This window comes from Amaranthus tricolor, chromosome 14 (assembly GCF_026212465.1).
Source record: "Amaranthus tricolor cultivar Red isolate AtriRed21 chromosome 14, ASM2621246v1, whole genome shotgun sequence".
Classification (NCBI taxonomy): Eukaryota; Viridiplantae; Streptophyta; class Magnoliopsida; order Caryophyllales; family Amaranthaceae; genus Amaranthus; species Amaranthus tricolor.
Window position 1 is genome coordinate 9,577,054 of NC_080060.1, and position 125,704 is coordinate 9,702,757.

Consider the following 125,704-nt stretch of genomic DNA (forward strand, 5'->3'; position numbering starts at 1 on the left):
AACTGATGCGAGATCTTCAGAAGTAGAAGCTTGATGAGCTTTAGTCGATAAAGTAATTGTAGACTTGTAATCATTGAAAAGATTGACAAGTCCAGAGCGAACCCTCACAATTTGTTGATAAACCTCATCCTCAGATTGATAAACCTTTCTAAAATGATGTTTTAGAAATGGAATCTTATGCCTAGGGTCAAACACCGCAGCAATAGACAAAATTAAAGAGGACTCGCCCCAATATTTCTCTAACTTCTCAAACATCTCATTTCCCATCCCTCTAATGCAGGTATCCTCACTTTCACAAGCACGTCTTAGGTGGTATTTTGCCTTACAAACTTGTTCAAAATATAGATTTGCTGTGGGATAATCTGACCCAGAAAAATGATTGGTCATTTCATAGAAAGGTTGAAGAATAGAAGCCATGTTTTCAACAGATTCCCACTCACGATCAGTGAGCTTCAAGGTGTAGTCAGGCTCAGTACTACCAAAGCGATTCACCGCAACTCTATAGTCAAGAGCTCACTTCAACATTAAGTATGTAGAGTTCCATCTCGTTACAACATCCAACCACAATTTCAGCGAAGAAGGTTTTTCCAACTGAGATACAAAATCTCTAAACCTAATCATCCTTGCCTCGGATGAATCAATGTACTTGACATTATCACGCACAAGTTTGTCAGCAGGATCAATTGCTTTTAATCCATCTTTAACAATCAAATTTAAAATGTGCGCCGCACAACGAATATGAAAATGTGCACCATTACATGGAAAAGACGAATGGCCATTTAAACATTCTTGTAACAAGGGGATCATAGAATCATTATTGGTTGCATTGTCAACAGTCATGCACATAACCTTTGATTCAAGACCCCAATCCTTGATCATTGCATAAACAAGCTCATAAATCGCATGACCAGTGTGTGGGGGAGGGAAATGACGAAAATTAAGAACTTTCGACTTCAAACACCAATCCTATATAATGAGCCGTTAAAGTCAAGTATCCACGAGAAGTACAAGCTGTCCAAATGTCACATGTCAAAGACACCTTGCTATCTAAATCCTTCAAAGTTTCAAATAACATTTTCCTTAACTTAGAGTTTTTCCTCATGCACCATCGAGTGATTGTGGATCTAGATATGTTCTTCACCTTTGGATTCAAGTAACGATGCAATTTCCTTGTGAATTTGTGCTCAACCATGCTTAAGGGGTATCCATGGTACATAATGGCCTCGGCAAAAAGAGAACAATATTTTCTCTGATTAAAATCACCAATGAGATCACCATTTTTAGCAAGCCATTCTTGGTAAGGTTCACAAGTCTTGAGGTGATTTCTACAATTAGAGGTTCCATAGTGACCTTCGGCTCTATAGTTAGTATTCTTACAATGGCGACAAATAGCATGTAATGAAATAACAACATTGTTATCATCCTTCTCGGCCACTATGGTAAAATGATCCCAAACTGGTGAGGTACGCTTTCCAAGTCCTTCAATATCCTCCTGAAACTCAGTTCTAGCTCGCCTTCGACCTCCAGCTAAAGAAATTCCACCTCTTCCTCTAACAGTTTTTGCACGCTTTGGTGGACGAATAGGACGTTGGACAATTTGTCTAGGGTTCGAGTTCACATTCCTTGGAGTGGATACACTGGTTTGTAACTCTTCAAACGCTGTTAATTTCAACAAAAATAATACATGCTAGTAATCTATCTCAATATTGAACACAATGCAAAAGAATGATAAAGTACACAAAACATATAAGGTACTTGAACCATTAGATTAACAAATTACCCGTGTTAGAAATATTGTCAAATTGAAAACCATTAGCTTCATTTGCCTCATTAAAATTCATATTCCTACAATTAAGAATGAGATTGAACAAATTCAAAAGAAGTATTGAACATTGTTTGAACAAAATTATACACTAATATACATTCAAGATTACTAATACAAACTATCTTATACTTCTCCAAATAATAAGCTATTAAAAATGAGTCACAAAGAAAAAATTTAGTCAACAATATTCAAAAACAATTTACATAAAGAACGAACAAAAAATTACATGAAAAAATTACATGAACAAAAAATTGCAGCTATTAACTAGTATTAGTAGACGTGGGCTGAATGAGCAACCTCGAAAGAGCAAGAGTCAGCAGCAGCTCAGCAGGTCTGTGCAGCAACAACAAACAATGTTTGTTCATTACAGTATTGTAGGACTCAACTTATTACACAGAAAAGGTAATAACTAGCAACACAAATTTCATAACTACACAGAAAAGGTAATAACTTACTACACAGAAAAGGTAATAATATGGAAAAAGTAAGTTCATGTACATGGAAGAAGCTTGCAATGTTATTCATAACTAGCAACACAAATTTCAAATTGTCTTACTATTTACAAATAAGATAGTCTTATAATCTACTACAGTTTAATGAAGTATTATATAGGCGGTACTTCTCGTGATCTAAATAACTACTAGAGATCTAAAAACAGGTAAAAACAGGGATTAAAAACTACTATGATCACATTAACAATTACATGGTTGGGTAAATTTCAAGTCATAAGGTCAGTTTTGAATACATCAATGGCATTTGGTATAAGATGGATTGGATTTCATGACGCTGAAATTGAAGAAATGTGCGAAACAATAAGTGCAACATCAAATAATCCAGCGATAAACCAACGATAAGAAATTAATCCTAGCTGTGGAAAAGTAAAGATAACATAAAATTCAAGCATCCTTATTGCATCTTGAGACTTGAGAGCTTGAAGGCTCGTTAAATTAAAAACATTGTAGAAATAAGCCACAAGATATACGTTAGATACATTTTAAGAGTATAATATCAAATCCCCTTTCTATGAATTTATATCACAGTTATCCTTATTAAAAGTATCCATTACTATCTAAGATTTTATTTGGGTGTTTATATCCTTATGTGAACCTAACCAACTATAACCAATCTCAAACATCATCATCATTATACACAAATGATTCTCAATAAAGATATACATAACTATCAACTATGTCTAAGTGTGTACTTACCATTAAGAATAACAACTACAATTCACACTGCAAAACAAAAAGGCACTTCTATGGAGAAAATAAAAGGAAGAACACAAGTTCAATACAGATTAGATTGCATACAGAAGAGAATTGCATACAGAAAGAAAATCTTCATAAATACAGACTTCAATTACACGATGGGGCTCCTTCCAAAGCAGATAAGGTTGCATACAGAAGAGAATTGAACTAAATCTTCATAAATACAGACTTCAAGCATGCCAAGAAAGTAAAAACTGACCCCAATGAATATAACTTTCAAAGACAATAGCATCAGCCCTTACCTTTCTTCACCAAATTTAATCAAGTTCACAGCCTCCTCATCAATTTACTCAAAGCAATTTACTCAAAGCAAAACTCAATCAGTGTGTGCGGCTATGACGGTGAAGGTGAAGAAACTAGGGTTTCTTCGAATGCCTTAAGATTGTTGGGTATTTGGGCCGTGAGAGTGTGAAGTGTAAACTGCCGGAGATGAACGTGTTCTACCGGCCGGATTGGAGGAGAACAGATGGGATTGAAAGAGGGCCGCCGATTTCAGTGAGAGGATGAAGAAGAGAGAGTTGGGTTAGGGTTTATTAGAGCGGGATTTGGGAAGTGAAGTATCCTGTTTCGTGCTGTATCAGGATTCAGGATGAGGAAAACAACCAAATCCCTTTTTTATCACATGACGGCGACGTGGCACATTCATGACCGCTGATATGATATTATCATTACAAATCCAACGGCTAAAACACCTTATCCGTGTGCTATCTTAATAACCAATAGCATTTTGTGCAAGTACAACTCATAGATTACTAAGATGGTAAGATCTCACACGTCTGTATACAAAGACCAACGACTTAGAATAAGTAATGTATCAATTGAGTAATATATTCATCAAATTGGACAATTAGTTATCTAAAATAATTTATTTGAGTAATATAAATATTTTATATCAAATATTAAATATTTTTATTATTGAATTTGGTCAAATTGCATAATTTAGGCTATTTAATTCAAAGTAACAAAAAAGGTGGAGTACTAGTTTCATTTACTATAAATTACTTTTAGAGTATTCAAGATCAGTAATAACTAATAGTAATAAGTAATAACATTGAGTTAACAGTCAAATGTCAATGATAGTCTATAACTATAACTCGATAACTCTATAAGATAGTTTGTATTAGTTTTATTCACTCCATTAGGTCTAGTTCCGAACATTATTAAGCTTTAAATTAAATACGATCAATTATTAGTGTAATAGATTTATTATTTTAAAGTATTCATGGTCACTAATAAGTATAAATACATAATATCATATAAAATGGTTATGATTACTTGATTAATCTAATTCACTTTATTATATATAATAAGTTTCAATTATCAAACTTAGAAATACAATCGATTATTAGTGTAATAGAGTAATGTATATTCTAATAGCTTATACTCCCTCTAATTAAAAAACAAATGTCTCATTTGGAATTTGCATAAATTCTCCCTCTAGTAATATATTCTAAATTTCTAATAGGTTAATTACAAGCCTAAAAAGAAATCGAGATAATTACTCTGAATTGGAGAGACTATTAGTTTAGACTTTAAAATACTCAATAAGACAATAACGCTAATAAGTCTAAGTACGTAACTAATAGCCTACGAGATAGTTTAGATTATTCTTATTCATTCAAACAAATCGAGTTTCGATTATCGAGTTTTAATATTCAATCAATTATCAAAAGTAGCAACATGATGCATTATTAAATAAAAGTCTCATATATATATATATATATATATATATATATATATATATATATATATATATATATATATATATATATATATATATATATATATATATATATATATATATATATATATATATATATATATATATATATATATATATATAAAAACTAATTGAAATAAATTGATCTGCCATAAAATGAGCATACATCAATTAAAAACCCGACTATTAACTTATTTCGATATTGACCCGATCGATAGTTGTCCGTAACCGATAACTACTCGAAAAATAAAGCTCGAACCCGATCTGTACCCGAAAAAACCGAACCAATTAGTAATCGATGACAACCCGAGACCGATTGACACTCGACACGAACTTCAACCGACACCGAACTGATGCTAACCCGATAGCTTGAATAACTGATCTCCAACCGAACCGTGACTAACCGACTCGACCCGAGTGTGACCCGTTGTAACACACAGTCGAAAAATAACCGATCCGAAATACAACCGAACCGAATGACACCCATCCGAAACCGAACCGATCACCCGAATGAACACCTCTACTATTCTCACCATATGCTTATTTGACAAAGGAGATTCTCACCATATGTATAGGATAAATTTGTGTTACCTGATACAAAAGAGTTTCGTCGAATGATATTTTCACATATAAATATGAAATGAAAGCATTACAAGTGGGAGCTTCAAAGGGACTATTATCAGCCTAATGTGACAAAGGAGAAGATAATTGAGAATATGCCTAAAAATGTGATAAAAGAGCAGTGGATTAGCTTGGTTTCTTACTGGACCTCAGAAAAGTTCAACGTATTTGTACATAGTGTATTATAACAAATTTAACATAAATTTAAGTTTTATATTCACCAAGTTACAAACTAATAATTTAACATTGACAGAAATTATCAACACTGGGAAAGAGAGCTCGTGAAATGCATAATCATGTACATATTACAGGGTCAAAGAGTTATGCTCAATGGGAAACTGAATTTTTAAGTATGATACAATTATTGTTATTGCTTATAATGAGACAATTGCATTTGCTTGTTTTTGATGTTGCTAGGTTACTTAAATTTTATTTATGATGCCTATATTTGTGATAAGTTTATTTCTTTGGGATAATCCGTTACTTTTAAATAGGTTAAGTTGAATCACAGAGAACCTAGTGGGCTAGAAATGTGGAAACATACACACACTACAAAGAGTGGTGGTTATGTAGTGGGTACATCCACTCAAGAATTCATGGTATATTAGAGTAGTGAATTGGAAACATTTATCATTATGACAAATGTGATTGCATATTTCATTTATACTTTTGTATTGTTATAGGACATTGCTGAAAGTAGGGTTAATGAACGTTTTTGTGATTCGAAACAACCTCGTGAGGTGATTGAGACAGAAGTTTTTAATGAGATGATGTATCAACAAGACAAACCTAATCAGCGTGTTGTTGGTTATGGTCATAGGGTTAGTAGATCTCACGTGTTTGGCATTGAAGCTCAATCACGAAACAACAAGATAGGTGATTGTGGTGGTACTTCAAGTGATGTTATAGGGCTTAAATCCTACCTATTGTCTGTTGAGAGAAAAAGTGATGAGGTTATGAGAAAAAATGATGAGATAATTTTTCAATTACAAAAAAGAAATGATGAGGTTACTTTCCAACTTTTGAAAAAAAATGAAGAAGTTGAAGAACTAAGAGCTCAAAATTAAAAAATTCTCACTCAGCTTGCATTAGTCTTAGATCAATTACAACAAAATCAAAAGACACAAGAATCATTATTATTTTTATCATCCATCGAATCTTTTTCATATTACTTTTTAGTGCTTATAGTAGAAGTGTAGTTTCTAGTTTTTTTATGTTATGTGCAATTTTGCTTGCAGTTGGATGAAGTAGATATGATAATTACTTATATAAAGTTTTTTATATTCATGGGGAGTTTGGTAATTAAGGTAATCCCATATTTGAAAATAATTGTTGGCCTTGAATCACAAACGAGGAGTATGTATTTTGGCTAAAGTTTGTGCATTTTGTTTGATTTGTTGCAGATTTATGCAGCTGATGTTCATATTATGACCAACAAATCATCTTTTGCGAAGGTCTTGACACTAGAGTGGAAATTGCAATTTAATGAAAACAATTTTGCAGGCCTTCAACTTTTGACAAACTTTTAACTTTTAAATTTTGGTCTCTTAAACATCGATGAATATATGTGTATGTGAATATTGATCAAATTAGGCACCTATGTTGCTTGGACTTTTTTGACCAAGCTACAAAAACTTAAGGTCAAAGCTACATCAACGAATGTATGTGCGTATATGAATATCAAATGCTAATACTTTTGTGGATATGATTGATTTGGTATGATATTTGTTAGTAATTATGTATGTTTGATGAATTTAATATAGTATTGAAAATAAATACATTTCAACGCATGTAAATGTCTAAAGCATATATTTAGATATCAAGGGCTTTAAAGGGTTTATTTTCATTTAGATGTATAAAAGCGTCTAAAATATTAAGCACTATCCACATGAAAAAGCGTATAAAAAATTCAGCATTTTCACACAAAAAAGCGTCGAAAATATTTAGCATTTTTCACGCTTCAAAGCGTTTAAAAACGTGAAATTGTAGTATGGATTTAAGGCGGGAAATCTTTTTTTCCACAGTAAAAAGTGTCGAAAAACAGATATAACATCCACTGTAAAAAGAGTCGAAAATATATTTTTTGACGATTAAAACCGTAGAAAAAAACATAGTTTTTCCATTGAAAAGCTCCGTGTTTTTTAGTAGTTCTTGGTCACATGAAATGACATGTACAGCACCATTCAGAAAATGGAGAGATGTGTCACCCCTCAGACAATGAAGCCTGATTTTGTAGAATTTGTATAACAATTTAGTTTGGTTTTATATTTCTAAAACAATTTAATATTATTGTTGAATTTGTATAACAATTTAGTTTGGTTTATATTTGATCTCTATATTTATCGTTTTATCATTGTTGATATATTGATCGATAATTAATTTGATTGATATGCCATATTATATTAGTATATTTAATAAAATAATAAATCTGGTCAAATGTGGTCAAAACCTTTAACCATATTTGACCAGATTTATTATTTTATTAATAAATATTTCCGAGTGAAAAATGGTGGGAATTCAGTTGGAAATCTTAATTGCCTTTTTTTTGGTAAAATCAGGTAAAATTTCATATTTGACTTTTCCGACTGATTTCCTACTATTATTTAGCCAGAAATCAGTTGGAAAATTAAATTATTATTAAATGGTTGATTTTTGAAAAATCAGCTGAATTTAGGTTTTTTTAAAGTTCTGTCTAATTTTTTACTAAAGGTTAGTCGAAAGTTTGCGACTTAAAATTAGTAGGTAATCAGTCGGAGATTCTGACTAAATTCCTACCAAGAGAGACTGTCGAAATTCCGACTAAATACTTACCAACCAAAGTTAGTCGGAATTCTGACTAAAATGTCAACTAAATCCATTTACCTACCAACATACACCAACTGACCAAAACATTCGGAGACTAGCGGGTATAGGCGAATACTGACTAATCTCCGACTGTTTTGGGCAGTTGGTGTTAGTGCAACTTTTTGTAGTGTTTGTAAAAACAAATACATAAGATAGTGTATTTAAAAATTTTATTATTAAAAATGAATTCTTAAAAAGCTTTCATCACATATTGACATTATTATATGAAATTATCTCTTTCTAAAATATATCTCATACACAAATTAAATAATCAATAATACCAAATACAAATATATATAAATTCATTTTTTTTTGAGTAAGCTCATCAAGAGAATGTTTTATTTTACTCCAATTTTATATTAATGCCTTTTAGGATCCTGGAAAGTTGGATAGCAATTTGCATTAGTTATAACTTAAACTAACTTGCCCGCACGTAGGGAATTTCTCTGGTCAATTAATTTGTGGGTATATTATTAAAAATATTTTTAACGATAATATCTTATGACAAACATATTAGACGGCCAGTGATTATTCACAAATCACAGTCAAATTTTAAATATGACCGTCCGACTCAAACCGAATCGGCGAAGTGTAAAAATTCAATTGACTCGAACCGATTTTTTTTATTGGTTTTGAGAGTTTTTGAATTTTATGTTACTCTCCTCTTCGTTTTTTTATTTGTTAATTTTAAATTTGTCCATTTTAAGGGAGAGAAATTTAAATTAGAGTTTTAAAATATATATTGAAGATAAAATATATTCATGTGAGATCTTGTTAGATTTGTCTTGATGTAAAGTTTTTTTAATATATAATCTTTATAATTTTTTATGATGTGTACTTAGAGATATTAAGGTTTAAAATTTATTAAAAAAATACGTGTACAGGCTGAGTGAACAAACAAAAAAGAACGGAGGGAGTAATATTTTTGAATTATAGTCTATTACTCAATAATTTTAATTGTTGAGTTGAATATTTCACAATTATAACTTTAAAGTTGTTTTTTTAAATATAATAAACATTTAATTTTAGCTATTTTATAGTGATTAGAATAAAAAAATATTAAATTAGTGATTTGTTAGATCAATCTTGACCGATTTAAAACCGATCACCTACCGATCAATCTTGTACTGTCGAAGTTTATGCGAAACCGAAGATCATATTGGCATAATGTGATTTCTGATTTATTAACAATGAAGTATTTACTTTGGGCAAAAGCCAACAATGATAAAAAAAAAAAATGTTCAATAAGGAGAATAATAATAATAAGTTTGAAATAGTAAATAATGAAAAAAATTTAAAGATAAAAATAATTATATGTATGTTTTGGCGTTGTGATCTAATCCTAAATTTTAAATTTAATATTATACTAGATAATATAATTAATGCTTATATAATTCAAATTTTCTATAAGCAGGATATACTTGGTACGATAATGTCATAATGATAATGTTAATGATAATGATAATTATAATTAAAATTACTTATAAATTAACTATTAAAAATTGATTATCCTTATTATATACTCCCTTCTATTCAGCTTATGTGTCCCATTTCTTTTTATGGTTAAGTCACCTTAATTGTCCCATTTCTATTTTTGGTATGAGTTTTTGACTTTTATGCCCTTAGTTGCTTTATCCTATTTTCAATTATACCCTCCATTACCCATACTAATTTTCATCCCTTACATTAAAAATCTATAATACCACTCTCTTTCCTACCCTTAGGATCCCACTTTTGACTCTTTTTAAAATCCGTGAAAAGTCAAATGAGACTCCTAAAATGAATAGGAGGGAGTACTTTGAACACTGAAAAAGCGTTAGTAGGATCTTTATATTTATAGCAACGACATACAAAGTTTTATCTTAAACTTATGTTGATTATGTTTAGGCATGGCCACGGTCCGGGTTGGTCCGGTTCCGTTCCGGTTCCATCCGGTTCCGGTTCCATTTGGAACCTGTCGCGAACGGTTCCGGTTTCGGTTCCGGTTCCAAACGTTTCCTTGGCGGTTCATGAGGCGGTTCCGGCGGTTCCAACTCACGGGACGGGCGGGTCGGACCATCGGTTCCATTTTTTTTTTCTTTAAATATTTATATAATAAAAAAATACTATAATATCGCGGACGTACCTTTGATGATTACTTGATTATTAGCGAAATTCATTGCATGTCAAGTTGTCATCGTTATTGAAATATTTACTAAAAAGAATGAAAAAAATAAATTAATAAGAAACGAATCAATGATAATGTCGATAAAGATGATTAATAAAAAAAGAGGGAGAAAATGGACTTGAACCTAGTACCCAAATGAATACTAAGCTGCCTACGTATCCCGAAGGAATCAAAGCCCACGTAGTTCTTTGTCATACCTTTTATTTATAGTTGTTGAATGTTGATTTATCGTTGTCATTTGTCGGATTGATCCTATTCGTCTTCGTCATCATCATGTGGTTGATTAGATGCTTCCGCTGACTCTCCTCCTGACGATGATGCAGATGTATCCATCATCATCCATGGATCATCATCGTCGTCTTGATCATCATCATTCCTTAATCCTTGTGTTCGAATCTCCGCTTGATCCCAATCTTTCTTGCAAACACATATTTGAATACTATGTGGAGCAAGACGAGATCGTTTTTCGTCCAAAACTCTTCTACCTGCACTAAAAGCAGACTCCGACGCAATTGTTGACGCGGGAATTGCAAGGATATCCTTTGCAATTCTCGATAAAATGGGAAATTTAACAGATTTTTCTTTCCACCACTCCAAAATATCATAGATACTTTGGTCTATTTCAAAGTGGTGTTTAAGATAACTATCTAGTTCTAAATATGAGGTCGAGGAAGAAGAAGATGATCCTAGAAAACTATCATCTTGAGTCATTATGTTAGATATTACCGAATTATAGTAAGAGGGACGTGCCGAAACGCTAGCACACCTAGACATATCGCGTTTCGGGTTATATACACTAGCGTAAAAATCATAGAGTTCTGCTAAATATTTTTTACATGTTCCTACATAATTATGTACATCAGTAGATGGGCGATCTAACGATTGATAATAAAATCCTATTACTTTAGTAAGGACCTCAGTTTTAAAACGTGGGTCCAAAATGGTTGCGATTCCATAAATATAAGGAAAATCGGTAAAATATGCTTGCCATTTTTCCATCATATCTGCAAGAATCGGCCTCAATTTTGGGTTAGTATCTTCATGTGTATATTTAAGGAGATGATAAAAAATAGTAATACATTCACTTATTACTAAGTGAACGTTCGGTTCATAAACATAAGAAAAAATCTTAGTCGCGTGGTCATACGCTTCAAATATGTTATGTACACCTATAGCTAATTCCCAAGTGTCATCAGCTATGAAACTATCTGTACACTCACTATATAGTTGTGTTATTACTGGGCGATAAGCAATCGCCTTTCTTAATAAATCGTTGGTTGAGCCCCAACGTGTAGGAGTATCTAATGACCAATACACTTTTTTAAGTTGGTATTGGTCACATAATTGTTTATATCGTCTTTTTATTTTTCCGATCCTAAGCCATTTCACTATATCCCTAATTGGTTCTAATAAATCACTTAATTGTTTTATGCCTGCTTGGCAAGATAAGTTAATTATATGCGCACAACAACGTATGTGTAATAAGCTACCCCCAAGGATTAAACTAAAAGCAGGTTCGTTAAACAAAAGTTCTATACATTTAATGTTCGCGGTTGCATTATCAGTTGAACAACAAAATATTTTATCTAATAAGTTCCATTCTCTACATATCTCTACTAATCTATATTTTATGTTTTCACCGGTATGTCTTTCTGGCATTGTCTCAAAAGCAATTATTCTTTTTTGCATAATCCAATTTCGATCTATCCAGTGTGCTGTTACACACATATAAGGTTCTAAATGTGGGGGAGCAGACCAAATGTCAGTTGTTATGCTAACCCTACCATTAAACGATTTAAACATTTCAACTAATTCATAGCGCATTGATTCGTATAATTTAATTGTGCGTCTTTTAAGAGTGCTCCTAGGGATTGCTTTATATTGTGGTTGCAAAGTTTTTCTATTGAGACGCTCGTATGCCCTACTTTCACCGTGGTTAAAAGGCAATTCATCACAAGTTACATACCTAGAAAATTCATCAATCATGTCATTACGATTGTATCTAAAAGGCATACCTGTGATGGGAATGTCCCATTGTGTCTGTCGGCTTCCACTTGTGGTCCCGCTCCAGCTTGCTGCATGAGTTTCTTTTGTGATTCCATGCTTCTTTGCCAAATGTTTGTTAAAAGATCCCGTACCACCACCTAACACGTATTCACAAAACACAATAAATAAATGTTTATAAAATATGAATATATAATGTATCAATGTATTATGTATGTCAGTATGTATAAAAAACTTAAAAAGTATTTACCTCTGGCGAAACTGTATGAAACTAAGGGCTTTACTCCTTGACTTTCACAAATTTGACAAGTGCATAAGAAAATATCTGGATTCTCGGTTGGTTCTTTTGTGAAATACGACCACACATGTGAAACAGCTCTACCACTAGGAGGTGGCATTGCCGGAAAAGGTTGTCTTACTGGTTCATCTTCATCTAAATAAATAATTTAAAATTATAAAACTATAATTAAATAAATAAATAATTTAAAGTTTAATTAATTTGAAGAATAAAATTATAAAACTAACCGATAGTTTGGAAATTGACTCGTTTACCACGAGCTTGTCTTTGTTGTTGTTGTTCTCCTTGTTCTTCATGTGATCTTGTTGATGACTGTCGAGATATATTTATCCCAATTGGGGTCGTTGGTTCCTCTTCTTGTTCTTCTTCTTCATCAATTTGTATTTCTCTTTCCATTTCTTCTGCATAATTATGTAACTCCGGGTCGTACCCTTCCGGATAATTATGTTCATAATTATAATTACTAATGGAAGGTGTTGTTGATACCGACGGAGTAGAAGTGGCCTTTCTTTTGGACGAACTGGAATCTCCCAATGATTTTGCCACTTTAGTAACTTTTTTTGTGGCTTTTTTCAAAAATGAAGACATGATTGATAATATTGAAGTAATAATAGAAATATAGAATTAAGAAATAAATAAATAATTAATTATGTAACTAACTAAATTAAGAAATAATTAAAAGACTAATTATGTAATTAAGAGAATAATTGCGTAATTAAAGAATTAAGTAGAGAGAGTAAGTAGAGAGAGTAGGAGAAGAGATGAGTTGTGAATGAAAATGATTGAAAGTGATGAGTATATATAGAGGAGAATGCAACGGCTAGTTAACGGTAACAAAAGGTCATATTTTGGCGAACCGGTTGGCCGGTTCAACCGGACCGGTCCCGGTTCCACGGAACCGTTGAGCCGGTTCAACCGGACCGGTTCCGGTTCCGGTTTCGGTTCCAGAACCGGTTCCATGGAACCGTTGGACCGGTTCTCCCGGACCGGTTCCGGTTCCAAACCGCGGGTTTTTTACCCGGTTCACGATGGTTTTTTCCGGCGGTTTCACGGTTCCGACAACTTTTTTTCCGGCGGTTTCACGGTTTCGCGGTTCGCAAACGGTTCCGGTTCCGGATCCGGTTCCAAGCGGTTCGGGACCGGTTCGGTTCCGGGTAACCCGCCCCGTGGCCATGCCTAATTATGTTCATGCCCTTTTTTTATAATTGACTTGTAGACCATCGCTTGATTTACTTTTGATTTTCGGATTTTACTTTGTTGATCGGTAAAAAATTTCAATTCTGTAATATCCCAATATGCTTTTATAAATAGAAATGAGGTACCAAGTAATATCTAATGAAGAAGTATAAGTCAACTACTAAAACCTAAACTCTTTTTTTCAAAATTATATGACAGTTCAAGATTGGCTTCAACGTAAAAAAAATAGCTCAATTCCTAAATAAACAGTTTGATAGAAGTGTAAATTATTATTATTAATTTTAACACAGAATTTTCAAATGAAACAGTCTCACGAAGAGACTATATATATTGGGCTTATTGTATACTTATAATCTTAAAGTTATCTCAAATAGTCCTAAATGAATCAATTTGAGAAATGAGTTCATTGTATGAATCCTTTTAGAGTATACAACATATCCTGCCACCTCAACCCATAAGTTGGTTCCTAAACATGGTATCAGATGCTAACGTGACACGAGGACACATACGTGTTCGAATCTCAACAACCCACCATTTAAAGTGGATTGTTTAGCGCCATGTATGAAGATTATGTTGCATCTACACATTTAGTCCAAAGAGCTCTTGTGTCAGGGGGTGTTATAATATATAACATATCTTGGGGCCTCAATCATCAACGTAAACTTTTGGTTGAGTTGGTTCATAGATATGGTATTAGAAGTCAGCGTGACAAGAGGTCACGTATTCGAATCTCAACTACCCTTATTTAAAATGGTTTGTTCAGTGCCGGGTATGAGGAGGGTTTATGTTGTATTCACACTTCTAGCCCAAACGCTCTCATCTGAGGGGTGTTGGATTATATTAACATATTTTAGGCTTTAACCATCAACTTCAACTTTTGATTAAATTGGTTCAAAATGAGTTAGTGAGACGGTCTCATCAAAACTTAGTATAATTTCAATTAGCTTATGGTTGTTTATTGGTTGACTTGCTAGCTAGCAAAAAGAAATACGACACCTCTAAGTTATGAAGCTCACGTATAAATGTATAGTGTACAACAAGTTGACAAGTACGTCTAGGAGTTAACTGAGCTCTCTATATATAATTTTAGTTGGTGACCACAAAGTTGAACATCTAGACGTGATATTATACGAGCATACCACTACAAGAAAATAGGTCAATAGTTAACAAATGATCATGATGAGGAGATCAATAAGCTTCAACATGTTGGTGGTGGTGGCGGTGACAATGTTGTTAAGATCGATGGTTGTAGATGGGGCTTATGGCTATAGTTACACTCCGTCAACCTCGTACACGCCACCGGCCATAAATTGGCTATCAGCCCATGCTACATTTTACGGGGATGAAACCGCGTCTGAGACTATGGGTTAGTTTTTCTTTTATTTATTTTGTTGTGCTTTTATTTTCTTTTGTTTGACGAGTATGTACATCTTTATTAGCTTTGTTTTTCTAACAATCCTATATTGGTTTAATATTCTTTATTTGTAGTCTTGGAGGAAGTGTAAAGGGAACGATCAATGCCTTAATTCATTTTAAGAGATTTTGAATATATCTATAAATTTCACATGTTTTTCCAAGAGTTTTTAATTAGATTAGATGCTAACTTTTAAAGTATTAAATTGCGAAAAAAAAAATAACTTCTATGATTTTCTTTGGGTAAAATTACCTTAAGAATCTAGTCATTTCAATATGCTACCTTTAATATACTCCATTTTTGTATAACATATCTTTTTGAGTTATAAATTTTTTAAAAGTTACGTACCTTATATAATTATTTTAAAAGATAAATATCTCGTGAAAAGCTGAGAACCCAATCAAGTTCGTAAAAAGGTTGTATCTTACGGTAAAGTATTTTTTCTGATTTTTAATAGTTGCTACATTTCTGTTTTTCACGCTATCTAATGCACGATTTTAATCTTTAATATCTCTAATTTCATATGATAAAAAATTTTAAAAAGTTAATATTATGAAAATACGCATTAAGACGAATCAAACAAGATCTCACTTGATTATATTTTATATTATACATTGAAAAATATATATCAAATAAGATTAGTTAATGAACAATAGTTGTTACAGTAATAAAAATCCGGAGGAAGTATTGTTTAAGATTGTTTTTTACAAAAGAAATATAAAAGTATTTTTTAAAAATATTATAACTTTCAAATATATAGCTCCTTCGTTATCGTTTTTTTTTTTTTTCCAGTTGTCAATATATTTAAACACAGAAGACCAAAAAGAAGTAAACCAAAAAAAATAATAATAATTGTCACATTTTAGTTGTCAATTATCAAAATTATCATGATTCCAAAGAAGCTTGTTTTTTATAAAAAACACTAATATCAATGATTTTTGTGTTAAAAATGAAAATATTATCCTTCAAATATTATAAAGTTAATTTTATTTCTATAATTGCTTTATAAGACCATATATTAGGATCATTTGGACACAGGGCTTCACAAATATTTAAGACCAATCTGCTTATTCTATTACATGACTATATATTTTTCGTTATTATATATATGAAAATAAATCAAACAAAATTATTGATTTAAAATATACTCTTATTATAGTATTATATAATACTTCCTCTAGTTTTTAATAGTTGTTATACTGTTGTATTTCACGCTATCCAATGCGTGATTTTAATTTTTAATATCTTTGATTTCATATAATAAAAATTCTAAAAAGTTAATATTATGAAAATATGCATTAAAACGGATCAAACAAGATCTCACTTGACTATGTTTTACATTAATGAACAATAATTGCTATTCAACTAATACAATCTAGGGGAAGTAATAACAATTGAAAACAATGTACAGGAGGGGCTTGTGGGTACGGGAACTTACACGACACGGGGTATGGATTCGAAACAACAGCGCTAAGCTCGGTGATGTTCAACAATGGAAAAGGGTGTGGAACTTGTTATGAGATCCAATGTGTTGACTCTAAATGGTGTCTTAGTAATGCTCAATCCATTAAGGTTACGGCCACCAATCTTTGCCCCCCAAATTGGTCTAAGCCCTCCGATAATGGCGGGTGGTGCAATCCCCCTCGAACCCATTTCGATTTGTCCAAGCCCATGTTCACCAAAATTGCTCAAGTCGCTGCTGGCATCGTTCCTGTTAACTATCGGAGGTATTGCTATCTAGCTAATAATAGTACTCTTATACTTATTTTTAATTAATATAAATCTCAAATGATTGAGGTTTTAGGATATATTATATACTCTAACATGTCCTTTATTCACATGAGAACTTTTTGGGCTAAAAATGTAGATAAAAAACAGGCCCTCCTCGTGGTAAAGATTTTGAAGGCTTTATTTATTTGTGCGATATCTTTTAAAATGGGGCCCTTCATTATATTAAAAGATAATTTTTTGTGCAATTCAAGAAAAATAATTCAACGCAAAATATATGTAATATTATATTACTTTAAATATAAAAAAAATTACTTAAAAAATGTTGCTCAGAACCAGGCTTGAATACACCATTTAGTATTTAAGGTTCCTTATTTCTGGGGGCCGCCTTAGGTGGTCGGCTACCTCAAATGCCCTAAGACCCGATATTGAAATGAAGGGTGTTTGAGATTCGAACCTATGACCTTTTATCATGTTGGATTTAATACCAAGTCAAGGAACAAAACTCAACAAAAAGCTATGCTGATGGTTAACACCTTTAAATATCTTACATACTTTTAACAAGTTAATTGAGTTACTCCATAACATCGTATAAAATCATTGTAAAAAATCTTAAATTGTATTTACTAACCTAATGGAATGATATATATGCAATTTTGTAGGATATCATGTGTAAGGCAAGGAGGAATCAGATTTAAATTCCAAGGGAACCCATATTGGTTGCTAGTGTATGTGATGAATGTTGGAGGAAATGGAGATGTATCCCAAATGTGGGTTAAAGGTTCCCAAACTGATTGGATTAGCATGAGTCGTAATTGGGGAGTTTCATTTCAAGCATTCTCTAAATTAGGAAATCAAGCCCTTAGTTTTAAGATCATGAATGAGGGTGGCCAAGTTATCATGGCTTACAATATTTGCCCTTCCTATTGGTCTACTGGTAAAACCTACCAAGCTAATGTCAACTTTCTTTAGTTTAATTTACTCTCCATTTTGGACCCCTTAAATTAGTTTGATTGTTACTAGTTTGCTCCTTTTAATTGAGATTAAATGTGTAATAATTTAAGTATTAGAGGGGGATAATTATGTATCATAGATTGTTATTTGTTACTATGGTATATGGAGAATTGGAGAATGGAGATGATCCAATTCTGATTCTCTCTTGGGTTATTAAACAACACAATATCAAAACTACTTGGTAAACTCTATCGGCCATCTCGTAAATTTTAGGGTCTACGTGCCAATTTTATTTCATAGATTCTTACAATTTAAGAAAAAAAAACTCAAAATACTAGAATATGAAAAAAAAAAAATCTCTCCATTTATTACACTAATAATATTTGACTTCTTATTACTTGGTTACTCTCCTGTAAAATACATACATATATTCGCGGTAATTGAAACAATAAATTAAATAAGCATAAAAATGGATTTTAGGGCCCTTTGATAATGGGGCCTTGTGTTGTGACTATTTTGCACATGCTAATCGACGGCCATGTCTTTAGGGTTAAGTTTAAAATAAAGAGTTTATGGATGATAGATGAAGTAACAAAATGGACAAAAACAACAAATACAGAGCACAACTCTAAGGAAGTAATAACACAATGATTTATAAGGTATCTTAGATATATACCTCCCCTTAAAAGATGTTTGCTTTCATCAATGACTCAATATACATCAATGAATAAACCTCACACACACTAGCGAACAAGCTCTCAAGGTAAAGATCTCACCTTTAATAGAGTTCACCCACAAATGCACTAATACAAGATGGAAGAAACTGTAATGTTTTAAACCCTAGTTGCTTCTATGTATTAGGCTCTCTCTTCTATAATCTAATCCTATTTAAGCCTTTATATAGACCACAATATAATAGAGAAATCCTAGGATAAGTTAGAATTGTTTCCCAAACAAATCCCGCAAACAAAAAAACACAATTTTGGCCCACTAACCAGACCGCTCGAACGAGCATGTGATGTGCTCAAACGACCGTCTAGGTCAAGCCCTTCACTGACTTCAATTGTCTTATGTCTTATTCAAGGCATAAACCAAACCTTTCCTTAAGCACTATTTTGCCTTGTTCAAGGCATCTCTTTTCTTGCACAAGGCACTCGAGAACATCAACATTAATCACTTCATGGAGTGATACTAACCTTAGCATCTCATGCCCCATTGCACACCCAAAATCATTCTCAAGCATATGTACAAGCCATGAAGTATGCAACTAGATAATCAAAGTACATCTTCAACACCAGAAAAGTTGGCACTTACTTCAACAATATTCATTTTATAAGACAAGAAGGAGACGGATACTTCCGACCATAGGATTTCACAAGCTCTATCAAAGAAGAATGTTATGAATAATATTCTTGTCTTCCACAAAAGCACCTTGTGAGTGATCAATAAGCAAATCAAAAATTAAAGCTAATCTTAAACAAAAAAAAAAAAAAAAAAAACCAATCATAGTGTCTAGTACTAATTAAAAAATTTCAAATACTAAAATCAATAAATTGTAATAAAATATATTTTAATAATTTATGTCACCCTAATGTCTGACCTGTAAATCAAATGCTCTTGCACATCATCCATAATCTAAAACCAAATAGAAAATTTGTCAACCTCAAAAAGTTAAATACGTAGACATGTATAAAACATTTAATAGTTTTCAATGAATACATACATTCATAAACAGGGTGAAAGGATAACACGTAGTAGTTTGAAATAAGTCATAGACCTTTAAACGCAATTAGGAGTTTGTGTCAAATACAATTTCCATTAGCGTCTTGTACAAATATCAAATCATTTGGTTTTTTATAATTTAAAAGTATATAGAAAAGTTTGTATTTGATATTTAAACTATCATAAAAATATAAAAAAATTGATTTTAAAAGTATGAACTTTCTATCTTTCGTTTTTTAAAGATTTTAACTTTTATTTATCTTTTAAAGGTTTCAAATTTAACTATATTTGCTTTTGTAGATGTTTTTGACCGATAACCTTGTCAATTGGTCATCTTCAACTTTTTTGATTATGTTTTAATTATAAACCATTATTTACAAAAACCCAATCAAAAATTTTCAATTATGTGAACAATTACAATATATTTTTACAATAAAAGCAATAAAAAAAGACCTTAACAATCAAAAATTTGATTAAATATAACATTTTCTTTCTTCCATTTTTTCCTTTTACATTTTCTGTCTCCATCAAAAAGATGAATTTGCATAATAAGGGATTTTTTAATCACAGATTATAGATGTTTAATTAAATAAAGAAATAAGGGATTTTCTGTCCACGCTTATTCCTAGACTTCAATTTGTGTGTGTGTATTACATATTTACATTGTAATCAAGAGAGAGAAACACAAGTGAAATTGATTTAGATAGAGTGAGAGTCACAAAATTTGGGTTCTCGAGTGAATTGAGAGTTTTTCAATTACTCTTGTAATCTCTATAGTTTTTCATCTTCATTATTGGAATTGATTAGTATCAAGAACTAATCAGTACAATTGTCTTCATTCATTGGGTGAGTTTTATAGTCTAATATTAATTTGATATTAGGAAATTCTTAGTGTATTTGATTATTTTCTTTACATTTTGCAATCTTTATCATTTTTTGTATATTAGAATCTCTATTGAAGAGTAGTTGCTCTAACATAAATAAATATACAAAAAAAATTCACATAAAGAGGAAGCAGATGAAGAAATCAAAGAGAGGAAGAAGATAACCGGTGATTCTAGGTTAAGAAAAGTGAAACATCTTTAAAAACAAATCTAATTAAAAGTTAGAACATTTAAAAGATATTTAAAAGCAGTAGACAGAATTTATACCTTTAAGAATAAATTTTCGTAAAAATATTTGTTAGATACTATTATGTTTTATCTTTTTTTTCAAAGTATTAGTTAAATAGTTAAAATAATTTGACATCAATGGTAATTCCTTTTTTTTTATTTAAAAAGGTCATAATTATCATATATAATTAATAACCTTAGACATTGCAGCATTAAAAAATGAAAATATTATATATGATAATTGATAAATAAACAAAATTTTAAGTCATTTTTTTAGAAGTATATATTTGGCGCAAACTAAAATTTAAAAGTGTGACTGGGCCTACAAATAATAAATGAAATACAAGTATATAAAATTAAGGTAAATTAAAGGGAATGATAAAAATATTTTTTGTAATAATTAATATTTAGTCTTATATTACTTCTAATTTTGAAACTAATGATTAATTAGTACTTTTAATAATGCTATTTAATAACTTTAACAAATCTATCAGAAAAATATTATTAGCGAGTTGTAGGGTATTGTCTAGTTTTATGGAGTACATTTACCATAAAAAACAAAACATTAAAAGAAGGTTTTTTTTTTAAATGATCCCAATAAATAATAGGAAAATTCTACATGGTAACATCTAGTTTTCATAAAACGCCAGTTGTAGCACTTTTATAAGATTTTTCCACATGGTAATTGCCGTAGCATTTTCCGTTAAATTCTTGTAAATTTCTGTTTAATTCATCATTTTGTAAGATTTTTCCACACAGTAGCATCCTGTTTTTGCTCTCAAATGTTTAATTCACCATCTTAACGTTTAATTTACCGATTAATTTATCAATGCCCTTAAATGTTATAACAATTTTATTTTCCTTCAAATTAATGGCATTATTAAGTTCAAAAGGTGCATTACAAACACTAATAAATAATTCAAAAAAGCATTTAATAAGCTCAAAAGGTGCATTCCAAGCACTAATACATATTCACTTAATTATTACAATATTTAAGGGCGTTGATAAATTAATCGGTGACTTAAACGATAAAATGGTGAATTAAACATTTGAAAGCAAAAACTGGATCATGTGGAAAAATCTTACAAAATGATGAATTAAACGAAAATTAACAAGAATTTAACGGAAAATGCTACGACAGTTAGATAGTGCATAAACTGAATGCTATCATGTGGAAAAATCTTATAAAAGTGCTACCACTGGCATTTCATGAAAATTAGATGCTATCTTGTGGAATTTTCCTAAATAATAATTATGAGTTAGTCTAGTGGTTGAGCTTTTTCTTTTACTCTTGTATTAGAAATTCAATTCATACCATCTACAAAAAGAATTAACTTTTCAAGTTTCAACCTTTAGCTGTAGGAATTTATAGTTTACCTCGAATAAAAAAATGATTCTAATTATAATTGAAAATGGAAACAAACTTGTTCTATCAATTGATTTTATTTAGAGGTGTTTATTGGAAAACGACTAACTACTAATTGATGGGATTGATTTGACCAACTAAGTTGATCAATTGATTTTGAATCCGTTGCTAATTATTTAAAAACATTTGCTTAATATCTAATTGATTTTACATTTGCTAATTGTTTAAAATTAAGTATTTCTATTGTATAGTTCTCTATCTTTACACTTCCTCCTTTCCAATTTACTTGCAACATTTGCTTTTTCACTTAGTCTAATACACTAATTCAATTCTTAATATCTCTAATTATGTAAAATAAACAATTATAAAAATTCGATATTAATAATCTTTGCAATGAGACGAATCAAACAAGATCTCACTTTGACTATGCTTTAATTTATAGATTAAAAAACTAATCACAAATTAATATTGATGAATGAATAATGTCATTTTACAACTAATATGGAACAGAAGAAGTATTTTTTAGTACTCCCTCCGTCCCATTTAATTTGCATCATTTGTCATTTTGGTTTGTCTCACTTAATTTGCATTATTTCTATTTTTAGATAATGGCCCACCACTTCCTTTTATTCTCATTTACACATTTTAACTCTTTTCTAATTTCATCCACACTATTTATTATCTTTTTTTATTTATTACCATTATCAACCATTTTCTTAAAAAATACCAACTTTTTCTTTGCATCAAATTAAACAGGACAAATAAAGTATCATATATTTGTATATGTCGATGTTAAAAAAACCGTACATTACACGAATTTCTACATTAATATATTCATAATGTTATTCATTTAAAATATATAAAATTATTATAAAAAAATCTGGCATGGGATTTTAAATGTGTGTCTTGTAAGTTTCTAGGAGTAATAATCTTTTTAATCTTCATTATCACAGAAAGAACTAGATAGTTCTTGAAGACTTCAACTGTTCAACACTTTATAAGGACGTTATTTCGTGAGTTAGAATCTCTGGATTACTTAAACAACTTATTTGATAGGTAGTGATAAATATTGGTAATGAAAATAAAAAATTAGTGTAATTTTAGTTGAAAAATCTCTTGGCTACCTTGATGACCGTACTTCTCCAACTCCAATCATTTCATTTTCTTTATAAAATTCATTTCAATGCATTACCATTAGGAGATGTGGTATTAAATGGTAATGGAAATTTGTAAGCAAAAAAATACTTTTTTGTGATCAAAGTTTCATTATCATGGGAATAATATGGAATTTTTGATGAAATTTTACACTATAAATCATTTTCATTATCACCATTTAGACCACTAACCAAACAGGCCAAAAATATAATGGAAGGTCCATAACTCAATTTAATGGCTAAAATTGCTTGATGGAGTTTTAATAGGGATGATTTTGACAATTTATTTTATATTCTAAAATAAGTGTAAAAATTATAGCATAAGTAATAGAGAATACAGAGAGGATCATAGCGTATTCGTACGAGGACACACTTCACACCCTTTTAAGCAAATTGCTGTACGAAATTCACTTTGGCGCTCATTTGTTTAACAATGGCGCTTCAACTGCACGTCCACAAATATTAGGGTTTATCCTCTTCCATACACACTACACAGTACTCACCCTTTCTCTCTTTTTTCTCATTCAATTGTAATCCAAGTATCCAACCCAGAAAGTTGATTGATCAACACCAAATCTAGGGTTTTTGATTTCAGATGGCGAATACTTTAACGGAAGGAGCAATTGAGGCGATATGTAATGGCGATAATGATTTGAAACCAGTTCTTCAAGTAGCAGATATTCGTCTTGTTAATACTCAAAACCCTAGCAGTGCAACTGAGAGATATCGGCTTCTGTTGTCTGATGGTTTGCATTTGCAACAAGGAATGCTCGCAACTCAGCGAAATGAACTTGTTAAATCTGGTGTTTTGCAGAAAGGTTCTATTGTACGATTGCTTCAATCAGTCTGTAATGTTATTCAAGGCCGAACGTTAGTCTTTTTCTTTTACTTTTTCTCTTTAATTTTACTTTCTTGTTCTGTCTTTCAATTTAGATGCTTTTAAGGTTTTCTTTTGGTACGAGTAAATTGTAATTTGTGGGGGTTGCTGATCTGCTTGTTGATTTGGCTTGATGTAAATTGGAATTGGATTCTAGATTCTAAGTGTTTTTATTCGTTTATAATGTTGCTGTATTGAATTTTGATGCTTTTTTACTTTTAGGGAATTCAATCCATTTTTAAGAAGCTACTTTTACTTGTTACCTGTGGTTTACGATGACAGTGATTTGGAGTTTTACTTGCTATTCTCTCTCTCTCTCTCTCTCAATCTTTGATCTCTAGACTTCATATTTTCACAAAAATACTCTTACCATAGATCTTGAAATGGATTCTTCACCATGTAAAGGTTGTTCTTGATTGAGCAAACCTCTTAAGGACATTGAAGTAGAGCCTCCATGGCTGCAGTTGCTATGATGAAGATGATACTTGATAGGGATTAGGGACTCGGAACTTCAATATTGAGGTAGCATTTCATATTGTTTGGTCGATTGTTGTGCTTCCTCGTCCTTGTTTTCATATCAGCAACAAGCATCAATTTTTGGATTGATAAGCGTCTGTGTTCATTGTTTGTAATCATGTGGGTTTTTGGGGCTGAGTGTAACTAATAGTCTTGGGTTGAAGGCTTTCTTTCCTTTTCAACCTGTCTCAATTTTTCCGCTTTTGTAATTTGAGGACCCCGTCTTAGAAAAATAAAGCAAGAGGCATTTTGGTGAATGTGAAGGCAAATGTGTCATATTGTGAAATTTATAGTAGATGGTTTTAATTTCAATTAAATTTTCAGATACAGGTGATTTCCTCTGCCATCCCAAACTTAAGCAATGCTCAAATTGTCATGCATTCTGGCTTGACACCTTTTGTTTGATGTGTACTATGTATATCATATATTGGATTTGTGATCTGAAGGTGAAAGTCAAACTAGTAATTGAAATGGGAAAGGGTACACATTCTTGACCATTCTAAGCCTTGTGTCCTCTTCACCTTCTGTATTTTAGTGTGCTGATTGTTAGCTTGTTGCACTTTTTAGCTAAAATATTTTCTGTATGATGGTGCTTGTCTTTTGTTGTTTTCAACCTTGATTTGGGTTTTTAATCAATGTTCTGGTGTCTTTGGTTCATTGAATGGTTATTTTTATGCAGAATTATAATTATCATTGAACTTGAAGTAGTACAAGAGATCTGCCCCACAATTGGAGAACCAAAGCAATATGTGAATGGTGGTGTTAGAACTACTGCTCAAGTTCCCTCCTCTGTGGGTCAAACTGGGGTCATTTCTGGCAATGCTCAGCAATCAAATATGCATCCACCAGTATCTGGTTCAACACTTGGATCTAGTGGACCAGGGGTTGTTTTACAGCAGCCGAAGCTGGAACGTGGTGCTCCAATGCAATCTTATGGCGGTTCTTCTGCTAGCAATCCAGTCTCTGGACATTATACCACAAATAGTGGATCTCCATTGCACTCTAAATTAGAATTTGGCTCTGGTGGCTCTGTAAAATCTGCAACTCCTGGTTCATACGGAGTATATAATAATGCCAACACAGATTTCTCACGTGCTCCTTCAAATACTTATGCAAGGAATCAGCAACCTTCCTATCAGCAACCTCCTCCAATGTACATGAATAGGGGCCCTATTGCTAAAAATGAGGCCCCTCCTAAGATAATTCCAATTGCTGCCCTAAATCCCTACCAAGGTCGATGGACTATCAAGGCAAGAGTAACATCAAAGGGTGACCTTAGGCACTATAATAATCCCCGTGGGGATGGGAAAGTATTTTCCTTTGATCTTTTAGATTCTGATGGTGGCGAAATTCGAGTTACCTGCTTTAATGCTGTGGCTGATCAATTCTATGATCAGATTGAGGTTGGCAAGGTATACCTGATATCCAAAGGGAGCTTAAAACCTGCTCAGAAGAACTTTAATCATCTCCCCAATGATCATGAGATCGTATTGGATATGTCATCTATAGTTCAACCTTGTTTTGATGATGACGCTGGAATTCCTAAGCAGCAATTTCATTTCCGGCCCATTAGTGACATTGAGGGTATCGAGAACAATGGTATTGTGGACGTGATTGGTGTAGTGTCTTCAATCAGTCCGTCGTCCTCGATTATGAGAAAAAATGGAACCGAAGCTCAGAAAAGGACTCTTCAGTTGAAGGATATGTCTGGCAGAAGCGTTGAAGTGACCTTGTGGGCAAATTTTTGCAATGCAGAAGGGCAGACCTTGCAAAATATGTGTGATAATGGAATGTATCCTGTTCTAGCTGTCAAGTCGGCCAGAGTGTATGAATTCAATGGGAAGGGTGTGGGAACTCTTTCAACTAGTCAGTTATTTATAGAACCAGACTTTCCGGAGGCTAAGAGGGTGAAGGACTGGTTTGACAGGGAAGGAAGGAACCTGCTATCTGTTTCCATTTCAAGAGATACTGCAAGTTCGGCTACTAGGGGTGACGCTCGTAAAACTATATTGCAGATTAAGGATGAGAAACTGGGGACCTTTGAAAAGCCTGATTATATTACTGTTTGTGCCACCATTACGTATATAAAGATGGACAACTTCTGTTATACAGCATGTCCTCTTAGTAATGGCGGACGTCAATGCAACAAAAAGGTTATAAATAATGGAGATGGAAGGTGGTGGTGTGATAAATGTGATCAAGCTGTTGGTGAATGTGATTATAGGTATATACTTCAGTTGCAATTACAGGATCATACAGCCACAACCTGGGCAACAGGGTTCCAAGAAATAGGTGAAGAAATTTTGGGCATCACGGCTAAAAATTTGTATTACTTAAAAAATGAGGAACAAAATGATGAAAAAGTTGTGGAAATCAGTCGTGCAGCGGTTTTCAACAAATACATATTTAAGTTGAAAGTCAAGGAGGAGAATTATAATGACGAGCAACGAGTTAAGTCAACTATCATGAAAGTAGAGAAGCTAAACTTTGCTGCAGAGTCAAGGCTTCTTTTGGAATCAATGAGAAAAACGAAACTAGGTGATTCTTGTCCAGCAACCGTCAAATCTGAGAATTTCACTCCAAATATTGGAACAAATAGATCGGTAATGGGTCATGTTGGAATCAGCCAGCCAATCATTTCAGGAGTTAGCTATGGAACAAATCCGGGACTTTCTGATCGAGAAACGGGCATGTATACCAATAACACAAGCCAGTTTGGGAACCAGTATAGCAGCAGGTATGTTGGTGCTTCTTCTGGGGTGCCAATAACATGTAGTAGTTGTGGTGGTGCAAGCCACAATTCATCAAATTGTCCTAGTATTCTCAGTACTCCAGGCGGCATTATTATGAGTCATAATGTGCCTGGTGGAAGCAATTCCGGACAGTGCTTTAAATGCCAGAAAGTTGGGCATTCTGCCAGAGATTGCCCTGGATTAAGCTTTGTCCCTCCAGCTTATGGTGCTGCTGGTAGATATGGTGGTGTTCAGAGACAACATGTTGGCAGTTTGTAATAATGAGAAAAATGGTAGTAGTTTGTAAAGATGTGTGGGACCTAGATCAGTGGTTCCCCTTAAGGTTTACGGTTTGGCATTCGTTGGGTCTGTACAGCAGCGTACTGGAATCTAATAAAACTGTTGGTTTGTCATCATCATCCTATAAGATATGCAGCTACTTTCTTTGTAGCATAATTCTGCTGGTTTTGTTTGCTTTTCTTCATTTTCCCTTGATTTTTTTCTTGGCTTCTAAAGTTTGGCTTGCTTTGTTAGATAATTTTAGTTTTCCTTTTTCTATGTACTCTATGTAATTCTCTCGTGGTAGTATATTTGTAAGATATTATAGGTGTGTTTGAAAACGGGTATAAAAAAAGAACAAACATTGTAGATTGTAGTAGCATAATGTGCGATCAAATGGGCAAATCTAAATAGAAGAAAATAAAGAATAAAACGCTAACAATAAAACCAAGGAAGATTTACTTCAATATATTCCACCAAAGGCGATTCTCTTTTGAAATTGTCCTTTGTTATTGATTTTCTTTTAAAAATTCAAATGACATACAACCTGTTAAATTTTCTTTATTTTATTATTTAGAAGTTAAAAAAAAGACGAAAAAAAGAAAATCAATCATTTCCTCCTTGGCTCCTCAACTATAGTCCACCAATTATAACTTTAAAATGATTACTTATAATTTTAATGATCGATGAGAGAAATAAGTCGATTATATAAGTTTATTTCATGGTGTAGCAATTTCATATAAGACTTAAGTCTTATTGAATGTAATATGGATTTTTTTTGATGAAAAATATGACATTGTAGTTTAGCTATATAATAGTGCTAACTATAAAATAATAATATATTATGGCCTGTTGAGTCAAACTCGACTGATTTGAAATCAATCCTACCAATCAAGCTGAGAGGTCTAACAAAACCTAACTATGAGGTGTGTAAGTGTTTTGCAGAAATAGATTAGAATTTTCGGAGCAAATGTATTAATATCTTAATTTTCAACTATTACCATTTAGTTTCTTATATAAATAAATTAAAAATATTATTATTTTTTTAATAGAGTTTATTTGAATATTTGTAGCGTGTCTATTTTTAGAAGGTGAACACAATCAATATTTTTTTCTTTTTCTTTGGTGAAATAGCAACAAAATGAAGTAGAAGTAACTATATATGAGTTGGACCCTCTTCTCTGTTGTATTAATTTTGCATTATCCAAGTTTCTGGGTTTCTCCCTCCATTTATCTTTAATCATTTCTCTCTTTCTCTCAATCACGGGGTAAAGAACGAAAAAGAAACAGGGTAATTGTTTGGCTCCTAGATATCTGCAAAATATCTAGTCATTTGGGAAAAACACGGGGTAAAGAACGAAAAAGAAACAGGGTAATTCGTTTTTCTGCCATTTCTTCCATTTCATGTAAAGATTTTTAAATTTTCTTTTTGCCCCTTTTCTTCGTTTACTGTAAATGGGTATCTTTAAATCTTCTTAAAATTGATGGGTCTCCAGCAAACTTCATTTTTTAATGGTGTAATGTTGCAAAATCAAGAATTCTGAATAATGGGTATGTAGGTATGGGTTTTGACTTTTGATTGGCTGCTGTTGAATTACATTACTGACTGAATTATAGTGCAGGGTTCATGGTGAAAGCTTACTGTTAATTGTAGTTTTTGCATGTTTTTCTTCAACTATCTGTTGAAAATTGTAATTTGAATCCCTACTGTTGATCAAGTTATGAATGTGTTAATATAGGTTAATCAAGTCCTAAAATGAGGAGGATGAGGGAAGGAAGGCTGAGTTCTCTCACTTATAAAGGCGTGAAGATCGTCCCTCTGTGTCTTATGATTATAGTATTATGTGGAGTTTCAATTTATTTTGATGGGGTTTTCATTCCCTTGAAAACACCCATTGATGCTAAAGACAATGTCATCTCCTTTCCTGAATGTGACATTGATTATCAAGACTACACTCCATGCACGGATCCTAGGGTAATTCACTTTTGACTTATCATATTTTCAAGATTTTTACTTTTTTCTCTGTTCTGAAATACTTGGTATATTACTTTTCATGTTTAAGTTTATTTCATAGTGGTTATTGCCTAAGAAATATTATTTCATATATTATGGTTATTGACTAAGAAAAAACGTAGTCAAGTGGTAACTATTAACTTTTTTATAATTTTTAATTAATCACAATCAATATATAAATGATTAGATGTAGCAAGCAGCGGTGCATCCAAAGTTAAAATTTAGTAAGAACACAATAAATTCAATAAATCATATATATATATATATATATATATATATATATATATATATAGTGTTTTCAATTGTTAAACATAAAAAAAGGGAATAGTTAAGAAAAATTAATTATGTTTTATTTAGGTATTGGATAATATAACTGCATTTAATTGAGCTTTGTTGTACAGCTGAACTTATATTAACTGCAATTAAAATCTTTTATTAGTAAAGAAAACTTAATAGCATAGTTGGTTTAGGACGACCTATAGGTCACAGGTTCAAATCCTATTGTAGTCAATTGCGTAAACTTTTTTAAAAATGCAGTGCCCTCACGTAAGGGCACCTACATCCGCCCATGGTAGCAAGTACAATGGAACGGAGGAAGTATTTATGCCATTTCCATGTTCAATCATCTCATTACAACTATAAGAAAAGAGATGACATTTTGTAGCCATTGTAAAATAGTATAGGTAACTATTATTCTATCTCTTTTTATAGAGATGGAACAAGTATGGTTATCAAAGGCTTACTTTCTTGGAACGACACTGTCCACCAATATTTGAAAGAAAAGAATGCTTGGTGCCTCCACCTAATGGGTATAAACTACCAATCAGAGGTCCAATGAGCAAGAATGAGTGTTGGTACAGGTAATTGTGCTTGTCTATGTAGCGGATTGTGAGTAAGTCTTTGAAAAAGGAGTGTTTGTTTTATTGATGAGATCATTGTTGTGACTTTGTGTTGCAGAAATGTGCCATATGATTGGATCAACGAGCAGAAGTCTAATCAGAATTGGCTGAGGAAAGAAGGCGAGAAATTCGTCTTCCCTGGTGGAGGTACTATGTTCCCTAATGGAGTTAGTCAATATGTAAATCTTATGGAAGACTTGATACCACAAATGAAAGACGGGACAATTCGTACTGCTATCGACACTGGCTGTGGGGTAAGCTGTGCACCTTTGATCATTTCTTTTTGCTGTCTTTGAGTGTCCATGGAATAATTGATCTTATATATGTAATTAGATTATTTGTGGATCTTTCTCGAGTTGAGGGACTCTTTGGCCACACTCTCCTTTATGGGTATGAGTTACTGCCTTCTTTCCCTCCCTAGACCCTGATCATAGTTTTTATGAGCGAGATATATAAGATGGCGATGATATTTGTAATGGCCTTGAAATCTTTTTGTGTTAGATATTGATATTTTGAGCTTTGTGCCATGAAGGTTGCGAGCTGGGGAGGTGATTTGTTGGATCGGGGGATTCTAACTGTGTCTCTGGCCCCAAGGGATAACCATGAGGCACAAGTCCAATTTGCCCTGGAACGCGGTATTCCAGCAATTCTAGGTGTCCTTTCAACGCAACGGCTTCCATTCCCTTCTAATACATTTGATATAGCTCATTGTTCAAGATGTCTGATCCCCTGGGCCGAGTTTGGTACGTTGCACATTTAATATTCCTTATTGTGTAAAATTTATGTGCTCTAAGACTGAAATCGAGGGTTTCAATTCTTATACTATTCTTTTAGGTGGAGTGTACCTCATGGAAATTCATCGTATAGTGCGTCCTGGTGGATTTTGGATTCTCTCAGGACCTCCTGTCAACTATCAAAACCGCTGGAAGGGATGGAATACTACAGCTGAGGAGCAACGAAGGGACTACGAGAAACTACAGGAGTTGCTTACTTCGATGTGCTTCAAGCTGTATAAGAAAAAGGATGATATTGCTGTGTGGCGGAAGGCGTCTGACAATAGCTGCTATAATAAGAAGCTCGCTTACCCCGAAGCTTACCCTCCTAAGTGCGACGACAGTCTAGAGCCTGATGCGGCTTGGTACACACCTCTTCGCACATGTGTGACAGTTCCAAATCCAAAGCACAAGAATTTGGGCTTGAAATCAATACCCAAATGGCCACTGCGATTGACTACTGCACCAGATCGCCTCTCTGGTGTTCCTGGTGCTAATGCCGGTACCTTCAAGCAAGATGAGAGCAAGTGGAAGGTCAGAGTGAAGTATTACAAGAAATTGATCCCGGCCCTTCGAACTGACAACATACGCAATGTCATGGATATGAATACATTGTATGGGGGTTTCGCAGCTCGACTAATTGAGGATCCCGTTTGGGTTATGAACGTGGTGTCCTCGTATGGCCTTAACACATTGCCTGTGGTTTATGATCGGGGGCTCATTGGCACTTATCATGACTGGTAAATGGTGACAAAAACTTTCCCGTACTATTAGGAATTACCCTTAACTTATTAATGTAGCTCTGCTCATTATATACGTTTCAGGTGTGAGCCATTCTCGACGTACCCTAGAACATATGATTTTCTTCACGCGGATGGACTCTTTACTGCTGAAAGCCACAGGTAATTCATTGATTGTGCGTTGTTTTTTTCTTCATTTCATCGCTTAAATCACCATAGCGAAACAAAAAGGGAACGAATGAGAGACCTTTCTAATGCAAGTAAGATATTGATTTGTCAGGTGCGATATGAAGTACGTGCTCTTAGAAATGGACAGAATCCTACGACCTAATGGATATGTTATCATTCGGGAAAATAACTACTTTATGGATAAGGTTGATGCTATCGCAAAGGGGATGAAATGGGAATGTCGTAAGGAAGAAACCGAGTATGATAGTGAGAATGAAAAGATATTAGTTTGCCAGAAGAAACTGTGGTACTCTAAACAGTCTTTGAAATGACAATTGAGCTCTTTTAAGTCAGATTCATAGAGTTTTGTAGTAGAGTTAGTTTTAGAGTTATAGCAAGGCAAAGCATATATGTGATTCTTTGTGGATTTTATAGAACAAAGTAGGGGTTTCACACTGATATTTGTCGATTTTAAGGAATAGTAGAAATAATAACATCTTATCATAATCTCATTCAAAAGTAGCAAATCTGAGACTGACACCGACAAATTCAAAAATAACAGATTAAATATCTACTACTACATAGCGCCAATTTTTATTTGATATGTGTATGCTTAGGTTGTGAATAAATATTTAACAAAACAGGACTAACAGTAAATTAAGAGAAAATAATTATTGTAAGTGATGAAGAAGGAGGATAGTTGTACTCGATGGAGGAGAACAAAATAAAGATACCATAATTTCATTTCTTTCATCTACTATGTATCATTATATTCTCTTTCATTTATCTATTCTTCTAATAGGTTAAAATACCAACTTAAATAGGGTAAAATACCAATTTTAATAGGTTAAAACATGTTAAAAAGTGCATTTGTTTTAAAGTTTAATTAAAGGTTAAAATATGTTAAGAACTGCATTTGTTTTAAAGTTTAATTTTTTTTCTAATAAAATATTGGGCCGACTTAAAAGACATGTCTCTCAAAGATACCGTCTCTTTCAAGAATTAATGATTGATCAATAATTGAAAATTTGAAATGAATAAGCAAAAATATATTAAAAAAAAATCACATTATAGCCAATTTTTAAAACTATTTTCTAAGATAAGCAGTTTTTTCCCAATCCTGAGGTTTGGTAATGTTCGCTGTTATTAACAGCGAACAATGACTGAAGGTCAATAAAAGTCAAAGAGTTGGTTCGTTGTTACTAACGACGAACAATGACTTTGACTAATTTTGGTCGTCGGCCATTGTTCGTTGTTAATAACAGCGAACAGATACATAGTAAATTCAGCATCAGCCTTTTCCTTCTTCATTTTCCCCCAAATTCATTAAACTTTAAACAGTTGTCTTATCAACACATACTCCCTTATTCTCCTCCATTAAAAAAGCTCTAAATCTTCGATCAATCCCTTCCTCTTTCAATCCAACACTAGTAAAGTGGTCTAGCATATACTTGGAGTTGTCTAAGGTATATAATTCTTTGATTTTTTGTATTTTTATCCGAAAATTAGGGTTTATGCAAGTTTGAATATTGTGTTCAAATGTAGGTTGTTGATTGTGCATCTACTACTTCTTTTTGACTAAGGTATGTATAATTGGATTTGTATTTATTTGTGCATTTTTTTGAGTTTTGATCTTCCTTATGAATTAACTTACTTAACAACTTTGCACGGCTCTAAAACTTATGAATTAACTTCATTATGAATTAACTTACTTAAATTGTTATAATGTGTTATTATCAATTAACTTACCTAAATTGTTATAATGTGTTATTATGAATTAACTTCATTATGTATAATTGGATTTGTATTTATTTGTGCATAGTTTATGTTTAATAATGTGCTGTAATGTTATACTTGTTATACTTGTTTAAGTATTATAAGTATGTTGATAATGTTGACATTGTTGTTTGATAGTGTTATTTTAGGGATTAAGTTTATGGTTACTTATGTATTATGTATGATGTTGTACTTTTTGATAATGCTATAAGGTTGTTCACTTTATTTTCGTGAATGAAATTGGTGATGATGTTGATTTGGTATGTATTCATGTAGAAATGACATTATTTTGTGTGACTATTGTATGTTTTTGAAATGGTTCAATTTGAAGAAGTGGTAGCAATATTGTGAATGTTACGTACATTACTTCCAATCAAGTTATACGTTTCCAATCAAGTGATTGCCTAAGGGTACCTATTTACTCTTTGGAGTTATATGTAGAAGAGATACCTTAGGCAATCAAGTTGTGAATGTTACTTTCAATCGGAAAACACTTGTACACTTCACATGCCACAAAGATTATTACTAGAAACACTGAGAAGAATATGCAATACTTATCATCGTTGTAGGAGTGAAGGTCACAACACTAGAACTTGCACATCAAGGTAATACTATATTATACACTTTACATTAACATTATAAACATTATACTCTATATACTTTGTATTATAAACATATACTTTAATATTATAAAAATAAACATTATAATTATAAACGATATTACTATGTCTTATAAACATAAACATAAACATGAATTTTGTATTATAAACATATACTTTAATATTTATTTTGTGTTTGCTGCTACAGGTCTCCAATACAGACACTATATATTGCAGGCATCCCGACTCCGTACCATGGGAGATAAACGCACGGATTATTCCTTACGTACAGCGAGCACGGTTATACGACTTCCACCTTGTCGCATACGGTAGGGTGGATCGTGCGTTGGTTACCGCTTTGGTGGAGCGATGGCGTCAAGAGACGCACACTTTCCACCTTCCTTTAGGTGAGGCTACCATCACTCTCCTTGATGTATTTGTATTAACACGACTTTCCATCGAGGGACATGTGTGTACTGTTGGACGCCAGCTAAATAGCTGGCGAGATTTGGTCGAGAGGGTACTTGGAGTGCGACCTCCGACAAACATAGCCCAAGGGAGTGGGTTGTGCGTTGCATGGTTAGCACATATAACTTCTCGCACCTCCCTGAAGGTGCTGATGAGTTCACTATAGAGAGGTATGCTAAGGCGTATATATTTTACTTGCTTGGTGCAGTCTTGTTTGCCGACAAGACTGGTAATCAAGTACAAATTTTGTATTTGACGTTGCTTGATGCGCCTTGGGAGCGCATTGCCGGATACAGCTGAGGTTCCGCAACCCTAGGCTATCTGTACAGACGGCTCTGCGGTGCTTCATGGATAAACGTGAAGGAGATTGCTGGACCATTAGTTATACTCCAAGTAATTTAAACTTAAAAATTATGATTGTTTTGTTTCTCAATACGTTTGGATTCCTACATTTACTTATTTGTATAATAGTCATAGATTTGAGCTTGGGAGCACATTTTCATTGGGTAACCAATGAGAATTGTTGGACGTGGTGCTGTTGCACCTCCAATCAATCCCCATCCAGAGGTTCCATATAGATCTCGATTTGTCGAAGCACATCTTGTCGAGCGTGTATTTCGCCAGTATGGGATTGTATAGGGCATCCCCTCGCCATGTGATACGGAGGTTGAGCTCCATCTCACCTCACGTAAGGGTCGGGACCCGAAGAATTCACTTGAGATCAATGGGCGACACATCACTCGCTGGGATCGACGGTTGGAGCTGCTGGCACAAGATGCGCCAATTGATGTTGTAGGCGTACCTACTTCTACGGATTACATGGTGTGGTTCCTCTCCATCACTCGCCGATGGATGGCACCACGAGGTATCATTACAGCAACTCAGTACGCCCCCGCCTCAATGATGATGACACAGTTTGTAAGTATCTTCCATGCTAAATTATTAACCATACAACTTACATAATATAACTTTATTTAACGATCAAATGATTTGCAGGCACAAGGCCCCGCATCCGTGATCAGCTCCAGTCAAGAGGAGCCTGTACGGGAGATTGCCCAAGGCATTCTTCTAGGGGCCCAGTTCCTGCACTTCATTCTAGAAGTGGCTGCGCTGGACATCTCAGGGGACGTGCAGAGGGAATCTCCTCCTCACGACGACGTACATTTGGAGGAGATCGACCTGACGTACCCCCAGGATGTTGAGGGGTTCTCACAGGGTGCGGGATCATCCCAAGGTGCGGTGTCATTCTAGTATCAATCACCTCCCCTCCCCGAACGCCATATGACTATTTCTTACTATCGTAAGAGGCGATCTAGACCATCACATCTAGAGAGGGTGCAAGAGGAGGATAAGCATTAGTGTATTGTTTGTAGAATATCGAACATTTGTGTACATTTAAACATCTGTAATATTTTGACATTTGTATTTAGTTTGTATATATATGTAAATGTATATATGTTTATCTATCATATTTAGCATATGATTATTATGAATAGAATGTTATTGCTCGGATATTTCGGCTATGAATCATTCCGCCTTAAATCATGCGATGAATCATGCCTTGAATCATGTAAATGTATATAGTTTTGAATCATGTAAATGAATCATGCCTTTGTTACTAATAGGTTAAACAAAGGGAGACTTGGTCAAACCTCTATTTGCTGTTAGTAACAGCGAACAGAAGTTTGACCTATTTTGACCAGGTCTCCCTTTGTTCGCTGTTAGTAACAGTTGAATATACCCCTTTACTTTTTTTGACTTTCTCCTTTAATTTGTTGTTAGTAACAGCAAACACTACCAAATCTCAGGTCTGGACAAAAACTGCTTATCTTGAGAAATAGTTTCAAAAGTTGACTATAATGAGATTTTTTTATATATTTTTGCTTATTTGTTTTAAATTTTCTCAATAGTTGGAGAGAACATTTCCCTCAAAAGGGATATTTAACTGGGATGAGGACCCGCACACCCATGCGCCAATTCCATTGCCCACAACCAGGTTACTTCTTCATACAGTATACCATCATATTGGTAGTAGGATAAGTTGGTATGATCGATGAAAAAAGTCAAGAAAATTTTGGTTGTTTTACCAAAGATACAATTACACCAAAATTATACTCCCAATAAATTATGCGGGATATGAATAATATAATATAATATAAAACAAAATACATGTTTAAGAAAACGAAGTAAACCTGCTTCTCTAAACCCAGCTTTGAAGCCCCAAGTACACGAAAAAGGGGATAAATACTCAAAATCACAAATACATAATTGTTTGTTTTCCTTTAAGAATCTACATCATCCTTCCCACCAAAAGCTCTTTAATGTACACACCAACTAATCAAAGAATCCCACTTTTAGAGGACCTGAAACACGGGAACCTTTTATTGAAGCGATTGGTAAACAGCCTTAAAGAACAAATATGAAATGCTGAATGAGATAAGGACACAGGTGTAGTTTACTGAGAATCTCCCTCATTAACTTGAAGCATCCCGACTGTAGTACTGGTCAAGGGTCTTTGCTGGAATACGATGGAGAAGCTCACGGGGGAAGATCCTGAGGAGTGTCCATGCTAGATCGAGTGACTGGAAGACAGTACGGGTGTCATACGCTCCTTGGGACACAAATTTCCTCTCAAATTTGTCCAAGAATTCCAAGTATAGCTGAAAGATTAAAATAGTAACTAGCTGGTTGAATCTAGAATTTACGCTTAGAAAAATAGTGTAAGGAAGCAGAAAATACCAAATCCTCCGAAGACAGAGCCTCCTCACCAACGACAGCTTTCATGGCCTGTACATCCTTCCCGATGGCATAATTTGCATACAGCTAAAACACGGAAACAAGTCACTAACTAAAAGAATATTGCACTTTGGACTTTTAGAGGCTCAAAAGCAAGTCAAAAAACACCGACAAACCTGGTTGGAAACATCAGAGTGATCCCTACGAGTCATGCCCTCACCAATAGCACTCTGTATTCATAATCAGAAAAGAAAATTCAGTCAGCGCTTGAGAAGGCTTTGAGCATGCAGAATTCATTTAATATTGAACAACAGTTCAACAAAATTTACCTTCATAAGACGGGAAAGTGATGGCAGGACATTAATTGGTGGGTATATCTGTGCATGACCATCACAAGTTATTAAAGATGTAGTCAATGTATCCAAAATCATCAACATTGATCATTACATCTACAAAGGTTTGACTATGAATGGAATATGTGAATGCTTTTGAAATTTGACTGTGCATACTTCCTGAAAGTGCCACTGGAACAATTATACAAGGCAATATGAGATACTTGCCTGACGATTGTGCAACTGTCTGTCAATGTAGATTTGTCCCTCCGTAATATAACCCGTAAGATCCGGAGTTGGGTGAGTAATATCTAAAATGGGGAACACAGAATTAATGAAAAGTGGGAGAATTTTAATACAAAAAATGAGATATAGAGCTATCAATACCATCATTAGGCATAGTTAAAATTGGAATCTGGGTGATAGATCCCTTTCGTCCTTCAATACGTCCAGCACGTTCATAGATGGTTGCCAGATCAGTGTACATGTAACCCGGATAACCACGCCTTCCAGGCACTTCTTCTCGGGCAGCTGACACCTGATGAGAGAGTTTAATTATTATGCAGAATTCTGCAGCAAATCAATAACAAAAATTGCATTGCTTGATTGCAATACATCCCAAAAACTACAGCATATTTACATATAAAAAAGTTCTCCATTTCCAGCCCCACATCCTAGACGATTCAAAATATCAGTAACAGAACATGAACAGACATTACATATATTGTCCAGTTTGTTTGTACAATATTATTATATCTTAACTATCAATCATCAAGTCCATGAATCTACGAATTCCATGTCCAGAAAATCCTATGCAAACATAGCACCAATATAAATCATAAAAACCCTAAAAACGCATTCATCTATGCAAGCTAAAAATTCATCATTTTGAAATAAACAATCACTTCAAGTCTCCATAAAAAACGTGCAGGTTTCTCCAAAAAAGCTTTCTAAACATTTATGAGGGATCATGTTAGTTCCCAATGTCATCATACTTGTGCATTTGGTTCCGGATTTAAATAGCTCTCTAGTATTTTCCTTCTCTTCCCTCTTGCCCACCAATATCCATTTTCCCCTCCTTCACCCTATCCCTTTTCTTCCTAAACCTCCTTTTGGTTGCAAATGGGTATATTATGGTACACCCTAAAGGTTTGTAAATTGTAATAGATGGCCCAAAACCTAGGGAATTTAGAAATTTATCAGCTATGCTTAATCAGTGCGCTTCAAGTGCCACGTGTAGTAGGCTAATAGCAATTAATTCCATCATAGAGCATTCACTTTTTATTCTAAGATGGTTTGTCAAGAATAGGAATAATCACCTTCATAAAGATGACATTGATGTTAACGAGCACTTATCTGCCATGTCCTCATGGGGGGTCCAAAAACCTGAAGGGTTTATCACAAGAGTTTGAGCTACAAAGTTTCGTATTTTTATATATATTAACTAATCCTGTAATCTAACTTGCTATTTAAATCATCAGTTATTGTTTTATTACTTTGTTTATAATGTTCTGTAAAGTTGGGCATTGTTCTTGCTATAAGACAATTCAAAATTATTAGTGAGGTTTCCTAGAAAAGATTTGCAACCTTCTTTTCCAGCCATTGTATCCTATCATTTTGGGCAATTTCTGGGAAGATGCTAGTCTTGTCAAGTAGTGAGGAAAGATTCTAACTTAGATTCAAATGTGGCAGCATACAAACCACATGGCGTACCTCTTTCGTCACAAAGCTGAAATAAAGGCACATGAAACCTTCTCTCTGGTCTCTCCATAAATTTACTATAATTTCGTCCACTGATCTTTAAAAGAAATATTATTATCCCTACGTTTTCACAGAGCAACATATCTGGATTTTCCACCTTTAGTCAGGTCCACGATTTGTTTCTTACTAGATTTTTAGATACTGATTCATGGGTTTAAGAAGCTAGTAAGGGATAAGAAAGTGAGTATAGAATAAAGATAAGATTGCCTTTCATCATTGAGCTGCAGCTTGTTGCTGTTGGACCGCCAGGATGGGCCTAGGGCTAGGGCTGAAAGACAGGTTAAATAGTGAACTTTTATTGAGGCAAATCTAATTGGAAAGAATAATTTGATTAAGAGAGCACTGTTGCTAATGCTTAAAAAAGTGATTTCTTCATTAGTTTATTTTCTATTAGATTACAACAAAACTAATCTTTTATGCTAAGACAAACAAACACGACTCCAAATAAATCATAAGCATATTCTTTTAAAAACAGTGAAAGTGGGAAATGGTTTCCCCGTTATCAATATATAAAAATATGCTGTGAAAATCAATAACCATCCATCTCAGGAAAAAGAAAAGGTGTAAAAATCAATGTTCATCCATTTCAATGTAAAGGCATATGCCCTTATCTAATGTTTTTGAAAAAGAAATGGGTGAAGGACAAGATTAAAGAACATGGAGAAGAAAAATAAGCAGGCTGCAGCTAGAAACAGCACAGTCATGCTAGATCAGCATTTTGTTTGTTGCAGGTGGCCAGAAATTGAACTGGCCAGCATATTCTCCAAGCCCTAAGTTACAGCAAAAAGCTAAGGAATCCTGCGGGTTGAAAAAGTAATTTCCTAAAATTACTAAACTTGGTTTTGCTTGTTCTGTTCATAATACATGAAAATTAGATAAAACTTTTTTTTCAGCAGTTTAGCCAAGCAACTTTTGTTTTATATTTTAAACACAAAAAAAAAATGAGAAACAGTCAAAATAATGGAAGGTCCCTGACATTATTAATGAAAACTAGTTAAATTTAAATTTTACATTATTTTAAAAAAAGAAAAAGAAACCAATAATTCCTCCTTTCCCAACTATTTGCCTATGGTCTATGGGCTTTCCTTTTGGAAGGGGGAGTTGGGGTAGGGGCTGCTTGAGGTGGGGTGGAGGTTGATTCTTTCATTAGTCACGAGTCTCACGATAACTGACCTTCGAACTATATGAAAGACAAAAAATTGCAACAAACTTCAACAAACAATTGTCTGTTCGACAAAAAGATACTGATTTTAGGCACCTGGGAGCTATGAGTGATGGTAATATAACTTTGACTTGTACAAACTCAAGATCATCACAACTATTACTTCTCTGCATAGGAAAGCTAAATATTGTAGGCAAACTTCTTGTCTCCAAAATCAACCAACCATAAATCTCAAAAAGTTTTCATCTTACATACTTCCACCAAAGCTAGTGTCTAAAGCAACGATTACTTAATGGAGGAGCATAATACAAACACATTAAGCATCTCAAAGATAATAATTTGAATATGATGATGAATAAAGTGTTACCTCACGAAGCGCATCCGCATAAGAACTCATGTCAGTCAGGATAACAAGAACATGCTTCCCACATTCATATGCCAGGTATTCTGCAGTGGTGAGAGCAATACGAGGAGTAATAATACGCTCAATTGTAGGGTCATTGGCCTGCAATGGGAACAATTGAAACCAATCAGAATGAATAATCTCATCCAGCATGAAGGGTAGCCACAAAAAACACAATCTACAATAGACATAAAGACAATTATGTACCAGATTTAAAAAGAGAGTAACTCTCTCCATAGAACCGTTCTCTTCAAAGTCGCGTTTAAAGAACTGTGCAGTTTCCATATTAACTCCCATAGCTGCAAATACAATGGCAAAGTTGTCCTCTTCACCATCCTGAAAAAAATACGATAAAAATGTGAAGAAAATTTAGTAGGACAACATTCAAAGATAAAAATAAACCCAAATTGGGGATATAAATCATAGTCATCTATGTTACTCAAACTCTTCCCTTCACCTCAATTATTCTTGTTGTCACCTCGACACTTTGAGATTGGCCTAAAAATGACTCTTCAACACTTCATTTTGAACCAAAATAATGCATGGTTTTAAACAAAACGGCGGAATGGGACACTTGGAGACGATACTAAGTTGGACTAAGTAACATAAATGGCAATTAGCATCCTCCAAGGAAAAAAGAGGAATAGAATGAATGCTCACATACCCAACTCTACCCGATAATAAAAAGACCATAACCAGAACAAAAACAAAAACAAAAAATAAAGTTTCCAGATAAAATAATGGACAAAAGTAAAAACAGCATTACTTGCCAATCACTGATAATAGTTTTTGTAGTTGAACGGCAAACAAAAACGAAGATGGAGTAGCGAAGACAAGGAATTCGAAACAAGGATCTAAGAAAAGGATTAGAGTCGCAAATATTGAGAACATGAACCGTAAGGAAAATAGAAAATTAGAAAATTGGAACTCAGAGACATAAAAAGAGGGCAATGAGGACCGAAAATAACCTAAAAGTGGAAAAAATATGAAAGATTCACACTTACAGGTTGAGAAGTAGAAAATGGAAATGAATGGAGCAAAAGAATTCAAGTGGACGACCATTTTAACTAATATATTGGTTCATGATGAGATCTAGGCTTTGGCCTTATTGTTGAATGACAAACAGAACTTTTTCAGAAACCATACCTCCAAAAGGTTGTCAGACTTTTCCAACCGCTTCACAAGACCTGCTTGACGACATATCTGAGCAGCAATCTCATTGTGAGGAAGACCAGCAGCAGAAAAGAGAGGGATCTTTTGTCCTCTAGCAATAGAGTTCATGACATCAATTGTGGAAATGCCTGTCTGAATCATTTCTTCAGGGTAAGTTCTTTCACTGGGGTTTATTGAACTCCCTAGAAACAGAATAAATGTCGGACTATATTAGACAAAATTTCATTGACATACAGCAACATGAACAGGACTTGAAACCACATACCAGAAATATCCAAGTAAGCCTCAGGAAGAATAGGAGGGCCATTATCAATTGGTTTACCAGATCCATTAAAGATACGCCCAAGCATATCTTGGGAGACAGGAGTTTTCAAAACCTGGTCAACAAAAGAATATATTTAGAGCCCAGTAATTCTGTTGCTTAATAAAAATGAACATAGACAAAACGTGACAAACAAAATTGAAGTATAGACAGTAAACACAATCGTCAACAAACCATCTTGTTTGACTCTACTACTCTAGACTAACAGAGATTAGCTAAAAAGCTTTCCCAGGTAATCAAACTACTAAAGAGTTTGTTTCCAAAAATCTTAGAAATCACAGGAAAATCAATTATTTAGATCAAAAACAAATAAATGTATGCTCCTTCCTTCTACATAGACATTTTTAAAGAGAGAAAACAATGAAATTAATAATAAGCAAAGCTTAGGGGAAAACCAAAAATTGCAGCAACAACAAACAAGTTAATTTCTCACTGCAATCCTTTAGGAACTAGCAAGATTTCATCAACAAAAAAAAAAAAAAAAAAAAAGAATTTCACAAGAGGCACTTTAAAGCACTGACAATGCTAACCTCCCCGTTTACTTCCCAAAATTTCTCTTTACTCTTTTCTTTTAGCCACACCATTTTCCACTAACTTTTTGTATCTACTTCATTAAATTTAAGTCACCTCTCAGCAACGCTCACATACTCAAATGCTCCCTCAATTTAATGTTTCATACTATTTGAGATGGCCCTACTTATTATTTATCTAACTAAATGCTAATTTACATTTTTTGTCATTTAATGAGTTAACTATTCATAAATTATATCATTTAAAGAAAAATATTATAAATATTAAAGAGCTAATAAAAGAAAGTTATGAAAATTAAAGGGAGAAAATATAGAAAATTTACTTTATATTTATTCGAGAACGAAAAAATATGACTAACGGTACAATAGTTTTATATTATTAATTTCTGTATTTTACAGTAATCAAGATTTCCTATTCTTACTAGAACATAATCATTCATCAGCCACAATACCCTACTCAGAAGATGCAACAATTATCTTGTAAGTGAGATAAAAAGATACAGAACAGAAATGAAGAGCCAAGTGATAGAATCTGAAAAAACATGTCATTAAAAATAAAGCAACCTCAATTCCATATTGTAATCTCAAGGAAAGAACAAAACCCAAAATTGTTCAGGAACTATACTACTGTGGATTAAAAATGAATTTCCAGGTCTTCTTACCTCACCAGTGAACTGGACAGTAGTGTATTTGTTATCAATTCCAGATGTTCCTTCAAAAACCTATCAGAAAGATAAACAACATCACTTGTTAAAATTTCCTTTCAATGAAACTACTTCAAATTCTCGTTCATCAGCTGAGCTGGTTTTAAAATTTTACCATTCATAAATGCTAGTTTCATATTATCAGGATTAGTGACAATAGGTCAATTGAAACCAGAGTTACAAACTAATCAAGATAAACTATTTTAAAATTACAGACATGAAGTACCTGTACTACAGCCTTCTCACCATCAACTTCTAAAACTTGACCTCTACGAGTTGACCCATCTCCCAAACGAATATTAACAATTTCTTGAAATTTAGGTCCCTACCACAAACAGGTGAAATTCAAAGAGTTAAAATTTAACAGTAAAAGATCAAAGAAAAAGATGAAAAGTAACCAGAAAAATTAAGGAGATTGAGACAAAAGACAAAAAACCCACCTTAACTTTGTCAAGAATAACCAGTGGCCCTGCAACTCCTGAGACTGTTCTGTATTCTGCAGAAATCAATTAAAAAAATTAGCAATTCAACATGTTTTATGGAACGGCCAATAAACCGGTTGCTATTATATGGATCAAAAAGTTAGGCTTTTAAAAGGATCATAGTAGGAAGACGGGAGTAGCGAAAACGTGAATGCTTCGATAAATGAATGGGCATACCTTGAGAAACAGAATTCGACACGAAGATACAAGGGTTTAGGAGTTGTAATATTGAGGAAAAGATGAAAGAGAAACATTTAAGATGGTTTGGGTATGTGCAAAGATAGGATATTAACCAACCGATAAGAAAGATAGAAAGTTGGGGCTTTGGAGACTTAAAAAGGGGACATGTAAGATCGAAGATGACATGGAGGACAGGAGTGAGAAATGATGAATGACCTAGACTTACAAATTGAGAGGGTAGAAAATTGGAATTAATGGAGAAGAAGAATCTACGTGGGCTACCATTGGAACTGACATATTGATTCATGTAGCCGAATCTAATCTTTTGAGATTAAGGCTTTGACATAGTTGTTGTAATGAGCAATTCACAACATGATCACAGCTCTAAGTGCATAACAAAGATTAATTTCCATCACAATTATTATATCACAAAACTCATTCATACCACGAATAGAAAATTGACAACATTGAAAGGCCATTATGCATTACCACCGCTACTCAAAACACTTTGAATTGGATCAACATACCTCACAAAACCTCACATACTTAAATATGACCTTACTCCACTTGGACATTCCAAATTCCACTAAAAGAAACATGTATAGAGAAATTTCCCAACAGTGATCATCAAGCCCTTCTATATGACAGTCAACTAAAGGCAAAACAGCAGCAAAGCTAACTAATTCAAACAGAATAAGTCAAATTCATAGACTACTAGCCGACATTCCAATCACAAACCTCATTTCTTCAAAATCAACCATGTAGTGATACATAATTGAACTCCGTAACCAACTAAACTACTCTATCTTACCTCACCAGCCAAAAATAAAAAGGATTCCTATGATTAAACATCCACACCAACCCATAATTGAACATTCTATCTAACACAAATCAATAACTAAAGAAGTCATCCAATAATTAGATCAAGTTAATGCCATTAATCCAACAATAACCTCAAATAATCTTCCTACTGAACACAAAATTTCACAACTTTGACCGATATAAACTTCTGCAGCACAATCCATTAACGAATTCACTTCAGAAATAACAAATAATTAAACTAGATTAAATTGTCAATGACAATGTACTTGAAGAACTTACCCATCCCAACTTCCAAATTACCATCATCGCCATCGAAAATGTTCTGAGCACCCATCGTCAATCAAATCAAATACTGAAAAAATAATTGAAAATTTGCAATCAAAATCAATGAACAAACAACTACAACTTATAACAATGGGGCAAAAAAACAATCAGAATGATGGAAAATTAAGCAATTTTTTCATAAACAAGAATTGATAAATTACAAGAAGAAATTTAAAAAAATGATATAATTAATAGATCTGAAGAGGAAGGTACCTGTGATCAGAGGAGAGAGAAAAAGAGATGATTGGATGAAGAGAGGAGGGAGATGAAGTCACGAGAGAACGCAAGGGTAAGGGGAAATTGTAGTACTCCTATATGAGATCTGACAGTATACAATTACAAAATTTATGTTTTCATTGATCAATCAATTCACAATTTAAAATTTAAATTAACTTTTTTTTATTTATTTTGGTGTTTATTTATTCACAAATTGTTATATGAAACAATCTCATCAACACACGCGCGTCTTATAAATTTTATATGAGTTATATATCTCATGTATATAACTAGTATATAAACTCCTGAGTATGAAATATAAAAATTATGCATTCTAATAAAAATGTTAGAAAATGACAAATGTCATCTTTAAAGATTTCATGACAAATCATACATTTTAATAAACATTCTAATTAAAAAGTTGGAAAATAACAAACGTCATTCTTATAGGATCCATGACAAATGGAATTATATAAGGGGGTGATAATTGATTACATGATAATATTTACCTAATTTAGAATTTTTTTAATTTAAAAGTAGAGTTAAATTAGGTAAAGCATATAAATAATTTATTACAATAATTTTATATACCTAACCTAGAAACATACATTCTAATAAAAATATTGGAAAATGACAAATATCATTTTTAGAGGAGCCATGAAAAATCATACATCATACATTCTAATAAAAATGTTGGAAAATGACAAATGTCATTTTTAGAGAAGACATCATACATTTTAATAAAAATGTTAGAAAATGACAAATATTTAACGGACGTCGCGATTAATTCTTTCGAAAATCCGGTCGAAACAAAAATTTATTCGCCTATTTTCCAGCACGTAGACCGAAAAAAATATTTAACGACCCATCATAATGATATTTATTTCAAAAAACGAACGTCGCGATTATTAGTAGGGGGTAACTCTTTTGAAAATCCAGTCGATCCAAGTACTAATCCGCCTATTTTCCGACACATAGACCGAAAAAGATATTTAATGTAGACAAAAAATAGGCGAATAAATACTTATTTCGTCCGTTTTTTGAAAAACATATCGTTATGATGGGTAAAAACGTTAAAGTTCTAAAACACATTAATACTATTGGTAATTACAAAAGTCAAAGGTGATTAAGGATGGTCAACGAAAGTCACGGATGATTAGTAATGGTCAACGATCATTTAGGCTGGTCAAAGGTAATTTGGGTTCGTCAACAGTCACTTGGCCTGAATGGTGTGAACTTTGATACTTAAATGGTAGTTATTCGCAAAAAAAAACAAAAAAAAAAATTGAAGTTGTAATTCGCAAAAGACCTAAACTTAAAGACTGTTATTCGCAAATTGCTCTTAAATATATATATATATATATATATATATATATATATATATATATATATATATATATATATATATATATATAAACCTAAATTCTCATAAAATGTAACTTCGTACACTTAGAAATTCAATAGAACATCTTGAGATAAAGGATTACTCGAGTCTTCAGATAACGGATACAATTAAGCCAAACCATTACTTTGTTTCCACTCATGTCTAACCAAAAACATATTTGCTTCTTGTTTTTTTAAGGTCTTCTGTCCTCGGTGAAGCTCTAAACTTCATCTTTCTATCAATTCAATATTATCATTTATCATCACTCTTCTTATCAAGGTTTTCAAGTCCTTGTTGTCATCGTCTGATTGATGTTATCAAATTCCATCATTTGTATGGAGCTGATAGAAGAAAACAATATTTTGAATTAAAAAATCTAAGAGAAGTTCCACATAGTTAGCATCGAATTTCCATGAAATGTGAATTGCAATATTTTACTAAGATTTTTCCACATGCTATTATCCAATATATGCATTATCTAACTGCCGTAGCATTTAAGTTAAATTCTTGGTGATTTCCGTTTAATTCACCATTTTAACGTTTTTATCCTTATTAAGTGTTGGTTGTCTTTATAATTTACCCTAAACTATTTTTATGCTCTCAAATGTTTAGTTCACCATTTTGACGATTAATTCACCGTTTAATTCATCAACGCTCTCAAATGTTATAAGAATTTTGTTTTCATTTAAATTGTTGTCTTTATAATTTACCCTAGTTAAGTACATATGTATTAATGTCTTAAATGCACCTTTTGAACTTTATAATCCTAGTTAAGTACATTAAGTGAACATTATTGTGCTTAAGGCACCTTTTGTCAAAAATGGCAACAACTTGAATGAAAATAAAATTGTTACAACATTTGAGAGCGTTGATGAATAAAACGGTGAATTAAACGTCAAAATGGTGAATAAAACATTTAAAAGCATAAAAATGGTTTAGGGCAAATTATAAAAATAACAACCAACACATAATAAGGATAGAAATAACAAAATAGTAAATTAAACGGAAATTGATAAGAATTTAAAAAAATGCTACAACAGTTAGATAAGACATAAATTGAATGCTACCGTGTGGAAAAATATTTAAAAAGTGCTACTACTAGTGTTTCATCAAAATTCGATGCTACCGTGTGAAATTTCCCAAAATCAAAATAAATAATGGCAATCGTTTCCTTTACATTAATCATACCAAACAATTGATAAGATTAACACATAACATTTCTCTTATTCCTCTTTATCTGTTTCCTCCCATTGCATTTCAACTGCTCATATCAAACACTCCTAAAAGTTTCTAGACAATTGCTGGTTTATGGTACCTTAGGGTATCTTCTAAAAAGAAAATATACATTGAGAAGGTAAAATAAGCTCAAATAAGAAAGGGCGGATGTAGAAAATGATTGGGATATAATTCACAATTACGTTGCCTTTCAAATGCTTGTAAATTATAACACTATCTATTCTAGTGTAAATGTGTAATCTTTAAATTACACCAATACAATTCTATATTGAAAAAATTACCTTATATGTGACGCCATTGTTCCAATTTCTTGCTACTTAGCTGTTTTTCTGGATTCAACTAATAATTCAATGCCATGAAATTCCCAGTCTATTACAGAAGGTTTAACATCAGCCTAAAGTTTCACGTGTAAGCACAATGCAATGATGAAGGAGAACGCAAACGAATTCAGAGTACCATATCCTTAAACCATCAGATCGGTTTGGCCAAGCAGAAAACCGTCATCGAGTCCTTGAGAAGGAGGGAAATGCAACACTAATGTGGAAATACAGTGCACAGATTCTAAATTAAATAGCAGCAGTACGAAACATTTAGGGCTCACACGAAACATCATGGATTCTTCATTTTTCATTTTACAATGATCTAACAGAAACCTAAAGTGAGGGGAAGTGCAATATGGTCCTATAGAAATCACACTATGGAATGCAACATGAATTGAAGGAAATAGAGAGCCCTCACATTTTTACATGGTATGCACAAACTAAATCTAAAGGCTTTCTATCAGAATAGCACGCCCTACAAAATCTGAGTTCTCTTTGCAGATTTTGATGGGTAAGAGAGGTTGCAATACAAACCAACTGAAGCTCTTGTGTACTTGATCAATTCTACTTGTGCCCCCGAAAATACATGTAAACTTTCTGCAAAATCACAAACAAAAAAATCAGAAAGTTAACGCATACAAGGCTATACGCTAGCAGAGTAGCAGAATGCTGCATAACATATTTGTGTGAGTAGCAGAATGCTGCATAACACATAGACTGATGAAACAGTATGAGTTCTAGTCATTGGCAGGTTGGCAGCTTAACAGAAGATAGTGAGGCATTTGTTGCATGAGATCTCAACAATTGGATAGATAGCTAAATTCACTGTTCAAAACTGTTGATACCATGACTCTATACCTCTACAAAGACACTCAGTAGCGTGAGATCAGTGACAGAACAACAGGTTTCACATGTACACAGCTCCCCTAAAAAAGTGCAGAAAGGCTTTCTGAACTTAGCCCAGCCATTCCAAAGAGGTGGTTTCACATATCCCCTTGATCCAAAGAACTTGACAACCATAAATTCAAAAAGTAAAAAGCGTATGGTTGATTTAGTCCATATGTATTCTGAAATTAGGTTTTGATACTCGTTACAAATAGACATCAATCTTTTTATCCTAGGCACCAATCTCATGGCAGGAAGGAGAGCTAAGAAATTGGGAGGAATGTACTTTTTTTTGCTATAAAATGAAAAAGTAACACTGATCTCACCCATCCAGTATTCCATATCTAAAAAAGAGAAAATAGATTACAAAATACAACCCTCACTTCCACGGCTCCACCCCTTCTTGCAATGTCCACATCTAAAAGCATTAAACTCTGTTTTATCTAAAATAAAGGGATAGAATAAAAATTATAAACCTTGTCTTAGAGGAACATTTAACATTTCTATACCCACTTTGAAAATAATCCGTAATTCCGTATATCCCTCCTTTTTAGGTGTGGAAATAACATCTAAACCCAAACTTACTTTTTGCCAGAAAATTTTAATGCCAGGTCTGTAAAACAACTATAATGACGACAACAAATTGGTGCCTAGAAAACAACAGAATGACACTTGATTTTTACAATAAACAGAAGGCAGAATCCGAAATTGTTCAGTCCAATGATTAAAGCTACACATGAATCTTCAACAGAGGTTACAGAAAACAGAAGTTAGAGGTGGTAACTCGAAAATGTTGATGAATAGAAAATCATTGGGCTGACTGGTCTCTTCACTGTTTCGCAATGGGGAATCTGACAATGATTATTCCCCAACAAAACAAAAGGGGGAAGGGGATAATTGCATACATTATCAGCAGGGCAATAATCCTATACCTAGCAGGTGGCCCTTCCCAGAGTAAAACATAATACTCAGAAACAAAAGCAAGTGGTGCCAATTGCCATTCTCACCTGAAGAACCCAAAAGCTCAGGAGTGATTCCAAACAAAAGAAAGCAAATCCAACCAAGTAAAAAACCTGTATAGACAAACAAATGCAGTTTTGTCCTGTTAATTTACAAATAAATAAATAAATAAATAACTGGAGAAATGGCTAAAAAAGTAATAAAAATAAGTCAGCTGCATATCAACACAATCCAGAGGAAACAAACTCTAAAGATCATGTAATACAATGTAAAGTTCCCATTAGGTGCCAGATATATTAGATATCCTAATACATTTCCATCTTATGCAAAAGGAATGAAAACATTAAGAATGTGAAAAACAACAACAATGACAATGCCAAAGCCTGAATTCCAAAAGTTTGGGGTTAGTTACATGAACGAAATCAATAGATCAGTCAAATGGTTGCCAACGTGAATTTTTCATCTCCATTCTTTTTTTTTTTTCTACCATCTTAATCTATAAGTCTAAATTCTTCATACTTTTTTCACTTCAATCTTCCTTGCCCTTTTTTTAAATCCTAAAGTTTCAACCTTTCGATTCACTAATACCACATCTTTGCACATGCCCAAAGCATTTTAAACGATTTTCTTTCATCTTCTCCTCAATATTGAAACAACATAAATACTAATTAAAATTCAACAAACTGAGTTCAATCCCCCCTGGAAAAAAATACTTTGCGGGAAGCAAATATATGATTGATGAGATATTTCTAATCGAATACACTTAGCAAAAGGGAAATAGCATGATTATAACCTCACAACATCATCTCTCAGTATCCAAGCCATGAAATAGATTCCTTGATAATTTATCATTATTGTAAAATAATTTCCTAACAAAACTAAAGCTAGTCAGAGTAAATACTTCATACGAATATCTATAAAACTTACCCCAACTAGAACACTATGAGGAAATACATCAATTGCTGCAAGGATGCCCCTGAAAAATTTCAGTAGTATAGATGAGAAATAACTCCCTTCCAAGAAACAGACTCAAAAAATTTAGCAATCGTCAAGAACTAATACAAAATAGTTCTCCCCAAATGAAAAGAAATAATGGAGATAATTCACTTATTACACTAATAAGACATGACGACACAAGACAAATGGGAAGTTCAATGAATAAAAAACATTACATAATCAAATTTATATTTACCATGGATTCTTCATCTATATTGTTTGCACTCATATTGTCTTAAGATTATATCTATTTTTTTCCGGGTTCTTTCCACTAGAATCCAAGCAGTTAAAAGGGTGTGAAATAACTAAACCAATATACTTTGGCATTGAATGATCCTTGCTTTTTATTCCCATATTGGAGAAGATCCAAAACAAAATTTTGCATCACATCCCAGAAAATGATGATGTACCAAAACTCAGCTAAGCAAGTTTCCAAAAAAAAAAAAAAAAAAAACAGTTTTGCCAACAAAAACAAAATGATTAAATTATCCCTCTTTAAGCTGTAAATTTAGACCCTCTGACAAAACAAAATTGTTTCATCTCTACAATAACATCGTTACATTTGAGTAACGCCATTGAATAGAATTGATCCTCAGAAAATATAGTTAAAATCACTAGAACACCACAACAGACAACTGACAAGATATCCATAATGAAATAATATTAATATGATCTCTGTGTGATTTCACTGTTTTTCTTAATATGAACCTCAATAAATTGTGTAAATTTAAAATGACACTTGGAAAACCTTAAAGCTGATAATAGTTCAAACAAGTAGGTTGCGGATAACCATTGTCAAACAAAATTAAGAAACTTACGTGAAAGACTGTCCATGAAACACAATTGGGGGAGCAATTGCAGCAAAGATACAAAAAAGAATGTGGAGCTGCACGATAATAACATTACATCAGGAACTCCAAATAGAAAATAAGAAGGGTGTAAACACCAAATATCCCCGGTCCAATTAAAAGGTGTTAAAAACATTAAAAATTCGTAGAAAGTGGAAACTCACCAGGTATAACAAGAAAAACCAGCCAAACTTCAAAGCACTATCCGTCCTGAAAGGAGAAAATTCAAATCAGTGTAAATTTGTTCCGTAATTTCTGCATAGTGATTAAAATCAATATTTTCTCTTCTAACTCCACATTATAACTAAAGTTATTTTTTTCCTTCTTCCTTTACGAGAGGGAGACAACCAACCTCACACGATACAATATTTTCAATATTTAAATTCAGCAGCAACCCTCATAAGAGAGGGTAAAGGTCACTGCCTCTTTGTGAAAGTTTCAAGAGCTACACACAAATTACATCCCTGGATCCAACTCCCACCGTATTTCACAGCCATGACTCATGTGAAAGACAAGTGGGCAGCTGAAAGAAACACTGCCAACATCAACTTGCCAAGCAATTAATTTCATGGAAGCCAGATAACTAACTGATAAGTTTTTTTTTATTAAAAACATCAAAATCCAAAATATACATATAGAATATAAATATAACTAAAACAAAAAGATCTATATTTGTGGCCTCTGAAATTTCAGACCTTTTAGAAAAACAACATGAAAGCATCTTCAGTGTTCCTTCGATTGATAATTTTCGTCCTAAAAGTATCAGTCATGACAATTTATTACAATTAGAGGTTAACCAGTTGCATATTATCCTACTGAACCGCAATTTCCAGAACTAACATCCATCCCTGAAAGGAAGCTCCATATTGGATCAATTTTGGAATGTTTATCATAGTTTTAGGGTCTGATATCAAATAAAAATTTCAGGTTTGACAGATCTACGCGTCTTTTGAAGAAATCTATAGAAAAGAAAAGGCTAAAGGTTTAATCAACGAAGAGCTTTGAATATAAGGAAAAGTCTTACTAAGATTTATCCACATTTATCGTTTTTCAACAATGAATATTTTTCATACTAGAAACGGTGAGCACAGTTTAAACACAAACCACATGCATACACAAGAGAGAAATGAAGAAGAGAGGAAAGGTAGGCCAGAAGGCATAAACAACTACCTCATAGCACGATAAAGTGGTCGATACCACAAAACATATGATAGGGGAACACCAAGTAGAGCGTATATCAATGCAAGGAAAAAAATTTTGACACCTAGAATGCAAAAAAAATGTCAATAGATTTCTTTATAATAGCATGGCTAAAGAAAGTTCAATCAGAATAAAATAATTTGGTCTTTACCTCCTCCCTTAATCCAACAGACGATGATTGCAATTATATTGTATGACAGACAGAAAACTAAGCCTGCATCAATAAGACAAAGTTGAGCACTAGGTCCAATTCGAACTTAACCAAGTCAACAAAATTCAGTTATGAAGTCCACAGAAATTAAAAAAAATAATGAAGAAATATTTGTTGACTTTAGAGAAAAAGAGAAGTAGAGTAAGGAATACAATAGAAAGCAGTATAATATCCTCTTTTGTCAATTCTGTCAAAAAATAATGAAGAAAACAACATGAATAACCCAAACCACATATCACAAAGATGCTTTCTTCTAATGATGGATACATTCATTACAATAGAGCAAATCAAGATACACAAAAACTAAAAGAGGCATAAAATAATTGAAACTACTATACGACTGTTGGTGCATCTTGCCAAACGAATAAAACTCTAAGCGATACATATTCAGAGTTGTCTGGGATAATATCTTCAAAACATAATTGATCATGCAAAATACAGATTGGACATGCCATGTCCCTAATATTACATGAAAAATCCTCAAAGGAAAAGGAATACATCAACCATTGCAGATTTGAAATCTCGAAATCTATCAAACTATAAAACAATATTGATTGATGAATAGTAGTGCTCATGCAAGTGTAGCAACTAATTTAGTAGCATGTTCATTCCTATCCTTAAGGGGGGAAATTAAGGTCTATGAAGAAAAAACGAGAGAAGAAATCCATTATCATGGCTCCATGAATTCCATCTCATAAAAAAAACTCTTTGAACAACTGACTAGTTAATTCAAGGGCATGCTAAAACCTATAAAATGTAACTGGTGCGCATCACAATCCTCAATACAAAATACAAATCAAATAGACAGATTCTAGTTAGGGTAATATCACATATGACCATTAATAGGAAAGGAAAAAAACAAAGCATTCCAACATCGAAGAAATTTTTATGGAAAAAAATTGATACCTAACCAACTTGCAAATGCCAAATACTGCAACTTTTGAGCATGAATAGGTATTTCATTGGCTATGTCATGGTGTATGACTGGGAAGAAAGGCGGCCAATTTCTATCATCAACAGGGACACCAGCTGCATTGAAAAAATGACAAGTGAGAATGGAAAACAACAACCAACACATGAACTTATTAGAGCATTTTGTAGAATAATGCATAGCCTCAAGATCAAGATCAAGATCAAACAAAAAGGCAAAAAAAGCACTCAAATATAGGCTCTAGCCTCTTATTCAACAACCTGAAGTGACAGCATCTTCTCTCCGCTTAATGTCCTGCAGTAAAAATGTTGAAAACAATACAATCAATGGACATTGGAAAGTCAAGATTAGAACAAAATATGTCCTAGTTGCATTATCCATTAACATCGTTTGACAAGGAAAAAAAAATCAGTTCATCTTCACTTAGACGGTGGTAAAACTGACCAACTCTCTCCTTTTAAGATCTGCCTCCCAATCAACAAGTTCTTTCTCTTTGTTATGATCCTACAAGAAATTAATAGAAGATAAATTTGGATAACCTTCCAAGTAAAAACCAAAAGCAATTAATTGAAACTTAAAGGTTCCATACATTCCTGCTTTCCCACGACACATCAACAGCGTCAGTCTTTTGACCAAACCCAAAGGAAGGGAGACGGAACTTTGAACCAGCAGCACTTGAACCGTTCTATGAAATTACAGAGCAATTATCAACAAGAAAAAATGAAAAGTTCTTTACTAACAAAAGTGTAACTTTAAAATTAGTTAGAGATATATTAAGTTGTCAGCATTCTAAAGCAAAATTACCAGCAATTTCAAAGCTAAAATAAGTTCACCATATTTCTATCATCTATTGTGCCTCATGGTTATACATAGGAAGAACGCCATGTATACCGTACTGACTATATTTTAACTAGCAGCAGCTTTGTAATCACCCGAGTCAACTAGAAAAGTCCTCATCCATACTATATCATCAAATACCGGCATTTCTTATCCAGAATTAGGCTTGTGCCTTGTACTCTTCAAATTTCAAACTCTAATTAGGTAATTATGTTAAACATGAAACCATCTCAAGGGAGATCATTAACATAATCAAGTGATCAGATAAGGGCATTCAAGCCAATTGAATGAATTAGCTCTAGACATAACTGATTTTAAATATCTAAAGTGCAGCCATGGTAACAAATTCATACATCAAGAAGGGACATACAAAAGAAATTATGTATTCAAAATCAATAACAAATATGCCTCTCAAAAATATGCTAACAATTTATCATGGGAGATGGCTTGCACATATCCTAGGAATGTTCATAAGGTGGTTTTTTTCCTTGCCCCTTGAGTGCTTTATTGCAATGATAAGCTGTGATCGATATAATAGAGGACAAAGATAAATTGAATGCAAGTCTTAAATTCTATTATCACATTGGATTAGAGATAATTGATGACAAACTAACGACCTTAATCTAGTGATCCAGTCTGGCAGTCTCCACTATAACTATCAACTGTAGAAGTTTCAATCAAGTCTTTGAATCAAAAAGTAAAGTCAATAGGAGTCATGCTTATTAACCAAACATGTCTTTATTCTTCATAAAAGAAATCTATCTAACATGCAGAAAAACAGTCCTTGAGATTGAGTATTGCACCAATATACAGGTTATTACATAAAGAATAAAAGGAAAGAATGTTATTATATCTATACTCCCTATCTACAAACAAGGGGCAAGATCTGTAACAAGTAAATCTAACAGCTGTCCTTAAAGATTACAATTGTCTTGCAAAACAGAAAATCCTAATATCCTAACTAATTAAGAAAGCGGCAAGCAAACCTCAATAATATATTTTTCTCAAAGTCAACAAAGATATTTTTCGAACTAGAAAATATTCACTGCATCCAGAAATGAAGCTCAGGATTTTTACTTCGATGCAATTTTTGCCTAATAGAAACGATATGACAAGAAATTAGTGCACCAATTAGATGTCACTATGTGATTGAAAGGTCACAATTTAGAACCTGTAAGAGGTACCTCTTGTAAAAATGCAAGGCATTGTTTATATAATTTTGAGCAAGTGCAAAATCAACCTTGAGTGAAGGTGTTGGCTTGATGGCTCAAGCTAATGCATATGGTGTTGTGAGGAACACAAGAGGGTCTTCGGTGTGTGATGGTGCAACAAAGAACATGAGTGTGGTGCATAAGGGATGCTTGGGCAAGGCAAGAGAAAGCTTGATCAATGCATTAGGGTGCACCAAAGGAGCCTTAGATTGTGCATTGATCAAGGCAAGGTATTGAGGGAAGGAAGGCAAGTCGAGGCAGCACACAGCACCAAGTCAGAAGCCTCCTGAAGGACCCTCGATCGGTAGAGCGGCATGGCTCGATCAAGCGGTGAGCAATAGATCAGAAAGTCATTCTATATCAAAATTGGTATGCAAAAATCTTTCACATTGTTTTTTAATATGAAAAATAGAGCAGAAAGTCAGTGTGTACTGGGTAGGCAATCTTCTGAGTTCTGAAAATGGCTAAAAAATCAAATGTAATGATCATGTAAGAACTCAATAATCTGATTCAAACCATGAAGTGGGGAAACAAAAGGTGCAGTCCAAATTTCACATTTCTCAGTGCGCTTAATAATGAAATGCTAGGGCTTTCATATCCAGATCAAACAATGCAAACAAAATCACAACAATAACAACATAAAATTATTGCATTTAATGATACAAAATTACGACGAAATTTAAAAGGAATTCAAGAAGCAATAGATCTTAAGTACAGGAAGCGAATAATGGTGAACAAATCAAAAAAAGGAGAGAAAATTACAGCGAATGGATTGACATTGTCCTGCTGAGAACTCATTGTGCAGTTAATGATTGGATTGTTGTTGACGCGAAGGAATTTGAGAACTTCGAAATGGTAATGTACCGAATTCGCAGTGGATGGAGTGAGAGTTAAGAAGAGATGAGTGAGAGTGACTGACCACTGATAACTAACTGGTATGGAGAGTGGAGACAGAGAGATGGAGAGGGAGGGAAATACGGAAATAGAAAATGGGGGGTATTTTCCGTCACGTACAAATGCGGGACTTCTAATAACATGTGTCCTCGTAAGTGTTAAGCATTAGCTTTGATTTTGTTATACTCCACTATGAATTTGGTAGGGAAAATTAGGGTTGATCAAAATAATGTACGTTAAAAGTATAAATATTAAGAAAAATTACCTAGAATAATCCAATTTATTCATGATTTTCCTACAATAATTTCACCAATTGATTAACCATGAATAATTTCAAATTTGAGGGGTATTTTTCTAGAGTAAACCCGGTGACCGGAAAAGGATAAATTAAAATAAAATGTCGAAGAAAATGTTCAAAAAATGTTTAAAAAAAATTTATGATTTTTTTACTGTTTAGAATTTTTAATGTAAAATTTCAAAATTTTTCTCTAATTTTAAATTAATTTTCAGTTTTACTTTGTTGGTGAATTACCTACTATAGCAGGTCATCGGGTTACCCGAGTTTACTTAGGCAAATATCCCTTAAAGTTAAGATTATTCATGGTTAATCAATAGATGAAATTATTGTAGAAATATCACGAATAGGTTGGATTATTCTAGGTAATTTTTCCTAAATATTATCATAATCATTACATATTAAAATCTTTAGTTTTTTTGCCTACTTTTGACCCATGAAATAACTATATATGATTGATCATGTATTAATACGTATTGGTAAAAAATTTTAATTTATGTTAAGTAATAATCAAATGATTGAATTCTAATTTTATATCTTGCTCATTATTTTCTTATCAGGAAAATAAAATTTTAGATTTTAGTATTAGAAAACAATATCACGATTGTTATTGTCAATCCTTCTCAAGTTTTATTACTCCTTTGTGGATATCGTTCATCCATCTCTAATACTAAAACAGAGACCACCTAAGGACACGTGTCATGTTTTGATGAGTTTAGTTCCCCCCTAATAACTAGAGTATTGAATACGCTATTACCTCAAATAGTCTTTAATATATAGATTATCTACTATAATAAACCCTACAATTAAGGAATTAATTACTGCGGCATTACTGACTTTCTATGTCTCCTTAAACTAATTATCACATTTTTTAAAGATCTTGCAACTTGTGATTGAAGAAAACTTCTATCTTTTTCTCATAAAAATTCCCTATCTTCTATTCTCATATCTAAAAAATTGGGTTTTTTATTTTTAATTATCTCTCTATATAGATTTTTTGGGTTTAGTTAATTCGAACCAAAGAGAGAAGTAAAGCATGTAACCAATCTCGATAAATGGGTCATATCTCTTCCATTAGTCTATTTTTATCTTTTATTTTATTAAATATTTTATTTATTGATTTTTGATTTTTGATATCTTATTTTTTCTATGCATGTGAATGATTTATTTATAAATTTAAATTTTAATTTCTTTTTATTGTTATTATTTTGATTGATCAAACATGGATCTCTTTTTTTTCTAATTTAGCAAATTTTAATTTCTTTATTCAAATTGAGGGGAAATAAGTCGTGTTTAGAGATGGACGAAATCTAAAGAGGAGTAATTAAACTTGAAAAGGATTGACAATAACAATCGTGATATTGTTTCCAAATACTAAAATCTAAAATTTTATTTTCCTGATAGGAAAATAATGCACAAGATATAAAATTAAAATTCAATCATTTGATTATTACCTAACATAAATTTTAAATTTTTACCAATATGTATTAATGCATGATCAATCATATATAGTTGCTTCATGGGTCAAAAGTAAGCAAAAACTAAAGATTTTAATATGTGATGATTATGATAATATTTATACTTTAACATACAATATTGTATACAAAAAAGTGGTTCAATATTTATAGTTGATAAAAGTTGTTATAAATGTATCCATTTCACTAGGTTTATATATCGTTTAACTTTATTTTCCATCATAATATATACTATGGTACACAAACCTATATTTCAAATTGCGTATCAATATTATTTTTTTTATAAATCTGTTTTTGATATTTTTTATTTATTTACGTAAAAATATATGTTAAATATGATAAAATATTAAACAACCCGTGCTTAGCACGGATTGTAACAGACTCAAAATTCTTAATCATAATCTTTCGATTAATTATTCCGAATTTTCAATTAAAATTCCTAATCCTTTGGTTATCCATATCAAACCATCTTTAATTTCTAAACCTTTTCCGATTTTGTAATTTCTTTCAAATATTAAACTTAAAAAAATATTATTTTGTTTAAAATCTTTTTGTAAGCACTAAAATATTATTTTATTATTTTATAGTACGAAAACTAAAATTTTATTATTATATTTACGGTTTTGTAAAACGTTACGTTTTAACTTTTTCCTTAAACTAACATTACTACTTATTATTTTAACCTTATAACTTTGATATTTTATATATAAAAATGAGTCGTATTTTTATTATTAACTTTAAATATAGTTTAAGCAAAATTTTCTAAGTAACTACATATTTTCATTATCAAATTTACCTATTATTTTAAAGTATATTTACCTGTACATACTAAAAAAAAATTGATGAACCAAAATCCTTTCTTTAGTAACCCATGATGTTCATCACTTACACAAGTTATCACCATTTTCTTACATAAGCTAATCTTCTTTTACACTCCAAACTCTTACACATTCACTTACACATTCTAAATTACTTACACAAGTTAACCTTTTTCTATACTCCTAAAATACTTTTTCATACAATCTAATGAACTACAAAGTTGCCCAAACCCATTATAAATACCCCTTAGCCATGAGATCACTTACCCCACCATCATTAAATCTTTCTAACATTCTTTCTTATATTTTCACTTCATTTAAATCTTATTATCTTAATACCTTTATTATTAGTTGAAGAAATTCAAGAAGATGGAGCTTAGAACACTCTTTATTTAGCTAAATCTTCATCATTATGGAGCATTATTAGGTTATTACTTATTACTTTAGGTACTTAATATATTATTATTTTTGGAGCTTGGATTTAATTATTTTGGGAGCTTAGAAGACCATCTTTATTTTGGGAGTTTGGATTAATTATCTTTGAAGCATTATTATCTATCTTGGAGGGTCTTATTTCTTGTTATTTTCTTAATTAGTACTTAGTACTAATCCTTGGTGTTAGTATGGTATAACTTCTTACCTTACTCTTTTTGTGGAATTTTACATTATATTTACTTTATAATATGCAAAGTATGAAATATGTTGATATGTTTTAGTAAGAAGTTAGTTTAATGAAATTATGATTAAGATTATATTAAGTATGTGTATGCTATTTTTAGTATGTTAATTTAATAATCTTTGAACAAGTTTAGGAAGTTGGGTACAAAATTATATTCTAGTGATATTAAGTATGATTTATGTTATCAACTAGTGCTAGTATGTTTATGAGTCAGTGTTACATTAGGAATGTTATTATTTTTTTTATGTTAGAATTTTTATTAATATGTTTATGTTAGCCCTTAAACTAGTTTATAAGGTAGTAAGTTATTTTATGAACGTATTTTACTAAGTATGATTATATTAAGAATATTGTTATTATACTTTATTTTGAGATTTAAGTTTATCCTTAAAGTTATAGTAAATTTCTATGTTATTGCGAAAAGTTTTTATTTTTGAAAGTGGTTATGTTAATTATTTAAATCTAGGATTTAGTATGATAAATTAAATTAAGTCGTTCTTTTTATGTGAAAAGGGCCCAAAACACTCGTAGGCCATTCGACCACTATCATATAATAATAATAAATAAATAAATAAGAGTTTGATTTACTATTTTAAATTATTACAACTATTTTTGTGATAATAATAAGATAACAATTTAAAAAGATATTTTTGAGAAATTTTTATAAGTTATTAAATATTGAGGTGTTATTCTTGAATACATGAGATTTCATAATAAAAATAACTTTTAATCACTATTTAGTACAAAATATTTTATTTGCTAACTATTTGACCAAAATTTATGTAAAATGATGTAAAAGTATTTTAGTAAACTTGCCACTCAAACTATGTGTGATATATTGATTTTGAGAAATTATACGTTTTACTTGTTTTATAATTAGAAATATTAAATTTTGTGAAAATTATAAGTTTGACTTGTTTTTTTTAAACTAGTAATATTGATTTTTTGTGAAATTATAAGTTTTATTTGTTTTACAACTAGAATATTGATTTTGGCAAACCTAATAAGTTTACTTATTTTTCTAAACTTGAAATATTGATTTTTGGTGAACTTCTAGAATTTTGGAAACTTATCCAAATGATGCAATTTTAACTTGAATTTTAATTAGAATATTTGATTTTTTTGAAGAGAATAAAGTTTTATTTATTGTAAAGTTGAAAATGTTGATTTTGGATACTTATTTAAAGAGAAATAGATTTTAGTATCTACTTGTGGAAAATATTAATTTGGAGACTATTGTTAGAATATTAAGTTATTAGTGTGAATTTAGCGAGCTTTAAAAATAAAATTATAAATGAATTTAAGGTGTAAGAATTTAATAATAAATGCATAAAGGCATAAAGGTTAATTTTACGTTATGATTTATAATTTTATTAAATAAAAGAGGTTATCGCCTAAGTTGATCAAAGTCAAAGTCAATGTCAAATTGTAGTAATAAAAATGTGATGTACTTGTGTGAATGAATATTGATTGAATGACCCTGATAGTAAGGTAATGTCGAACCATGGACCAGCATGTAAAATCCCGACGCCCGTGTTGGCCGGCACGTAAAATGCGGTGTAAAACAGGGGGTTAGCTACCTATCCTGTAGAGCTCGAGCATAAATTGTATTGGAGGGGTGACGACTCCCACCACAAGTAGGGTTTAGGACTACGGTCCTCTAGACTCTTACATATATCAGGTGTTATATTGATGTGCTTGTTGATTAGTGATAAACTTGATTAGTGTTGATGCTATGATGCATGGTACGACTATGAGTATTAACGAAATGAACTTACTTAAGTGTTAAGATTACCGAATTGTATAAGTGGCAGTAACGTACTTCTGTCAGGATTGAGAATGGTATCTTAATGACTTAAAAGTATGCAATGCGTATAATTTTCGTATTTTGAGCTGGATAGGAAGTTATGCTCGACGTTAAGCGCTGACCGATTCAATCGGCTGTCATCCGTATCATGGAAGGCAGCATTTTGCAGGATTTAGTTCAGGTTCCGATCCAGGCCACAACAATTACTATTTATCGAGAACTTAGCTGCTTTTTGTATCTTTATTGATGACTTGATGATGATGTAATTTTTTCCATTTTTAGCAAACAATATTTCTTATCAGATGTAATATTTACTTTTGTTTTAAACTGTTTCAGTTTTTATGATTTAAAGTTTTTAATAGTTCAGCATTTTGAGACTTTTACAATATTCTTGTATAAAACATTATTGTAAAATGTTAATTATGTATTGACATTGCCGCTCATGTTACACGGGCAATCACCTAGGTGATTGCTAAAATAACAATCGTTGATTGCTTAAAATATTAAATAACCCCTATGTACCATAACAACCCGTCCTTCTCAAGTTTTAAATACATTGCTAAGAGTAACTTGTTTAAAATTATAGTTGATTCGTAACAACACGATGATTTAATTAGCTAATATACAAAACACTAGTATTATATGGTTTAATCATCTAAAGATCTTATTTGTGTTAAAATATGCTAAAATTGCGCAATAAGCTACTTTACCAAACAACTCCTTAATCTTCTTTGATAATACTAGTTTGACATTCAAGCCGATGCATGAAATTCATTAAATTCTTTATTTGAGAAAAAATATATATATATATATATATATATATATATATATATATATATATATATATATATATATATTTTCTCGTATTTAACAACTAGTAGAAAGAAACCTCATATGTAGTGATTTTTTTGGCTTACAAGCTATGATTTTGGCCTCAAACTCTTGAATTAGCAGCATATACCTATTATTTGTTGCTCCGATTTAAAATCGAAGCATAGAAAAATTATATGTTGCGATTTAAAATATCGTTAGGATGGGTAAAAATGACGTCAAATATCTTTTGTTTTTTTGTTAATTTGTGTGTTTAAATTTTTAATTATTTAAAAATACGAGGACCAATGAGATACTGCCACATAAACAACTTAACCTCTCAAATTGGTCAAAAACTCAGATTTAACGGTCAATTCACGTATTCTGTTAAGTGGTAATCATTTGTAGAGAAATATACTACATTAGGTATTTTTTGCAAAAAATAAAATACTTAAAGTAGTTTTTTGCAAATAGACCTATAAATAAGGTAATTTCTTCCCTTTGTTCTTATACCCCGATAAGTTGTCAAATGCTGAAAAATCGTTGACGGTGCATAAAAGCATTGCCGCAAAATGAACAACTCATTAACATGTGCATCAAATATGAAAACCCCTTCATCCCACAACCTTTTCAAATCCTAAACGAGAGGTGCAAGATATACATATATGTCATCTCAGGCTATTAAGGGCCCAAGATTAAGAGCGAAAGCATAATGTACTTACGTTTCATGCACAACCAAGGAGGCAAATTATAGATAACTAAGAGTACCCGTCATGTACTATGTTGATGACATAGAAAACTGAATGGGTTCATTCCATCCGTACATAATTTGAGCTTAAATTACGATCTTCATCTCCAAAAGTCTTATTCAACCTATTAATAGTATTTAACTCTAGAGAATCAGTTGGATGTGTGAGCAAGTGATCTTTACTTCACTCTATCTACATGTCACCTCAAATTTGATTTGTGAGCAACTAATTTTTACTAATTATAACTAATTGATACGAATTTTTACTGATTAAAAATGATTTTTAGTTATAAATTATATAATTGATTTTTATTAATTACAACTGATTGCAATCGATTAAAACTTATTTTTATGAATTACTTACTTCTTTTCTGGTAACCTAAATAGAGCCGTAGTTGAAGTATTACTTTTATGTATTAGGTTCTTTCAACAAGCTCGTTCTCATTTCTCGATTTACCTTAAATACAAAGGAAAAAAGCTAAAATCTTTTTTTGTTTTTTGAAAAAGGGAAATTCTATATGATAGCAATGGGGTTTGGTGAAACGCTACTGGTAACACTTTTTTTTATGATTTTTCCACATAGTAGCAATAAGGTTTCGAGTTTATCAAAACTATAGCAAATTCCGTTTTTGTGATTTATTTTTTTGTTATATAAATAAAAACCTCGCAAACCACAACCTCACCCTAAGCACCACTCAAAATTCACCCATCTACCATCATCACGACCACCTTAACCCAACAGCCACCACCATCGGGATTTAAACTCGTTAAGATGCTTCGTTATTTTGAGAAGTGTCTAATTCTAAAGGCAATATCATGTTTGAACTTTAAAAACCATATTGTGTGTTCTGAGTCAGATTGCTCATTCCATACTATCAATATAGCGCGCCTAATTACTTTGAACCAAAGAAGCTTACCTAAATTATCCCTCACTTATTAAATTGCTTCACAATTTTGTATTATTGGAAGCAATATATAATTGCAATAGCCTTTATCATTCTGTTTAGATTAAATAAGAATTAGGTCTCCCTTTTAAAACTATTTATTAACAGATATTTGAGACGAGATGCCAAGTTTCAATGATGAACTTCATCTTCCAGTTTGAAAAATAAGTTGCTTTCTCATGATAATCCCTCGCTTTCATTTGATTTATTGTTTTATTTAGTCTTGCTATTTCCACAGGACTATAAATATATGGGCTATTTATTTGACGGTGGTGGTTGTTGGATTAAGATTGTAATGATGATAATAGATCGGTGAATTTTAGTGGAGTTTATGTTGAGGTTGTGATTTGAGATGTTTTTATTTTTATAAAAAAGTTCAAATTATAAAAACAAAAAAATAATCTGAAAAATATAACGTTAACGGATTGTTCAAATTTTAAATGTAATTTGCTACGGTTTTAATAAATTTAAAACCTTATTACTATCATCTGAAAAAATCATAAAAAAATGTAATCAATCGCATTTCGCCAAACTTTATTTACTGCCTTATAAAATTTGTCTTTTTAGAAAAACTCTAATTCCTTCAGCCGCAGGCCCGCAAAACCCCCGAACACCTAAAAAGTAAAAACCCTTGCTCCTTCGTCCTAGCAGCTCCTCTATTCTTCTCTACAATCCTCAAATCTCTCAACATTACAATCCCCTGATGTCTTCACTCTAACAAAACCCAGATCCATCTTCGTACGATTTGTGTTTTGTTTGTTGAATCACCATGTCTGCTGTATCCAGAGGCTTGATTTCACGTCTCCGAACACTCTTAACACCACACACATCAACAACTACAATCCAGTTTAGAGCTTTCAGTACTGAGATTTTAACACCTGATAATGAAGTTATACAACCCAGAATCATTGAAGCTAAACCTGGTGTTATGACCAAACAATCTAAAAGAACTGGTGCTATTGCTATTAAATGTGGGATGACTGCACTTTGGGACAAATGGGGTAAACGTGTTCCTATTTCTGTTCTTTGGTTTGATGAAAATATTGTTTCCCAAGTTAAAACTGTTGAAAAAGAAGGCATCTTTGCTTTACAGGTATTGTTTCATGCTAAAACAATTACTATTACTGTACTGCATTTTGCTGTTTTGAATTTGTAAGTATTGATGATTTTTTCTGGTGGGTATTTGAAGATTTGAATTGGGTTTGTATTGTTTTTTGTGAGATTTTGTTTTTGTATAATTGGGTGTGACATTGAAGTATTTAGATGAGGAACATAGGTGAAGCCACAACTTTCAAATTAAAGTTAGATTTAAAGTAATTTGCCAGCCCAACCTTTGCACACTAATAGCTCCACCTCGCCCTGGATTAGGAATCAAAGTTAAAATGATTTTGTTATTGTTTAAGATTGTTGAATAGCTTAGGTATTTGAAGAGTGGGACTGTGTCTGATGTAGAATTCAACAACAATGCCAGAGCCTTAATTCCGAAAAATTGGGGCCGGGTATATGAACTAATATATATGTTGCAATGCTCGGTTACAACAATGCCACTAGTATTGATTGATTTGAAGTTTTATTTATTTATTTGATTACATATGATTTTAATATTAAAAATGCCAAAAAGATAAGGGTTTTGAGGGGTTTAAGATAAAATTCAAGAAGAGTTTTGAAGTATCATTTTTCTTGTTGGATTTGGTATTTGTTGGTTTAAGATTGTTTAGTTATTTGATTGACTGTGTTGTAAATGTTCAAGTCTTACTTAATCTTTTGGATTCTTTTTTGTTGGGTGTATGCACTAATGGTTTTTTGAATTTTCGCAAAGTTTAGATGTTTTAAGAGTTCCATTATTTTGGGTTTTAATTGTTTGAAGATTCCTTTAATATGGTGTTAGTTAGGTTGGATGCTCCCATAAGAAGGCGAAACATTTGACAAAGCCGGAGGTGGGTCACTTTAGAGCGCAAGGGGTTCCTTTGAAGAGGAAGTTAAAGGAGTTTCCAGTGACAGAAGATGCACTTCTTCCAGTTGGTACTACAATCAATGTGCGCCATTTCCTTCCTGGACAATATGTGGATGTCACTGGAATCACGAAAGGGAAGGGATTTCAGGTGAAAATTTCTCAACTTTAAGCTATTTTGTCCATGCAAAGTATTTTTATTGCAGATATTGAGTGGTCACGGTGTTTCCTGTAAATTCAACCTGTTGTAGGATCTTGTAGGGTGATTTCAAACTTGTTATTGCTTTAGGGCAAGTCATTGTATTTTGTAACATTGATGTCCTGAATTAAGTCTTGAAGTGGATTCTATACATATGTGAAATAGTTTTAAACATTGTGCTCTTAGCATAGGTGAAAATGCGGTAAGTCGGTAACGGTTGCGAGCATGGTAATGGGGTGATGCTGTTATTCTAACACCTAAATGTATGTTGAATCACAAGATATCCCTTGATACAACCCAAAACACCATATTTTAACACATTTACAACGCGAAAAGTATGGGTTTGTTTGTTTTGAAAACCTTCACAACGCGGCTGATATGATGCTATGCGGCCTTATTTTAACACTATGGCTCTTAGTCTCTTCGAGCTATTTGATGTCATTTTTTTGGTCTTGATTATGTCTCCCCCTTCTTTCCTAATAGAAAACTACAGTCTGTCAAACATATGTCATATGTTGTAGGAGTTTGCAAAAGAATAATGTCATAAAAATTTGTTGTAACCTTAAAGTAGTTCATTTTCCCCTCAATGATGTTTTATTGGGTTAATGGACTGATGTCTTTGGAAGCTAAATCTAACTTGGCTTAAAAAGAGTTATATAGATTTCGTCTAGAGTTTCCATCTGCTAGACCACTCAAGGTGGTTTTAAAGTTCCTATTTAACCTTCAAACTCCTTGTCAGCCTTAGATATTGCCAAAACCTCATAATAATGAAATGAAACTACAAAACTGAATTACCTTGGAATATTAAAAAATTTTCTAGCCAGAAAATTGAAAATGCAATTTAAAGAGGATTTCATGGCAAGGATGTAACATTCTGCTCAGATATGGGGGAAAACTATAAGTGGAGCTTTTACGTTTTTAATTTTGGTTCTGAATCTGATGTCGGATTATTATCATGAACTCAGAAGTAAGAACATGAAAATTTCAAAGCTGTATGGCTCCTTGGCCTTCTACATCATATTGATTGCCTCATTTGAGCTTATATGAGAAAGTTATGTCAAGCTTAAATCAACAAAAATTGTGTAGTTAGTTATTTAGTAATTAAAAATGCAAAAATATTGACACATAGATGTAAGGGATTTAAAGTTTTCTTTAATTGATTTTCCAAACAAAATTGTTAAATTGGCAGATTCTCACTCGAATCGTTTTGTTAACATAATTATGTAAGTCTTGATACATTTTCCTTCCACTTTTAAAATTCCACTTTTCTTAGAAAAAGCTCACGTTTTTGGGAGAATCAATGCGCCTAAAAATCATTGAAGGAACTTTTGATAAGAAGACTTCATTTGGAACTTAATTTCAATGGGCATGATTACTAAAATGATGAATAGAAATGGACATCGTAATATATGTGCTATCCTGATATGACCTCATGTCCTCATAGATGTCAATTCCCCTCATGGCAAAGCTCTGAGCAGAAGATGCAAACAGTTCTGTGTCAAAATACAGCAGTGTTGAATTTATTCAGAAATGAGTTTGACTCAAAGTTTCTAAAGTGGATTTTTCTTACTCAAAGTCTCAAATTCAATTTTTACATTGAGGGTGTGTTTGGTAGGTGGGATGGAATTGGGGAGATTATAAGGTAATATGAATAGAATTAGTGGATGGGTATTTAGATTATTATGAGAATAAGCTGGGAATTGCTTTGTAGTATAGTGTATTGAAATATATAATTAAATTCATGGAGTTTCTTGTTTATCCTCTTATTAACTAGTTAGTTGCCATCTTTTCAGAAAAAACAATGAAAAATTACCTTGTTCAGTTTCATTTCAAGTTCAACTTAGAGTACAAAAAGCAAAGCCCTTTTGCTATGACCCACAAATTGTTTGTTTTTAAAAACTCACTGACCAATTTTTCTTAAGCGAAGAAAAACAATCAGAAGAGAAGATTGATGCATTTGAGAAGTTTAAGAATGGCAAGAAAGAGAGACGCGTTAGAGCAGTTTTAGAATGGCGAGCAAGAATAGGTGGAAGGGACTAGGAAGTTTATCTATTGTGATGAAGGATATTTTGGTCTATATTTAAATCATTATTTCCTAATTCACTTCTTGATTTGCATGTCACACTTGGTGAGTAATAATAATAATTGACCTTAATTTGCTTTTCAATTCATCATTTGGCGGGGACTGATCCATTCATCACAAGTCCTAACATCAATTACTTGTGGGGACTTGGCCTCTTCATTTCTCTTTTCTAAGTCCAATGTTTCCCTGCAAACAAAGAAGGGATTATAATTATGTGAGACTACATATTTGAATCCCTTTTCAAGTCCTTCAAAACAAATCCTTGAAGTCCGTGTTACATATTTGTAAGAAGACGTTATTTCAAAACCTAAACTTTAATGACCTATTGATGATAAATTGATGGATAGAAATGAACGTTGAACCTCACATGCTGCCTAGACCTCATATGAAAATGTAATCTTTGAATGACCTCATTTCAAGACCGTATTGAAAACCTAAATTTGAATGACCTCATGTTCTCAGAGCTGTTAGTTCCTTTCTTGGCTAAGCTATTAATAACAGATGGAATGCGATGTGGGTTTTTTTTTTTTTGAAAATGTGCACAAACGTTTTTTTGTAATAATTGTTTAATTTAGTGCAAGCGATCTCGTGTTTCAAAATCTTGAACTTTATTTTGTCAAAGTGGTGTCAATGTGTCATCTTTAATTGATATATGGGAGGTTTTGCTTTCCACCATTGACCCTTGTTGGAACGCCCTAATTTTTCTTTCTATTGTTTTAATACTGTGACTTTTATGGCCCTGAATCTCACCCAAAGTCATAGCCTTAGCTTCTAAATTCTTATGCATCTTGGAGAACTCAAGGCCTTTATAATCTCAACTAACACAAACAATATATTCCATCAGGTATTAAGGGCTGCTCAATTAACCTCATTGTAACCTGGACTGTCTAATTGTAATCGAGTGTTAGCAATTTCTTTTTTGGTCAATTAAGGGAAGGATACTTATGTATTATAGATTTTTTTTTCTTTGTTCTCTTTGTAGAACAAAACTTCATAGAGTGCAATGTATTTAGAAGCTATGGGTGTTTGTTGTTAAATGCACATGAGTACTGTGCTACTAGTGCACACTAGTTAGCGAGAAATTAGGGATAAGTTCATCTCAATGGCGGTTATTTGTAGATTAGACATCTTAGTATCTTCATTTGTCTAACCAACTTAATCCATGTGCTAGGGTGTAATGAAAAGACATAATTTTGCTGGAGGTCCAGCATCACATGGTGCTTCTAAATCCCATCGGAGTGGTGGTTCTACTGGTCAGAGGGATGCTCCTGGAAAAGTAAGTTATCTGCAAAGTTATGACCCTATTGCGTTTTACTGTTTCTGTTGCTGAGTTGATAATGAATATCCGAATTTTTACAAGTCATTGAAAAAATTATCTCGTGCTGCTAATAAGTGGTTCATCTTTGTGAGGTGTGGTCTTATGTTATGTATATTTCTGTTTGTGACATTACTGTAAGCTTTTTGATGATTATCTTGATTGCATTCTATTTCTGATTTGTTGCTTTCTATTTGAAATCCTATCTGTATTTAAAATCCTAGGCTTTCATTTGATGGGGAAAAAAAGTTAGAGCTGAAAAATTGACTGTTCTAGACAGCAACTTTGGGCCTTGATTCAAGATATGATGTTAACCCTCCCTCCATATTTGGTCAATTTCTCCCTAGAAAACCTGCTAAGGGAAATGAAACAAGGTCTCTTATTGCTTCCATTTCTTGTTTGAGAGTTTGCTTGCGCTTTTAGAAGTTTCTTTTAGGACTGTCTTTATATGTGTAAGCCTTCTCTCAACCATTTCCTCAAATACGTTCCTTCTATTTTTTTGGATCCTTCTCTTGGGTTGCTTGACTCTTTCCTGCCCTTGGAAATCTGAGTTCCCTTGTATCATTGTTGGCTTTAATTAGATTTATTGTCTTTTTTTGTTGTCTCAGACGCCTAACTTACGTATATTTTTCTATAATTATCTGTTTCTACTTCCTCATTCATCACATTTGTGAAAGTACCTCAGAAGAGTTTTGGAACAAGTTTCAGCAGTTAGAGAAGGGGGGGATATGGGGGGAAGGAGTGAACAGGGGTCATGAAATGTGTTTGAAATTCTTTTTCAACTATTCCTTTCTTTGTCTTTTGCTGAGAGATATTTGGGGGGGGGGGGGGGGGGGGAGGGGGGGGGGGAGGAATCATCAGGAGTCATGAAATATTTTTGAAATTGTTTTTCAAGTATTCATTTCTTTGTTTTTGTGTTTCCCTTCTATGCCATGAGCCCATGCTTAAACTGTAAGGATAAAAGTGTTGCTTAAACATAGAAGTGTCTAAAATAGTCCTGCTGACCTGAAATTTATCCGACCTTATAACTGAACCCGATTTGACCTTACTTAAAAATGTAAAAAACAACATGGACACAAAACCTAATTTCAAACTGACCCAAAGCACCTCGATGACTCGAATGAACACCCCTACTTAAACATATTGGTCATTGGATTCCATCTAAACCTGTGTATTTACTGTTTGACATTCATCTGATGTGAGTGAGACCCAATTGTATGTGCATAGTTGGATTTGCCTTTGTATGTAATAGTTTGGTAATTTCTGAACAGTTTACAGTTGAAGACTTGGCTAATGCTTTTCTCATGCTCAACTAAGTTATTTTATGTTTCTCTTTTGAGTTTTTACAGTTCATAATTCTGACAACGGAGTGAGTTTTTTCAAGCTTTTTTCATGCAATTTCCTTTATGTTATGTTTGAGAATCTTGATTCTATTTCGCAATCTAAAATTGGCTCAAATTTAGTATCTTGGCAAATCAAAAAAATCAATTTGAATTTGAACCCATTTCACCTTTATAAAAAAAAGTGGTTTAAGTCGAGAATTTTAGAATGACTACCCGAACTTTGTCATTCTTAAATTCTTATTTTATGATTTTATAATTGAAATCTTCAATTTGAAATGAATTGCTTGTTCAGTTGTTCCCAAATACAAACTTACATTTTTCAAAGCTAAAGCCTTTCCAAATTTGAATATGATACTTGTTTGGTGATGAAATAAAGGATAATATTGACGCTTGAGCCATGCTGTTTTTATTTTTTATTTTTTATAAGAATTGCATTCTTTTTGGATTATGACTTTCACTCATTGAGTTAGCCTTGAACCAATGTCTGTTTAACACTAGAGGTCTGTTGGAACATAGCCCCACCCTGCCGAGCTCATAATCTCATAGAGGATGTCTGAACACCCGTATATGCATTTTCTAATAGAGTAAGAGTAACGGTGTAAGGTTGCATTTCCGAATATTTTACTACTTGAATAAACTCATGGGGAGGGGACCACAAGGGTTTGACTATTATGAAGGGTCGTATTGAAAAAGTATGATCTATTTTAATTATGAGAACTTCGCACTCTGCCTACAATTCCCGACGAAGGGATTAGACATAACGGTATCTTGAAGTTGAAAGTGAATCCATCTCTCGGGGAACTTGTAACAACAGTTCTGGTATCTTATTTACCGATTTTTCCTGTTCGGAGTTGATTGACCTAGTACCTTTATTTCTCGTTTTTTATAATGATTGAAATTTGTATACTCCGATAATTTTTATTTTCTTTTTCTTGGTTGTGATGGTTGTGTGATCCGTGTGCTGGTAGGTTTTTAAAAACAGAAAGATGCCAGGGCGCATGGGTGGTGGGCAGCAGACAGTAAAGAACGTTTGGGTTTATAAAATAGACCCGGGAAGGAACTTAATGTGGGTTAGAGGCCAAGTATGTTTCTTTTACGTCTCTTTTTGGTCCACAAATTTATTATCATCTATCATTTCAAAGGGTTTTTTGAAATCCGATGCGCCTTTCTACAAGTTGAATCTATCTTGATACAGATTCTATGTTTTTATAGGTCCCTGGCGCCACAGGAAACTTTGTGTTTGTAAAAGACGCTTTTGATGAGAAACCCGATATTACAAAGCTTCCTTTCCCGACATATTTTGCACCAGAGGACGAGGATGAGGAATCATTAGAACCTATGACCGTGGATCTAGGAGAAGTAGATCCATTCATGGCAGCTGATTGATCGGTGTGTTGAATCAGAACATCACTGAAAGTTTGGTCTTCCTGTAATGCCCGACAATCGATTGTTCTTAATATAGAGGGATAAGATTCAAATTGTTTCGAAATTGGGCTGTGTTTTATCATTGATTTTGATCCTCGAGCTAGTTTCGACAAAAATATGGTGTAGCTAGCCCTAAATGTATTTTTGGCAAAAGTTTGGGACCATTTTGGTTAGGGTCAAAAGTACGTCTGTCTGTAGGAACTCTACCAATAAGTGGTTGAACTGCTGATTTTTGGAAAATCATATTTCCGTTCTGAAATATTAGCTACACAAGTATTTTTTGATAATGTTCGTTATTCAAACTTAATTTATATATTCCGACTAATAAGTAAGCAAAAATATTTTCAAGTGACATCTACATTAATTGTTTGATTCTATATTTTTACAATATTAAATTTTTAAGATTTTTAGTTATGTATAACTTAAGATATAAATGATTAAAATAACGTATTAAATTGCATAATAAAGTTGAATATAGCAACTCAAGGTTATTAGGATTGGGATCTACCTAGGATTGTTGAGGAGTAGGATCAAAATTGGTGGAATCGAATTGTAGGATTGTGTGATCCTACAAATATGCATTAATGTGCTTTGGATTGCTGATTAGCAATTATATTTGTTTTCTTTTTAAGTTTTAAGGTGTAAGTAAAACTTATTTGACTTCATCTATTAAATTTTGAAAAATAAACATTTAATAATGATTTTTAAACTGTACATCAAGAAAAACTTGAATTATATTAAGGTATTGATATAATTATTTATATTCATACATAAGTGAAATCTATATTATATGAAAATACTTTACGATTAAAACTATCCATGTATGATCGAATCGTTGGATCCTAGGATCGTAGAATCACGTTATATCCTACCATCTAAATTCTTGAACTAAGTAGTATCGCATAATTCCACCACATTAAGATCCTACCTACGATCCGGATTAATAGTCTATTTTTCGATCATAAGATTGTAGAATCGTAGATTTTAATAAGTATCAAGTATAATGAAATAACTTAAAAGAGCTTTTTGGTGCCTAGTAGGCTATGTTGATATCAACAAAAGTCATGATGAAAGGTCTGAAGAATTCCATCTTGAGTTGTAATATGTTACGCTAGTCTTATGAACTCATATTGGACGTGGGTATATTTTAGAGAGCTGACTTGGCTAAATCATGCAAAAATACATTATTTGAGATAAAAAATAAAAGTTAAGAAAAAGAAGAATCCGAACAACAAATTATATAACTCATGTAAGTAGATATTGCATGAAGTCCAACTTGGTGTTGTCTCAGTTTAAACAATACTTGTACTTCCTACAATATCTAGCAACAAACTCTGAAAACATTTTTTAGAGGCTTTATAATGAATAAAATATTTTATCTTTGGGGTTTTTATAACCTTATATATTTATATCATATGACCTATATGAAAATTCCCCATAGAGATATAAAATAAAATATAATTAGTCTTTGATTTAGGAGACATTTAATATGTGATTCTTTGTTAGTTGTCTAATAATTAGGAATTAAGTTATATTTTTAAAACCAACGATATGAAGAGTAACAATTTCAATGCAATAAAGGCTAAAAAGGTATTCGAATTTTTTTTTGAGTGACATACGTGGAGATTAATACAATAAAGGCTAAAAGTATAACATAATATAAATTGTTAAAACTAACGTGTAATTGCACGATTATTTGGTAGGATTTTAGGATATTTTAAGTAGGCATATAGGATGAGTCAAGTAGGGTTCACAGTATGTCAAGTAGGCATTTAGTATACCTCAAGTAAACATTTAGGATACAACAAATGGATATTTAGAATACCTCAAATAGGATTTTACAACGTATCAAGGTGGCTTTTTCAACATATCAAATAGAGTTTTACACCATGCTAAGTTGGGGTTTAGAGTATAATTAGTTGGTAATTAATGTAACTCAATTAGGGGTTTAATATAACTCAAGTAGAGGTTTAGGAAGTGTCAATTAGGGATTTAGAGTACCTTAAGTAAGATTTTGTGATACCTCAAGTAGTGATTAAGTGTATATGTAATAAGGATAAAGAATACGTTAACGTATTCAATAGGGTTTTATACTATGCTAAGTTGGGGTTTAGATTATATCAAGTTTATGTTTAGGGAAACTCAAATAGGGGTTAAGGTCCCAATGCATATGTTACATCTGCATTTGCAAATTGTTAATTTTAAGTTGTTTTTAAGGCAATAATAAAATAGTAATAGGCAGAAAGACACGCCTTAGTTTAAAGCATCCGTTCGACTTGGTTGAGTGGACACAAAGTCAAGCAAATTATTGATTACTGGTAGCTTCCATCTCGAATTTTGATCTTTTACACTTATATCTCATCTTCACATATTATCAAACACATTAATACTCCTCATTATTTATCATCGTAAAGTATCTTTAAATTGAGTTATGGTGAACCTCTAACAATTAATTTTATGTAGTTATATTTCATTCATAGCTCAAATAACTAATATAATTATTTAACAATATTAAGATTTTTCTTTCAGTCTCACCTATTATTATTGATTAAATTGTTTAAACACGTATTCCCTAAGTGTTCAATTAGATTGACTTTCCTAATTAATTACTTACTCTCATACAATAATTTAGTTACGATCTTAAAGTCAATATAGTAATTTATTAAACAGGCACATAAAACTCATTGTTAAATCCTAATCCCGATACCAAATTCCTAATATGAAATAGCACAATTATTATCTCAAATATAGACTATAGAGTATAAGATGAAATTCCATTATGTGAACATCACCATCCCATCTTCAAACCTGAAATTTGAAAGCCCTAATGTTGTAAATTGTACTAATCATAAACAGTAAGGAAAGACTAAAGGAGAGTCCAAAAACTTGTGTTCCTATAAATGAATGACAAGAATATTGACCCTTCTTCAATTCCACACCGTTAAACTCTCATCCTCAACCAACCACTTTTTTATTGCCAAGTGGCATTCCAAATATCCAATCTGCAATACATTAACTCCATGCAAATTTTCCATACTTTTTGGCTATCAGAATTCATAATACACCTACATAATCTTCACACCATTTCTTTTTCTTTCTTGAACAAAAATACAAGAGACATACTTTATCAAAATCAAAAAAGTAATCATCAAAAACACCTAAAATACTTTATTTATTTATATTTTTTTAATACAAATAGTTTTATGAGACGGTAAACACACCTCATATAAAGGCTAATAATCCAATTAATAATAATTATAAGAATATGAGTTTTTTGTTTTCCGACAAAAAATATAACTTTTTTTTAACCATACATAAGGAAACACAAATTCTTGTATGAGACGGTCTCACCGTGAGCCATGCCTCATACTTGAATTAAATAACTCAATAATAGAAACTTTTAGCTCATAAGTTCTTTTTTGAGATCGTCTCACCGTGAGACTGTTTCATACAAGACAGACAGACTGATAAGGAAAATGTTAATAACCCATGAATTATAATTCCAAAATTTGTCCCCCAGGCCCCAATCATCAAAAATTATTTCTTTAGCTTTTGAAAACAACATTTTCTTCCCTAGCTATTTGTTTTTCTCTAGATTCTAATCCAAAATTCTGGTCAATTTAACCTTCTTTTCATCAAAAGAAAAACAAAAGCAAATTACCCATTTCAATACATAACTTCCTCAACCCAAGTGATCAAAAATCTCAAACACCCACTTCTTCTCTCTTCCGCTTTCCTCCATTTTTTCCTCCATCTCCTCTAATAAAATAATATATAAAATTCCAAAAAAAAAAGACTAAAAAATGGCAGTGTGCACAGTATACACAATTCCCACAACAACCCATTTAACATTCACCCAAAAAAACCAAGTATACTTCTATAACACAAGCAGCAAAATCAGCTACAATTACAAAAGAGCAAATAATAATACTTATGTGATAACATGCTCAGTGGGTGACTCACAGACAGTTGTGATTGGTCTAGCAGCAGATTCAGGGTGTGGGAAGAGTACTTTTATGAGGAGATTAACAAGTGTGTTTGGAGGTGCAGGTGAGTCACCAAAAGGAGGAAATCCTGATTCAAACACATTGATAAGTGAGACTACAACAGTTATTTGTTTGGATGATTTTCATTCACTTGATAGAAGTGGAAGAAAAAAGAAAGGTGTGACAGCTTTAGACCCAAAAGCTAATGACTTTGATCTTATGTATCAACAAGTTAAGGATTTGAAACAAGGTAAAGCTGTTGAGAAGCCTATTTACAATCATGTTACTGGTTTGTTGGACCCACCTGAACTCATTCAACCCCCTAAGATCTTGGTCATTGAAGGTCTTCATCCTATGTAAGTATTTATGCATGTTTACATTGTTGAAAATAACCTACTTGTGATCTCATATCGAAGAATTAGAGAGAGATTGAAGTTAGACAAGCATATCCATCAAGGTAGCGAAAGATCTTTCAACCAAAATATAACACTAGTTTTTCATTTCTATTGCCACCGTTTATTACCACCTACCAAACGGGCCGTTGATGGTTTGCTCCTCCATTACCAATTGGTTTTAGGATGAAACCTCATTGGGTCTAGGTGCAACCAACTCTCTTCTTGTGCGGGTCTTGTCGTGTATAAGTCCGTTAATAAATTTATCATGCATTGCATTGAGCTTCAAACTAGTTAATAGACTGTTGCGGTTAAATTGTGTAGATAAGATTAAAAATTAGAAAAAATAAAAAATATATGGATACAAATTAAAAAAATATGTAGGTCATTTAAAACTAACGAATCATAAAGTGATTAAAAATGTTGGCAAATTTACGAGGATAGAGAAATTAAGTATGTTGTTCTTTTTAGTTGTGATATGTGTTACAATGCATTACAAGAGTTTTAAACTAATTAACAAACGTTATTTTGTTAGTTTTGATCCTGTTATCATAATTATATTAATGTTGACATATAACTAATAAACAAAAAGATAATTAAAATATAAATCAAGAGGATTAAATTATAAAAAGTGTATCTTTTTTCCTCTAAAAATATAGTGTATCCTTCTCTTGTTGTTATGTGAATGAGTAGCCAAGTACTATTCTTATTCATTAATGAATTTGATGCTAGAGTTCTTGAGTTTTTTTTTATTAGTTTATGTAGATTCCTTTTTTTTTTTTAAAAAAAAAAAGATTATTAAAGTTATGATATTATTCTCTTTCTACTTTTATGAATTTATAAATTGAAACTTAAGATGCATGGATACATCATACATTTCATAGAGAATTAAAGATCATATAATCAGAAATTATGATTAGATAAGGAGATAAATATCCCAAATATGGTTGGCTGAGCCACTGGGACGGCCCTACATTTTTAAGGGCCCGGGGTAAAAGATTATTTATGGCCCATATATATAGAAAGTTCGAACTTTAGCACTAGTTGAAAACCAAAATTTTTTAGAGACCCTGGGCGTAGGCATGACTTGTATTTGCTTAGGATCGGCTCTAAGGTTATGGCAATGTCTTTATCAAATTCCATGAGCTATTGTTGTGAGTGAGCATCTTTCCATAAGATTACTTCATATAAGGATATTATACTCATAATATGTATTAATTAAACTATTTAACCCATATATAAGACGAGTTTTGATAAGACCAGCATTATATTGTGTATCAATTATCATAATCCCATTCAAATCATACTTGTACTAACCGGTCCCATTTCGAGACTGATTTTGTACCTTGGCTAATTTTCTTGTGTGGTGTATTATTTGCCATGCAAACCACTAATCCTCCCTTCATTTGTTTTGCCAATTTTATTTTAATGATGGAACAATCTTATTTCTTCTCATTTCATACACTTTTATAAAAAACTTACGCAAGACAAAGAAAATAATTTTTAAAGACTATAGTTAATATTAATTATAATTGAAAATTACTAAAGACTAAAGGATTTACTATAGTATATGGTAATTATTTACTCATAAAATATGTTTATAAATAATTAAAATATAAAAAATTTAAATTGTTTACTAATACAAAAAATTTTTTAAAATGAGGAAAAACATGGTGAATATTTAAAATTATCTACTTATAATTGTATTATGGCATAGTTTTTATTTTTATTTTCATTTAAAAAAGATGATAAAAACAAATACAATGCGTTTGCCGGGAGTCGAACCCGGGTCTATTGCTTGGAAGGCAATTATCCTAACCGTTGGACTACAAACGCTGGTTTTAATATGATATTTTCGTCATTTTATTTAACAGGTACGACGCACGTGTAAGGGAGTTATTAGACTTCAGTATCTACTTGGACATTAGCAATGAAGTCAAATTTGCCTGGAAAATTCAGGTATGAAATATTATGATGTAATTAGGTGTTATATTATGAACATATGTTTGTTAAAATACAACATAAAAACTACTAAGATGGTATTTTTAATGCATTCAGAGAGATATGAAGGAGAGAGGACATAGTCTTGAAAGCATCAAAGCTAGCATTGAAGCTAGAAAACCTGATTTTGATGCTTACATTGGTAATTTTCTACTATATTTCCTCTTTTTTTTCTTTCTGTAATTAACTTTCAAATTTATAATTTAGAAAAAATTAAATAAATTTACTAACCACTTTTAATTGGGTTTCATTGTCGATACCAATCTTTTGAGATTAAGCAGGCACTGGCATTTTTTGTTTTAACCGTCTCTTTAATTATCATAGTTATGGAATAGGGTGGATTTTTTTCTTCAGTTGATTGTTGATGATCAAGTCCCAACTATTGGGATGGTTTATCCCAAATCGATGAATTAAAGATAGAGTGCACACTTTATAAGTTATTGGAGTCCTTTATCCCATTGCCGTATGGTTTTGGATGGTATCTCCTTAGTTTATCAAGTGTGCACACCTCGTGTTTTTCCGATTATATACCGGTAGAGGCGTTCAAAACAGACCCGATAACCCAAATCCTACACAACCTTGTAACCGAACCCAATTTGATATGACTTCAAAAATAATTTACAATTATGTAAAAAACAATATGGATACAAGATCCGATTTCGAACCAACTCAAAACACCTAATCCGAAACCAACCCGATAACCCGAATGAATGCCTCTATATACTGCTATTAACATGCCCTTTACCCTCTATCAAGCTCCCTCATAGCTGACGCTAAATATTTGATCATTAACTAGTCATTGCAAGATGTAGGAGAGAAATGTGATTGTGAGTTTTCTAATATGAGTGCAGATCCACAAAAACAGTATGCTGATGTAGTGATTGAAGTATTGCCAACCCAACTCATTCCTGGTGATGATGAAGGCAAAGTGTTGCGAGTTAGGATGATTCAGAAGGAAGGAGTGAAGTTCTTCAACCCAGTATACTTATTTGATGAAGGATCCACCATTAACTGGATTCCCTGTGGTAAGAAACTGACTTGTTCTTACCCTGGCATCAAATTTTCCTATGGCCCAGAAACCTACTATGGCAATGAGGTAGCACTTATCAGAATCTATACCCTCGCAACTCACTTTACATGTTCAGAAAAATAGCATAAATATCGGGTATTATTCTGTTTCATTCAATTTGCTACATTTTATCTGATCTTGCAGGCGACTGTGGTCGAGATGGATGGACAATTTGATAGACTAGACGAACTAATCTACGTTGAGAGCCATTTGAGCAACCTATCAACCAAGTTCTACGGTGAAGTCACGCAACAAATGTTGAAGCACCAAGAGTTCCCTGGAAGCAACAATGGAACTGGTTTCTTCCAAACTATCATCGGATTAAAGATCAGAGACCTGTTTGAGCAAATCGTTGCCAGCAGGTCCGCAACCCCTGCAGCTGCTGCAAAGGCCTAAAGCTCAAGCTAACAGATAGTTTTCATCATGCCTATCCGAATCCGAATCTCAAAATTTTCCTCCTCTTCATTCCATCAGTTACCTTTTCTTCTTGTATAAGTTATTTAGGCTACACTGAAGTAAGAGATGTGAAATGCAATGCAAATGAAATTCATAGCATCTGGAATTCAGTTCCTATTTCTTTTGTCTGTCAAGCGCAGAGGTAACTGCGTCGACATGCTCAAAACATATTGAACAATTATATACTCGTAACACCGAACATCAATGGGCATCCTGTCAGGTAAGATACAAGCTTCTACTTCAGGACATGTAGCGCCTTATTGGGTGGTGGGTAACAAACATGGGCAAATCAAAAAAAAATTTATTACCTGGGCCAATATCATGACTCTCGTTAGCATGGTGTAATTAGTTGGAAACGCCTTTGTCAAAGCGCATAGAACGTCGTGGTTTCGAAAACTAAACATCATTTCAACATACTACTTGATCTTTCATGACCCGGGCCAATGCCTATGTCAGCCCAGGTCTAGACATGTCCCTGGTCACAAAGTAGTCTCAAGTTTAACAACACAATAAGTCAGGGTCTAGCTTATGAAGCGTGTGCACCTCATATTTTCCCGATCATATGCTAGTATTGACAATAAATCCAAATCAGTTTAACAAAACAACAAATACTTCCCATATATTTCGAATAAAGAGACCATAAAAGATCATACACTAAAGAAATCGAACATGTTCAAACATCTACAAACCCATATTTCAAATCTGAACTGCTCGAATATAAACAATAAGATTATGCCTACTTAAAAAAATGATGCAGATAGTGAAACAGAAAACAAGCAACAGAAGCACATCCATCAAGAAACTAAGACCTTTTTCACTTAATAGTCACAAACTTGTTGGTACCATGCTTAGCCCAATGATTTTTCAGGTCAATTGGAACTGTAAAGTCATAACCCTCAGCAGCAAGTCTATGGAGGAGTTTATCATAAGCTCCATGGCTCATTTTCCGTCCAGCGAGACGTGAGCCAGGTCTTGTGGCATTCATAGGCAGCGGATACTCTGATATATTAGTTGTGCAACACGATGATTGCCATCCTCCTGAACCCCATCGGTAGCACTGCCGAGCAGCACCAGTACAAGTACATACTGGTGACGGGTTTCCAAAAGCATCCATACTCGACTCATGGCCACGGGATTTCAGGTTTTTTCTCTCTTTAGCCTTTGAAGGCAGACCTTTTTTAACTCCCAGTTTAGGTTCCTTTGGTGCACCATCCTTAGAGCTCTTTTTCGAAGTCTTTGGTTTTTTAGTAGGCTCAGATGGCATAGGCTCCGCATCCACGACATTATTTACCGTCTGATTTATGGGCATGCACCGGATGGGGATAGCAGCCAGCCCTCCGTCTGGATTGTTTTGAGTTCCTTGGAACGGATTGAATACATTCCTTGTTGCCGCTAGATAACTACTGGGGTTAAACCATGAAAAATGAGAGCCAGATCTACTTGTATTTGCCTCAGGTATCATCGAGTAGCTTGAGCCAAACGTGCCCATATTTAATGTTGTAATTTAAAAGCAGTAATTGACGGATGAAAACAGCAATCGTTGTACGTGTTCTAACGGTGGAGATTCACGCATCAATCATCGAAATTCCAGATAAGTGACCGAGGCACCTAGTAACAATGCAAGAAAAAAGAAACCAATGTTCAATCTTCTTTTCAGAATGATAATACCTACTCGTTCGCCCCTCTGATTTCGCTACATTTGTAGTAAAATGCTCACATTGGGCTAGCTGATAAAGCAATCATAAAACAGTATGATTTACATATGTGATTGAACACCATCTATTTATTTCCATAACACAATCATTAATCGAAACATTCAATGAAGAGTTCAAAAGGCATGTCTCCTAAGGGCAACCTAGAATGGAGACAATAATGCCACATTTATCGAGGATGAAGGGTCTAATGAAATTGGACTTGAATTAGACTTGATCTATCATCTATTGTTAAAGTATATAACACGTCCTGGGCCTCAATCATCAGCTTAAACTTTTAGTTGGTTTCAGGATTTCTAGAAACTCAATCAGTATGTAAAAAACCATTGATATAGCATTAACCTAAACTTTTTCCAATCTCTATATATGATTCCCAAATTTTAAGCAATCATTAATCAAGGATTGAAATTCACATCTAAATTTTTTTTTCAAATCCCTTGCACAAAGATTTCTAGTGACTAACTGACAATGTATGAAGATCAACTAAAAGCCAAATCCTTAGACACTCATCCAAACAATCTTAGCTTGTTCCACAAAATTGGATAGTATTACTTTAATACTTTGATCAAATGAACACAATATAGCATAATCATGCATATTGAAGCAATTTGATCAGATTGAACAGGATGAATTTACATACAATGAGAAATTAGCAAAGAACCCATAAACTTAAACATCAAAATCAGAAATCCCAACATCTTATTTCCATAAAAGCAGGGATTTTTCCTTGGAATGCATAAACAAAAAAGTCTTGAATCATAAAGAGAAAAACCCTATTGATCAAAAGGAGCAATGAGAATATACAGAAGTATAAGCACAAAACAAGTAAAGAACAAAGGATCAAACATCACAAAATGACAATTTGAACATAAACCCAAATAGTCAAATCCAACAAGCAGAAAAATGATTTTAAAAAAACCCAAAAATTCCATATACCCAGAACCTAAAAATTGATCAAAACACAATTAAAGGTACTTAAATTGCAAAGATTACTTAAGATAAAAGGAGGGAGAGTAAAAGAATAACCAGAAAATGAAATCAAAAAAGGTTCAATCTTTGAATTTAGAAACTATAACCAACAGCAGTATAGAATTGGGGTTGAAAAGTGGAAGAAGATTTATAGGTTTCTGAAAAAGGCTCAAAGGATTAGGCTACGAATTGGGGAGTGAAGGAATCTAAGACCATTGAAGAAAACAATGGTGAGAGAGAGAAGAAGAGGTCATGGGCTCATGGGGTGCTATTGCTAGTTGCTACTACTGTTTGACATCTTTTGACGGGTAGTGGTGGCCCACCTTGAAGAAAATTGATTTCTTGTTGATTATTGGAGTTATTTTTGATAGGTTTGCACTTACTTCTTGTAACACCAATCAATGTATCTATCAATCATCAAAATGGAGTATATGTAATATACCAATAGGAGTAAAAAAATATATATGTGCTCTATTTTTTTCACTAAATACTAATGCACAATTATGTATTTTAGATAGTATAGGAGAAATGGTCATTTAAAGCTTTTTCTAACAATTCTATTTTTATTTATGGAGAGTTTTAATTCTATTAAAATATATTTATGTTTTTTGACTATGTTTTATGATTGTTGAAATAGAGTTGTTGGAATATGTCTATGAATTATGTTGTTTCATTCATTTGGAAACATATAATTTTGATTCTATTTTCCCTTCTTTTATTTACTTGTGCAAGAGTTGTATTTGCTCCACACCTCAAATAGTGAGTGTATATTGCTTTTGGTGGGTAAGATTAGACCCATTAGGAGATAACCATGGCATAATCTAACCTTGAAAAAGTCTCGTCTATTTACATTTGGATAATACAACAATAATTTGTGTCACATCATATATTTCCATATCAAACGCATGCTAAACACAACTCTAACACGTTTCTCATATAACAAATGTTATGGATATTATTATTACTAATGTGTGTTGATGATTCTATAGCTATAAGGAGACATTGAAAAGACCTTGAAAAATGTCTATATTTCCAACAGATAGTTCCATAAAAATATGATATCTTATGTCAAAATTTGATGAAATAATAATAAGTTAATTAAAAGCATAGGAACATGGTCTTCTCGTTTATTTTTGAGCCTATAAAAACTCGCCATTTTCATGGCTTCTTTGAACCATTTTCCCTTGTTAATCCCTTAACTTTAGTTCATTTTTATTGAACTAAAATAAAAATCGGCTACATTTTGAGGTAACTTTCATAATTTTTGGCCTTAATCTCCAAAATCAACCCCCTGTTCTTCAACTGCCATTAACGTTTCTTCAAAGCTTTGTTTTAATTTGATTTTTGAGTATGAAAAACAAGAAATCTACTAGTTCTTCAACAATTCCTAGTTATCTTTATGATGGCCTTTGTGATTATGAGGATTTATGTTCGTGTTCCTTACATGGTCGGCCACATTCATACTCAAATGAGATTTTAAGGTGGTTTAAGAAAGAACTTGACGCCTATCAAAAGTCCATTGAAGAAGACGCATGTTCACAGTATCGCGAGACTATTTCTTCTCCTCTTTCTTATTCATACCTTAATGGAAAAGATCCCCCTTTGAAGATTGTTAATTTTGTGTATGATTCTCCTACTAAAATGACTCCTTCAAGTCTTTCGGTTGAAGAAGACCCAAATTTGGTAGTTTCTGATACTCTTGAAGAAGTACTTGTTGCTAGGGAAAAAAAAAACCCTAAGAAACGTTGTTGATGATTGTAAGGCATTTATGTTTATATTTTTTAATTTCATAGCTAAGAACAATCGAAAATTTGGGCTTTAGGATGTCATTTATGTTTAGGATGTCATCTGATTCTGAGCTTGATTGAGGATCATATTGACTTGATTCAAAATATCATGCCCCCTTGATTTCGTCCTCACTTCCTAAAGCCATGAATAAGGCTGTGATGCAGTGTGCAATTGGATTTTTTTGTGGGTGATTGGTTATAATTTTCAGCACAACACCTGCTTATACTTGGTTTAGCAACTGTTGAATTTTTTTTTGCTGTTTTTGGTGTTTTGGGGTTTCAGCACAACAACATTTATATCAATGGTGTTTTTGGGTTCGCAAATGGAAGATGATGATTCTGATTATACTTGGTTCAACAACTTATATACTCCCAAAACAGAATTTGGAAGGTTTTTTTGATGATTATACTTGTAATCTTTGATTAAATAGATTTAATGTATTAATCCATATACTTAAAAATTGCCCATTGCAATTATTTGTTCCTGGATAAGTTAGTTGAATTCCATTTTGGTTTTTGCCATTTTTCCTCATTTTTTTAGAAAACCCGCAAAAACTTTCTAATTTGGAAAATTTAGTGGGTTTGTTACTCCAAGTGTATTTGTAAGGTTCTCTCTCATCAATTAAATGCAATTATTTTTTTGTTCTTTAAATTTTGTTTTATTTTAATTTCCTCTCTCATACTTCCAATACAATCATTATTTTACACCACTAATCTAATTAAAATAATACCCACTACAATAAAAGATTCTGTTTTTCTTAATAAGTGTGAAAAACTCAAAGTGGACAAATTTAAAAGAACGGAAGGAGTAACAAAATCGTAGTAAATATTTCATTATCAATAATCATCATATTCTTCATTATAAATACTACCTCCAATTCACTACTAATGTCCTATTTGCTTAATGCACTCTTTCACTACTAATGTCCTATTTGTTTTATGCATTCTATTCAATGTACTTATTCAATCTTTAATATCTTTAATTGTGTATAATTAAAAATTATGAAAAGTTGATATGAATAATCTTTACATTGAGACGAATTAAATAAGATCTCACTTGACTATGTTTTAACTTATAGATTAATAATAAAATACAAATTAAAAGTAAGTGATGAATAGTATCCAAAAAGCAAATAGGATATAGGTAGTGAATTGGAGGGAGTGCTATATTTTCAGATTTAATATTCAATGAGATATTTATGGCAAATACATATAGCAGCTTACAACATCACTTTGTTGCCCAGACCACCAACGACAAGCCCCTCGCATGTCTCCTTGGTCTCTTGAACCCCCAGTTTCATGACTACTTCGCTCGCTGCAAATCACTACCCGTACACTCTCTTTTCCACAACACAAACAAAGAAACAAATAACAACACATAAACTCTGATTAATATATAAAAAAAGTAGAGTCATTTTTTGATTTTACTTTTGCACACACTTTGGATCCAAAGATAATAAATTGTCCCTGTACTAAATGCCAAGCTGAAAAGATGCATGGTTTAGTAGAGATATTGTTACACGTTCCAACAATGATTTACCCAACAATTTTTGATACTTAAAATATTTTGTTAATAAATTATGAGTGAATAACTTGTATATTATATGTTTTCTTATGAAATTAGGACTCGGTGTTGGATATTATAAAATATGAGGCATTCCAATCAAAATTTTTTTTTACGGAAAGACCAACATAACATTCATTTTCAAAATTAATCTCAACTCATGACACAACTTATGAAGACGATGCATACCACAAAAAATGAGATTGTTGAACTAAAGGCTGAAATTGTCGAACAACCTTCTCAATATGGATTAGTATGAATATATTTTATTATGTTAATAATCTATCAAGCATCCAAATGATAGTTATAATTCTACATTTGTTTATGTACAAAATTGTAACTCATAGAAGGCACAAGGCAAAACGATGTGTAACCAGCATTTGGGGATGCTAATTCAGTTAGCAATTCAGGTAGTGTACAATATGTTCATTTCTTGGTAGTTCACTTATACTTTGTCATACCTTTTAATATTATAATTCTATAGAGATTCCAATTGAACATCGTTCTACAACTCTTCAAGGCGTTCATGCATCACCACCCGGTGCTTATGTTCCTTAATGGTGCAACTACTCCACATCATACTCATGTTTCAAAAACATGTAGTGTATAGTAAGTTCGTTTCTAGGTAATTCACTTATACTTGTCAATACCTTTAATCATTCTGATCTACGATTCTACGATCTTACGATCTAAAAATAGGTGATCGATCCGGATCGTAGGTAGGATCTTAATGTGGTAGAATTGTGCGATCTTACTTAGCTAAAGAATTTAGGTGTTAGGATCATAACACGATTTTTCGATCCTACATGGGTAGTTTCAATCGTAAAATATTTTCATGTATACATATTTCACTTACTTATAAATATATATTTGAAATAATTATATCAATACCTTTATAAAATTCAAGTTTTTTTTGATTTGCAGTTTAAAAATGATTATCAAAAATTTTTTTTTAAAAAACTTAATAGACGAAGTAAAATAAGTTTTAACTACACCTTAAAACTTAAAAAGAGAACAAATATAATTAATAATCAATAATCCAAAGCACATTAATGCATATTTGTAGGATCACACGATCCTACGATCCGATTGTACCGATTTTAATCCTACTCCTTCAACGATCCTAGGTAGAAACTCGATCCTAACAGCCTTGTCTTTACTATTATTAATCTATAAGAATGTCGATTGAACATGGTCCAACAACTTTTCAAGTTACTCGTACTCCAATCTCTAGACAACTAGTACCAATATCCCTTGGTGATGCAAATGCTCCACATTATGCTCAAGTTTCAAAATCATGCAGTGTACAGTTAGTTCATTTCTAGCTAGTTCACTTATACTTGTTAATATCTTTAATATTATTAATCTTTAGGGTTGTCGATTGAACATGTTCCTACAATTCTACCAGTACATATGTCCTTTGGTTGTGCAACTAGTCCGCATCTCTACAACCAAGCCTTATTTAATTTGCCCATGAACAATTGTCTAACATTTGTGCATTAGCTCGTTTATTTCACATATACATTGCCTACAAAAATAAGGATTCTGAAACGCAAGTTCAAATAAACTTTTGAAACATTAATAAGAAGATTTAGGGCTATCGTTGTGGACATGTAGTTGACATGAGCTAATAGTATAATGAACCGAGTTAACACTATTTAGTATGCACCACTTAATTTTACTTTAAAACACACCTAAATTAGAGCTTCCACCCCACTTAATAACCTCTTGATTCGTGGGTTTGAATCTTATCAATTATCACCCCAACATCACGATACAGGGCGATTGTTGTAGACTTGTGGTTAACTCGTCGTTCTTATATCCGCGTTGAAGTGATACCCCAAAAGTCGAGGCTTATGTGCTAGTAAATGAATTCGATAAAGATGACAAAAGGATTGAAAACAAAACATCAATTCCATCAGAAATGCTGATAGTAATAAGGATATTAGGCATTTATCAGTAGTTTACAACTGCCTAAGTTCTTAAAAATATGAACAATTGAGGACATTTCAGAAAGAACATTGTCAAGACTAAACCTCTAGAAAAAGAATATTTTTCGCTACGATTCAGTGTTATGTACAAAGAACAATGATGATTATGTCACTTTGTAAATTTCTGAGGGAAAAACACTTGAAATAGAAGAAAGGGAAGACTTTACAGACTAACAGCAGAAGTGTAATCAACCAACCACAGCTAGCAGGCTTTGTCGGACAGCAGGGATAGAGCATAGTACGGAGCCAACTATGCCTGTGAGGGCATACGCAATAGCGCAAAAAGGGAGTGCCTCGGGTTCTTTTGCTGATAATGCAGCTGTTCCTAGTCCATGAGCACTATATTCAACACAAAAATGTACGTTTATGGGTTAGTCACGGTAATGTATGCCTTACAATGAACTAATATCGGAGGGGGGGACTAGGGGTGTTCAACGGGCCGGCCCCCATTTTGAGCCCATATCTGGCCCGTTTCTAGAAGGGCTTTGTAAGGGCCGGGTTATAAAAGGGCTCAATAAGGGTCGAAAACGCGCCTTTGTAAATAGCATAATTAATGTATAATTTAAATATTATAAATGACAATTTCAATGGGGATTATTAATATTTTTTCAATTTTAATTATGTTATAAATAGATAAAGGGGATTAAAATAAATTTTCGTAATAAAAACGGTTCGGGTTGGGCCGGGCCGACTTTCAAAGTCCAGCCCTTTTAAAGCCCATATTAAGTTTAAAGGGCACTTATCCGACCCGACCCATTGAATACCTTAGGGGGGACCAATCTGAAGTTTGTAAATGGCCGAGTTAAACAAAAAACGTGTAAAAGCAGGCAGTTGATTCATGTAATATGTTTCACACCTAGATGCAGTTGCTATGCCTCGAGCAATGGGGTCACGGAACTGAAGCTTATCGAGCACAACTTGCACGAAGTTTGCCCCAACGAGGCCAGTCAGCACTACAACAGCAGCCGTCAGGGATGAATTTGTACCTGAACAAGCAAGTGTTATCAGACTTTTCTAGCATATCGGCTGCAGTGTGTAAGAAAGAAATTCGAGAAAAAAGATGACTGGCTTAAAGCTTTTAACCTTCGAATAAGGAGACAATGCTGAGGGCTAAAGCCACAGTAATGCAGCGCGGCAAAATTGATATAGTTAAAGATTTTTCAAGTCCAACAAGACGTCCGATGAGAGCCGTTGAATATAAAGAGAAAAGTGTTGAAACGATGATAGATGTGAAGATCTCTGCTGCATGCCTCTTCACAAGCTGAGAAGTAATGAATATCACAAGTTTGAGAGTTAGACATAGTTTTCAACGTACGTCGTAAAAGTATTGGGAGAAGCTTTCCGTACTTTTCTCTGTTTGAACATCGAAAAAGCAAAGGAGATGATAACAGATCCCAAGAACCCCATCAAAATATCACCGGCTCCAGGGTCTGTTGATACCTTTGTAAGGTAATATCCTTCATGAATGCACACATCTAATGTTAGCACATGATCAATAAGTAAAGCTAGTTTTGATTAATTCTACAACAAATTTCCATAATTCCGACCCCATTAAATGGCACCCACCTAGGCTTCACCTTGAAGGGGGTCGGGGGAGGGGAGCAAATCTGTCATATGATTCGTTAATGTCCTCACAATTCGTGAATCAAAAAAGCGAATTATGGTCTGCTAGCGAATCGAAAAATCGCAGATCACTTTGAGCGAATCGCGAATTAAAAGGAATTAGTAGTGACTTCAAGTGTATGAAATAGACTCGAGAGAAGGAATGAGGAAATCAAGCAAATCCTTTAGGTAAAAACTAGAGCCGACCAAGGTTCAGGACAAATCCCGACAGACTTAGGAGGGGAAAATGGCAGCCCAAACTCGGGTAGATCCATACTTGATCAGCTTTTAAGAAAAACTAACATAATACACACGCAGATGATACACACCAATTGCTGGTTCTTGACAAGCCAGCTATGACCAGGCCCAAGCAGGATTAATTAAAAATGAATATTACAACAGACAATGAGCAAAGTTGGTTCCAAACCTATAACAGGCTCAATTCCAGATTTTGAAATATATCCAAAGGCAAAGGCTGCCAAATCTGCCGCAAGTGCACAACATATAATTGGATGAAACAGCATCTTCAAGACAGAAGGTAACCTAAATGCAAAAGGAAAAGAAGTTCAGGTTCCCAAATCAATAGGTATCTTGTCATCCTTTAATAAAAAAAAACTCATAAAACCAGTAACATACGGCGTGCACACGGTCCCATTTGGTCTAGTCTGATATTAAAAATCAAACCAAACCAAAATTCCAGTCTGGGAAATTTCTAGATTGGATCGGACTGTTTGAATCATCAGACTAGATAGGACCAAACTGTTCTGACAACGATCTGGACTGGCCTACGGTTTGTTTTTCAAATTAATATATTTTTACGAAAATATTTCGCATATATAAACGCCAGGTATAATAATTTGTAATTAGTTGATTGCATCAACATCATTCAAGTGTATATTACTATATAAAAATAATTATGTCTCGAAATATCTAAGTATCTAAGTAGCAACCTTATTTTTATAAAAAAATTATGGTTTTTAGTAATAGTACAGTTTGTGATCTGGTCTGGTCTGAAAAATAAAAAATCAGAACCAGACTGTAAACCGTAATTTTTTTTTGAAAAAACCATACGAGACTGTTTAGACCGTAGACCAGACCAAAAATTAAAATTACGGTTTGGTCCGATTTAGTTTACGGTTTAGACCAAACTTTGTTCAACCTAGAACATACCCAGAGCCAATCATGTAGCCTAGTACTGTTGCTGCGAGCAGAAACGGAAGGCAGGTGCGAGCAGCAGTTCCCAGGATAGTTGGATATAGGTAAGCGCCAGCGAATGATGCAACAAAAATGGCACTCCAAGCCCACACTTCAGGAGCAGAAAAGGGAGGTGGTTTTGCCATTGGTTCAGCAGGTATCATTTCTGTTTTGACAATGTTCCTAACAGTAATAGCTGTGTAACCAGCAACACACAGCGAAGCTAACCACCCACCAACTACAAGGAACTCAAGATAGAAACACAGACATAAATCAGTTCCAGAACTATATAATATTCATATAGCATAGCCATATGCCTACATGGGAAACAAAAACAGAATTATGTCCTGTAAATAGTAAGGGAAAGTCACACATTGTCAATTTACTTCATGAATTAGAGTACATAGAACTTACAATTTAATGGTTATGTTCCTGGATTTTGATTATATAAAAAATTACCCAACAAAGTAGAAAAAGGCATTGTAATAGTCATAGTTATCAGAATCCCGATTCTGATCTACAATTCTATGATTCTACGATCCTAAAATAGGCGAGCCATCCGGATCATAGGTAGGATCTTAATATGGTAGAATTGTGTGATCCTACTTAACTAAAGAATTTAGGTGGTAGGATTATAACACGATTCTACGATTCTACAATCTGATCAAGAATACGACAACGATAAACTAACTACAATTGAAACCATAAGCAGGAAGGAAAAGTGCGTATGTAAAGCAATACGAACAAATAATACCTAAAATGCCAACAATCTTCAATCCAGAAGCCGCAGGTATATCTCTAACAGCAAGAGGCAAAGCAACAAGAGAAGGAACATAGAATAATGGAAGCCATCTTTGAATGAACAAGAAGGCTGGCTCAAAGAAGCTCATTACACTTGCTGCAGCAGCAGGTATCACAGTATCAAGGATCATTAGAATTGAAAATGTACAGAACATTCCAAATAGTGCACTTGGAAATTTGATTGATGCAGATACAAAAGCTTGCTTCAGCAATTTATCTGTTGCTACAATAATTCCAAGTGAAACAACCAAATGTAGTACACCCAACACCTGATTACATTAATAAAGACCAATTCATCATCAAATTCTCGGACAATTAGCCAGATCAAAATAATTAGGCAAAACTTATCGTCGTATTGGTACACATTATACTTCTTTTGTTTCATAATGCTAGCAAAGTTTGATTATTTCACCAAATATCTTTACTGATAGAGTATATAACATCCCTTGAGATGGTAATTATCAACTACAATTCACTTGAAGCGGTATCAATTGCTAAAGTTCGAATCTCATCCACCCCTCATTTCAAGTGAAATTATTAGCACCATGTATAACGACATGTGCTCCATCCATACTTGTGGCCTAAGTGGCTCTTGTGTGAGAGGAAGTGATATAGTATATAACACATCTTGGCCTCTAGGGCTACAAGCCTTCAACCATAAACATTACCTTAAGCGTTTTGTTTAGTTGATTCCTTGACTTTTATCGATACATAGAATAAATATTTAGCATCAAATCAATACAAAATTCTGTGAGCCTAGTTAGATTCGTCTAACAATATCGACTTCCATATAATACCCACAACATGATCAGATTAATTAGCACAGGATGAATGAATGACAATCATCAACAACAATGCTGGACTTAATCCCAACAATTTGGGAGCAAAAGACAATAAAATTTCAAAATTTGAAGCCATTCCAACAATTTGGGAATGAATGACCATCAAAATAAAAAATTTGAAGCCAACCCGACAATTTCCACTCAAAACAATCAACCTTTTTCCAATGGGAACACAAGATTAATATACAACAAAACTAAGAAACTTTGATACTTACAGTCTGAAAGATGGAGGAAGTAACTCCATTTTCGGAACTTGAACTAACAGATTTAGCCGAAAAAGCACCAGTTAAGCGACTTTTATGAGGACCCAATTGCAAGAATCGATACCCATTGCCAACAATTTTAATGGGTACTCCAGATTTTTCATGATTTGACTGACATTTAATGGGTTTAACACCAACATTAAACGAAAATTGGGGTTTTTCCTTAACAAAATCTCTGCGCATTAGACGATTCAATGAAGGGCAAATTGATAAACTAGTAGCAACTGCCATGGCAGTAGCCATGGTAGTAGAATAGGAAGGTTGTGATTAGTGAGGATGTTAGTTTGAGACTCACAAAAAATGTGAATTGGTGGGGTTTTGTGGCATATTTATTGATTGGAATTCAGAAATCATAAGTGGGGCCGTGGATTGTTATGTATGGATACAAAATGGCCGTTAGTATCAAATGGATATAGCAAGAAGCATGAAGATCATCTCATGGGGTGAAATTCTGAATGTGGTAGTGAATGTCTAAATGATCATGTCACTTAACAAGAAATGTAAATCGGTGAATGATAAATAAAGTTTTATCGTAACGTTATTTGATACGACATGTCATTTAACAAGAAATGTAACTCATTAAGCTTATATTTAAGTCATAATTTTTCTAATTATTTAATGCGAATGATATAGATTATTTTCCAACACTTTCTCTCACATGTTAACTCATTTTTAATTGAGCGGGAACGTTATTTTTCCGAACCCACAAGTTGTTTATTATGGAAGACCGATTTTATTTTGTTTTCAATTAATTAGAAAACTTTCGACGTTGATATCATGATAAATTTAGGCTTTTACACAAGACCGCATAAGAAGAGATTTGACCGGACACAAACTCGATGAGGTTCTATCCTAAAACCAATTTGTTATAGGAGGAGTGACTCATCAAGAATATATGTTAATCAAACCCTCTCTAATTGTTCAGTATGGAATCACATGTAAATTATTTTTCCAACAATGATACTTAAATACTATTAGTAAAAATTCATTGTTATTGCACTGGCGATAGTGAGTAGCTCTTAAAATTTCATTACATGAAAAAAATGTGAATGATAAATAGATTAGAGTGCTTGTGCATTGGCAATAAGCATGGCCGTCGATTAGCGAGTAAAGCGGGCTATTACCCACTGCCCTAAATTATTTAGGGCTTAAAATATTTTTTTTATATACAAGGTTGATATTAACTTGAATTAAATTTTAATTTACTTTTTTTTGCCATATAATATGAGTTATTAGAGTTTTTTTGTTATATAGTCAAAATATCAACAATGCAATGCATAAGTGTATTATATTATTATCATGCCTTAAGTTTTTTGGAATTCTTTTTAGCTTTGAGACTGAGAATCAAAAATAAATAAAACAGTGTTGCGGCAATAAATGAGTCCAAAACCCCAAGTTTTTGAGTGTTTTAGAAAGCTTCTCAATAGCAGTCATACGTGAGATTGAATGCGGCAAATACAATTTGAGTGTTGTGTTATTGTAAGCTACTACTAATTTTCAAATTAGCATAGTTTATCATATTACTTGAATGTATTAGTATATTGGGTACTAGTTTTATTAGTCACCAATATCACACTATAAGCTTTGTTGCCTATTTGTTCATCCTTCCACATAAATGTACCCCATATTACTTTACAATTACATCAGAATCTACAGGGTCGACAAGATCACATAAAAAACAGTCACTTGAGATTCAACTAAGTAATGTACATTGGTTAGCAGTCTTCAATGGGAGAATCAGCCTGATAATGATGGTCATATTGCAAGGAAGAATTTAAATCATGCCCGTAACTGTAATATTGAAGTGGTTAAGGAGGAGAAAAAGTGGAGCATTCTTCAGCTCGAACTAAGGCTTGGGGGATAGAGATTAGAGATCAGAGACGTGTGCATAGGTTTCTTCGACATTTGCCTCATCAAGCTCAGCTTTGTCACAGGAGTGGAAGATTGGATGCAAATAAGCATTAGCGAGGTATGCCCTTAGGTTCTGGCCAGCTCCCTCCGTCTGCTCCAGTTCATCCCTTTCTGTCGCTTCCTACACAAAGTGAATGTGTACGCCATAATAAGACAATGAAAATACTCTGCAAGCCAATTCATCAAAGCAGGACACAAAATCTTGTCAACTTGGTCTAAATGCTTAAACGCGTTTAACCTGAATTTCGAGAAACATAAAGAATACATCTTCGAGTTCAAAGCACCTATTCTTGCCAGACAAGTTCACAAAGCGCGAGGAATATTTGCATGAAACTTACATGATCTCCACCACCATTAACCAAGTAACAAGCGTAGACCAAAAGAATACATGAACCCTAAGAACATCTCAAAAAAGCTTTACAAAGATGTTGTTAGCTATGCAAAAACCTTACCTCTAGAGGATATCTATTAAATGCAGGCTCAAAGCGACTCTTGCAATACTTATGAAATGCGTAGGTCAGAACCGGTAGAACGATAAGAATTGGAGTAGAGCTAAGAGCTTTCTTTGTACTGAGAAGCCCCATTAAAAGCAATTGTGATATCAAAAGGCTGGCAATGATTTGGCTATGAAGATGTGGCCAAAATGCAGCTGCACTTTCATACCGTTGATTATACACATTGATGATCTAGATAAGACATTGAAAAAAATCAGATACGCAAAACAAAAGATTATCCGGTGTCGGGTATGAGGAGGGTCTGTGCTGCATCACCCATGGGTTTAAAGGCCTGCGCCCACAGGTGCCCAGTGGGTGAATCCATACGAGTAGGCGCACAGATGATTTTGAGACGAATTACCAAGGCCTAACAAAGATAAATAAGGAGAGGAAAGTGTAATTACCTGATGACGATAAACAAGGAAAGCAAAGAGAAAGAACACGATAATGAAAGGTAGGAGTATAGGAGTAACTACAGCGTAGACAAGTCCAAGAAGGAAATAGAGCTGCAGGCTCGGTAGAGTTTCTGGATAATCAACACTTCCAGGATTCATAGCACGATCTCGATCGCGATCAGTTTTCACTATAAACATGTTTTTCAAATGGAATATGATAAGTGGCTTTAATCTGAGAATCTCACTGGCCATGCCAGCCCAACCATCCACCATTATATATGTAATGAAAAATGTAGCCTTCATTGGTATTGATACACCTATGTTTCTCGGAATCCTGAAGAATGAGATAGAAATGACATAAATTAGCATTGCCTAAACTCTAAACATTTCACCAAGAGAAAGCAAGACATAGATATGAATCTCCTTTTAAGTGTCCGTTATTACACACATGTGAGTTGTTCCACATCGGAGAAAGAGAAGAGGATATGTCACCTTATAAACTCGAGGAGTAACTCATACCACTACCAATTGGTTTTAGAAGTGAACCTCCTTTGATTTTTTATGTGGGTTGGCTCTTCTCCTTCTTATTTGGGTTGCTCAGACCCATTTTTCAAATTATAATATGTTATTAATTAAAGCTCGATTTGTTGGTGGGTCTTTATGATTGGGTATTTAATTTTGCCACTGGTTAAAGGGGTATTCAATTGGATGCCTATTTCCAATAAGGTTTATAGCCCTTTTAATGGACTAAAATTCTAAGGACAAGCATTAAAGTGAACATGTGAGTTGTCTTACATCGGATAAACATAAAAGGAAATATCACCTTATAAACTTGAGGAGTATCTCCTACTATTACCAATTGATTTTTTGGCTTAACTCTTCTTAAATGTGTTCAAAACAGACTCGATGAACCGATATTTACTTGACCCTAAAAGTATGGAACCAAACCCAACTTCAAAATGAATTTAAAATAATGTTTAAAGTTAATGTGGCCACAAAGTCTGAGTTTTAACCGACCCGAAATTGACCCGAATGAACACCTCTGCCCTATACCGATTCTTCTTACGCTTGTTTGATTACCCCGACCCATTTTCTAAATTCTAACAGTGATCAACTCATATAAAATGTACTTTTAATAAAAAATAGTAACTAAAATTAGGAAAAATTACTGGGATGGTGGTTGGTGAAGGAAAGCATCAAGTTGTCCAAAAGCTGTTCCAGTTGCTATGCTTCCTAAAAAGACATTCACCAACATGAAATAATAGTACTTAGCTGCAGCTCTACGCTCTAGTTTAGAGAATGACACATGTCCTTCAATCTTGGACATAAGCATCAAAAGAAGAGGGAGAGCCCATAAGAATATTTTAAGTGCTAGACCAGGAAGGAAACCCTGTAGAAAGGACTTGATGATTTTCCTGTGTTCAAAAACATAAATAAGTAATCAAATTCACAAGGACATTCAACAAACTAAGATAACAAGGGGTAGGATTGAATCATACATATATAAATCATAGTTCTAAATAAGAAACAAAAGTTAGTGGGGGGTCACTTTCGGTCTTGTGTGCTTTAAACCCAGGCTCGGCTGAAAACACCTCGACTAGGTAAGGTAAAACCCACTACAAGAGGCATACACCTTGGAGCACCTCGATGCATTTTGTGCCTTGTGAGCCTCGATGTATCTTGTCTAAGTAATATATATGTTTTAAAATTGATTTTTAAGCTTTTTAATGAAACGTGCACATCACCTACAAAAAGCTCGCGTCTTCACCATACTCCCATTTGCACCTCGATGCACCTCACGCTCTATAAAACTAAGGATGATAAGATCTTTCATGAAGGACGATAGTGTAACATATATCACAATTCGCTCAAAATGACCTTATAATATCCAAACCCGATCATAATTCACTTTTTTTTATTCGCGATTCGCAAAGAGATTAGTGAATCATGTGACGACATAAACAAGAACATAGAATGATCTTGACAACAAATGACTATACTTTGATACCAAAGTTTGTAAGGAGAAGTTAAACCCTTACAAGCATAGAACAAATAATGCAATACATTTAGAACCACAAAAGAAAAACGTACACTTCAATGACAGGCCTGAGAAAAGGAGCTACTTTCTCTAAAGCTTCAAGATTTGCAAGAGATTGCACAAACGCAACGGGAATCATGTAGAAGAACACCAAGCCAAAAACCGCAACCCCAATCAAAAATTTACGAATAGCGAGAGAAACAAATGGTATAGCTAGGTTCTTCCAATAAACATCGCGTTTCTCTGGAGCCCAACTCGTCAACCACAATGTAGGATTTCTACTTTGTTGTGTCTGCGCACATACAGCTGCACCCCAATGTGAATTGAAAGAAACAAAGGAAACGGGCAACATACACTTTTCGTCCTGGAGAATTCTCTCGCGCTCCATAATCATCTATAAGTAGAGTTATTCATACGAAAGTGTTACATAAGTTTATAGTCATCTAAAACAAATCAAAGGAAACCCAGAAGGAATGAGTGATGACTCACTTTTTTCTCTAGCTGCTCGAGTTGTTGGTTGTAGTAATCGATTGAATCAACTCTTTCGCCCCAAAGACCAAGAAATCCAGTCTGGAAGTAAATGTATCAGCTCCATAAGTGCCATGTGATGAATTTGTTAACCGGCTTGTATATAAAAAGACCCGCATAAGAGGAGAGTTAACTGTATACAAACTCGATTAGGTTTTATCCTAAAACCAATTGGTATTAGGAGGAGTGACCCATCAAGTATATATAGAGGGGTCTTTGCGGATGTGTGCGGTGATCGACCGTATAGGGCCCCTTTTCTCCCGTATATGAAAAAGTTAATTAAGAAAAGAAATATGTTAAGTTTATTAATAAAATAAATATATTTACTATAAATAAGACGCAAATTAAAAGTTTTACACAGGATCCCTAAATTTCTCAAGACGACTTTTAGTATATATATATATATATATATATATATATATATATATATATATATATATTATAATCACATGTGGATTATTTTTAATACCATGTTTTATCTAACTAATATAGCATTATAGTTTTACCTTTGTTTTGGGTCTTTTGGCTGGCTTTCTTTCAAACTTGAGTTGGTTATAGTCCAACCAATTTTGGAGTTTATCCCTTTTCCTCACAAGTTTTGCTAATTTGTACCCGTTGTAAACAACCTAATAAAACAGGGAAACACTAGATAAATTGCATTGACAACACCGGGAGTCTAGATACGACTCTTCACAAATAAACATAATACATGTAATGTAAAAAGAGCTACTTTTGTGAGAGAACGTCTCTCAGTCAGATGACCTTAAATAAGTAGCCTAAATTCTCATTATATGTATGAGAAGAGCTATTTAACCCATTTATAAGGCGTGTCTCTTAGTGAGTTCGTCTAGTACAATAACTTGTAATATAAAAAAGTTATCTCGTTGAATTGTGAATATATTACCTGGTGACAAAGGTAGGTGTTCCGATGATTTTTCTCAAAAAATTTATCAACAGAATCGGAGATTGATTGACCAGAAACATATGGCACATTCCTAACTAGCACCTGCACAAGAACAGTATATGAGCATTGTCATTCAAAGAGCCTAAAGTGAATCGGACTAAACTAAAATCCATGAATAGTCGACTTCTGCTAGTGCTTGTCTTTCATATCCAGTAGTAGCCGAGAGTATATCTCACTATGTAGCTCTCAGTAGACTTTGGGGTGTCCAATGAGTCGGGTCGGGTTTAGTATATATGGGCCGGGTTGGATAAGGGCCTTTTAAACTTGATATAGGCTTTAAAAGGGCCGGCCGGCCCAATTCGGTCCGTTTTTATTACTAAAATTTATTTTAATCCCCTTTATCAATTTAAACAATTAAATTATCATTTATAATAATTAAATAGAAAAATATTAATAATCCCCATTGACATTATTATTTATAATATTTAAATTATACATTAATTATGCTATTTACAAGGGCCCGTTTCCAATCCTTATTGAACCCTTCTATAGCGCGCTTCATTTTAATTATAGTACAACCTGTTTTCAACAAAACGGGCCGGATTTTAGAAGGGCTTTATAAGGACTGGGCTGAAAACGAGTCCGGTCAAAAACAGGCTCTACTATAATTAAAATGAAGCGGGCTATAAAAGGCTCAACAAGGGTCGAAAATGGGCATTTATATATGAAGGTCCGGCCCATTGAACACTCCTACAGTAGACGAAAATTTGAAATGTATAAGACAATTTATCAAAAAAACGAACAAAATAGTATAAGTTTCAACTTTATTCCAAAAGTAAGCGTGAAATTTCCAAACTCGAGGTTTGGGGCTGTTCGCAGTTAGGAATTTTACGCTTACTTTTGAAATAAAGTTAAAACTTATACTATTTTGTTCATTTTTTTGATAAATTGTTTTTATACATGTCAAATTTTCACAGTAGACGCAAATCTATCAGAGTCCACAGAATCATTTACTAACAAGTTAACAATGCGTGAGAGAGGATATCTCACTGTGTATTGCTGTGCACGGCTTTTCTGAGAAGCCAAAAATCGCAATCTCATTGATGCAACTGTATCGTACTCCTTGTAAAGCATGAAACAAGTCCAAAATGTGAACAAGTATTGCAAAGCAATATGCACAAAGAACCTGACAGGATTACAAGCTCTAGTTATTTACTTTTTCATTGTGATCATATTATTTATAGATCGTTCAATCCATTCTATACTAGCAAGGCTAAAAGGTGCACCCAAAGAATATAATCTTACCTATATGATTTAGGAGGCAGATTTGATATTGAAAGTTTGTCAATATTGCTCAAAACCAATTCTTTCTGTAAGAAAAACAATGTTCCTCCTGATACATTGACTGGTACAACTACGATAAGAGCTAAAACCATCATCGGAAGGAAAATTTTCAAGCTGCGGAGGAAACATTATGATCAATTACCTTACAAGCACGAACATGTTAGCCATTCATGAAAAATAATTTGTAACTGATAGTGTTTATAACATATACAACTAGGGCTTCAACAATAAGCTTAAGATTTTGGTTGACGTCCCCTAATATGATGGCGGAAATACTTGCAAACATGAACTGAGATTGCATAACTATGTAAGAGTGTAGAAAGCGAAAATACCATGGTTCATTAGCAAAAGTACAATGTTGTACAAAAGCTAACGTCCCTACGGAGAAGGGATATGTCTCAAACACTCCTAAGAATTATGTACACTATTTTCAGGATGTATATAGGAGCCTCATGAAAAGGAATAGAAACGAAAATATAGGTTTACTTTATTCATAGACAAATTGTAAAATGGACCAAAAATTAAGTTCAATCACCACAACCAAGGTCGTAACTAGGGTAGGGCGAGAAGGCAGGGGCTGTGTGTGGTGTGCCCAACCGCACTGGGCCCTAAACCTAAAGGGCTTCATATAAAAAAATCATACTCATATTACATATTTGAGATAAAATAGTTGGTTGAGTTTTATTTAACATATATAGTCATTGGATAAAATCCTATTCATTACATATTTTTCCTTTGCTTTTTTTTATTCATTTCCAATGTAATCCTTTTAACTCTCAAACATCTTCTTTTACATTATTTAATTTTCACCCATTCATTAAACAACAATAATCACTAACTTAATTTATAAAAATAATTAATGTTTTATTTCTTAATTTATCAATCTTTTAAAATTTTACACTTTTCTATAATTTTTCATCAACCTATTACTTTTTTCTATTCCTTCTTAACGTTAGAGATGAAAATTTAAATCTTAACAAACCAATTTAAGTTATTTTTATAAAGTTAATATATTAATGTAGTTAGTAATTATGTCGAGTTTTTATTTAATTTAATACTAAAAAGTATAATTGCGTTGAAATTTAATTTTGATTTAAGAAAATTTCTTGTTTATATTATAAAGGGACTCAATACAACATAATTTGCTTTTAGTGGAATATATTTAGTGACATTTAATTTAAATGTCACTACTTCAAATTTCTAATTGTACATATAGAGGATTTAGTGGCAAATAAAATCACACTAAAGTTTTTTGCGACATAGCGATCTAATGACATTTTTCATAAATGCCACTATAGACTATAGTAACAATTACATATGCCACTAAAGACCAAATAAAGTTTCGCTAAATCACTTTATAGTAAAACTTAAAATAAAAACCAATATTTATTATACTAAAAATATAAATCAGTAGCATTTTTATAATGTCACTAAATCTATTATCGTGAAAAATTAAATTTATTATAGTGACTCAAGTTTAAAGATTTATGAAAAATAAATCGAATCTCGAATTACTCTTATAGCCTACTACTACTGAGAGGGGCATAAACCCTGGACCCAAACACAAAAATTTAAAGCTCTATTTTATATTTGAAAATCAACAAACCAAAAATTATTATACCCCACTAATACCGAATGGGGTGAAACAAGAGCAAAAGCAAAATCTTTAAAACAAGAGAAGAAAAACTACCCAAGTAACACCAAAAACATTACGAAAAATTTATCAATAATAATAATACAATTTTTTACTTATTTCTCTATAATAATACCAATTTTTCTTTAATAGTAAATAATACCAATTTAAAGGGTTATTTTCTAAAATATTTCTAACATGTTAAAAATCAAACTATAAGAAATTATATGACAAAAAAAGGTCAATCAGCTAATAAACTAAAATTAGTACTACTGAGTCTAGGAAAAAAAAACCCTATAACTTGATGCTATTTATATTTAATCAAAAGTTAGTATTATTATAGAAAAATTAATAAAACATCTAATTATTTACGGTATTTTTTCCAACACAGTACCTAACACACACAAAAGAAAGAAAAAAAAAAGAAAAAAGAAGTTGAAAAAAGTACCCAAGAAGGTAAATGCGGAGAAAAGCAACGGAATCAAGACCAGCATGTTGAATGAGTTGAGATTCAGACATTTGAAGAGCTTGAGGCATCCAATTAAGAAAGGTTAAATATGTTTTGAAATTAAGATTTACAAATTTAGCCACAAAGTTAGTAGAAACAGGGTCTTTTCTTTGGGCTTTAAAGTACCATTTTGGGAAGTAAACTCTGTCATTTATTGGTTGAATTCTGAGAAGTGCAAATGCAACTAAGAAAGCAAAAGCAGTTACTATATTTATCAATGCTGAAACTGATATGTCTAAAAGAGTTGCCATTTTTGTTAAGCTTCTAGGAAAGAAGTTTGAAGAATGAATAAATGGTGAAATCACTACAAGGTTGGAGACAAGGTGGTCATGTCTTGGCCCTTGGGGAGTAGTATAACACAAATGGGAGGGAAAGAATATATTGCTACCTAATTTATTATTTATATTTATTATACAAATAAAAAAGTTGAGAACCATTCCACAAGGGCTTTCTATCTACGATTACTTACAAGCCTTGTCATTTTGTGGGGTCTAAAATTTTTGATATATCCTCTCTCCGTATTAATGTTTTTTTTATTTGGAATATTTTACTTTAAGGAGAAAGAAACTTGGTTAAGTTTTTTTTATATATATTTAGATGATAAGATATATTTATGTGAAATCTCGTTAGATTCGTTTTACTGTATACTTTTTTATTATGCATTTTTAATAATTTTTTATTATGTGTATTTAGAGATATTAAGGTTTAAAAGTTGCTTTAAAAATTGTGCAAAAAGTAAACGAGAAAATAAAAAAAAACGGAGAGAGTATAATTTTTATTTAGAATTATAATATTTTAACATAAATGAAAAAGTGAGCATATTCAATTGCAATGTTTTATCATAATCAAAGGTCATTCCTAACCTTGTAAATGAATACTTGTTTGTTTTTGGGTTACTGAATGGTGGATATAGTTTGGTAATCCCTCAGTTCTTTAAAGTTATTCTCAACAGTAATATTCACGGGAACTAAGAAAAATAATATTTTTAAATGGTAGATATATTATTTGATAGAATAATAATAAATTTGTTAGACGAAAAGTGGGGATCAGAAGTAATAAAAAAGTATAAAATAAAATTAGTTGAAAAAAATATGAGGACCGCAATTATCAAAAAAATACCTTAATGAATTTTGTGGAAAACATTTGAGGACTATAAACAATATAAAAATGAAATAAAGTTTTGTAAAATAAATATGGGGACTTAAGTATTATTAAAATATTAAAATGTGGATGAATGAATAAGGTTAATTATGCCCAAAATTTGTGATATGGGAACGACCTAAAATGACAAATGTGAACAACTTTAAGGAACGAATTAAATATGTTTTTCATCAATAAAATTATTGTGTTTGATTAACTAAGTAACAATACTTTTTATTTACTTTCTTTTTTTTTTGAGTAAACTTTTTATTTACTTTTTAGGTTAATAGGTTAATTGAATTGATAAAATTAGTATTTTTTATTTTAAGAATTCCTTATTTTGGTTTCTCTAAGGGTCTCAAAAATGTGCAAAATGTCTCTACCATTCCGTAAAGTAAAACTAAAAGTATGTTTTGGTCATTTTTTAGTAAAGCTGAGGGTGAAACAAGGACTCCACCGTCAAAATTTCTATTACTTCACAACATTTTTATTTTGGCTAATATTCTTATCACTGTATCTAATTAATATCCCTTTTCCACTAAAATTACAACAAATTTATTTGGGTTTTCTTAAGCGGAGAGAATACTAATTATTATTCAGGTATAACAACTATTTTAAACTAGAGATAAGTATAATTTTATAATGATAGATAGTTATAATTTTGATCTGTTGTTTATTTCAAAAAGTTGACCCGTTGTAGAGAATTAAATTTTTTCTCAGTTGAAATAATTGTTGTATATTCAATGTTTTTAGGGGATAAATTATAGAGATAAAATACATTTGATTATTTTTAGGTGATCATAGTGTTTTGCTAGAAACGAACTATGATTTGTATCTAATATGATTAGTTTACTACTATTATAATCGGGTCCTATGAGGTCACACATATAAGTAATCGATCGGATATATATTGGCACCAACAACATAAGATGCTCATGGAACACTTAAATATGAGGAGTTTATTGCATGTATTGATGGTGTGTTTAATTGAGAATTAAACCACACATTTAAATTATCATTAGTATTTGTAACTTCCATTTGTGGAGTTGAAAGGGTGACAAAAAGTGTACAAATAGTGCACTTGTTCATCTCATTTCTACAACACAACATTTTAGTATTCTCTACATATTTTTCACCTTAAGTAAAGAGAAAATGAGTTTTCTTATTTCGCATTAGCGTGCGTGGTGATTCATTCGATACTTGTGGATCAACATTAGAGGAACGACATTTAACGTTCTATTATCTCGATTTTGGTATATTTCATACTCGATTATATAACGCGGAATTCACGCATTAAGGGTATGATATTCTTCTATATTTGATAATTCATATTATGATATGCAACCAATTTTATTTAGATGTCAAGAAATAGTTTCTTACAATTCCACTTTACACATCTATATTCCTACAGTCTCAGTTAGAATAAGTACCATTTTTCTTTTAATAAGATCTTGGGTTCAATACTCATCTAACTCGCCTTTTCCTTTCTTTATATATCTAGTAATATATAAAAATAAATATTGGTAGTAAAGTAGCAATATTTAATTCTTGCTTGATCAACACGAAATAGATTAAAATATACTTCATATTATTATACTATAAATACATAATAATGTTTTGTAACAAAATGGGAATATAAATTGATAATTGTTAATACTGTCTACATCATTTTGGTAAACTCATTTGAAGTACATAAAGTATTGTACTAAAAATCAGATAATTATCATTTACGTGCACTTGCAAACAATTATAACAATTAACAAATTTGAGATTAGGCCTAATCAACATTCTACTCTTTTAGTCTTATTCACATTAATACAATAATATGATTTAATCTGATTTAATATGATTTCTTGTAACATGACGATTAGACAATGTTAGAGCAAATATTTTAAAATGAGTTGCAATTTGATTGAGTCAAAAGATTTAGGTTAAAAACATATGTTATTGCGGTTAAGATCAAGTCAATTACAAAATGACTTAAGCCGCTCTAAAACTTTAAAAATTCAAACCAAAACACAAATTAAAATGAAAGAAAATTAATAATAAAGCACACCTTTTAGATCGTAAATTGAACTAAATCTACTAAATGCGATTTAATTCGAAGGGATGGAAAAATTAACTAGTGAATGCAAGGCGTGGATAGTATGGTTTTGAAATTTTTACCCTCGATCATTTCAATTGTCCCAAATATTTTATGAGGAGAAATGCCACTCTGTGAAGCAATTTAAAATTCAAATTTGTGTGTGATATTGGGTTGATGAGCAATTTAAAACACGAGGAGTAAATGTATATCAACAGCATTCAATTCCAGTTTTATTAAAAGAAAAACATTCATAACTGTAAAATTTTGTATCAAAGAATGAAGTATGCAGGATAATTTAACTCGAACCAGTTCCTAATCTCAACATCGGCTTCCTATAAATAGAGCTCACGAACACAACATCTCGTTACCCGAATGCCATTAAGTGGCTCCCACCTAGGGTGGGGTTTGGAAACATCAGATGTACGCAATCCAACCCTTGTTAATGATAAATTAAGCTCGTGAAGATGGGAAAAAAAATTAGCTAAAGTATAATGATTCACAGGTGCACTGTAGTTTGTGCTCACTCTTCAGAAAAAAGCACAATAGAAAACTGGGTGTGACTGGTTACACTCATCTCCGAACGAAACCCATCGCCTGGTAGACGTTATTAACAGTATCATCTGCTATCGCCGTAGCTTTCGCTGCGCCCTCTGCTAGAACTCCATCTAGATAGCTCGGCTCAGACATGATTTCCTCGTAACGCGCCTAATGACAAGCAAAATGATGTTTCAGGATGAAGGATACATACACAGAAAAAGAATGGCAATTGGCAACAAACAAATAAAAGTCGGTATATACATGTATCATATATTCATATCTAAGAGAACGATTTCATTTTCTACTACATTCTACTGACATGGGAGAGGTGGTATTAGGTAGTAATGAAAATTTGTAAACAAAAAAACTTTTTTGTGATCAAAGTTTCATTACCATAAGAATGATATGGAACTTTTGATGAAACTTTACACAATAAATCATTCTTATTACCATCATTTAGTACCACTAACCAAACGGGCCGAATCCTATCATTAAAGATAAAGAATGTGGTATCAACTTGATCAATTTTAAAAGATATCCATACCAATTTGGATAGCCTACAATCTAATCTTACGGGGTAAAGACTATTTGATGTAGATCTGGGTCCTCATCATCTACATCAAAGCATTTGCAACCATGGAGATTCCACTTCTATGTCATCATTATGCACAGTGAGGACTTAGTCTTAAATGTTCATTATATATCTTTATTGATTTTAGTAGTTTGTTTCTTTTGGAAATCAAAATATGTTGGAGTGAAAATTTTATGGTTTATAATTAAATTATAGATTCTGTAAAACCTTAGTAGAAGTTGCAGAAGCCCAATCCAATTACATGGATTGAAAAGTGTCGCATGACAAGAAGAAATAAGGCCCAAAGATTGACACTTCATCAACCGATTTAAGCTTCAATTGCTTCAGACTTGTGAATCATCAAAAGCAGGCCCAATTTTCACCCTCTCAAATGTGCAAGTTGCACGCCCATCAAGGCCTTTGTCAAACAAGAGATCTATTCTTAAGGAAGACTGGAGTAAAAATAGGATCTTGAACTTTTACACTGATTGGCGCATAAGAATACATCTAGAGGTCTCTAGAAACTTCTAGAAACATCATTAGGTGTCATGGGCTCAAGTCACACGCCAGTCAATAAGCTTTTCGTCGGTTTGAATTACTTTCATGCCGCTTTAGGTATTTTATGTTTATTTTTAATTTCAGTTATGTAGTCATAAGGCGCCATATTGCAAAAACAAGTTGCATTGCATCAACTGCATAGTAAAGGTTTTCAAAAAAAGGAACAAATATTTCATGTGTTGTAAAGGTGTTAAAAAACTGCGTTTACACTTTACAAGGAATATCTCAAGCTTACGACCGATATTTTCCGTTACAATAATCCCATCACTTTGTTAACGTGATCGTGACCTTAGCCGCATTTTTGCACTATATAGGGCGCCATTTTCATCAATGAAACACATAACAATTATCCAAATTTTAGACTTGTTGTCTTGCCTTTAGGTCCCCCATAATTCTTTTAGGATTGGGTATTATCAGAATTTTAGGAATTTTATGATATTTATTTGGTGGTGAAGTTATTCAGTATCCAATTAGAAACCTAAGAGTTAAATCTATCCTTTTATTATTTATCTCTTAATCTCAAAATAAACCAACAAAAACAACAAAAGAATTTCCTCTTCATTCAACAAAACCACATGCCAACGCCTAAACCTTCCCCTAATTGTCTCTATCTGAGATCCTACTTTTTAAGAAACTCAATTTTTATCTTTTCCAACCATCCTAATTAAAATCCTATTTTCCACATCTAATTCCACACAGTATTTGTTAATTTTTCCATTCACACATCATTAATAACTTAATTCCATCCCAATTAATTCCTATTTTTCCGCCTAAAATAACTAACCCAAACCCAAATACCCGTTCATCATTTATCCTATATTCCATTATAAATAAAACCCAACATAAAATAAGCCCTTGTCCTTTAAACCTCAGGCCTAACCCCACAAAATAGCCTTCCTATTCACAAATTCATCTTTCATATTTCAGTGCTACGTGAACATTAGTAGAATCTTGTTCGACAATGAGGTCCTACATCAGTATGCCATTTTCCCAATCAATCTTGTAAATTATAAATTCATAACAATTCAAATAGCCATAGCCTACAATCCAGTCATAGAGGTGAACAGAGCCAACTTGTACAATCAACCTGATATGAATAAGTATGCTTCACTAACCTGAATGGGTTGTAAATGCGCAACCACAGAGTCTGCTAGGAGTGGCTTGAAAGTTCCCCAGCTCATATCTTGACATTCTCGGGCAACTTCCTGCAAACAGAATATTGCGAAGCCATCGGCTTAGTTATTGAATAAAAGTTTTGCAAGACCTTTCTATTAATAGTTGTACCCTAGAGCACATCCAATCAAGAAAAGAGAAGGGACAAAAACATTGACAACCAGACAACTTAAAGGCAGAATAATTTACCAAAGATAAAAATGAAAGCACAAGAGCTTCTATTGTTATTAATCATAACTAAGAATTATTTGAATAAAACAAAATAAAAAAAAACCTCTTAAAAGTAGGCACCAACAAAACAAACATTGTCCCAACCTCAAAAAATTAAAGATGAATTGCCAAACCCAGATGAATAAACGCTTTCACAAACAAAATCAAATGAATCACATACTGTAATTAGTTTTAAAAGCCACTAATCTCAACTGGCACTTTATCACAAATGAGATAAGTAGAGACACTTTAAAGTTAAAAGAGAAAGAAATTGTCCCATGTGAATGCTTCAAATACATTGGGTCCATATTTCTGAATACTAGAATATCCAACAAGATGTGACTCATAGCTATGCGCGAGGGATTGCAAATTTCCAAAAACAAATACCAAGTCACCAACTATCTCTGGTCACTGAAATAGTGAATGAGAATGTAAAGTGCGAGTTGCCCCGTTCCAACATGGAAAACCTCACATAATAGGTGATATTATGGTAATAAATAAGGACGGACTGATGATGAAAATCTTATGGTACTATCAGACGATGGTTGCCAAAGAAGAGTAGGTCGAGAGCATAGGGCTAACTTCACTCAATAATTCTCCCAATTTCATCCATGTCCATCGTTTATCGAGAACTAGTTATGAGTTGACTTCACTGTCTCAGTTCTAGTTTGGTCCTTACTCACCTCCACAAACTAATCACCCCAACCTACCATACTTGACATCAGCACTCAAAAGCAGCTTTTATGAAAACGGTAATCACATCATAAGGCAATGTTGACGACAATACCACTGCCGAAACCACTGAAATGGATGGAAGGAAAAAAAGGCTATACTTTATCTAATGGCCGCAAACATTTGCTAAGTTTAAGACCCTTATGTTTATAGTTGTGTATGACTGAACATACACTACGTGAATGAACCAATATCAAATTAAACGCATGGATCATATTGATTGTCAGTGACGGAGTTACCTCCTTTGTCTTTCCTGATACAAGTTGATAAATGCAGAGAAGATTATTGCATTCAGGTCTGTCTGGATTGTCAAATTCCAGCCTGCATCATGGAGAAGAAAGTTTATGAAATTCACCAAATTGCTTTGATCTTCAACACTGTTAGTAATTTCTTTCGTAAGCAAAAAGCCGGCTTTATTTATTAATATAGTATTCAAAAGAGGAAGAACAAACCCCGTAAATGAATCAGTCTTGCAACGTTTGATCTTATTAACTATGACCTGCATGTAAAAGGACACAGAGTTACTTAAAATAAGACTTTAAGGAAAATTGAAAACAAAGGAAGTAACAGGAAAATAAGGATTGACAATCAAGCATCAAATTAAAACAGGTCCAACAAGAGATTGAAATTTCTTGTTGACAAATCACAATTAAAAAAATAACTCATAGTTATACATAAATAGCACAAATAACAGTTCTCGATATTATATTTCAACTTTTATGAGCTAAGAGTCGGACAGACAAATTAGATTGAAGCTTTACCATTACACTGGATCTACACTGAGTATCATTTATAGTCAAGTCAATGATATATAGTAAAATGAATGTCTATCACAAGATAAGCAAGATTATCAATAAGTAGTCATATACTCACATCCTTCGGATCCAGTAGATTAATTCGAGACTGATCAGAAGGCGCAGATTTGGACATCTACATAAGAAATTTGACAGTACATTAGAACAATCAATATTCCAAAATATATGCATCTTCAAACTTCATGAAATTAGAATTCTTTATTGAGTCGTTGTCTCATCCAAAGCAGTCAAAATAAGATCCTTTGGTCCCAGTCATCCAGAAAGCCAAAAGTAGCAATGGCATAAAACAATTTACACATAGAATGACAAAATTCTTTAAGAACTAAATACATTAACATTTATTTATATGCATGTAATCCATATCGAGAATCAATCGTCCAGATCTGTTAGAATTTCAATTATTCCCCCTATCCATAGAATAAAAATGCGGTAACGGTCGTGATTGCGGTAACAAAACGGCGATGCGGTAACGGGAGTGATGGGTTTATCATAACGCCTAAATATCGGTCAAAACCAAAAGATATCCCTTGATACGGTGTAAAACGCGGTTTTTTTACACCTTTACAACGCGGAAAATATTGGTTCGTTGTTTTTTAAAATCCTTGACAACACGGCCGACGCGATGCGATGCGGTCTTGTTTTTACACTATGCCCCTATTGTTAGGTCAAATTATAGAAGTTCATTATAAATGCTAGTGCGAAATTTTAAGCCACCTTTTCTGTCCAAAAAGGCGATAAGCTATAACACATGTGAAAAATCTTGCACCAAAGACAGTAACTTTTGGTTGAAGAGGTTACAGTGTTATTGTTAGCTTCCTCTGTCATTTCACGTAAGATTACTGAAGATAATGACTTGAGTGTATGAGTTGCAGCTTGCAAGTACCCGAGAATCGATTTCATGTTTTGGTAGGTCTTTTTCTTTACATGTGTGTACCATACCTCCTTCATCTCATACAATCTTTTTCTTTCATACTTTCCAAGACATTACATCTCACACAATATTTTTTCATAACTAAGAAAACAGTATTATCAAGAATTTAACTCCAACCCTGCCAAAGCAATGAAAAGCTTCCACTCTAAAAAGAGAGAGATTTTTTTTACAGAAATCAATTTCATTAAAATTGCAGCTTTCAAACTAAATTTTCTAGAAAGTAATTTTAATATCCACCCTCAATAATTGAAGTCATATACCAGACAGTATAACAATCCTTACTTTTCATTCATTTGATCAACAATTTGAAAATTAAGTGATGTCTTTCCATCATAAAAAGGGAGGGGAGCAATCATAATGAGCACTGAAGAGTTCAAACCAGCCATGCTGACATGATGTAGGCAATTGAGCACTATTTTATCTCCAGTCTGATGAAGAAAGATAAATTATTGAATTATAGATGTGCAGTCAAATATAAGTTCGATTAGTAATTACCTTAGAAAGACCATCTGTCAAAGACATCACACGAGCACCGGTTGGTGGAATAAGTGGTTCAGGTATCTGATCAAAATGAATATAATTTCAAGATGATTTAATAAGCTACCAAGTACAAACCAGCGAGATGAAATAAGAAGCATTAAACCTAAGAACCATGATTCACCTTTAAAATTGAGCCCCCTCTCCTACAACCAAAATAGGAAATGCATTTAAAGGCTAAACCAACTTGAAAAGTAAAAGTAAAACATTTTAGAACTAAACAGAAAGATACTAAGCGAGCATGATAACATGTTTACCCTCCCATTTTCTTCCAATTCCTTCCTCCGTACAAATTATTCACGCGCTCAGCCAACTGTCTTGTCAATTCAATATGCTGCTTCTGGTCATCTCCAACTGGAACAAAATCGGACTGCAAAGGAAGGCTGCCATAGCATAAGAATTATGCAAGTTTAGGCTATGAACACATCCACACTGAAGTCCATGAAAAATGAGTAACAAAGTTTTCGAATTCCAATAGATAGCTTAACTGAAAGAGTGAAGAATCTCAAACAAAATCAAATATTATCCAGAATAATATCAGGTCGAAACAGACTTCATATTTCAAAAACCAGTGCATCAACTAATTTTCTTACCCATGAAGTATACACCTTGGGCCTTTCTCATCACATATATCAAGTACTCAAACCAAAAATACAACAAAAAGAGACACCCCACCTGATATAAAAGAATATCAGCAGCCATGAGAACAGGATACGTCAAAAGTGCAACCCCAACATTTTCATCTCCCTAGAGGAAAAATATAAATAAATAGTTACTGCAATGCCAAAGAATTATGAAGAGAAGCAGTCCCAAAGAAGGAAATAAATATATATATCAAGTTCCTTGAGAACACAATTCTTAATTGACCATAGTTCTCAAAGGAGATTTATGTAAAAAAATGAATTAATGCCATAAATATATGTTGATGCTGTAATTAACTGTCCAAGGGGAGCATTAGAGTGTATAGATTAAGTGAATGTCGATACTGAATGCACAATTCAAACCAAAATTGTTTAATCTTGTTAATAATAGTATAACACCATACCAGTGCAACATGATTCGCTATTTAATTCGTTTTTTGAATTCGCAATTCGCTCAAAATGACCCTAAATAGCCCAAAACTGACCGTAATTCGCTTTTTTGATTCGCAATTCGCAAGGAGATTAATGAATCATGTGACAGTGGACCAGACACAAAGCATTGGTGACTCTCTTGTCAAATTGAATGACATAGTATCTCATAATCAGATGAAAAGAGATATCTAGGTAACACTGATAACGTAGATATTTAAAAAAAAAAAATGAGCACATCAGAAGGTTTCTAAACATCTTCAGGAGAAGGTGTGTTTCACAAATTAGAAGCACCAATAAACAATCAAATGAGACTTGAAGGACAAAAATAAATGGACGCAATTATGAGAATATTAACTTCCTAAAACATCTTATAATCACATATAAAAACGTTGAAGACAACCCATACCGCTTTACGTGATTTCTCCTTGAATTGAATCATTCTGTAAAGCCAACCAATTGGTGTTGTAGAGCTGAGCAACCACATAAGCTCCACATGAGCACGAACGTGGGATTGAATAAAAACTGAGGACTGCATTCACAAAATTAAGGAGCTGCTTCTCAAATTCGATACACATAGCGCTCTAAATAAGAGCACCAGAAGCCACATGTCAATAATTAGTTTTTCTACCTTGGAGATATCAATTCCACATGCCAAATAAATAGCTGCTGTATTCCTTGTTGCTTTGGATAGTTGTTGAGTTTCAAATGGCAATGTTATCTGCATGTAAGATAAAGTATGTTCCAATAAACACTTGGATACAATTGGCAGAGCTCAGTACTCTAAGTTGTAATCAGTATTCAATACTACCAAGTCCCATATTTTCTTAAAGCTGAAAAGAGTATCAAGTTGTATCAAGTTGTATTAAATTTATTAGTAGATGGAAGATACCATCAACAGCAAAAAATCAGCAAATGGCTAATACTAAGAACACCCACGTAAGAGTATCAAGTTGTATTTAAAGTTTTTAGTAGAAGGAAAGAGATATATGCAGAAATCCAAAAAAAAAAGCTGCATAATTATTGACGAAGTGTATGCCCATAAAAACATCCTGTGACACTAACTAGTTGCTATTTCAAAAGGTGATGTATTGATATACCGCATGAAGATCAACTATGAAGAAAAATGTTTCAAAGGTATCCTGCAAGGAAAATTAGGCAAAAGTGTCAGACGTAGGCTTTACCTTGACAGATGACGAACAATAATAACAATTTTCCTGACCTTAACAAGAAAGAAAGAAAATTAAAAAAAAAACAGAAAAAACTTTCAAAAGAACATTCAGTTATGATCCTTTTGGAAATAAAGTTATTACAATATTGTACTTAATCAACCTGAAGAGAAATCCAATTTTTAATGGCTCCCAGATAATTCCCTAGATGTAAAGCTCCAGTTGGCTGAACTCCAGAGACAACTCGCTTCCTGCACATCAACAAGTTAATTAGCTGAAGTATACTTAAATTAAAACTTGAACCAGAGTACAGGCTATGGCTTGTTTGGGTAAAGAGCATTGGAAAGAAGAGGCGGGAAGCATACACCCTTCTTCAGATAGCAAGTTAGGATGGCATTTATGGCATAGGAGATAGCGATATTGTTGAAAAATAAATATCTCCGAATTTGCAAGGAAATTGCCCGCTGGTATCTTTTCCTCTAGATTTCAGTCTACCACCTGAGCTCTTACTTCTTGTTCCCTCTTGTCTCCGCTCCATTCCCCTCCCCCCTTTTATACTTTTTAAAAGTACAGAAGAACCATGTCTTCTTTACTTTTCTGTTCGTTTCTCTATAGAAATTGTATATTGAAGTTAACAAGGCTAGACAGTGATCAATTTTAGAATAGTTCCCTCTATCAAAACAAGGCAAAATTTTGAACTCCTGCACCCTTTCCTTTCATCTCCTTCAATTCCTTTCCCTCAAACGTTTCTAAGGATGAAGAAACTGAATAGTCTATACTTGGCAGTGCCCATATGAAAACTAAGCCACTAAAACAATCCAAAAACAAAACACTAAACCCAACTGATATCCAATGGAGTCCAAAGATTCATAATTCTTTGGCTTTGTATCATAAACTAAGTTACCTAATTCACTAATCCCCTACAAATTGAAAAATAAGGCAAGCAAATCTTGATTGGGATTTTTTTTAGCTCATTTTGGGAAATTTTCAAATTCAAAAACGAATAAGGTAACACTTATCACAATGGATTAAACCAAGACGTCATATTAATAATTTCTAACACATATCCACGATGAAGTAATAAATGACTGGCATGTTTGAATTCAATGTGAAATAACAAGCACTCTAGGGTATAAAGTATAAAGATTCAAACTTTATCCCTACAACACTCAAGAACAATGATACGGGTGTTATATATGATGAAACAACTTCTATTATGAACTAGGATGAAAAACGTTAAGAAATAAAGCCATAAACAAAGACACAAAAGATTTACGAAGTTCACCAAATGCGGGCTACGTCCTCGGTGGTGGTTAGCTTGATTGTACTATAGAGAATAACAATGGAGTTCTTCAAGAACTCTTAAAATGGAGAGATTACTCTAGAGAATAAGAGAAGAGAAAAAAGAGGCTATGTGTGTGGTCTAAGGGTTAGAATCAACTTGGTATGAGTGTAGAGGCCTTTTATGTGTACTAGAAATGACAAGCTAATGATTAGAATCAACCCAAACCAAACAAGAATCAAAAACCAGCCGTGCTCAATACTGCATCAAAACAGAATGCTGCCCCTGAAGCCCGCTCGTCCAAGCGGCAAGACTGCTCGTTTGAGTGGTTTGAATTATCAGCTTCTGGAAGTCTGCGGTTTCGGGCCTCGTTCAAGGCATGGTGCAGCTCATATGCGCCTTGTTCGAGCACACGCGGTAGCACCATAGCAGCAAACAATTAACCCTTCACATCACATTACCTCGTCTAACACACATCTCCAAAAGGTTCCATACACCATGCTTTGACTATCGACCCGAACACTTGTCTCCACACACCATAATGCACTCAAGTCACACTAAATCCAAAACAATGATCAGATTGAAAACATCAATTCTTTTACTATAATACGCTAACTTTTGATCCCCTACGCCTTGTAAATCTGATGCTGCTGATTTATTCGGGTACAAAAATCTATCCTAGTGAGACTAAATAGAAAATAGTAACAATGCCAATTAATCTTACACAGTCTTAAACTTCCTCGTTATTTCATTCAGGCTAACAACTATATAAGGATCAAAGAAATACCCAGAATGATTCTAAACATCATTTGCGGTTTGCTCAATCCGAGGTCTTATTGGCCGCAACCTCCTATCACAAGGGTATCGTTTATCTCTGCTGTCTTTATACCTTCCTAGACTCAAACCGTAGCTTCTATGAGTTGGATACACCAGTATAATTATTATCATGATAATGAAAAGTAAAGGGTATTAAACTTACGGCCCATTTGGTTAGTGGTACTAAATGGTGGTAATGAGAATGATTTATAGTGTAAAATTTTAATCAAAAGTTCCATGTTTTCTCATGGTAATGAAACTTTGATCAAAACAAGTTTTTTTGTTTACAAATTTTCATTAACACTTAATACTACCTATCCTAATGATAATGCATTAGAATGAATTTTATGAAGAAAATGAGATGATTGAAGTTGGACAAGTATAGCCATCAAGGTAACCAAGAGATTTTTCAACCATAATTACACTAATTTTCATTCTATTACCACTTACCAAATGGGCTCTTAATGCCATAAAATAGTTAACATGTTCCATTTGAATTTTGATACTCTAAAATTAAATAAACAATCAAAACACAAATTCATAATAAAACAACTACAACACCCACAATGTCAAAGTCAAAATCCCATCTAAATGGGGTCGGCTAAAATTCATGATAAAACATAAAAACAAAAATGCAGAATTCTTGTATAATCAAATATAAAAAGATGGGTTTCTGGTAATTACTTGACAGTAGGCGGTGACGATGAAACGGAATCCGACCCAGAAGGCTGGGAAACGAGAGCATTACAGCAGAAGCGAAAGGAAGATTGAGGATTCCGCTTGAAAACAGGACCAGAAACTGCTGAATAAGAACTGTTCAGAAAACAAAATTCAAATATTAGATTGAAAAATTACAGGGAAATTTAAAGAATTGAGAGACGAAGAAGAAGGGGATGAAATGAAATACATTGAGGAAGTGAAGCGAGGAGAAGAATTGGGGAGAGCAAGAAGGTGAGATAAGAGAGAACGGCTCATTCTCTGTTAATCTGTTACTGCTACCGTTTCCAGTTCTGTTTCAGTCTACAGATAAGTGGTTTATTGCTTAGGTTTGGTTGGGTAATTGGGCTTATGTACACTTTTTTCACAATTAATAATGTCATCAAAAAACATTTTTATTTTCTATCTTTGAGTTATTCAAACAAAATAATAGGAGTATTATCTTCCGATGAAATATACTTTTTATAACTACATTCAAAATATTTTATATTGTATATTTTTTTAGGGAAAACTTGTAGCTTATATTAATTTGAGTTAGAATTATGATAATAGAGTTGTTTATGGGTGGGTTATCTGCCAGACTCGACTCATCCGGCTCGAAAAACGGACGGGTTTAAACGTTTTTGAAAAAAAATTTAAATTTGAAAGGGTAATACCCGCCCGCCAAGATAAATAGGCAGGTAGCGACACCGAAAAAATACCCACAAGTCTACCCGCCCATCCACTTAGTTTAATATATTAATTAATAAAATTGTAATTCTATTATCTTTTATGTTAATTTTACATCACCAACTTACTTTAAAATTTGAATGCTCCTATTTTTTTTCAAAACAATTCTCATATCCATATAACCCCTAATTCCTGCCAGTCCATTTCCCATTTCCTATTTCCCATTCACAAATTCTTGTGAGAGACGATCTCTTTGAGAGACCAACTCTAATTGGACCGATTCATTATATATTTTTTAAATATTATAAATAGGTATTAAGAATGATGTAAATAGACATATAAGGTATTAAATGTAGGCATTAAGGATACGATAAGTAAGCATTAAAAATAATATAAGTAGGCAATAAGAATACGTAAGTAAGCATTAATCTTTAATAAATTGGGCTTGTGTTACGTCTCTTAAAGAGACGGTCTCTCAAAAGAGTAGTTGTTTCCCATTTCTTAATTGCAAAACCTATGATTAGTCCTTTTCCTTTGCAAAGTTTCAACTTTTATGTAAGTTCTTCATTGATTTTGTTAGCATCATTTTTTCTGTTTGTTAGCATTCTTCAACTTCATTAATATGTTTTTTCTGTTTGCAAATGTCATGGTGGGTTTTTGTGTTAGTATTGATTTTTGTGGCTTTTTTGTAAAATATGAATACGGAAAAAAATTAGGGCTTTTTTTGTTAGTATCACTTAATTTATGGGTGTGTGTTAGCATCTTTTTTTCAATCTAATTCGGTTTTAATTTCTATGTTGATTTAGTATTGTTATGTTAGTATTTTCAATTTTTATATAAGAAATACCCGCTTATTAGTTGAGGCCTCTTTTATATTCAATGTTATTTTAACACAATTTTTTATATGTACAACTGACCCAAATTTGGGCCAGCCTAAACTTTTGATTATTGAAAAATTTTCCCTCAAAACTATTCATCTCACGACTAAGTTGTATTTTTCATAATTTGATATTTGTAAACTTTACTTTAGAATGAACCAAACAAGTTTGCTCATGATTATATTTTAATTTATAAATTAAAAAGTAATTACAAATTAAGAGTAATGTGAATAGTGTCAAAAAGTCAAGTAAATCATCCTTTTAGCTACAGAGGAAGTAAATTATTGAAATACCACAATAGCCAAACAAAATTAAAAAAAACATATCAAATAAACATAATTATAATTTTCCATTAACAAATCTAAAATATGCAATTGAAAATTTAAAAACAAATTTTTTTATAAAAATCCAACCTGACTCACATGAGATATACTGAAAAATTGTATTCAAGAAGAGAAACTCAATCATACTTACAACAATAAAAAAAAAAAAATTTTAAAAATTTCGGTGAAAGAGGCTTTCATTTTTCGTTATTGATAAGAGAAAAGAGAGTAATTTGATGAATGAATATCTTGGCTTGAAAAATAAAAATATAGCAAAGTAATAGAGATGGACTAAAATGGAAAATTTATCTAACTCAAGAAGATAGAGAAAATAATCAGACTTATGTACATGAGTCAAGTTTGCATGTAACACAGACACATTACTTGTATAGTTTTTGGCAAAAACTCCAAAAGTTTCTCATTGTCTTCAACAACAAAAGGCGTATATATTACCACATCGGGAAAGCAAAGAGGGAGCCCCTTAGTAGATTCTAACACACTAGGGTCTAACACAAAGCCAAAAGAAAAAACATCCAAATAAAAACAACAATTGCATCCTCACAAAACAGCTAAACATCAACTAGACAATTAGAATGAATAGAACTCGTCCTAAGTCCTAACTGCAACTCTATCATGGACTAGCTAGGTCAATGTCCTTGGTGACACTGTTGAGCTTAGTGCCAGCAACAAGGGAGTTTCTCATGTTCCATATCACGTCAATGCCTTTGACTAGTACATTAGGAATAACTTCGCTTTTGTGACTCTTTCGCTAACTGATTTTGCACATAGTAACAAGTTTAAGATCAAAGGTAGGTTCAATCTTCATATTAAACCTCTGCATTAGTGAATTCAACACCATCATAATAAGTGGACATAAGTGCAATGGTGATCATGGGATTCATTGCATTATTTACAAACAACACACATAGCTTGACAATTTATTCGACATTAAAAAGGTTATTTGCAGAGGATAGACATTTTGTGATTGCAAGCCAAGCAAAGAAAACACTTTTAGAGTTTACTTGGTCATCACAAATGATTTTCCTTCATCCAACTTTATCATGATACCCAAAAAGAAAAATGTAAACTTTGGAGAAAGATAACGAGGGGGCATCACGCATTAACTATTGATCCCAATCTTGGGCCAAATCCTTACCATTAAGAACTTTTCTTAATATCCATAAGGCATGGGGAAATTTAGTTGCATACCTACCTTTTTTATGTAGTAAGCATACAACCACTTGACCCATAACTTATCTTTTCTACAATATATTGTTCACAATAAGTTTAGAATAGCGTTTATGTTCCAAAAGTCCATCCTTCGAATTACGCGCATAAGTAAGAAGTTTGCTAGACTAATAGTCTTTGCTTCAAATTCAAACAGAAGAGTCTTGCATTAACCGAATGTTAACTTATTTGTTGAAGGGGGCACACCAAAATATATGAAAGGAAAAAGGACTCAAGTTCATACTCCATTCATTAATGATGGCCTCCTTGACTTCATTGGAGACTCCTCCCAAGAAGACTTACAAGCAAATTGTAAGTGTACAGAGGGAAGTCAAGACATATGTAGTAGGCCTATTTTAAGTCTCTTTTGATTTTAGCTTAAATAGCTTTGAGTATGGATTAGTACTAGTAACCAATCTAGTTGTTTATCCTTAACTGCCAAATATAATGAGAGTTTAATATTTTTTTAAAACTTTTAAGTTTCAATAAACTAAGTCTTGTTTTGTTTAATGTTATTATTATACTAAAGTAAAGATTTCCAACGTACTTAGTTTTATTAAAGTTTATTTGATTTACTAAAATAACATTAATTTCCTTCTAAACTTGGTTGATTTGATAAATAAATTGATTTGGTTTCTTATGATTAAACTTTATAGTATTTGCAAATAATTTCATAAACTATGTTAACAAAAGCTTATTTTAAGTGATTTAATAAAAGTAGTTATATTTGAATATAAAGAAAATATATTTATCTAATTAGAATATATTATTAAAAAAAGGTTTTTATAATGATATTATAGTTATTTAGTATTTAGAAAGAAGTTTTGGTTATGGTTTTATATTGTTTTCAAACAAAAGTATACTACTTCCTAAAAACAAGTATTTCAGAATTTTTCTCAAAACTATTATCTTACTTCTAAAATTATTTTAAAATAGCAAATGAGCATATTTTGACCTCATCTTTTGCCACATCATTCCAATACATGTTATTGAAGATATCAAATCATTAGATTGAGGTAGCTTGTGGTATAAATATAGATAAGAGTGTAGATTTGTACAAAGGTCAGGCTGAATGATAATTTTGCATGGTCTATAATATTCCCTTTTTTACCTAAGCTATACCTTATATAATTGAGTGCTACCACTTGGAAAATTTTTCTAACACTATAAGCTTTCTATAGGTACCTTATAAGCCCTTATATCTCCAGAAATGAGAGATTCATCCCCATCTTTCTACTCCTTCATCTCAACAGTTTCTGACAACTTATATACCTTCAACAAATCATCCTTTTTATCCATATTCTCTTAATAAGTGCCTCATATTTTTTATGCTATAATATTGTAGACATCCTAAACTTTCCATTGATAAACTGCTTCCCTCTCCTCTTCTCTCTTCTCTCCCTAAAAAAATCCTAATCTTCATAGTTGGTTTGGGGCTATCATTAACCTTTTGGTTGATGGTAAGCCCCTAAATTTGTCCGTTTTAAGCTTTTTGAATATGATTAGAATAAATTTTTTTCCTCTCCCTACAAGAGAGTTGTTCTACCCATTCATTGGGTTGATTCTACCCATATATAGGATTTTGATCTCTTTCTTCATGAGAATTTGGAGTTATGAAGTTTGGTCTGTAATTGATTTGTTGGTAGAGATTAATGCGATAATGCAACAGACACCAAAATTGCAATTACCATCAGTTACATCAAACTCTATTCTATCTCAAGACTACAACAGATCGAAAGACCCCCTTGTAAAAGGCTATGTCAAACAATGATGTGAAAGACGATATTCAAAATTGTCAGATCTCATATACAACGATTGTAATTTCGTTAATTTTGAATTATCTTTGGTTAAAGTTGTTATGTACTTGCTAATTTTTATCTCTGATGTAGATGTCGTATAACTCTTTATTAATGAATTAGGTATTATTCAAACAAAAAAACTTTCCATTGATACCTCTCACGCAAAATTTACAAGCTCTATAAGTCTCTCATCTTCAAGCAAAGATTCACTATTTGTTGTTCTTTTTTGGTCAGCTGTATACATGAACACAATTTGAAGTGTTTACCCATCTTTCTCTTCATGCATGTATAAATAAACCTTATAGTGATCTTATACACAAAATTCCTCACATTTTAGACCCAAAAATTGCATCAATTGAAGCGTGAAAGGTTATGTTTTGCCCTCAAACATTTTGGACAAATAAGAGTAAGCCAATTTCGAACACCTTCTATTTTATGTATTTTTGACCATCTTCTACTCAATTTAACAATGTAGTTTGTTCTTAAGAAATATGGGTCTTGGAGTTGTGAGCAATTAGACACTTGAATCATTGGATCTGGAGTTCGGAGGTAGAGGTTATGAGCATTTTAGTAAGACATGCCGAAAAGGGACTTATAATGGTGAGAGATTTGGACTTTAAGTTGAATGTGGAATTTATAATTGGAGTTAGAGATGAAGATTATCATTTCCTTAGCCAAAATCATGAACCTTTGTAAGTAACTAGTATTATTATTTTAGGAGCTTGGATTATTATTCTTGAAACCTTAAAGATTATTCTTGAAGCTTATTTTCTCTTATTTTAGAGTTCTTATTTCTTATTATTTCTCTTGCATCCATGGTGACTCATGTTACACACTTCTTAACCTTCTTACTATGTGACATTTATATTATACTTGACAATATGTAGGTTGATTTAATTATATCTTGCATGCATATTCGCTTTAAATAAGAATAACACATTTTCGTATCAAAAGTAAAAATAAGGTGTTTATTATAAGTTTAAGTGTATGCATGTTATAAATAGAAAAATTATGATATTTTGTATATATTAATGTTAGAAATGCTATTCATATGTTTACATTATAAATTTTCAAGTATTGTGATTATTAAACAAAATCGGTATTAAATTAAAGTCACAAAAGAAAAGTATATAAATCTGAAATTTTTTCGTTTATATGAAATTATTGATGGATATATGTTTTATTATGTGTATTTTTACTTTAGTGTTCATGCATGATAATTTTATGAACTTCTATTATGTTAAATTGCGTAGAAATGGTGTTTTGAGGTGTTTTTGTGAAGTTATTGTTGTGAATGAATTTTGCGTGAGCTTAGTAACTTTAAGAATGTATTTTATATGAATTCCACAGTAGATAAAATTAGAATATCATTTAGGTTTATTTTCTTAGTTATTTCATTAAAATGGTTATTTATAGAATTTTAACTAATAAAATATGTTCTAATATATCAAAGGGGGTTAAATATAATATTAATGGACAAAATATTTTATAAAATCGTATTAGTATTTTTCCTACAAGTTTGGACCAGAATATAAACTTTTGGTATTATTCTATGAATGTTTACTAAGTGTTTTATTACTCACGGATAAACGTAAAATGTTAAAATATAAAAAATTACTAAATGAAGTTATTTCAAACTATAATTTTTATGAGACTCTTATATAGGCAGTAGATTTATAATTAGATTATTGAATAAGTTTATATGACCATCGATGGACCCTTGTGAATTTTAAATAAAACGATAAAATATGAAATAAATATTAAATGAACTATTTTGGACTTGAAACATATTAAAAAAAATTAAAAAAATCCAACAATAATCAACTTTTGAAAATATTTACCAAAGTAAACAGTTTTTACACAAAGCTGTGGTTAGGTTCCAACAATAATAAT

At 32.8% G+C, this 125,704-nt stretch overlaps 11 protein-coding genes, 1 long non-coding RNA gene and 1 other non-coding gene across 15 annotated transcripts; 6 read left to right on the plus strand and 7 right to left on the minus strand.

Moving 5' to 3' along the window:
• The first annotated feature begins 15,079 nt into the window (after nucleotides 1-15,079).
• LOC130800087 (expansin-A18-like) lies at nucleotides 15,080-18,062 on the plus strand. Its single transcript, XM_057663438.1, has 3 exons — nucleotides 15,080-15,310; nucleotides 16,770-17,085; nucleotides 17,749-18,062. The coding sequence occupies exons 1-3, from the start codon at nucleotides 15,115-15,117 to the stop codon at nucleotides 18,056-18,058; spliced, it is 822 nt and encodes a 273-aa protein (XP_057519421.1). The 5' UTR covers nucleotides 15,080-15,114; the 3' UTR covers nucleotides 18,059-18,062.
• Nucleotides 18,063-23,737: 5,675 nt separating this feature from the next.
• LOC130799807 (replication protein A 70 kDa DNA-binding subunit A-like) lies at nucleotides 23,738-28,174 on the plus strand. Its single transcript, XM_057663047.1, has 2 exons — nucleotides 23,738-24,264; nucleotides 25,467-28,174. Exons 1-2 carry the CDS (start codon nucleotides 23,990-23,992, stop codon nucleotides 27,796-27,798), a joined length of 2,607 nt encoding a protein of 868 aa, XP_057519030.1. The 5' UTR covers nucleotides 23,738-23,989; the 3' UTR covers nucleotides 27,799-28,174.
• Nucleotides 28,175-29,008: 834 nt separating this feature from the next.
• Nucleotides 29,009-32,913, plus strand: LOC130799692 (probable methyltransferase PMT21). Of its 3 annotated transcripts, none has more exons than XM_057662880.1 (8): nucleotides 29,009-29,357; nucleotides 29,538-29,773; nucleotides 30,524-30,672; nucleotides 30,770-30,965; nucleotides 31,244-31,454; nucleotides 31,546-32,224; nucleotides 32,309-32,386; nucleotides 32,505-32,913. In XM_057662880.1, the coding sequence occupies exons 2-8, from the start codon at nucleotides 29,555-29,557 to the stop codon at nucleotides 32,722-32,724; spliced, it is 1,752 nt and encodes a 583-aa protein (XP_057518863.1). In that variant the 5' UTR covers nucleotides 29,009-29,357; nucleotides 29,538-29,554; the 3' UTR covers nucleotides 32,725-32,913. The 3 variants fall into 3 exon arrangements, with proteins under 3 accessions (XP_057518863.1, XP_057518865.1, XP_057518864.1); XM_057662882.1 differs by having other exon boundaries at nucleotides 29,009-29,349; XM_057662881.1 differs by having other exon boundaries at nucleotides 29,009-29,170.
• An 813-nt stretch (nucleotides 32,914-33,726) lies between these two features.
• On the plus strand, nucleotides 33,727-36,630 carry LOC130799640 (uncharacterized). The gene is made up of 4 exons (XR_009039317.1): nucleotides 33,727-33,858; nucleotides 33,938-33,975; nucleotides 34,976-36,153; nucleotides 36,232-36,630. It is a non-coding gene; the product is annotated as an uncharacterized LOC130799640 (long non-coding RNA).
• Nucleotides 36,631-37,296: 666 nt separating this feature from the next.
• Nucleotides 37,297-46,531, minus strand: LOC130799639 (V-type proton ATPase subunit B 2-like). The gene is made up of 15 exons (XM_057662802.1): nucleotides 46,380-46,531; nucleotides 46,122-46,194; nucleotides 44,799-44,854; nucleotides 44,585-44,683; nucleotides 44,317-44,376; nucleotides 43,068-43,179; nucleotides 42,776-42,984; nucleotides 41,837-41,965; nucleotides 41,594-41,731; nucleotides 38,691-38,841; nucleotides 38,532-38,614; nucleotides 38,301-38,348; nucleotides 38,148-38,201; nucleotides 37,975-38,058; nucleotides 37,297-37,895 (listed from the first exon to the last, which is right to left on the minus strand). The coding sequence occupies exons 2-15, from the start codon at nucleotides 46,174-46,176 to the stop codon at nucleotides 37,710-37,712; spliced, it is 1,464 nt and encodes a 487-aa protein (XP_057518785.1). The 5' UTR covers nucleotides 46,177-46,194; nucleotides 46,380-46,531; the 3' UTR covers nucleotides 37,297-37,709.
• Nucleotides 46,532-49,553: 3,022 nt separating this feature from the next.
• On the minus strand, nucleotides 49,554-58,429 carry LOC130799916 (secretory carrier-associated membrane protein 4-like). Its single transcript, XM_057663211.1, has 12 exons — nucleotides 58,164-58,429; nucleotides 55,943-56,038; nucleotides 55,798-55,857; nucleotides 55,614-55,647; nucleotides 55,329-55,451; nucleotides 54,363-54,425; nucleotides 54,182-54,275; nucleotides 53,176-53,221; nucleotides 52,982-53,049; nucleotides 52,095-52,143; nucleotides 51,215-51,280; nucleotides 49,554-49,919 (listed from the first exon to the last, which is right to left on the minus strand). The coding sequence occupies exons 1-12, from the start codon at nucleotides 58,197-58,199 to the stop codon at nucleotides 49,887-49,889; spliced, it is 768 nt and encodes a 255-aa protein (XP_057519194.1). The 5' UTR covers nucleotides 58,200-58,429; the 3' UTR covers nucleotides 49,554-49,886.
• An 8,006-nt stretch (nucleotides 58,430-66,435) lies between these two features.
• On the plus strand, nucleotides 66,436-74,541 carry LOC130799852 (50S ribosomal protein L3-2, mitochondrial). Its single transcript, XM_057663114.1, has 5 exons — nucleotides 66,436-66,964; nucleotides 67,764-67,973; nucleotides 71,276-71,380; nucleotides 73,731-73,844; nucleotides 73,975-74,541. Exons 1-5 carry the CDS (start codon nucleotides 66,641-66,643, stop codon nucleotides 74,146-74,148), a joined length of 927 nt encoding a protein of 308 aa, XP_057519097.1. The 5' UTR covers nucleotides 66,436-66,640; the 3' UTR covers nucleotides 74,149-74,541.
• A 3,180-nt stretch (nucleotides 74,542-77,721) lies between these two features.
• LOC130799123 (phosphoribulokinase, chloroplastic-like) lies at nucleotides 77,722-82,190 on the plus strand. Its single transcript, XM_057662195.1, has 5 exons — nucleotides 77,722-78,529; nucleotides 80,440-80,524; nucleotides 80,624-80,708; nucleotides 81,418-81,662; nucleotides 81,780-82,190. Exons 1-5 carry the CDS (start codon nucleotides 77,991-77,993, stop codon nucleotides 82,029-82,031), a joined length of 1,206 nt encoding a protein of 401 aa, XP_057518178.1. The 5' UTR covers nucleotides 77,722-77,990; the 3' UTR covers nucleotides 82,032-82,190.
• TRNAG-UCC (transfer RNA glycine (anticodon UCC)) lies at nucleotides 80,330-80,401 on the minus strand. The gene has a single exon. It is a non-coding gene; the product is annotated as a tRNA-Gly (tRNA).
• A 130-nt stretch (nucleotides 82,191-82,320) lies between the features above and the next one.
• On the minus strand, nucleotides 82,321-85,128 carry LOC130799124 (protein BASIC PENTACYSTEINE7-like). Its single transcript, XM_057662196.1, has 2 exons — nucleotides 84,830-85,128; nucleotides 82,321-83,699 (listed from the first exon to the last, which is right to left on the minus strand). Exon 2 carries the CDS (start codon nucleotides 83,578-83,580, stop codon nucleotides 82,906-82,908), a length of 675 nt encoding a protein of 224 aa, XP_057518179.1. The 5' UTR covers nucleotides 83,581-83,699; nucleotides 84,830-85,128; the 3' UTR covers nucleotides 82,321-82,905.
• Nucleotides 85,129-90,018: 4,890 nt separating this feature from the next.
• Nucleotides 90,019-95,264, minus strand: LOC130799125 (plastidal glycolate/glycerate translocator 1, chloroplastic). The gene is made up of 8 exons (XM_057662197.1): nucleotides 94,769-95,264; nucleotides 93,665-93,980; nucleotides 92,887-93,148; nucleotides 92,144-92,259; nucleotides 91,462-91,571; nucleotides 91,198-91,375; nucleotides 90,971-91,100; nucleotides 90,019-90,453 (listed from the first exon to the last, which is right to left on the minus strand). The coding sequence occupies exons 1-8, from the start codon at nucleotides 95,057-95,059 to the stop codon at nucleotides 90,303-90,305; spliced, it is 1,554 nt and encodes a 517-aa protein (XP_057518180.1). The 5' UTR covers nucleotides 95,060-95,264; the 3' UTR covers nucleotides 90,019-90,302.
• A 1,203-nt stretch (nucleotides 95,265-96,467) lies between these two features.
• LOC130799126 (CSC1-like protein At1g32090) lies at nucleotides 96,468-104,897 on the minus strand. Its single transcript, XM_057662199.1, has 11 exons — nucleotides 104,512-104,897; nucleotides 102,392-102,544; nucleotides 102,137-102,272; nucleotides 101,087-101,188; nucleotides 100,689-100,808; nucleotides 100,144-100,224; nucleotides 99,708-100,048; nucleotides 98,786-99,031; nucleotides 97,626-97,950; nucleotides 97,180-97,413; nucleotides 96,468-96,848 (listed from the first exon to the last, which is right to left on the minus strand). The coding sequence occupies exons 1-11, from the start codon at nucleotides 104,820-104,822 to the stop codon at nucleotides 96,684-96,686; spliced, it is 2,214 nt and encodes a 737-aa protein (XP_057518182.1). The 5' UTR covers nucleotides 104,823-104,897; the 3' UTR covers nucleotides 96,468-96,683.
• A 3,122-nt stretch (nucleotides 104,898-108,019) lies between these two features.
• LOC130799824 (tryptophan--tRNA ligase, chloroplastic/mitochondrial) lies at nucleotides 108,020-119,262 on the minus strand. Its single transcript, XM_057663071.1, has 15 exons — nucleotides 119,106-119,262; nucleotides 118,883-119,011; nucleotides 116,264-116,351; nucleotides 116,032-116,073; nucleotides 115,563-115,652; nucleotides 115,341-115,463; nucleotides 114,537-114,608; nucleotides 114,119-114,231; nucleotides 113,986-114,007; nucleotides 113,820-113,885; nucleotides 112,452-112,508; nucleotides 112,031-112,077; nucleotides 111,818-111,899; nucleotides 110,579-110,668; nucleotides 108,020-108,502 (listed from the first exon to the last, which is right to left on the minus strand). Exons 1-15 carry the CDS (start codon nucleotides 119,171-119,173, stop codon nucleotides 108,368-108,370), a joined length of 1,224 nt encoding a protein of 407 aa, XP_057519054.1. The 5' UTR covers nucleotides 119,174-119,262; the 3' UTR covers nucleotides 108,020-108,367.
• Between the last annotated feature and the right edge of the window lie 6,442 nt (nucleotides 119,263-125,704).

Coding starts and splice junctions, on each gene's coding strand:
- LOC130800087 (XM_057663438.1), top strand. CDS start 15,115: ATGATCATGATGAGGAGATCAATAAGCTTCAACATGTTGGTGGTGGTG. Junction 15,311..16,769: donor AACCGCGTCTGAGACTATGG/GTTAGTTTTTCT, acceptor AACAATGTACAG/GAGGGGCTTGTGGGTACGGG. Junction 17,086..17,748: donor GTTCCTGTTAACTATCGGAG/GTATTGCTATCT, acceptor GCAATTTTGTAG/GATATCATGTGTAAGGCAAG.
- LOC130799807 (XM_057663047.1), top strand. CDS start 23,990: ATGGCGAATACTTTAACGGAAGGAGCAATTGAGGCGATATGTAATGGC. Junction 24,265..25,466: donor AATGTTATTCAAGGCCGAAC/GTTAGTCTTTTT, acceptor ATTTTTATGCAG/AATTATAATTATCATTGAAC.
- LOC130799692 (XM_057662880.1), top strand. CDS start 29,555: ATGAGGAGGATGAGGGAAGGAAGGCTGAGTTCTCTCACTTATAAAGGC. Junction 29,774..30,523: donor CTCCATGCACGGATCCTAGG/GTAATTCACTTT, acceptor CTCTTTTTATAG/AGATGGAACAAGTATGGTTA. Junction 32,225..32,308: donor ATTGGCACTTATCATGACTG/GTAAATGGTGAC, acceptor TATACGTTTCAG/GTGTGAGCCATTCTCGACGT.
- LOC130799639 (XM_057662802.1), bottom strand. CDS start 46,176: ATGGGTGCTCAGAACATTTTCGATGGCGATGATGGTAATTTGGAAGTT. Junction 44,855..46,121: donor TAATTTGGAAGTTGGGATGG/GTAAGTTCTTCA, acceptor TGATTTCTGCAG/AATACAGAACAGTCTCAGGA. Junction 38,615..38,690: donor TTTAACTATGCCTAATGATG/GTATTGATAGCT, acceptor TCCCCATTTTAG/ATATTACTCACCCAACTCCG.
- LOC130799916 (XM_057663211.1), bottom strand. CDS start 58,199: ATGAGTTCTCAGCAGGACAATGTCAATCCATTCGCT. Junction 54,276..54,362: donor CTGTTGGATTAAGGGAGGAG/GTAAAGACCAAA, acceptor TTTGCATTCTAG/GTGTCAAAATTTTTTTCCTT. Junction 52,144..52,981: donor TTTCATGGACAGTCTTTCAC/GTAAGTTTCTTA, acceptor GAAATTTTTCAG/GGGCATCCTTGCAGCAATTG.
- LOC130799852 (XM_057663114.1), top strand. CDS start 66,641: ATGTCTGCTGTATCCAGAGGCTTGATTTCACGTCTCCGAACACTCTTA. Junction 66,965..67,763: donor AAGGCATCTTTGCTTTACAG/GTATTGTTTCAT, acceptor GGTGTTAGTTAG/GTTGGATGCTCCCATAAGAA. Junction 71,381..73,730: donor AGAGGGATGCTCCTGGAAAA/GTAAGTTATCTG, acceptor GTGTGCTGGTAG/GTTTTTAAAAACAGAAAGAT.
- LOC130799123 (XM_057662195.1), top strand. CDS start 77,991: ATGGCAGTGTGCACAGTATACACAATTCCCACAACAACCCATTTAACA. Junction 78,530..80,439: donor ATTGAAGGTCTTCATCCTAT/GTAAGTATTTAT, acceptor TTTATTTAACAG/GTACGACGCACGTGTAAGGG. Junction 80,709..81,417: donor TGATTTTGATGCTTACATTG/GTAATTTTCTAC, acceptor ATATGAGTGCAG/ATCCACAAAAACAGTATGCT.
- LOC130799124 (XM_057662196.1), bottom strand. CDS start 83,580: ATGGGCACGTTTGGCTCAAGCTACTCGATGATACCTGAGGCAAATACA.
- LOC130799125 (XM_057662197.1), bottom strand. CDS start 95,059: ATGGCTACTGCCATGGCAGTTGCTACTAGTTTATCAATTTGCCCTTCA. Junction 93,149..93,664: donor GAAGATTGTTGGCATTTTAG/GTATTATTTGTT, acceptor AGTTCCTTGTAG/TTGGTGGGTGGTTAGCTTCG. Junction 91,376..91,461: donor CGATGTTCAAACAGAGAAAA/GTACGGAAAGCT, acceptor ATTACTTCTCAG/CTTGTGAAGAGGCATGCAGC.
- LOC130799126 (XM_057662199.1), bottom strand. CDS start 104,822: ATGGCAACTCTTTTAGACATATCAGTTTCAGCATTGATAAATATAGTA. Junction 100,809..101,086: donor ACACCTACCTTTGTCACCAG/GTAATATATTCA, acceptor CTGTTTTATTAG/GTTGTTTACAACGGGTACAA. Junction 97,414..97,625: donor TCCTTGTTTATCGTCATCAG/GTAATTACACTT, acceptor TGTCTTATCTAG/ATCATCAATGTGTATAATCA.
- LOC130799824 (XM_057663071.1), bottom strand. CDS start 119,173: ATGAGCCGTTCTCTCTTATCTCACCTTCTTGCTCTCCCCAATTCTTCT. Junction 111,900..112,030: donor AAGACTGATTCATTTACGGG/GTTTGTTCTTCC, acceptor TCCATGATGCAG/GCTGGAATTTGACAATCCAG. Junction 110,669..111,817: donor TATCAGGAAAGACAAAGGAG/GTAACTCCGTCA, acceptor TTCTGTTTGCAG/GAAGTTGCCCGAGAATGTCA.